At 39.9% G+C, this 144179-nt stretch overlaps 5 protein-coding genes, 1 long non-coding RNA gene, 1 other non-coding gene and 1 pseudogene across 8 annotated transcripts; 5 read left to right on the forward strand and 3 right to left on the reverse strand.

The window, feature by feature from the left end:
* Positions 1 to 370: 370 nt before the first annotated feature.
* LOC107850939 lies at positions 371 to 1586 on the forward strand. Its single transcript, XM_016695804.2, has one exon. It carries the CDS (start codon positions 866 to 868, stop codon positions 1235 to 1237), a length of 372 nt encoding a protein of 123 aa, XP_016551290.1. The 5' UTR covers positions 371 to 865; the 3' UTR covers positions 1238 to 1586.
* An 836-nt stretch (positions 1587 to 2422) lies between these two features.
* LOC107850930 lies at positions 2423 to 5907 on the forward strand (annotated as a pseudogene).
* Positions 5908 to 11322: 5415 nt separating this feature from the next.
* LOC107850924 (regulator of nonsense transcripts 1 homolog) lies at positions 11323 to 27278 on the forward strand. Its single transcript, XM_016695763.2, has 29 exons — positions 11323 to 12014; positions 17258 to 17509; positions 17599 to 17769; positions 17919 to 17969; positions 18416 to 18508; positions 18651 to 18746; positions 18962 to 19012; positions 19121 to 19239; positions 19626 to 19734; positions 20202 to 20324; positions 20419 to 20490; positions 21269 to 21340; positions 21419 to 21485; positions 21708 to 21850; positions 21974 to 22045; positions 22146 to 22274; positions 22788 to 22943; positions 23162 to 23275; positions 23351 to 23449; positions 23524 to 23601; positions 24023 to 24157; positions 24362 to 24436; positions 24547 to 24658; positions 24910 to 25280; positions 25360 to 25422; positions 25498 to 25569; positions 25726 to 25857; positions 26076 to 26195; positions 26455 to 27278. The coding sequence occupies exons 1-29, from the start codon at positions 11577 to 11579 to the stop codon at positions 26593 to 26595; spliced, it is 3726 nt and encodes a 1241-aa protein (XP_016551249.2). The 5' UTR covers positions 11323 to 11576; the 3' UTR covers positions 26596 to 27278.
* A 5269-nt stretch (positions 27279 to 32547) lies between these two features.
* Positions 32548 to 32619, forward strand: TRNAM-CAU. The gene has a single exon. It is a non-coding gene; the product is annotated as a tRNA-Met (tRNA).
* A 408-nt stretch (positions 32620 to 33027) lies between these two features.
* LOC124889786 lies at positions 33028 to 33779 on the reverse strand. Its single transcript, XR_007048641.1, has 2 exons — positions 33613 to 33779; positions 33028 to 33530 (listed from the first exon to the last, which is right to left on the reverse strand). It is a non-coding gene; the product is annotated as an uncharacterized LOC124889786 (long non-coding RNA).
* A 6032-nt stretch (positions 33780 to 39811) lies between these two features.
* Positions 39812 to 44153, forward strand: LOC124885354 (60S ribosomal protein L37a). The gene is made up of 5 exons (XM_047401796.1): positions 39812 to 39980; positions 42903 to 42942; positions 43557 to 43645; positions 43725 to 43807; positions 43901 to 44153. The coding sequence occupies exons 1-5, from the start codon at positions 39978 to 39980 to the stop codon at positions 43962 to 43964; spliced, it is 279 nt and encodes a 92-aa protein (XP_047257752.1). The 5' UTR covers positions 39812 to 39977; the 3' UTR covers positions 43965 to 44153.
* A 453-nt stretch (positions 44154 to 44606) lies between these two features.
* Positions 44607 to 45880, reverse strand: LOC107850917 (peroxidase 41). The gene has a single exon (XM_016695755.2). It carries the CDS (start codon positions 45718 to 45720, stop codon positions 44755 to 44757), a length of 966 nt encoding a protein of 321 aa, XP_016551241.1. The 5' UTR covers positions 45721 to 45880; the 3' UTR covers positions 44607 to 44754.
* Positions 45881 to 48823: 2943 nt separating this feature from the next.
* On the reverse strand, positions 48824 to 54895 carry LOC107850912 (calcineurin B-like protein 1). 2 transcript variants are annotated; one of them, XM_016695731.2, is made up of 9 exons: positions 54676 to 54895; positions 53393 to 53549; positions 52566 to 52648; positions 51318 to 51377; positions 50779 to 50887; positions 50602 to 50654; positions 50384 to 50464; positions 49971 to 50083; positions 48824 to 49087 (listed from the first exon to the last, which is right to left on the reverse strand). In XM_016695731.2, exons 2-9 carry the CDS (start codon positions 53475 to 53477, stop codon positions 49024 to 49026), a joined length of 648 nt encoding a protein of 215 aa, XP_016551217.1. In that variant the 5' UTR covers positions 53478 to 53549; positions 54676 to 54895; the 3' UTR covers positions 48824 to 49023. The 2 variants fall into 2 exon arrangements, with proteins under 2 accessions (XP_016551217.1, XP_016551228.1); XM_016695742.2 differs by lacking the exon at positions 52566 to 52648.
* Positions 54896 to 144179: the final 89284 nt, after the last annotated feature.

The following is a 144179-nucleotide window of genomic DNA, read 5'->3' on the forward strand; positions in this document are numbered from 1 at the left end:
ACATTTAAATATTTATGATTGAATTCACAAAATTTCTTTTTCTTTTTCTTTTTTGCATTTTAGCATGTTTGGGATATTTTAGTAATGCACCAACATGGTTGTGGTGCAGCAGATGGGCTGCTCCACCCTTAATCAGAGGTAGAGGATTCAACTCTGGACATAGAAAAATTCTATTGTGAGGGCTATCCTTCGAATGGGGTCCTAGGTTAAGATTGAGGGTTCGACCCTGGATATGGGAAAAACTTCTGTTGGGAGCGCTACCCCCGAATGGGGCCTTACCCGGCGTGAATTCAGATTAATCAGGCTCCAATGTAGGTATCGGATATCGGATGAAAAATAAAAAAAAAAGTAACGCTAGTAATACTAATTAAGACTACATAAATATTAAATTAATATTCAACCCAAAAAAATAAATAAATTAATATACCACAAAGTCACATTCATATGTTAAATTTAAACACAACTCAACAATTTATAGAAACTAATTTAAGCATAACGAACAGTACATATTCACGCTTTCTAATCAGTATTCCATCCAAAAAAAAATTTGCAAAACAGAATATTTGGATGGCAAATGCATAATACATATTCAAGACATAAGTGTGTGAATAATAATTGTTTTCACATTATGTTCTTTCAAGACATTTGTGTATCCATCACATTATAGAGATTTTGACTCTTAATTGTTGGAATAAAATAAAAGAAATTAATTAATTTTATTTTAATTTATTAAGTAATCAATTAATATAAAATATTTAATTTTAATAAAATGACCAATTAAAATGAAACTTGGAAAGGGTTTATTCAACACCTAAACCCCATTTCTCTTGTAGCAAATCTCAACCTATCTAAAACGCCGCCGTTAATGGCAACCGGAACTAGCCACCTCCTCCGCCTCCTCCTCTCCTGCCGGAAAATCACTGCACAAGTAACAACTTCCACCACCAACACCATTATAGCTATGGCTTCATCCTCCGAACAAGAGTTCGCAAAACTATGCAAAGCCAAACTGAACAGAGTACCTCGACGCCGCAATCTCTGGGACTCCAAAATAGCTTATAGAGTCGGCGAGAAGCTTGGAGATCGATTGAATGAAGTAGGAGTATGTAAAGTTGAGATTGATGTTGAAGAAGAGGTGAATAGACCCGTTCACTATCGGAAAATGGTGAAGCCGCTCTTTGAGTCCGTCGAATTCAAGGGAATTACAGTTATCGGAGCTGAAAAATTAGATTTCTAGCGTCCTTACATTGAAAAATATGATATTAACAAGGCTTCGCAGCACTTTGCAAAGCCAAACTGAAGAGAGTACCTCGATGCCGCAATCTCTGGGACTCCAAAATCGCTTCTAGAGTCGGAGAGAAGCTCGGAGATCGGTTGGATGAAATCCGAATATTTTAAGTTGAAATCGACATTGAAGAAGAGATGAATAGACCGGTTCACTATCGGAAAATGGTGAAGCCGCTCTTTGATTCCGTCAAATTCAAGGGACTTACAGTTATCGGAGCTGAAAAACTGGATTTATAGTAGCCTTACATTGAAAAATATGATATTGCAAGAGTATATATGTACATGTGACAGCTTCCGGTATCAACGCCATCATAGTTATGGCTGCAAGAAGCTTGGAGATTGGTTGAATGAAATCCGAGTACGTAAAGTAGAAATTGACAATTGAAGAAGAGTCATTATCGGAAAATGGTGATAAACGGATGGGAATCGCCATCATCGGAGCTGATAAATTGGATTTCTGGTCAATTACATTGTCAATTTTCGGTATCATTTTATCTTCCTCCTTTATTATGCATTCATACGAGGAGCAGATTCAGAATTTGAAGTTTATCTGTTTATCTTTTCGAGTTAATATACAATACTAATAGTTAGGTATACAATCAAATATTTGTAGATATTTTGTGAATTTTTCGTATTGTAGTTACAACATATGGACAAAACTAGTGATTCCTGTGAACCGGCATATTTCGTGAAATTTTTTGTGAATATACAAAATCACTATCAAATATTTATAGATGTTTAGTGATATTTTTAGTAGTCAAAAGTTGAACCGTTGTGTCATAGATTTGAATTTGATATTCTTCAGACATTTGTTGCTTATTGAGATATATTGAATTCCCTCTTAATTCTCTTTATAGAAAGAGAGAAAAATGCTTCATTTGGATTAATTTGAGGCTCTAATTTTTATTTATTTTTTTCAAAACAGAAAATAAAATGTCTAAAGGGATATTTTGTAAAGTGTATTTTGTTACATATCCGACATAAGTCCCTTGTTTTTTGCCATTTTTTCTGGTTCAACAATGGTACTGTATGTTAATTTGTTGTGCAGATTATTTTGAAGCTTCTCTGCCCCTCATTTTTCATCATATTATTCGTCGTCATGAATTTATTTTATTTGTGTTTTTAGGCTTCTGAGGCATTTTCAAGTTTAAGCTGATCCTCGAGGCAGTTTTCGAAGCAGAGGTGGGTTCATCTGAGGTTACACAATTCTTAACAAATGTGTCATACCTATTATAACACTATGGCGACCTCCGCTTGTGGAAACTCTAATGAAAGGTGAAATTTTTGATCCTCGTTTTCACTTATATTTACTGGGCAACTTTTATTAAGATGATGAATATTTGATTAGCGTCCGTTTGGAAATTCTTCATTTGTTATTGATTTTTCTGTTTATATGACACGACTTGGAAATTTTGAGATGTTGAATATTTGATTGATGTTTTCTTTTAACCATGGTGTCCGAGCCAGCTTGTGCTCATCTCGACTAATTCCATGGGATATTGATACTTGCTAACTTGAATATTTGATTGATGTATATGCAAAATGTGAAATGCCCTATTCTTTCTCATCATTCCCACTTACGGATTTTGCTAAGCACTTTTTATCTTCCTTTTTTTTTTTTTTCAAATGATCGTCGGGTCCCGAACAGCTTTTTCTCACCTCGACCAAGTTTGTACTGCATCAAAATATCGCGACATTTTTTCTTTTTTGAGATTCTTGTGTGATAGGGGCTAATAGCTATATTTTGTTTTAGCAGTTCGTCCTCACTCGCCACGCTTGCTCCCCTTCAAGCAGTACTATTTGACATCGATGGAACCTTATGCGATTCAGATCCATTTCACTATCTTGCATTCCGTGAAATGCTTCTGGAGGTACGTACCAATTACTATGATTTATTTCCTGTAGATAAAAAGCAACATCAGTTATAAATGGAAAAATAAGATGAAAAAGAAGCATAGTTTTCGTTCCCTTTGCAATTTGGGTTACTTTCAACGGATAGAGTATCTCTTCTTCTGCCTATATTTTTCATATAATGTAGACTCAGGTGCTTACTATCAGGATCGATCCTCAGATAGATCACAACTTCCAAGTCGAAATTAGCCTTGTAGCATTATTGATTTATTTCTGTGGGTTCCCGAAACGAATTCCTTGCTCGGAGACTGAGGTGTAGTTGCTGTTGTTGTTGTTGTTGTTGTTGTCGACAGATAGGCTACAATGGAGGAGTGCCGGTTGACGAGGAGTGGTTTGTCAAGATCATTTCAGGCAAGCACAACGATGATCTTGTCGCTGTACTTTTCCCCGATGATCATGAAAGGGGTGTAAATTCTTGGATGACAAGGAAATTTTGTTTAGAAGGTTTGTAATTTCCCTGCTATACCTCTTCTTTTTCAATGAGTTTACGTTCGGTTTCTATGCACCGGCAATTTTAAAAATATTAGATCTTGGGGAGGTAGAGAGGCTGTTTCCGAAAGACCCTCGGGCCTCGGCTCAAATGTAGTAACTTCAGGTACAAAGAAGAGGAACACAGTGAAGATAATATGGCAACACGGAATAGCGCATAATCTACTATAAAAAAAACAATCTGCCACATAATTGTGCGATAATGAGAACACAATAGATGACAACAAAGACAGATATCTACGTCTAAAACCTACACTATCATGCTACGACTAGTGCATGATAATACTCCTACTTACCTAACCTTCTACTCTAATGCGCGTTCTCGACATCCCCTATCTAATGTCACACGTCTATCTATTTCACCACGTTCCCCCTACTCCTATAAAGGCAGGCGGAAGGAATTCTCTCCTCAGCTTTCTTACGGCTCGTTACCGCAGCGCGTCCTCAGTAACCTGACTATGTGACTCATGTCCTGCCTAATCATCTCTCCCCAATGCTTCTTAGGCATATCTCTACCCCTCTTCGTAACTATTATATCCAACTTCTCGAACCTCCTCACTGGAGCGTCTGAACCTCGCCACATAACATGTCCAAACCATCTCAATCTCGCTTTACTTATCTTGTCCACCACGGAGGCCACTCCCACCTTTATCTCGAATGACCTCATTCGTAATCCTTCACAAAGACTTCTATAAGCACGTCTGTTTTTTAATTGGAATATATTTGTTCAAGAAGGTTTCCATATGTGGGAAGATTGGTTCGTCAGTGTATACAATCAAAACCTCTCTATAACGTCATTTGTCTGAATTTTTTTTGACTCTATATCGAAATGTTGTTACAGAAATCCTATAACATAATAGAATGAAAAACCAGTTCCTACAAAAAAACTTGATCGTTTCAGTGAAATGTTATTATTATAGAGAGGGTGACTGCTAGAGAGGTCTGTCGGAGACAACCTCCCTACCGTGTGGGATTACACTAGCTACCTACCTATATAACTTAAGTACCGTTTAAGTTAATGTTATGCAACTTTACAATAAGTTCATATCATTTTTACCAATCTCATATCTCTTTTGGATGGACAATATAGGTTGGCAAAAGAACAATTGAAACCACTAAATGGTCTCAACAAGTTGAGAAAGTGGATCGAAGATCGCGGTCTGAAACGAGCTGCAGTTACCAATGCGCCTAGAGAGAATGCTGAACTATGTATAAATCAAATTGGCGAACTATGTATAAATCAAATTGGCCTTGCCGATTTCTTTGATGCACTTATCGTTGGAAGTGAATGCAAGCATGCAAAACCATATCCTGATCCCTATTTGAAAGCCCTTAAAGTGTTGAATGTATCGAAAGATCACACATTTGTATTTGAGGTATGCTTTCTGTTTCGACTTTCAGTTTTTCTTATCGGTTTCATCGGAGTAACATCATGCTATGTTGCTTGGGACTCGTCAAAATGTCATGGGTGCATGTTGGATCCTCGATGAGCAAATCATTTTTTGGAGGATTCGACATGGTTGCGGCAACATTTTTGAAGAGTCCGAGCAAACATATTTCAGTCGGACCTCTCTATGACAACCATCCTCCGAAACAAACAGCTCACTATAACGGCCAAGTTTCCTTCAGAACCAATTATTCACGTGATGTTATATCATACGTTCTCTATAAAAACATTTCGATGTGACAGTAAAAAAGTATCCATGGAAATGTCGTCGTTATAAAGAAGTTTGACAGTATATGTTTGTTCCATGTGTAGGACTCCGTCTCGGTATAAAAGCCGGTGTGGCCGCAGGGATGTCTGTCGTTGGTTTGGCAAACCGAAATCCATCTCATTTACTTATGGAAGCAGAACCTGTTTTTCTTATCAAAGATTATGAAGATCCAAAGTTATGGGCAGCTCTTGATGCCATTGACAAGATGTCTGGCACCGGTAAGACCACGGCATGAGGTGAACGATCGACAAAGAACTTACTCACGTCCGATGTTTACACTGTACCATATTTGGTTTTACGATGGTTAATTGATAGATCGAGGTGAAAGTACATAGTACGTACTGATTAACCATGGTTAGCGGTAAGTGTATGTGAAAGAAACGTCATTTACTCATTGGTTTTTTGATTTTTTCCGGGGTTAGTGGTAAAAGTGTGTGTGAAAGACACGTGACATGTATTCTTCGGGTTGATGTAAGCACAATCTATGATATTAATTTTTTACTCATATCCGATGTTTACACTAAATCTTATCGGTTGTACGATGGCTAATTGATAGATTGAGGTGAAAGTACATAGTACATACTGATTAAGTGCGTACTGATTAACCATGGTCAGCGGTAAGTGTATGTGAAAGACATGTCATTTACTCATCGGGTTAATTTTTTCCGGGGTTAGTCGTAAAAAGTGTGTGTGAAAGACACGTGACATGTATTCATCGGGTTGATGTAAGCACAATATTTGAGATTAATTTTACTCATATCTTATGTTTACACTAAAAGTACACAGTACTGAATAACCATGGTTAGCAGTAGGTGTGTACAAACTGAACCGTTAAGTCAAACCGAACCGATGAATCAAACCAAACCGAAGAAAAAAACCGACTTATGGTTTGGTGTTCAAAAAAAAAATCGATCATTCTTGATTTGATTTGGTATTAGCAAAAATAAAATCAAACCGAACCTAAATCGAACCGACATAATACATATATAATTTTATTTTTTTATACGTAAAAAAATATTACTTATAATCTACTTTCTAATTACTTTTATAACTTTTTTATATTCAGAAAATAGATATATATTCTTGGGTCTTTAGTTATAATATTTAGGGAAAAGGACATGAACTGACCATTTTAAAAAGAAATGGCCCACACTATGAAAATATGGACAATTGGAGCCGGTCGGCCCAATTTATTTTCTTTTTTTAGCCACTTAGCCCAAAACCATTCTCCTTACACAATTAAGGAAATTAAATGCTCTTTATAGTTGTTACTCTTAAATCACTTTTCTTTTCTAAATATACTTTCTCAAATCTTCTTTTTTTCTCCTCTATTATGCATCGATCAATCTACTGTATTTTGTGATCAATATCAAAAATTGATTTGTTGCTTCTTGCATTGGAGCATTGAAAACTATGGACATGAAGCAAAAAATAGGAAACAAAGGAAAGTTAAAATTAACGGGTAAAGCGGTCAATTTTGACCTCAAGTTTGTTGTTAATGATGATTATTTTACAGAATCATTACATACAGGTTTGTACTTGAAGCAATGTCATAGTTCTTTAAACTTGAAGAAAAAAAAATAAAATAATGAGATCTCAAATTAAGAGAAAAGCCATGTCTTGGTCCATGTTCTTCTCAGAAGCTGATTCAATCACGGTAAGTCGGAGATGTTCTTCTTAGAGGCTGACTCAATCACGGTGAGTCGGAGATGTTTTGATGCATGTAAAGATAAAAAAAAAATGTCAATAGATACTCTTTTATACCAGATTGATACACATTTTTTAAAAGAGAGAAGGGGAACCTTTGCATGCACATACAGTCTCTATACCCAATTGATACTCTTTTATACCAGTTTGATATACTTTTATACCACATTGATACATTTTTTTTTAAAAAAAACAAGGGGAACCTATGGATGCATATACAGTCTTTATACCCATTTAATACATTTTTATGTCACATTGATATACTTTTATACTACATTGATATACTTTTTAAAAAAGGAAGAGGAAATTCTTTGCATGTACATGCAATCTCGATACTCAGTTGATACTCTTTTATACCACATTGATACACTTAAATTCAACATCGGATATCCACTGACCTCCCTATTTTATCATTATTGAAACTAAAACTGAAGTTGAAGTCATTATTTTGTATCAATTTTGAGCAAATTTACAATGAGTAAAAAATTATAGGAAGTTAATTGAATGTAGATTTTTGGAGATTTTATACAAAATTTATGGAAAAAGAAAGATTAATTGAAGCATCGAAAAAGGTAAAAGAATGGAGGTTTGGGAGTTTGAATGGAAAGGAAATTGTGAATGAAAGGAAAGAAAGAAAGAGAAAGTTACTTTAACGACATTTTCGATTATGTTTAAGCGTATGACAGTGAAGGTTAGCTAGTGAAATTAGTTTGTGTCTGTTTATAGGGTATTTAATTTTGAGTGCTATTTTTATGATATTATTTTAGTTTTAGGTGCTATTGCTGTCCTTTTCCCTAATATTTATCCACTAGTAACATATTAATACAAAACCCAATATTAATATAAAAACCTATAACTCTTCAATTGCTTCAATTTACATTTTACTTTCCAAGTTTTCAGAGAGTTCTCATTATTTCTTCATCTTACTTTCCTTATTCTCCTCATTCGTCAAGTTTTGATTTAGGTTTGTTTCTCTTCTTTCTCTTTTTTCTTGTGGAATTATGTTATAGTTAATCATTTTATGGAGTTAAATTTTTAATAAGTTGTCTCCAATTCTTCATTCTTCTTTATGCTCTCACAAAAACTTTCAGACAAGCTATTGTGACTAGTGACTTACAAATTGAACCACTGAATATCCACATAATATTACTTTGAGAGATAGTAGTTTAAATGTCTTAGTAATTTGCCAACTTAATTTTAATTGGAACTACTCTATGACCATTTTTTTTTTTTAATCTTTTTAGTGAAAACATTTAATTTTTTCTTCAATCACATTATAATTGTAAAAAAATCGAGAAAAAAACCGAAAAATCAAAAAAACAAAAAAAAAAACGATTAAAACCGAAATATAAAAACCGATTGTATATTGGTTTGATTTGGTTTATAGATTTAGAAAACCGACATTGTTGGTTTGGTTATATTTTAATGAAAAATCGAACCAACCCGACCTATGTACACCCCTAATTAGCAGTAAGTGTATGTCAAAGACACGTATCATTTACTCATCGGGTTAATTTTTTTCGGGGTTAGTCGTAAAAAGTGTGTGAAAAACACGTGACATGTATTCATCGGGTTGATGTAAGCACAATATTTGAGATTAATTTTTTACTCATATCCTATGTTTATACTAAAAGTCTTATTGGTTTTACAATGGCTAATTGACAGATTGAGGTGAAAGTACACAGTACTGAATAACCATGGTTAGCGGTAAGTGTATGTGAAAGACACGTGTCATTTACTCATCGGGTTTTTAATTTTTTTTGGGGTTAATGGTCAAAGTGTATGTGAAAGACACGTGACATGTATTCGTCGGGTTGATGTAAGCACAATCTATGGTAGTAATTTTTTACTCATATCCGATGTTTACACTAAATCTTAGCGGTTGTACGATGGCTATTTGATAGATTGAGGTGAAAGTGCATAGTACGTACTAATTAACCATGGTTAGCGGTAAGTGTATGTGAAAGACACGTGTCATTTACTCATCGTTTTTTTTTTTTCCGAAGTTAGTGGTAAAAGTGTGTGTGAAAAACACGTGACATGTATTCACCACGATTAGCGGTAAGTGTATGTGAAAAACACGTGTCACTTACTCATCAGGTTATTAATTTTTTCCGGGGTTAGTCGTAAAAATTTTTGTGAAAGACACATGACATGCATTCATCAGTTGATGTAAGCACAATCTATGCATGAGATTAATTTTTTTATGTGAAGGTCTCTAATTTTAGTACTTGACTACTATGTTCTTTTTGCTTTTCCACCCGTCATGTATCCAGATTGAAGCGCCGACTTATTCGGATCGCGCACTGCAGGACCTATTATGAGGACGAGCTCTCAATATAATTTTCTTCATACCCAAGGCTCGAACTCAAAATATCTGAAGTACTTGACTACTCATATTGTTCAAGAGTGAAATAAAACAATCAATTATTCAAGTTTTTTGTTTTTTGAATCTTAAAGTAGTTATATTTAACTATTTGATCATAGGACTAGTTACATATTCGGCCGGTCGATCAAAATAATTACATCCGCTAACTAATTATATGTAGTTTATGTTTATTTACACGTATATTATATATCTGTCGGTTGTTATTTTAGGTGATGGATGGTTAAACGTATCTATTCTTATGATTTTTTGTGAGTTATGTCAAAATCTGGTTTCTATGACTTCATGTGAGTTGTGAAGACGATGAGGTTATTTCTCATAGACCCTCGGCTCAAGTTAAACAATCTTGAAATCATTGGCTAAAACATTTACTAAATTTCTTGAAAATCAAATCGACAAGAAGTGACTAGGAGGTCTGTACTAAGTAAAATGTCGCTCGAACACATGACAAAATAAATAACTGACACGTGGGATCAACAAAGAATTCTTGAAGAAGTCGATACAAAAGGAAATGTCGATCTTGAAGTTGTGGTTTGAAAATGGTTATCCCGGGGTAATAAATAAAAGAACACATTTTCCTTTATTTGGTTGGAGGGATTAATTCAACCCGGGATAACTTATCCCACCATTTTCTCCTTAGTCCCAGGATAACTTATCCCATATACGTGGTGGGATAAGTTATCCCGGGATAACTAATCCCGATATTAGTTATCCCAGAATAACCATTTTCAAACCAAACAACACCTTAAGTGGAGCTTTTCTATTAGTACCTTTTGTAATCTATAAATAGTAGTTTTACTTATTTGTTTTTACTTACGTTATCTCTTCGTAATATAAATAATCATTTCGTTGATAAACGAATCCTAAATAAAATTAGATTTAATAAGCATTGCTCTCGACCTTATATTCTTAAAACAATAAATATATATAACCATGATTAAAATACCACCATTAAAAGTTAAATAAAACATAATGACACTTTTGGTACATTGATTTTTTTTCCGAAATAAAACAGAATATAATAACCACAATTAAACAATATTATTAGGGGCCGTTTGGTACACAGAATAATACTCCCTCCGTCCTATTTTACTCGTCCCAAATTGGAATGGCACAACTATTAAGAAAATTACATTTTAATTTAAAGAAAAAGTAATTAATGCAAAAGATAAAATATGGAAAAAAAATTGTCTTGTCTTGATAAGTTAAAAAGGACAAGTAAAATGGAACATCAGATTAGGAAATTTGGGACGCGTAAAATGGAACGGAGGGAGTATGAGATATCTCATGATTAAATTTGCTATCAACTAAATATGTATATGTTTAGTTGATGGTATAAATTTATCTCAGAACTAATTTATACCACTAACCAAACGTCATATTAATTCAATATTAAATTTAGTCTTCAAATATTCTATCTTATTCCATCCAACATGAAATTATTTTATACCAACTCGTATAAATGATACTTCCTTCATTTCTTTTTAATTGTTTCATTTTTTTTTTAGAGTCAAACAATATAAACTATAATTGAGTAGAGAAAAACTGTAATTTACAGTACTTTTCATGTATTATTTGAACATCTAAATTTTAAAATGAAAATAAAAAATTTAATTTAATTTAATTTAACTTTAAAATTTAATCAAATTAACTTACGAAAAAAATGAAAAGAACTATTAAAAAGGAATGGAGAAAATACAAATTAATTTAAAAATTATTTTTTTAATATTATAATTCTGACGTAATTTAATCTAACTACCAATAGTATTCTTTTCTAAAAATAGAATGACATATTGGTACAATTAATACTTTTTTTATCCTTGAAAAAACAGAATATTCGTAATATCCTTCTTCTCTCTCTTTCACCTAACCCTAACTTTCCCCATTTTTTTCCAAACCCTAATTCCATCACTACCAAAATTACATAAATCTCACTTCAAATTCATACAAAATCCTAATTAATTCTCATCAAATTCTTTTGAATTTGCTAAATAAAAAAAATAAAAATTATCAGTACAGTGTATTAAGCAGTAGATTTTTTTTTTTTTTAAAATATAAATATATATCTTGTTTTTGCTAATATGAATACTCAGCCGAACAACAATCTATATGATACGGCGTCGCAGCCGGATACCGGAACGATAAACGACGCCGCATATACTTTTTTGGATATAGGTGAAGAAGTTGGTGAAGAAGAATTTAAGTATAACGAGTATCAAAAGCACGAACATTCGCTGCCAATTCGATCAACACCACCATCCGATCGGAGTGGTGGTAGTAATGTTAATGTGTCGGTGGTGGAGGCGTTGGCGGCGGGGATGAGTGGGTTGAATTTTGAGGAGACGGGTGAGGAGGATGGATTTGAGTATGGGAAAGGGGATTTTGGAGTTGAACATGCTTGTAAGTATTGTGGAGTGATGAATCCTGCTTGTGTTGTGAGGTGTAATGTGCCCTCGTGTCGTAAGTGGTTTTGTAATTCAAGAGGGAATACTTCCGGTTCGCATATTGTTAACCACCTGGTATGTAATGTAATGTATTTCGAGATTACGTGGATTTTAGCTTATATAAAGCTCTTTGTTGTCCATAATGTATATCGTAAAGAAATTGTTTCCGATAAGTAGCTTTATGTGCATTTTTAGCTTATTTTGATTGAATTAGTGAATGTCTCTCTTTTTGTTATCCATAATGTTGTGTAGAATAGCTTAATTTGAGTAGTAATGTTAATAGTAATCACGCGGTATCGGAGGTGGTGGTAGGAGTAGCATTCTGAGTCGTAGTAATTTTACTAGTAATTAGGCGGTGTGGGTGGTGGAGGCGTTGGCGGTGGGGATGAGTGGGTTGAATTTTGAGGAGATGGGGGAGGAGGATGGATTTGAGTATGGGAAAGGGGATTTTGGTGTTGAACATGCTTGTAAGTATTGTGGAGTGACCAATCCTGCTTGTGTTGTTAGGTGTAATGTGCCATCTTGTCGTAAGTGGTTTTGTAATTCAAGAGGGAATACTTCTGGTTTGCATATTGTTAATCACCTGGTATGTATTATATCGTAAATAAATTGTTTCCGATAAGTAGCTTTATGTGCATTTTTAGCTTATTTTGGTTGAATTAGTGAATGTCTCTCTTTTTGTTATCGATAATGATGTGTAGAATAGCTTTATCTAAGTAGTAACGTTAGTAGCAATCACGCGGTGGCGGAGGTGGTGGTGGGAGTAGTAATATGAGTGGTAGTAATGATGGTAGTAATCAGGCGGTGTGGGTGGTGGATGCATTGGCAGTGGGGATAAGTGGGTTGAATTTTGAGGAGACGGGGGAGGAAGATGGATTTGAGTATGGGAAAGGGGATTTTGGTGTTGAGCATGCTTGTAAGTATTGTGGAGTGACCAATCCTGCTTGCGTTGTTAGGTGTAATGTGCCTTTGTGTCGTAAGTGGTTTTGTAATTCAAGAGGGAATACTTCCGGTTCGCATATTGTTAATCACCTGGTACGTAATGTAACTTAATGCGCTTTGAGATTATATCGTAAATAAATTGTTTCCGATAAGTAGCTTTATGTGCATTTTTTTTTTTTGAACTTGGTAACTTAGCTTTATGTGCATTTTTAGCTTATTTTGATTGAATTAGTGAATGTCTCTCGTTTTGTTATCCATAGTGTTGTGTAAAATAGCATAGTCTGAGTAGTAATGTTAGTAGTAATCACGCGGTGGCGGAGGTGGTGGTGGAGTAGTAATATGAGTGGTAGTAATGTTGGTAGTAATTAGGCGGTGTGGGTGGTGGATGCATTGGCGGCGGGGATTAGTGGGTTGAATTTTGAGGAGACATGGGAGGAGGGTGGATTTGAGTATGGGAAAGGGGATTTTGGTGTTGAGCATGCTTGTAAGTATTGTGGAGTGACCAATCCTGCTTGTGTTGTGAGGTGTAATGTGCTGTCTTGTCGTAAGTGGTTTTGTAATTCGAGAGGGAATACTTCCGGTTTGCATATTGTTAATCACCTGGTATGTAAAGATGCTATATTTGTGCATTTTTTAGCTTAGTGAATGGTGAATGTCCTCTCTTTGTTATCCGTAATGTATATCGTAAATAAATTGTTTTCAATAGTAGCTGTATTATTAAAAGACCAAAAAAAAATTCAAAACTTGCAAATAGCTTTATAGATATGTGCATTTGTAGCTTATTCTGATTCTTGTGGATTAGTAAATGTCTCTTTTTGTTGTCCATAATGTTGTGTAGAATAGCTTTATCATAAATAAATTGGTTTTAGCATCCAAGGGTGTGTCCTAGTGGTCAATGAAGTGGGTTAAGAGTCTGAGGTCTCAGGTTCTAATCCCAGCGGAGACAAAGAAACACTAGGTGATTCTTCCCATTTGACCTAGCCTTGGTGGATAGAGTTGGTGGATAGAGTTACCTGATATCTGTTGCTGGTGGGAGGTGGTAGGTATCTCGTGGATTTAGTCGAGGTGCCGAAAGCTGGCCCGAACACCATAGTTATAAAAAAATGTTTTTAGATAAGTAGCTTTATTTCTAAAAGGAAAGGGATCTAGCATAACGGGTTTGAGCCATTGAAATAGCCTTTATAGGGATGTAGCATAAGACTGTGTACAATAGATCATTGTATGGTTAGGCCCTTTCCTGACCCCCGCATAGTGGGAGATTAGTGCATCGGGATGCCATTTAGTTCTATTGGTAAAAGAAAAAAAAATTAAAACTTGCAAATAACATTGGACTTCATTTTCCTTTTATAGTTTATTTGGATGAGTTAAGATGATTTTCAAGTTCTAGTGAATGAATGTAAATAATATGCTTTATTATAAGCTGGAGATCTATTGGAAACAACCTTTTATCTATACGTGGTAGGGATAAGGGAAGCAAAACTGATTTAGATAAGTAGCTTTATTGTTAAAAGACAAGAAAAAAAGACTTGCAAGTAGCTTTGTGGGTTTTCCTTTTGTAGTTTTCTTTTTGGAGGTATTAAGATGATTTTCTAGTTGTAGTGATGGAATGTAAGGGATATACATTCAAAAAAATTATAAAGTATATACTTTATTTTAAGCTAGGGTCTATCGGAGACTACCTCTCTCTTTGCGAGGTAAGGGTAAGGTCGAGATTGTTTTCGATAAGTAGTTTTATTGTTAAAAGACGAGAAAACTCAAAACTTGCAAATAGCTATGAGGCTTTTCCCTTTTTTGTTTATTGGAGGAATTAAGATGATTTTCTAGTTATAGTGATTGAATGTAAAGGATATGCTTTATTTTAAGGTCTATCGGTAACAACCTCTCTATCTCTACAAGGTAGGGATAAGGTTGAGATTGTTTTTGATAAGTAGCTTCATTGTTAAAACAACAACAACATACCCAGTATATTCCCACAAAGTGGGGTCTGAGAGGGGTAAAGTGTACGCAGTCCATACCACTACCTTATATGAAGTAGAGAGACTGTTTTCGATAGACTCCCGACTCAGGACAGATAACAGTATCGCAAACCAAAAAAAACGTAAAAGCAAACAACAAAAAGAGATATCACACTGCTAGATAATAAGGGAAACAAGACACCCACAAGGTAATACTATAAACTAGCTATACAAAAATCATAGACATCACCAAAACACCACGAACAAGAGACTACAGGTACAGATACAAACAAAGCACTCTTCCCTACTATGACAACGTACTCCTACCCACTAACCCTCTACCCTAATCAGTGTCCTCCACACCTTCCTATCAAGGGGTCATGTCCTCCGTAAACTGTAACTGTTCCATGTCATGCTTAATCACCTCCCTCCAATATTTTTTCGGCCTACCTCACCCCGCCTAAATTAAAAATTGTAGATAGCTATGTGGTTGTTCCTTTTGTAGTTTATTTGGATGAGTTAATATGATTTTCAAGTTATAGTGATTGAATATAAAGGAGATGCTGTATTTTCTGCCCACGGTCTATCGTAAACAACCACTCTATCTCTACGGAGTAGTGCAAAGAGCTTTATGGGTTTTCCTTTTGTAGTTTATTTGGATGAATTAAGATGATTTTCCAGCTACAGTGTTTGAATGTAAAGGATATGCTTTATTTTAAGACAGGGGGGGTCTACCGTAAACAATCTCTCTCTCTAAGAAGTAGGGGTAAGGTCGATATTGTTTTCGGCAACTAGCTTTATTTTTAAAAGACAAAAAAAAAAAAAATTAATAATCAAAACTTGCAAATTGTTTTGTGAGTTTTCCATTTGTAGTTTATTTGGATGAATTAAGATAATTTTCCAGTTATAGTGATAGAATGAAAAATAAAATTTATAGCCCGTGTTTCATTAATGAAAGCAGGATTTACGTCTGAAAACCTCGCGCGCACTACTCCCCTGGACTTAGTAGAGGTATATATATAGTTCAAGACGAAGGCAGTGCTGTGCCTCAATAGCTGCAGAAAAAGTGGATTACTTCTGGCAGGGCGTGGTTTGCATATTTTTGTAGTCTCCTTCCCGCTGGCCTCCCCATTTGCTAGCTTTTGTAGGAAAAGAGACAGACCTGGTTAAACATGGAGAAGTAAGGAATCGGAAGAACTTGTACAGGATAGCACCAGAAAAGTAAAATAGGTGAAGCTTATGCAGTTATCTTTGACTTAGCGATCATTACACACCTAGCCAATTAGTCTTTATTCTGTTTCTTCTTCCTGTTTATCGATGTGGATTTTGGTAGTAGATGGTTACTGTTGGAAAGGTTAGTTTGCCTATTTTTTCAGATCTGTTGTTAGTCTATCTTTAGTTATATGGCGCAATGCGATGCTATTCAATCGGAAAGAAAATTAAGATAGTTACTATAATATGGTTATAAGGATAAGGATAATCACAAGTGGTTGGTGGGAGTTGCGGAAAATGATTATAGAGGGTATCGCAAGTGGTTAGCGGATATCGCAAGTGGTTGGTGGGAGTTGCGAAAAAAATGATTATAGCGGATATCGCAAGTGGTTGGTGGGAGTTGCGAAAAAAATGATTATAGCAGATGTCGCAAGTAGTTGGTGGGAGTTATGAAAAAATGATTATAGTGGATAGCTCAAGTGGTTGGTGGGAGTGTGATAAAATGATTATGGCGGATTTACTTAGCCAGATATCGTAAGTGGTTGGTGGGAGTTATGAAAAAATGATTAATAGCGGATATCGCAAGTGGTTGGTGGGAGTATGGAAAAAAATGCTTATAGCAGATTTACTTCTAAGCCTCATGGCTCTTAGAACAGATGGAGTTTTCTCAGAGTCGCAACACTAGATTTTCTCGGTTCATGATAAGTTGAGTAAGAGAACTGAGCGTTTTTCTGTTTTAGTGTTGTATATTTCCAGCTCTCTTTAGTGCTGGAGGATCTCTTAGATAAAATGAACTCTTATCCCAATAAAAAGAAGGTTTTGTTTGATTCATTTAACTTTCATCTCCACTGTAGTTCCTAATTTATACACGTGAGAGAAGTTGAAAGGGAAACTCTCTGTGTTTGTCAAGGAGAAAAGTCAAAGTCAAAGCATCACCTTTCTTAGTTTATAAGTGAGTGAATTGTCTCTAGATGATCCAAAATGTAGGAATTTGTCAACGAAATACAGAATCTTTTATGCATGTTATATTTTGTTAGTTCCACCAGTCTAGACAGTTTGATTAGCCACTCTCATTTAATGGATTTACATTGGAGAGTTATGTTCATCTTGGCTTTTCCTAAAATCGGCATGTCTTTTATTTTCTTTCCAGAAACAAGGCATTTATTGTTGTTTTTGTTGGCATTGTATATTCTCAACTTTTTCCAATAGGTGCGAGCAAAGCACAAGGAGGTGTGTCTTCATAAAGATAGTCCACTGGGAGAAACAATTCTAGAGTGCTACAATTGTGGATGCCGAAATGTCTTTCTTCTTGGCTTCATTTCTGCCAAGACAGAGAGTGTCGTTGTTCTCCTCTGTAGAGAACCTTGTCTAAGTGTTAATGCATTAAAGGATATGAACTGGGACCTGAGTCAGTGGTGCCCACTCATTGATGACAGATGCTTTTTGCAGTGGCTTGTTAAGGTCCGGATTTTCTTTAGTATTCTTCCCTTCTGTTCCTTTTGGTTTCTTTTTTCTTTTTTCCTGTCTTTGTTATGTGCGGAGTGATGCAGGTCCCTTCTGAGCAAGAACAGTTGAGGGCGCGCCAGATCAGTGCTCAACAAATCAACAAAGTAGAAGAATTGTGGAAGACAAATCCTGATGCTACCCTGGAAGATCTTGAGAAGCCTGGTGTGGATGATGAGCCTCAGCCTGTTGCCTTGAAGTACGAAGATGCCTATCAGGTTCTTGCTGGATGATAGTATTGTATCATCTCCTTTACCTTTTATTTGTATAGATACTTTGCAGTAATTACTCTATTACGTAGTTGTGAGTTTCCTCTGTATTGGGTATTGATATTTTAACTATGCTTGCTTTGACTTTTCTAATGTAGTATCAAAACATATTTGCACCATTGATCAAGCTTGAAGCCGACTATGATAAGGTACGTCAGGTTCTTAAGTTGATTTTAGATGCTGGAGCCTGTGTTTCAATGAATACTGGATTTACCATATTTTATTTTCCTAGATTTTTGATGCATCCTGATGCATCATATATTTTCCTCTTAAGTTACATTCTTCTTATCACCTTTGCGTTTGGATAGTAGGTGTGTTTCTTCCTAAGTTTCCTGATAGTGAGTTGTCCGTAGAAGTGTTGAATTTGTGAGGACAATTGCATTTACACTTGATTGTCTTTTTCTTCGTGATTCTTTATCTCTTTGACAATTGAACTAAGACATGCCCTATTGCTCTCTGTGTCACTCTTGAGCTGAAATGTGATCCTTTCCCTTGTCAAATTAATTTGCTCATCTTGTTCTTTTGCCTTAAGTAGAGTTTATGCTTGTCTTGAGGGTGAGCTTACAAGCTTTGAGTTTTGTTTTCTGTTTGGTAGATGATGAAAGAATCTCAAAGTAAAGACAATCTTACTGTACGATGGGATATTGGTCTCAACAAGAAGCGCATTGCATATTTTGTGTTCCCGAAGGTATTTCCTTGTTATTTTTTTCTACCGTGATTCTTCTAGATTCTTGAACTGTTATAGAGCCTATTGCTGTCATTTACTATTAAATCATGGCATGGGAACCTTTTTGCGTCCTTACCTACCTGAATTGACTGCTATTTTTTAGGAAGATAATGAGTTGCGTCTTGTACCTGGTGATGAGCTAAGACTACGATATTCAGGTGATGCAGCTCATCCAGCTTGGCAATCCGTGGGGCATGTGGTATGGACCTTTAGTCTTGTTCTCCTAATCTTTTTGAGAGGGAAAATATTTTATGGAGTCTGGCTAACTACAAACACCCTAACAAGTAGAGACAAATTGGTTGGAAAGAAAAAGCTTCTTAGATTGTGAAAAATTTACTGTGGGGAAAATATTCCTAAAAGAGCTTCCTTTTGCAGTTTCTACGTTAAGATATTGGTTGTCTATTCAAATTTCAGGTAAAATTAACTGCACAAGAAGAGGTTGCGCTTGAACTTCGTGCCAGCCAGGTACCTAGATCTTAGATTGCTAATCTCGTTGTAATTTTTTCTTTTTTTTTTTAAACATGTACTGGTTTGTATTTTGGGGCGTCGCTAAACTTTTCCTATCTTATTCAGGGAGTTCCAGTTGATGTGAACCATGGGTTTAGTGTTGACTTTGTTTGGAAAAGTACGAGCTTTGATCGGATGCAGAGTTCAATGAAAACCTTTGCAGTGGATGAGACGAGTGTCAGTGGGTGAGTGAGAATGTCTGGGTTCTACTATAGAAGGATTTAAAACAATTTGTGAAGATTTCATGATCTTAATTGTATTACCTGCCTACGTTTTTTAATTCCATCAAAAATCAGATTAGCTTGTTCCTTTTTTCGTTCATTTTTAAGAATCTTGTGACGCCGCTGATGATTTTATGTTTTAGAGTAATGTCTGCTCCTTTTTAGCTTAGTCACCGTTGTTTATGATAGTGCATTGTTTCTTTTGTTTCTAGTCTTGATTTTATGAAGGAATTTTGAATTAATTTATGCATTACAAGGAATGTTATTTTCTAACTTTTTTTGGTTCAATCAGTTTGTAACTTCTATTGATGGAGTATTTAGTTTTGTATTTTTTTTTGCTTCTTGTGCAGGTATATTTACCATCACCTGTTAGGTCATGAAGTTGAGATGCAGATGGTCCGGAATACACTTCCCCGTCGTTTTGGTGCCCCTGGTCTTCCTGAGCTTAATGCATCTCAGGTTGAGTGCTCATCTGGTAGCTCAGCATTTTTCTTTAGCTTTGATATTGATCATGCTCCCAGTTTTTTGTTTGGATACCTTATTGAACAGGTCTTTTTGACAGTGAGAATTGTTATTAGTATCAAACATGTTATGATGGTCAGGTTTAAGAATTATAGTGAATGATCAACCCTTGTAGTTGTGCTTGTGTGTGTTACTTTGTAAAACCCCGGATAACAAGCACCACATTTTTCAAATTTAGGTGTTCTGCTTTGCTCTCTTTACATATAATGCCCCTTGCATTTGTCAGTTTTGCTCAATTAAGCCTAATGCAGCATTGGTGCTTCATAGTCCTTCCTCCACCCCAAACCAAAAAGCATGAAAAGGAAAAAAAAAAATAACTCTACTACCTCCAGTGGAAGAAGGATCTTAAAAAGAGGAGTTGTATTGCTTCTGGTTGTCTTATTTTGCAATGTTGGTGTCCTTAGGTTTTTGCTGTAAAAAGTGTTCTTCAAAAGCCGATCAGTTTAATTCAAGGTCCACCTGGAACTGGAAAAACTGTCACCTCAGCCGCCATTGTGTATCATATGGCCAAACAAGGCCAAGGACAGGTAACTTTGAAGTCCTTTTTTCCATGTATTTGTTCTTGATGTTAATCGCTTGATTTAATGTATTTTTAGTTGTTGTTAACTGTTCTTTCATCAGGTTTTGGTCTGTGCCCCCAGTAATGTGGCTGTGGACCAATTAGCGGAGAAGATTAGTGCTACTGGTCTGAAGGTGTGGCATCAGCTATTTCTCTCTCTCCTTCCCATCCCCAATATAATAGGAAAATGTTCGATGAAGATATCTTGAACTGAAGAAGAACTATTTTGGTGGTTAATCCACATTTAACAGTTATTTCTAGTGAAGCATCTGGCAGAGGGTTGGACTGCTGTTCTCCTACCTTTTGCCAAGATATATAGTATCAAAGGCGCGCTTAAAGCGCCTTAAGCCCTGAAGCGAGGCTCAAAACGTGTTGAGGCCTCGCTTTATGTTCGCTTGACTGTCGTCATCAAGTTTCTAAGGCACACTTTTCCTTGCCAAGAGTCTCTTCTGAAGAGCCGACACTAAACAATTGATATTTCACTTTATCGTAATTGTTTTTTAATTCCTTTGTTCATATATATGTCATTCATACTTATAATTATTAGTCTTGGACTGACATATATATTTATATTTTTTCTCCCTTTGCGCCTTTTTTCATTGAAGCCCACGCTTTTATTTGTGCTTTGCGCTTTAAGCCCCAACAGACCTTAGAACTTTTTATCCTCTTCATATCCTCCAAAGGATTAAGTATGTGAGGAAACAGAAGGATAAAAATGAATCTCCTATATCCATCTCAAATGACCCTGTCCCATCCACGAATACAAACCGAAGGAAAAGGAGCTTTTGAATCTTAAAGTATTGGAAATATAAGATATATAATACAAGTGAACAAAAAATTTCCAACATCATCTTTTTCTTTATTTTGTGAGAGTTTAGGGCTGTCCTTATTACAGTTTTTTTTTTCCCTCAGGTGGTCAGGCTCTGTGCCAAGTCAAGGGAAGCTGTCAGTTCTCCCGTCGAGCATTTAACCCTTCACTATCAGGTAATTTTTTAATTTTTTCCCCAAATTTTATATATTGTTCTCCTTTTAATGTTTTCTTTTGAACTTTTGTTTATACAGGTTCGTCATCTTGACACATCTGAGAAGAGTGAACTTCACAAGTTACAGCAACTGAAAGATGAACAAGGTGGGTGGTGCTTTCTTTGGCCATACTTGTATTAGGATTTATCATTTACCTGGGGATATTGTTAGTGTAACCTCTATCTTTTTTCCTTATTTAATATTCTATACACTCCTTGGGGTGTGTACCTTGTGAGAACATGGGATGCTTTGTGCGCCGAGCTGCCCACTTAGAGCATTCTAAATGCATGTGCATGATTCAGAGTCGTTTGATTTAATGAATTTTCAGGAGAGCTCTCCAGTAGTGATGAGAAGAAATATAAAGCTCTGAAGCGAGCAACAGAGAGGGAAATAGCTCAGAGTGCTGATGTCATTTGCTGCACATGCGTTGGTGCTGGAGATCCTAGATTGTCTAATTTCAGATTCCGCCAGGTTGCCTTATGGCAGAAAATTTGAGAATTTAACTATTTTAGCTTTTCTGTTTCAAATGTCCTTATGTACTCATTCATGGTTTCTTGCTGCTTTTAACATTTCTATTGTTAAACCTCCTCGTAGGTGCTCATTGATGAATCCACTCAGGCTACTGAGCCTGAATGTCTCATTCCTTTGGTTCTTGGTGCAAAGCAGGTCATTACTGCAATTAATGTCATGTTGAGATTCACTCATAAGAAAATGTCATACTGAAATGTAGTAAAATGTTTGATTCTTACTGTGAGTTGTGTGTTAGGCTGTTCTTGTCGGTGATCATTGCCAGCTTGGACCTGTCATTATGTGCAAGAAAGCGGCTCGTGCTGGACTTGCTCAATCTCTCTTTGAACGCCTTGTGTTTCTAGGCGTGAAGCCAATTAGGTTACAGGTGATTATCCGAGTCTGTTGGATGTGTTAGCATTCTATCCAGGGTGTTAGGGGCTGAAGTTTGAATTCAAGATTCTCTTGTTTCTCATATAGTTGCCATATCAATTTCGCCAATCTGCCACTTCCCATTACCCTTTTTCCTGGTGGATCACTAAAATAATAAGCTAGTTTTAAGGTTTTATGATTTTTCTATGCTTCGCTCAGCATTATGTTACTTGGATATTGAGCTTGTTATTATATAATAACTGTAACACTTGTGTCCGTGATCTGTTCAGAGTTTCTTTATCTCTCATTCTAGCTGCTTTTGATTGCTTGCTAAGCAATGATTGTTGATCCCCTCCTGGCCGTCTCTTTCTGCTTTTCTTTCTGATTTCTTGAAATTTTTGGTGCTGCTTGTGCAGTTCCTCTTTCGGAGTACTGTTTACCCTTGGCTATTTTTTTATATGTGAAGTGTCAGAATTCTTATTTGCCATTACTAATGTTGATTCTGTTATCTATTCACTTGCGATTCCAGGTACAATACCGTATGCATCCTGCATTGTCTGAGTTCCCATCAAATAGCTTTTATGAAGGTACACTTCAAAATGGTGTAACCGTCAATGAAAGGCAATCAACAGGAATTGATTTTCCTTGGCCTGTGCCCAACCGTCCCATGTTCTTCTATGTTCAGGTACCATCAGATTGTTTTGGCTGATTCATCTTCAGTTGGTCTTAGTTTGAGATGTGGAAAATTCTGTCATTTCTCTTTTGGGTCACTGTGTGTTGCTATGATGGTTACGCAGATATTAATGTTCGACAAATATCTTTGTGCTTCTTTGATATTGTTTGAATACTTTTCCTGGTATGACTAGTATATTCAAACTTGAATACTTGGCAATTCGTCTGTAGATGGGACAAGAGGAGATCAGTGCTAGTGGAACTTCCTATCTGAATAGAACTGAAGCTGCAAATGTGGAGAAGATTGTGACCACGTTTCTGAAGAGTGGGGTAGTCCCTAGTCAGGTACATTTTTATTTGCATCGTTAAGGTTGAATACCTTCATTTTGTGGTAAGGATGTAATTATTTTATATTCACAGATCGGGGTCATAACACCATATGAGGGTCAACGAGCATATATTGTGAATTACATGGCAAGAAATGGTTCTCTAAGACAACAGCTTTACAAGGAAATTGAGGTAAGCAGTTAATACATTGGCATTATGGTTTTCTTGGATTATTAATACATATTTTGAATATTTGGTATGTTCAGGTTGCAAGTGTTGATTCTTTTCAAGGGAGGGAGAAGGATTATATTATTTTGTCTTGTGTTAGGAGTAATGAACATCAGGTTGGTTTACATAATCCAGTGATTCTCTTTTTTGATGCCCAATGTTTTAAAATATTTAGATTTGTTTCTAATTGTTGTCAGTTTATGTATCCTCTGAACCATAACACCTTCACTCTCTTCCCTCCTCTCGGGTCTTCGTTTGCATAAAGTTTCATTTCTTTTTTATCTCGGGGTGCAGGAGGTAGGAGCATTTTGTTAGTGTTGATATATGTTTTTGCAATTACTTGCATGCGTAATATATTTAGTCAGGGTGGATCTGTGAAAAAACAATTCTTTTTTATTGGAATGGAGTGCCCTGATTTGAGTGGAATCTGAAGAATTTTATGGGATTTGTGTATGCCTTAATCTGTTCCACCATGTCCGATCTTTTCACCGATTAAATGATAAGTTCTGACTTCTGTTACTTTCTCTTTTGTTTTAGGGCATTGGATTCCTTAATGATCCTCGCAGGCTTAATGTTGCTCTTACCCGTGCTCGTTATGGTATTGTTATCCTGGGAAATCCTAAAGTCTTGAGCAAACAGCCTCTGTGGAATGGCTTGTTAACACACTACAAGGTAATTTCTTCAAAATGTTCTTTGGTAATGCTTCTTAGGCATTATTTCATGATTTCTCTGCTTGTTGAAGTACTTATACCTGGTAAAGTTCGTTAGTCTCTTGGGCTCAAAGATCTTGTTGTTATTATTTCCAGACTTAGGGACATTAAAATATAGATGTCACTAGTTGTTCGATGCTCATGCTTTAATGGATTTCTCTTGCAGGAGCATGAATGCTTGGTAGAAGGTCCTCTGAATAACTTAAAGCAGAGCATGGTTCAATTTCAGAAGCCCAAAAAGGTACTGATGGTGGTTGAATACTCTTGCAAAGTTACATGTCTGCGCTCATGCATTACTATGCATCAGTATTGAGGTGTGACGGGGCATCTTTTTGTCTCATCGGTTTGCAGATCTACAATGAGCGCAGACTTTTCTTTGGTGGTGGACCTGGAGCAGTTCCAGGTGACAGTTTTGGATCTGCTTCAGGGCCCAATGCTGACAGGCGAAATAGTCGTCCTAGGGGTATGGTGAACTTGGTCTTCCCCCTACTGGCTGTGATTTGTTTGTTTTGATGTTTCTATGACATTGAGGATTCGTGCATGAGACTTGTATCTGTTTCATCTGATAATCTGTCAGGAACCGTGCCTTTGTTTTTCTTCTTATTGTAGATTTTTTCTCCAACTGATTTTGGAGAAACTAGCAAGAAACTTTTATATTTATATATTTATTTGTTTTCTTTTGCTAAGGATGTGTTTATTTTAAATTTTTGGTAGGTTCCTATATGACACCTGCTGTACCCAATGGTACTCAGAAACCTGGTGTTCATCCTGCTGGTTATCCGATGCCTCGGGTTCCCTTCCCCCCTTACCACGGAGGCCCTCCACAGCCATATGCAATTCCTACTCGTGGTGCAGTCCATGGGCCTGTTGGAGCTGTACCTCATGTTCCACAGCCAGGTAGTCGGGGTTTTGGGACTGGACGTGGCAATGCCAATGCCCCAATTGGTAGTCATCTACCTCACCATCAAGGCACCCAGCAGCCTGTTGGAAGTCTTGGATCCAACTTCAACTTTCCTGCATTGGAGAATCCAAACAGTCAGCCTTCTGTGGGGGGACCTTTATCTCAACCTGGATATGCTTCTAATGTTAGTAATTTTCAGTATGTTTACTCGATCAAATAATAGATGATTTGGTGTAACCATTTTTCTCTTTGTTGATTTATAGATGGCTATCCAGGGACCAGGCCAGTCATTCCGGGATGGACTTTCTATGGGTAACATGTCGCAGGTGATTGATTCTGGACATTAATATTCATATGTTTATTATTTTCTCTATCATACTTACCTTAGATGTTTTAACCAGGATTTTGTTGGAGATGATTTCAAGAGCCAGGGGTCTCATGTTCCATATAATGTTGCCGACTTCTCTACACAGGTGTCTGTCCTGCACATTTACTAGTATTTTGTTCATTGCGCCTGCACATCACTGCCTTAATATGCATAATTCTTTGATTTTTCCCCGATCCAATTATTTTACGTAGGATGGCATTTCTTTTTATATTAATTGGCATTTGTTTGTGCCGATATTTAGGCTTCTCAAGGTGGATATGGTGCTGATTATGTAACTCAAGGAGCACAAGCTGGTTTTCTAGGGAACTTTTTAAACCAGAATTCACAATCTGGATACTCCCGTTTTGGTTCAGGAAATGAATTCATGTCCCAGGTTAATTTAAATTCCACACCTTTGGCCCTTCATCAGTTTGTCTCTCTGTTTTAGGCCTGGTAAATATGTTCTTGAATACGGGAGTCTAACGTCACATAGTTCATCATACATGGTGGGCTGATCCGTTGACTATGTGAAGTGGTCGCTTACGATTTTTTTCTTCTGATCTTCTTGTTCACCTAGGTCTTCTGCTTATCGCACTTTTGATTTCTGTGCAGGACTACATGGCTCATGGCTCCCAAGGTCTCTTTACTCAAACTGGATATAATGACCCATCGCAAGATGATGGTCCACAGAATCATTTTGGCTTGTCCAATGTTAATTCACTTCAGTCTCAGGTTATTTTATGATATTATTCTACTCGAGAGTTTTTTAAAATTTTCAACATGATCAATATAGAAAATATGCATCAGCAAAGTCCTCCAGATTGAGAAAGTGATTCTTTGCCAGGATATAATTTGGCAGACTTCGCTTGTTGCAAAATATTTTCTTCTTGTATATGTTCATTTCATTTCGCTAGTCTCATCGAGTCGTTGTTAGTTCGATGATTGAGTTTTTCTGTGGAATGGCATTTGAATTTGTTTCCTTTCTTTCCAGAGTTTGCTTAATCCACTTTACTCTCAGCCATTTGCGCACTATAATACACAACCATTGAACATGCAAAGTTCCCAGCCTCAACAGCAACAAGGGCCACAACTCCAGGGCTTCCAAAATCAGAAACTCCATTTCAATAGTTAGAGACGACGCGATTGTTTATATGATGGGTTATAGTTTTGCATCCAGCAATTTGGATTGTGCTGTCAATATGTGGCCAGATAATCTGACATAAGACGAGGTAAAAGAGTACGCTAATAATAATTCAGGTCAGTTGGTGACATATTCCTTGCCAATAATCTTGAATGTCGAGTCAGAGGGCTGACGGTGGTGGAAGGCTCCTCTGCTCAAGCAAACCAAGCGCAGGACATCCGGTGCTGAGAAAGAAAACAACCCAAGTCATCTTTGTGAAGTGTTATGTACTGCTTGCAGAGAAGGTATGTATACTGTTTCTCTATCAGAGAGAGGCTACATGGCGTGGTATTGGCCGGAAGGGTGGGTTATTCAGGACACGGGGCCGCTGTAAGGAGTACATCATTGATTGAATCTGCGACCGTATCATCTTTTGTACAGTGTCCAGGAAAAAGCCAAGCTAACCCTTTCAGCTCTTCCCCTGCATGTAATTACTCTTTTAGTATTAGTACTTACGGGGATGATGACAACGACGATAGATGTGTTTGTCATCGCAGCACTTTTAAGTTATCGAGTACATAAACATTCAGGTATTTGGTCTTTCGATTAAATTGGGTTGCTTGTAACCCGGTATGATTTTTTCTGGATCACTTACCTAGCGTTTTGCTTGTCAATGATGAATGAATTTACGCGTACAGAAGCAGCGCATTCGTTCTTTTTGCCCCATCTCCCTTTTATTTCTACCTTTGAATAGCGTATGAATGGTCTGTTATTTGTCCTGAGCCGGAGGTCTATCGGAAACCTCTCTACTTCATCTGAGGTTGTGGTATGGACTACGTACACTCTTATCCTCCCCAATCCCACTTTGTAGGAATACACTGCGTATGTTGTTGAAATAGCATATGGATAGTATGGTTGATCGCCTTTCAAGTTGCTAGAAAAAGCTTTTGTGGAAGTGAAAGCGAATTAGTGATCGATGAAAGGTTGATACGTTGGTGTATTGAACTTTATTTTGAAGTTTTATCGGAAACAACCTCAAACCCTAACAAACAATTCCACAAAATTGAAATTGGTTGACTAGAGGGGTGAGGCTTGCGAACATTCTACCTCTCTAGATCCTTGGGGATGATGCAATAATTAATGATCGATAAAAGGTTGATAAGTTGATGTTTGAACTTTATTCCGAGGTTTTATCGGAAACAACCTCAAAACCTTACAAACAATTCGACATAATTGCAATTTGTTAATTAGAGGGGTGAGGTCAGCGAATATTCTACTCCCTAGACCCTTTGGGATGATGCAATAATTAATGATCGATGAAAGGTTGATACGTTGATATTTTGAACTTTTCTTGCTTACGGAAAGTAGAAACAGAAGCCGAGCAGTTTCTAGACTCGAAATGGCTCGCAAGTTCATGTAGGTGCTACTTGCATTTTTTTTTGGTTAAATAAACTTTATTTATTCGTAACTTATTGGTCACGGGTTCAAATCAGGAAAATAACTATTGATGTTCGCGTCAAAATTGGCTTTCTACATTACATTCCTTAGATGTTTAGATATGGTCGTTCCATTGGTGTAAATGCAGAATGCTTTTTGTACCGTTCTACTGTATATTTATTTTGATAGTTGAGCGCTCTCTCGCTATCATACGAGATAGGCTTGGTGGTCATGGGCATTCTCTCACTTTTCTGTATTATTAGCATTATACTTGTAGTTCTCTGATCTTCAATTTCCGCTTTTATTTGTGCTTTGTGTGCCGGTATATTATTGCGTTATTTCATTTCCGTTTGTTATTTTTAGTGTTTGTCGTGTAAAGCTTTTCATTTCGATTGCTTTCATATTTGTATACCTTATTTTCTTCAGACTGTTTGACAGGTATTAGTTAAGCTGAGAGTCTATCGAAAACAACCTCTCTATCTATACGAGGTAGAAGTATGCTTTGCGTTCATCCTACAATACCCTTTCCAGACCTAAGTTTCTCGAACTCGGGTGTGGATGTCTGATACGGGTGTGGATCTAGAGGTTGGATACTTCATGATCCTAATTTTAAGATTTGGGGATATAGATCCAAGCATGGATACGGGTGCGGAAATTCAGCTAAAAGTAATTTAAATATCTAAAAATAGAGTTATAAAACTTAAATTATGAGATATTACGTGGAAAACTTGAGGAGAAAATATTGATCAAGAGGAGAATTATGAAAGAAGATGAAAGGAAAAACGAAACATAAAAATTTCTATATACTAGGTATTTCATTTTCTTCAATTTCACCCAAACTTTTATTTTGATTACAAAAATCATTAAATTTGTTCGAATTGTTGATTTCGGTCAAAGTATCCAAAAGCGGTTGATCATATTGGGTATGGATGCCACACCCATGTCATGTCGATATAGGTGTGACATCGAAAGTGAAAAGTCCTAGTAACTTAGCTCTAGACTCTACTTGTGGGATTACACTGCGATATTGTAGTTGTTGAAGTAAAAGATAAGTTGATGATTTGCTAATGTAAATCTTTTACTAAAGGGTAAGGGTGGCAATAGACTGGAACCGATACCGTCGGACAAGTTTAACCGAAACTGGTATCAGTATCGGCACAACCTTACCGGAGTTTTTTGCCGGAACCTTACCAAATTTTTCGGCTGTTACGCACCGGTCCGTTGGTTATCGGTGTGGAACCGGATCGTACCAGACCGTCAATCGGATCTATACCGGAAAAATGAATTTTTTTTTTAAATTTAAATTATATAACATTTATTAATATATCTTAAACTTAAAAAATATATCTTTTAATTAAGTTAATAAATATTTTTAATCAGTTTAATAAGTTAAATTATATTTATATTAAGGTTTTTTTTAAATCAAACGTTAATTCCGGAGCCGGACCAGATCCGGAACTATCGAAAAAAAGTCACGGTCCGCACCGGTACCGAATTACGGACCATTAGGTACTGATATACCGGTTGCAACCCGTACCATTGTGTTACTAGAACCGGACAGGAAAAAAAAAACTCCATTGCCACTAGGGTTGTTCATGGTTTGGTTATAAACCAAATCGAACCGCGAATCAAACCAAACCGATTAAAAAAATCGACATTTGGTTAGGTTTGGTTTGATTTGGTTTTAAATTTTTAAAACCGATATTTATGTGGTTTGATTTTGGTTTTACTCTAAAATAACAGACAAAATAACCAAACCGAACCGATAAAAATTATATACATATATATATATATATGTATATATATATGCATTCCTGCATTCCTGCTTTACTCTGTTCTATATTCCTTATGGGTGCCGTATCTATGTTATGTCATCTGCTTCTGTGCTGTACTATGTGTTTGTGTGATATCTCGTGACTTGAGCCGGGGGTCTTTCGGAAACAACCTTTCTACTTCATCAGAGGTAGAGGTATGGACTGCGTACATCTTACCCCCCCCAGACCCCACTAAGTGGGAATACACTGGATTTGTTGTTGTTGTTGTTGTATATATGCATACACACACATACATATGCATATATAAATTATTTAGGAAAAAGGCTCAAATATTCCACTGAACTATTAGAAATGACTCATTTATGCTATCCGTTAAAAGTTGGGCTCATTCATGCCATCGTCGTTACAAAACTGGCTCATCCATGCCATTACTTTTAACAGCCGATTTTTAGAAAACAGCTTTGGCACGTGGCGGCATATTAGAGGTCCACATCATTTTTTAATTTTTTTTAAATTATTTTTTTCTTTAAATTTTTTTTTTTTGATTCATTAAAAAGAATCCACCAAACTTTTTGATCCATTAAAAATTAGTTTGATCTATGCTTTTAAAATTTGAGATTATTTGTTTATTGCCCCATATCAATAGTTTTTTTTTCCTTGACGTGTGACTCTGTTCACAATATGGATCAATAATATGATCATCTCCCTTTGAACTAAATTTTACTTGATTAATTATTGTTAATGAGTTAATTTTGAGATTATTTGTGTATCGCCTCATATCATCCGAGTGTTTATAGTTACCAAGCTTATCGACTTTTTTTTTGGTTGTATGCGGTTTAAAATTGTGGTTAAATATAGTAAATTGATCCATAGACAAGCAAAGACAATAAGACAATACGTCTCATGCCATTACTCTATCATCCTCATACCCATCCTGCAAAAATTTCAGTACAGTGGCGTTGATATCAATTATTGTGCTAATTAATTACCATAAAATACTTTTAATATTGTATGATATCATTCGCTTTGAACCAAATTGACATTTTTTTTAAGAGACCTTAAATATCCGATATTTATAAATAATTTCATTTGACATTGTTCTCGCAAACACTCATTATACTGCTCCCTTTCATCTTTTTTAATATCTCGTTTAATGTTTTGACACAATCATATATTAAGATAACTATTTGACAATCAACATTAATCATTGGAGGTAGAATATTTGTCTAAATTACAATTATGTTTTTCTTAAATTACAATTTGATTTAATGATATAGTTACATAAAAATTGGTGAGACGTCATAGTTTTATATCCTTATATAATTAATTTTAAGTGGTCTAATCCTAATTAGAAATTGAATAAAAACAATCTATTAGCCATGCATGCAAGTTACAACTCACAAGTACTATGTATGTATAGTCTATATCATTTCATTATATACTTAATTCAATGAAATGATTAAATCCAAAATTTTATTGTTCTTTTCTCTTTAATGAAATAAAATATTTAAGAAGAAAGAATAAAATGAAGATGACATGGAATCCAATATATTTTTGATAAGTTAGATAACATGGGAGTATATATTTGTGTGAGAGTATAAAATAAATTAATGTATATTATATATATATATATATGTTCATTGATTTCTTCATATATATTTTTATGTTATTTTAAAATCTTTTAATGAAAATTTTGACTCTACAATTAACCTGATCGTCATAGATCAAACTAATTTTTAATGGATCAAAAAGTTGGGTGGATTCTTTTTAATGGATAAAAAGAGAATTAAAAAAAATTAAAAAATTAAAAAATGACGTGGACCTCTAATATGTTGCCACGTGGCAAAGCTGCTTTCTAAAAATCGGTTGTTAAAAGTAATGTCATGGATGAGCCAGTTTTGTAACGGCGATGACATAAATGAGCCCAGCTTTTAACGGATGACATAAATAAGTCATTTCTGATAGTTCAGTGGCATATTTGAACCTTTTCCCAATTAGTTATATATTATTCATAAATAAAATATACATATTTTTTGTATTTTAAATTTTAATAATGAATTTAACTTTAGTCATAGCACTTTTAGTCATATGTCTCCATCTAGTTGTTGTATATTATGAGATTCTATATGATTTTCGCACTTTGAATGACAAATGATACTAATTGTGAAAATTATCTTGTTGTCTATGGGATTTGATAGGTGAGTTTTATTAGACTATCCATAATCACTAAGTTTTGAACTTTCTTTTTGGTCCCTATTGAGCAAAAAATTTATGTGTTTACCTTTTGGGGGGTTTATCATATCATTCTCTTATATGTAGTGTCTAAATACTTTTGTGGAAGCGTTCCTATGGTATTGTTCATGGCTTTGCCTAAGAATAACACTAAATTGACATCTTAGTTTCAAGGTTGAGGAACAACACTCGGTTGACGTCTCATATGTTGGATTGGATTTTTTAAAGAAAAATTTCAACTTTTATCATTAATTAAAGTTATAAACCAAAAAATCGAACTGAACCGAACTAAACCGACAAGAACCAAACCGACAGTTATTTTTTTTGTGTTGGTTTGGTTTGGTTTTAGAAATTTAAAAATCGACTAAGTTAGTTTGGTTATGGTTTTGACCAATAACTGATCTATGAACACCCCTAGTTGCCGCCACCCTTACTTAAGGGAATCTATTATATTTAAATTACTTTCTAGAAAGAAATATAAAGAGGTTTTATATTTAGATGAGAAAAATTATATCAACAAATCAAAGTGGCGCAGCGGAAGCGTGGTGGGCCCATAACCCACAGGTCCCAGGATCGAAACCTGGCTTTGATATTTTATATTTTTTTTTCTTTTTTCCAATCTTTTATATTTTATATTTTTGACTTCCACAACTTATATATTACTCTATTTATTTAATCATTTTGGACTATTCTAGCTAAATTAGATGTTTCACAATTAACCTACGATTCGATTGAACTAAATAGCTTACGTTTAAATTATATATTATTGTGTTTAATGTATCTTCTCTCTCAGTGGTGGAGTCGAGATTTTCATTAAGGAGTTTAAAGATACATATATAAACTAGTCGAAGGGCGTTTAACATCTATTATATACATAAAAATAATTATTTTAACACAAATATTACTTATCAACACTTTGTTAATGAACACATCATTTGGTTATTATCACTTTCAACATTTTCAATCTAAACATATAACTATTTATTTATAAAATCAATTTCAACCAATATTGTTTATAAATTATTTCAATGAGCTAATTCAAATAAATGTTACATTTTGTTATTACTTGTAAAATTTCTTTGACTCTAACACATACAACAAATGTGTAAAGTTGGATCAATATGAGTGACTTATACGTGGTTTGTGGTGTAGTGGTGAGACTGCTCTACCCTTAACTAGAGTTTTCTAGTTCGAGCTCTGGATATGGAGAATATGAGTGACTTATACGTGGTTTGTGGTGTAGTGGTGAGACTGCTCCACCCTTAACTAGAGTTTTCTAGTTCGAGCTCTGGATATGGAGAAAATGAGCTCTGCAACGCTCGATCCGGATTAGTCGAGGCTTCAATGTGGACACCAGACACCGGGTAAGTTTGATTAATATGAGTAACTTATACATGGGTTGTGGTGTAATGGTAGGACTGCTTCACTCTTAATCAGAGATCTCGGGTTCGAGCGCTGGGTATGGAGAAAATTCTCTTGGGAGCGCTATCCCCAGAATAAGCCCTGCAACACGTGATCCGAATTAGTCGAAACTCCAATGCGAGCACCAGACATCGGGTAAGTTGGATCAATACGAGTGACTTACACATGAGTTGTGTGTAGTGGTGGGACTACGTCACTCTTAACTAGAGTTTTTGAGTTTGAGTCCTGAGTATGAAAAAAATTCTGTTGGAAGTGTCACCATCAGAATAGACCCTGCAACATGCAATCCAAATTAATCAGGGTTCCAATTCGGACATCAGACACCAAGTGAGAGAAAAAAAAAAATGAGTGATGACTTATAGTGATTTCTTGATAAAAGAGTTGTTAGAAGAAAAGGAAAGCAAAGACTTTTAATTCTACCCACAAACTCAACTTTTTTTGAGAACCTTTCATATTTCATATTTCATATTTCATATTTATCTTTAAATGATGAATTATACAAATTAAAAAATTTAATATTTTCATCCACAAATATGTATGAAGAGCTAGACTTTATTCAAGTATATGACAAAAAGAATGTGTTAATTTCTTGTGGGGTTTGTTCTATTGTGGCAATTGCAAGCCACCCATTGGTTATCACACAAATATGGCTAGAATATTTTAGTAAAAATATAAAATTCAATTGGTCCCCCCTTTTTTCCCATCCAAATAATAATATCTCCACAAAAATATCTATACCTTGGCAAGAAATAATATAATATTCTAAATGCTAATACCTAAAACTATGGGAAAACAACACAAATCCAGCAGTTTGGAGCTTTATTACACAAAATTTCAATATTTTTACATAATTACTGAAAATCTCAATTTGGGATTTATCGAGAAAACTCCTGATATATCGAACGAAGATACATAATTAGCTCCAATACATTTTTTTTATTTATTTTGGGTCTGTTGAGACACATAATACATCCAAGAAAGATATGTTTTTTCCTTTATAAAGATACATAATTAGCTCATGATACATTTTTTACGATTTTGGGTCTATCAAGATACATGATTAGCTTCCGATACATCCAATGAAGATACATTATTAGTTGAGATTTTTGTAATTACTTTGTCAGGGTGAAGATTTATATAAATATGGTAAGTTAGATTTATGTAAATATGGTAAGTTAAGATGTATGTTTATGTTATTTTTCCTAAAACTATTTATTTATTTTTCCTAAAACTAATTAGTTAAGGTTCCATGATATAGGTTAAAATCTGATATTGACAATTAGTTAAGTAGAATTTGTGTCCAGTGAGCTCCCGAACTATGGCTAAAGTTGCTACGGTATACTTCAATTTTACAGGGTCTATTACCCCCTCCGAACTAAATTTTAGCATATATTTTGTCATCTGTTTTAGCTGACGTGACACCTTTTAGTCAATCTTTTTAGTTGACGTGCCACCTTTAACGTGGGCGTCATTTTATATAATAAGAGTACCACGCCAGTACAAAAGGATGACAAAAATACGCTAAATTACGTTAAGGGGATAATAGAATCCCTGTGAAGGAGTGTGTCGTAGTAACTTTGACCATAGTTCGAGGGTTACTGAATGCTTATTTCTCCAATATTCAAGGAAAACACATAAACAAATATTAGTTGTCAATCTTTTTCCATATCATATTATATTTTTCTTGACTTGGTTAAAATCATTCATGACTAAGAAAAACATAAAAATGTGTTCTACATTTGTGATTCATCAAGTTGCCCGTTTTGGCTACAACCCATCGATTTGGCTCGAAAACAGTTCGTTCGTCCGTTTGACCACTCAGATGGCCTCGTTGGTCCAATCGGTCCAACTGGCCCACACTCACTCGCTCCTCAGCCAGCCGGGAGGCCCCCTGTCGATTTTCCCGTTCATACCGTTTCATCCGTTTGACCACTTAGATGGCCCCGCCGATCCAACCGGTCCACACTCACCTACTCCTCAGCCAGCCTGGGCCCCGGTAGATTTTCGGCTCAAAACTCCTATGCTGACCTCTGTTGAACTTTTACACTTTTTCCCCATTAATTTCTTAGAAAAAAAACTTTCCTCATCCATACACCATATATTTTATCCCCTTTATGAATATACATCCAAAAGCTTCAAAAGTGCCTGTTGTTGTGATGTTACCACTTGACACTATAACAATTAGTGGCAATTTGAATAAGCCAAGAGCTATGAATGCAAGTTTAATGGCATTAAAAAGTGGTGGAGTTGAAGGGGTAATGGTTGATTGTTGGTGGGGTTTGGTTGAAAAAAATGGACCATTGAAGATTTGAAGTATACTTGATGAACTTGTTAAGATGGTTCAAGCAAATTAATGGCTTGAAACTTCAAGTTGTCATGTCTTTTCATCAATGTGGTGGCAATGTTGGAGATTCTTGCAGGTAGTAATGATCTCTTTTGTCATTTTTATCTTTTCGTAAATATTCTCTGTCATACTTTTGAGTCATCTGTACCCTTATCATTTAATTCTGGGTACATATATACCCTCAAACTATTGAAAATAATGCATAAATACCCTTCGGTTAGATGGAATGCGCCACGTGTGACGTGTCCTCATTCGAAATAAATTTAGCTAATTTCACCTTAGCAATTTATCCCCTGACCTGCTGGAAAAATGTTCTACGACCAAAATTGAAAGTGAGTTTCACCCACGTGTCGTCATCCTAAAGAAATATTACGTGACCGCACTGCTTTTGGTTCGCCAAGAAATAGGCATGGGCAAAATTCGCTTCCAACTGTCATCGTAGAATATTTCGTTGGCATGTCAGGAGATAAAATGCTAAGGAAAAATGGGTTAATTCCTTTCGGATGAGGATACGTGGCCCGTGCCGTCTAGCTGAAGGGTATATGCGTACCATTTTTAATAGTTTAGGGGTATATACATATCCAAAGTTATACGGCAGGGGTACAAATAACTCAAAAGTATAACAAAAGATATTTACGTATCATTTTCAAGTTGTCATGTCTTTTCATCAGTGCGGTGGTAATGTTGGAGATTCTTGCAGGCGCTAGTGATTACCTTTGTCATTTATATCCGTCGTTTAAGATTTTGACACACCTGTTAAGAAAATATTCGATAGCATCAATTAATCATAAGAGATGTAATTTCACTATTTTACCCTTCATGTATTTATTGAGTGAGTAATTTGTATACCTTATTGTTAATCCTTTATTTTAAAATTGTTGATAGAATTTCACCTATGGTCAAAAACTTACCCTAGTATTGCAACATCCTCCAAAATCTCAAAATGTATCCTTTTTATAAAAGAAAAGACATAAAGTCAACCCTGAATTTGTTCGACTTTTGCAAAAAGAGACCTAAATTACACGAGCGACCTATTATCTCATAAAAATAATTAAGACCATTACAAATAATCCATTTTTCAGCCAACACCAGTTACACCAACAAATGTGTATATCACGTTCCAATCAACATTTGACACGTGTCAAATTAATTTTAATCTTTTTTTTTAAAAAAATATAGCCATATATTTTTAAGTAATTTATTTTCTTTTTCTTTATTTCTTTTCTTCCATTCTTCTTCACATTTCCTATTGAAATTTCTTTGCCATGGTCATCCAAATCCGTCATTGTCGCTGTAACAATCACCAATTCCATCATAAAGTGATCAAATAGTTGTCGAATTACCACTAACTAGTTTATGCATATCAAATCCATCTATATCGAAATCTAAATACTCAAACTACCACCAAATAAATTAGAATCTAAATACTCAAATTACCACTAAACTAAAATTTAAAATCTGAATTAACAGCTTTTCCAAAAAAAAATTAATTTTTCACATTAGGTATATTATCGAAAAATATCTTCTCGATGGAAAAAGTAGTGGCTAACATACCATTTCTTTTTTACCCTTTTTTTTTTAATCTCTTTATCTTTCTTCAATTCAAGATTAAATTTTTCTGACACTAATTTACACGAAATCATTACTTCGATAAATCCATTGCTGCTCTAAATATTTCGCCAGCCACCATTGTAGCAACTTCCAAATCATCATAATTTGTCATTGAATTATCATTTAAAAATTAAAACATTGCAGTTATGATGAATTGAACTTTGAATTAATAAACAAAAGAATAATGAGAACAATTCAAGAAGAAAAAAACTTGAACAAACAGAGAAAGAAATAAGATAAAGAGGGGGAAAAAAAAACTAAGTAGTTGTTGAAAATATTTGGAGAAGACAACAATTTAATGTCACATGGCAATTTTCTATTGGCTTGGGGGTAAATTTTAAGTTAATTGACAAATAAATTACACCTGACATCTTTTAATTGGTTATTTAAGTCAATTTTTAAGCATTCATGTGCCTCCAATGCGTGTCCACACACAGAGGCAAAATTTTGGTCAAAATGATGTATTTATAACGGTTTAAATAAGTTTCGTGGGGTAATAGGTCGCCTGTATAGTTTAGGTGTCTTCTTGCTAAAGTCGGACAAGTTGAGGGGGGACTTTATGTCTTTCCTCTTTTTATAATTTATAGTAATTGTTCAAATTTTTTAAGGAATAAGGGTCTAAAATATATGCAAACTTTCGTGAAATTTATTGTAACACGTCTGAACCTTTTAGGGTCCTATTAACTCCCTCAACTATTTATTAGTGTATTTTAGTGACATTTATAAGCTAATAAATAAATAAATATGCTAATAAATAAATAAAACGAAAAGAGTTTAGTGCAAATAAATGTCAGTAAAATACGCTAATAAAAAGTCTAGGAGGGTCATAGGACCCTGCAAAGTTCTAGAGGTCATAGAACCCCGTCAAGTTCAAATGTGTTATAACAAATTTCATCAAAATTTAGATATATTTCAGACAATTTTTCCATTTTTTCTTGTATGATCAAGTGTAGTATTGAAACCAGAAATTTTGCTCAAGGTGCTCAAGATTTAACATATATCTAAAGAAATAACTTTTGACCAATTTATGCAGTATACTTTTTTATATACAAGTAAGTTTTTCTGACAAAGGGTACGGTGTTCAACTGATCACCTTTTAATCTATGTGGCTCCACGACTAATTAATCTAAACATTAAAAAGGACTATTCGATGCAATTTTGTGTGCCACGTAGGCACTAAGGTTGCGAAAAATATGATTTTAATTAGTCTAAAGGGTAATAGAACCCTCCTAAAGTTCGGATACGTCTCAGCAATTTCGTGTATAGTTCAGAATGAAAACAATGCATTTTCCCATTATTATAAATATTTTTTTAAAAATAAATCTGCTACTTCCTAAAAGCACTTTTATTCCAAAAACTTTTGGCTAAATATCTCACCTTTAAAATGAATATTTTTGACCTCCTACAATTTTTTCCAAACAAGCTATGACAAATGTGCAAAAAAACCCACATAATATATTACAAAATAACTACATATAAAGTGAAATCTCAGAGATGAGGTATGAATAAGGTAAAGTAGACGCAAACATTATTCTTATCGTTACGTAAATATTATTCCTACTTTTTAAAATTAAAAATACTATTTTTCAAAGACCCTCAACTTACCATATAATATACTAGAGCTGATCAGGTTATCGTACATATTGTTTGGTTGGTAATTAGCTATTGTATTGTATCGTATTGTTAGTTCAGTTATAATGTTTATCTTGATTGTTACATAAACTTTTTTGTATCGTATCGTTAAATTCATTGTTAGATAACGATAAAAAGTCTTATTTTATGTAATGATCGATTTGATGTGATAATATCGATATCTCTCTCTTTTAAAGTCATTTTGTCTTTATTTATAATTTAATAATTCTATTTTATTATTTATGCTACCTTTTTATTATAGCTCTAGTCCGTACCTTATTTTTCTGATATATTTATCCTTCAAATTTAATGACAAAAAGTTAATATAATCTATCCAAATATAGTTATTAATACCACCCAATATAATACGAACATGATACATTATGAAATAAATTCCAACAATTTGAATCTTAATTATAGAAAATTCTACATTTTGCATAATTATTAAAAATCTCGATTTTGGGTCTGTCGAAATACATAATTAGTACCTGATACATCCACGAAGATATTTTTTTCTTCTTTGAAAAGATACATAATTAGCTATACATTTTTTTTCGATTTTGGATTTGTTGAGATACATAATTAGCCCCCGATACATCCAACGAAGATACATAATTAGTTGAAATTTTTGTAATAACTTTATAAGGATGAGAATTTATGTAAATATGATAAGTTAAAAGGTATATATTTATATTATTTTTTCTATAAAATAATACGTAACAACCATCCAAACAGAGTGTTAAAAACGAAAAAGCTAGGAAGTCCAGCCAGGCATGAACGTGATGTTAATTTGGGTCATCCTAATTCAACTGGGTCGGGTCACACCAACCCGACCCGACCCGATCCAAATTGTACAAAAGTCTATATAATTATTGAACAAAAATACATTAGGGTTTCTCTGCTATTGCAAATCCCCTTCATCAACAACTCATACAGCAAACATGGTAACCTCTCATTTTTCATGCATATATATATATATATATATATATATATATATATATATATATATCAACTGATTTTTCTATCCATTTTTGTTAATAATTTGTTTGTTTTTTTCTATGTTTGTTTTGTATTTTGTTAGTTGTATTTTTATGTGTTATTTTATTTTAATAGTGTGTCACGGGTTATCTGTCACCTCCCACCAGCAACAAGTATCAGTTAATATAATTAGTACATAAGTAGATGTGGATTAGTTTTTTTTTTTTTTAACTGTGTTGTTTGAGCTAGCTTGGCCCCACCTGGACTAATTCTACAGTATATGTGTTACCTCTCACCAGCAACAAGAAGTACCAGTTAATATAATTAGTACATAAGATCCGCTCCACCCGGGCTCGCGCCCAAGGTTTGTGTTGTTCGAGCCAGCTTGCCCTCACTTGGACTAATTCCACGAGATATCTGCTACCTTCCACCACCACCTACAACAAGTACTAGTTAATATAATTAGTACATAAGCAAATGTGGATTAGTTTTGTTTTAACTGTGTTGTCCGGGCCAGCTTGCCGCCACCTGGACTACTAATTCCACGGTATATCTGTCACTTTCCACCAGTAACAAGTATCAGTTAATATAATTAGTACATAAGCAGATGTGGATTGTTTTTTTTTTAACTGCCCCATCTGGACTAATTCCACGGGATATCTGTCACCTCCCACCAGTAATAAGTATCAGTTAATATAATTAGTACGTAAGCAGATATGGATTAAGTTTTTTCTTTAGCTGTGTTGTCTGAGCTAGCTTGCCTTCACCTGGACTAATTCCACAGAATATTTGCCACCTTCCACCAGCAAGAAGTATCAGTCGATATAATTTGTACATAAACAAATGTGGATTAGTTTTTTTTACTGTGTTGTCAGAGCTAGCTTGACCACACTTGGACTACTAATTCCACGGGATATCTGCCACCTCCCACCAGCTAACTGTGTTGTCCGAGCTAGCTTGCCCCCACTTGGACCTAAGTTGCGCAGACTTTTCACCTTCGATGCCGCGCCCGTGTCGGATTCTCCAAAAATACACTACTTTTGGAGAATCCGACACGCAATTGTTGATATTTTGAAGAGTCCGAGCAACATAGACTCGGACCACTAATTCCACGGGATATCTGTCGCCTCTCACCAGCAACAAGTACCAGTTAATATAATTAGTACATAAGCAGATGTGGATTAGGATTTTTTTAACTGTGGTGTCCAAGCTAGCTTGCCCCCACTTGGACCTAAGTTGCGTGAACTCTTCACCTTTGATGCCGCACCTGTGTCGAATTCTCCAAAAATACACTACTTTTGGAGAATCCTACATGCACCCGCTGACATTTTGAAGAGTCCGAACGACATAGACTTGGACTACTAATTCCACGGAATATCTGTCACCTCCCACTGGCAACGAGTACAAGTTAATACAATTTGTACATAAGCAGATGTGGATTAGTTTTTTTTTTTTTAACCATCAGGAACAAGTATCCGTTAATGTAATGTGTACATAAGCAAATGTGAATTAGGTGTTTTGCTTTAACTGTGTTGTCCGAGCTAGCTTGCCCCCACCTGGACTAATTCCACGGGATATCGCCCCCACCTGGCTACTAATTCCACAGAATAGCTGCGACCTCCCATCAGCAACAAGTACCAGTTAACTCGGATTAGTTTCTTAAGCTAGCGGTTTTTGGAGTTGTGACAGTTGATTGGTCTGTTTTCAAGATTTTCTTATTTACTACTATGACATACTTTTGGGTGCAGCACATTGCTATTTTTGTCGAACAATTTGTTTTAAAAAAGGTGTCTTTTAGAAGACTAAGATGTTAATTTGTAATTGAATAGTGTTTTCTTGTTATTATGTTTCTGCTTGTTGCTGCTGCCTCTTTTTATCGTTTTTGAGCCGATGGTTTATCTGAAACAACCTCTCTACCTTCTCAAGGTAGTTGTTTGGTCTGTGCACGCTCTACTTTGGGATTACATTGGGTTTGTTTTTGTTGTTGTTGCTGCTGTTGATCGTGCTGTCTAGGCTCATTTTGTTGTAACATTTTCGTGATGAGGAAAGGTAGTGCATTGATGGATTTGGATTGAGATATAGGTTCTTACGCTTAGCGGTTTTGGAGTTGCGACAGTTGATTGGTGTATTTTCATCTTTATATTTTTTTACCACTGTGCCACACTTTTGGATGCAGCAGATTGCACTTCTCGATAAACAATTTGTTAAAAAAGTATCTTTAGAAAACTAAAAGTTGTGCGTTGGTTGTGTTCTCTAGTTATATTTGATGGATTTGGATTGAGAGGTTGAGAGATCCACTAAGGTTTTCAAGCTTAGCGGGATTGGAGTTGTGACTGCTGATATCCACGGTCTATGTTGCTCGGATTATTCAAAAATGTCAACGAGTGCATGTCGGATTCTTCAAAAATATTGTATTTTTGGAGAATCCGACACGGGTGCAGCATCAAAAGTGAAGAGTCCGCGCAACTTAGCCCATGGTTCATTCCAGCTTCATTGGCCTGAATGCCGCACCATTTAGTGCAACATGTTTGCTCTGTTCCATTAACAATTTTTTAATAAGAAAGTGTCTTTAGAAAACGAAAATGTTAATTTGTTTGTGAAATCATGCTCTCTAGGCTAATCTGGTTGTAACATTTTCGAGACAAGGAAAGGAAGTGTTTTTTGATGGATTCGGATTGAGAAGGTTGAATGTTTCTAAATGAGCAGTTATGTTATATGAGTTATTGACCACTAAGATATCGACAACATCTTTGCTGTGGAGTTTGGCTTGTTTATTCCGCCATCGAAGGTGGACGTAGTCGTAGATGACTTTAGATGATGCAGATTCATTTTTTCAGTTAAGGATTTTCTAGATGAGTTGTACAATAACATACTACTTTTTTCTGCAGACTAAGAGGACCAAAAAGGCTGGAATAGTTGGGAAATATGGTAAGTACCGTAAATTTTTTCCACTTTGCATTGTCCATTCAACAAATTTGTAAACATAAATACATAGATAGAGCTATGTTTTCTATGCATGAATGTGGTTGATCAACTTGCTTCAATATGTATTTCAAAATTTGCTTTTGTCTTAGCGAATATCGAGCCGAGCTGAATCACAGTTTAGCTGCAGTTAGTTAAACAAAGATTTGCTAATGTTCTTTGTATTCTTGATTATACTTGAACAAGTTACTAGAAATTTTGTATAACTTTAGTTTATTCGATCTACACGTACTTGCCGAAAAGTTAAATGGGATAATCTTTTGACGATTTCGAGCAAATAAAAAGAGGTCTCATAGGAGATAGCAGAACTGTTTTGGTTTGTTAAGAATATCAAATGATTGCAAACAGTGTTGAGTAAATCTGTAAAGATTGCACCATGGCTTAATAGATTTGATCATGATTGTCTTGGAGTGGCGTTTTACCATGCGTAAACCCAAAGGGTGGCGATTTAACATTGATCTGTACATATGTGGGCGTTCCTTTTTTTGGCAGTTGCGTAGAATGTGTGCTGTTTTTTGTCCAGCAAAGTTATGTTTCTAAATATTGCTGTATATGTTTAGGTACCCGTTATGGTGCCAGTCTGCGAAAGCAGATCAAGAAAATGGAAGTTAGTCAGCATAGCAAGTACTTCTGCGAGTTTTGTGGAAAGGTATGTTTTTTCCGGTCCTTTGGATAAACTATCAGCTATATGCAACGTGTTCTGAAGGTGTGCGTATTGTTATGAACAGTACGCGGTGAAGAGGAAAGCCGTGGGTATTTGGGGCTGTAAAGATTGCGGCAAAGTCAAAGCAGGCGGTGCTTATACATTGAAGTAATAATTCATTCATTCCCTTATCGATATGGTCTTCAATGTTTCCTCTTTTCCCTTTCGCGCGAGTAACTGATTCCTCTTTTTCTTCGATAGCACCGCAAGTGCTGTGACAGTTAGGAGCACAATCCGAAGACTCAGGGAGCAAACCGAGAGTTAGAGCAATCAACAATCAGCCTTCTTCGTTTATGGGCTTATGATGTGGCTACCGAATCTTGACATCAGATATGTTTTCCGATTCTAAGACATTTTTCGATGTTTGTCACACTCAATTCTGAGCAAGTTACTGTCGTTTTGAAAATAGATGCGCGTTAATAGACTTTTCCGTATACAAAAAGTTTGATATTTATGTGCGCGTGTTAGAGCATTGGGATTAAATCGCGTGTTACTGGTCTTCAAATCAACAATAAGGTGAAAGTACATGTAGCCAACCAACGAAGCTACTCAGATAAGAGATTTTTCCGGATACAAAAAGTTTGATATTTATGTGCGTGTGTGAGAGCACAGGGCTGAAATCGCGTGTTACTGGTCTTCAAATCAACAATAAGGTGAAAGTATACGTAGCCAACCAGCGAAGCTACTCAAATAATTGAGAAGCATACAATCAACATAACATATTGTTAACTTTATTAGTTTGAAATTGAAATAACATGGCCTTAATGCACAATATATGTAATGGTACTATATCCTTACCAAAATAATGGAACAAAATTTCATAAAAAGGAAATTACTTGTTCCACTTCTTGGTCATGCAAACTTTACAATAACAAAACAACAAAAAAATTAATCAAATAATCACAAATACTAATAACATTCTTGTCCAATATTATCATTGATCATCATATCATTAGCAACACAAAATTCTACCCATCATGGTGTGCATTATTCAAAAAACAAAACAAAAAATCATAAAAGAAAACTCATTACTCATTAACTCATTTCAAATTCTTTCAATGGTGTGCATCATTAATAGCATCACATCTCTTTCTGACTTCTCCTTGTGCACCACTTTTGACTTGATAGACACTTACTTTCTCCATTGCTTTACCAAAATCATTAGCAAAAGCAACTGGATCTTTGGCATATAGCTCTACAAATGGCTTTGTTCGAGGATCAGAGAACAATATTTGGTCTGATCCTAGTACACTTATCCCCTTCATTATGTTCTTGAAAATTACATTGTCAAAATTACCGGGACTAATGACATCTAAGAAGGCTGCCATGTCCTTGTTGGTAGTGTAATTTGCACACATTTTTCTTAATCTTTCAACTAATATTGGGTTCATTGTTGGATCAGCATTAGGGAAAATCCTATTTGCAAACTCTTTGCAATGAGCAAAGCCAATGGTGTGTCCACCACCAGTCAACACAACCATCTCCTTGACATCAATGCCCATGGGTTGGAACTTCTTGATCATTAGGTCGACCGACGCGTTCACGCGGGCGAGCTGACCTTCGACGTTCGGTAGGTTGGAAACTCGGCTGTCTTTCCTCCCTAACGGGACCTTGTAGTGGGGCCCACCGGCTATAACAATGAGGTTTCGGGTAGCGGCCGCTAAGATGTCCGAGCAGGACACGACCCCGGGGCAGGCGAGCTCGAGGGCGGTCTTGATCCGGCTGATCAGGTCGAACGCATCCCCAGCGAGGGAATGGTTCATGTCGTGATCGAGCTCGGTTTTGTTGAACGAGTTCGACTTTATAAGGACGGAGGCATCACAACCATCGACAGCGCAGTCGTGGAAAAACACGCGCAGCATTGCCGCCGCGGTTACGGTGTGTTCCATTTGCTTTTTTTGTGATATGTCCCTTACTATATCATCAAATTTTGGACATGTTTTTGCATAATAATCCAATGTAAGTTGTGCATGAGAAAAAGCAAAAGATGTAAACAAGAAAAAAAGCAATGACCAAGACATTGTTATTTTTGTTGGTGTAAATTTTCTTATTTTTTTTTTCTAAAAAAAGAAGAAAACAGATCAACAATCTGTTTTCTTCTCACAAAAAAAATTGATTATGGTTAAAAAACTAAACAAGTTTTTGATATTAATGAGAAAGAAGAAGACAAATGTAGAGAAGAAGAATTGGATTAATGATTGATGTTTTAATGGTTAAGAGTTATTTTAGGGAAATAGTGGTTATAATTTTATTTAATTTAATTTATTCATTTTGACTTTTTATTATGTGATTATAGAATTTCAGTTGAGGATTACATACGGTAGATCAACCATTTGTTTGTCAACGAATACTAAAAATATTTCATTTACAAAGTAACCACAAATAAACTAATCTAATTGTTATCATTAATGAAAAAATTACATTAATGTTTGCAAAATTTAAAGGAGACTCTAATGTAAATATAGGTAAAATAACATAAATATACACCTTAACTTAACATATTTACACAAATTTTCATCCTTATAAAATAATTATAAAAATCTCAACTAATTATGTATCTTCGTTGGATATATCAAAAGCTAGTTATGTATCTCGACAGATTCAAAATTAAAAAAAAAGTATCGGGAGCTAATATGTATCTTTACAAAGGAAAAAATGTAACTTCGTTGGAAATATCAGGAACTAATTATGTATCTCGACAAACTTAAAATTGAAAAAAATGTATTGAGAGCTATTATGTATCTTTACAAAGAAAAAAATATGTCTTTGTTGGATGTATCGGGAACTAATTATGTATCTCGATAGATTCAAATAAAAAAAATTATATTCGAAGCTAATTATGTATCTTTACAAAGAAAAAATATATCTTCGTTGAATGTTTCAGGAGCTAATTATGTATCTCTACAAACTTAAAATTGAAAAAAATGTATCGGGAGCTAAGTATGCATCTTTACAAAGAAAAAAACATATCTTCGTTGGATGTATCGAGAGCTAATTATGTTTCTCGACAAATTCAAAATGGAATTTTCAGTAATTACAAAATATCAAAATTTTCTATCCGTTAAATATCAAACTGTCAGAATTTATGAATTTATGCTGCTTGCCCAAAAATAAATCAGAGCAGGACTTTTTAATGCAAATTCAAATAATTAGTGAAACTTCAAAACGAAATTGTATGTCAATTGAAAAAAAAAGGTATAAAAACATCAAATAAAATGTATATATTAAAATGTAGAAAATTTTATATAAAAAATATAATTCTCTGCAAAAGGTAAAATTATCTTTTTGTAAAGAAAAAAACAATTATAAATCAAGTGAATCTACAGGCCTGTTTGGCAATGTGATATGAAATCATTTGAAATCAGTTAAAATTTATCGAAATAACTAAGTGGCCTCTTGAATTTGTTAATTTTTTCCGTTTAAATACCTCAATTATATGCGTAACCTATTAAACACCTAATGTATATAAAAAAGTGTGTCTATCAGACACTCCTATGACAATACCTCGAGAAATTATTGCGCGTGACTTTCACACACTGGACATGAAAAAAAGAGTGAATTATGAAGCAACACGTGGCAAACTAAAAAAAATAATTTTATATTAATGCTACCATAAACTTTCGTCCTTTATTTCTCCCAAAAAAATTTAAATTGTTTATTTAAAATCGGATCATTGATCTTAAAATTCTTTCATCTTTTAGTAATTCATTTGAATACTTCCCGATTTTATATTTGCTTTTTGAAAATATTTTTGAGAAAATGCTTTGTTTTCACCCTAAACTATACATGAAATTGGTGAGACACATTCAAACTTTAGGAGAGTTCTATTAACCCCTGAACTAATTATAATCATATTTTTGGCAACCTTACGTGGACCTTCAGTGTGTTGATTCACTGATGTACCACGTATGTGCCACGTAGGCACTAAGGTTGCCAAAACTACACTTTTAATTAGTTCTGGGGTAATAGGACATTCCTAAAGTTCGGGTGTGTCTCAGCAATTTTGTATAGTTCGAGCTGAAAACAGAGCATTTACTCAATATTTTTTACACTTCATGTTATGTTTTCTTTTTGCCCCCTTTCAAGCTGCCAACTTTTAACCTAAGTTCCGCCATTAACAATAACATCTTATCTTCCTCTTTCTCTCTTTGTTATCCAAAACAAATGTCGTCAAAATTTGAAACTACTAAGAAATTAAATAGATAAAATTCTGTGATTAATTATCTTAACAAATTTACTCACGGGTTTTGTTCAATCATAAACAAAAATAAAAAGAATTCACCTAGCTATATTAATGTTGCTTTAATTAATACATTTTGTGAGCGTGTTGGGGGTAATGGTGGAGAAGATTCTGATTGGAGAAAGATCGAAAGAGAAAGAAAAAGAAAAATTTAAGAAAAATACGTCTTACGCGTCTAAAATGACTTGAGTTGCATTTGATATGCCACGTCAGCAGAATGTGCTTAATGGACACACTTTATAATACGTTTAGAGATTCAATATAAAGATGACCTAATTGAGGTGTCAACGCGAAGCTGCTTATGTATCTCGCCTTGAAATTTGTTTGCACATACAATTTGATTTTTCAAAGTTGTATTTTTTTCTCATAAGTTGTGAAAACTACTAAATTTTCTCCAATTCTTATGTAACGTTATCAAATGTGCAAATCATAATTCATAAGTAGGATATCGTAAATCCTAATACACTGCATTGATAAATCACACTCTCCGTATTTCTTTTATAAATAAATATTTGCGGTTACAAACTCTCAGATACACTTAATTTATAAAGATCCACTAGTCAACAATAATAGTAATTAGTTATTTTTTAATACTATAATTCTTTCACTTGGTACGATCAATCTCTTCATGCCGAGCATAAGTATTTAATTTTTTTTATTTTTTTTTGGTAAATTTTAAAACGATGATTTTCGTTTTATAAAATATGAACTTATTGGTCAAACATTATATTTATAAAAAGTTAAAATCATGATTTGAAATCTTCTATCAAGATTTTTTGATAATTTGTGATTTTTGGATAATCGTAATTATCAGATGAAATCGCATATCTAAACGCCTATTAAGAAATTATATTAAATTACCAATTTGGCAAAAATACAATCACTTTAAAAAAAGGGAGGGCTAACAAAACCTCCTCACCCAATTTTGATATATATAATATATATGTTGTGTTTACATTTTTTTTCCCAATAAAATTACATACATTTTTAAAAATATATTAAGGGGGGAAATAAATTAAAGAAATATTTGGAGGAGAAAAATAACTAATTAAAATCTGAAACTACACACTTTTTTTCCTACTACTCATGTAGCTACTTCATCAACTTCTGAATGAAATACAAAACTTGGAAAAGTAGTAGTCACATCCCTGCAAAATAAAAATCGAAAAAATTTCGTTAGACGATTTTAGATGATATAATCCGCGTCTAGTATTTTACGAGTTCAACTCGTATTATACTGACGAAAATGAAATTTTTACACTATCAGGTCACCTAAAAGAGTTACACGTAAATGTGACTTGATTGTGTATCGAGGATATGAGTTAAAAGCTCATCGTCGAAATGTATATATATACGTACATTGATGATCGAAATGTGTATATATATGTATATTGATGATCGGAATGTGTATATATACATATATTGATGATCGAAATGTGTATATATATGTATATCGATGATTGGAATGTGTATATATACATATATTGATGATCGAAATGTGTATATATATGTATATCGATGATCGAATAGTGTATATACCTTAGAAATTTTTACACTATCAGGCCAGCTAAAAGATGTTCCAGCCTATGTTGCTCGAACATTCTGAAAATGTTGGTGCGCCCTTGTCAGATCCTCCAAAAACGAAATTGCACTGCCTTTGGAGGATCCGACACGCACCTGGTGGTATTGTTGAAGAATGCGAGCAACATAGGCTTACAACAGGTAAATGTGGCTTGGTCGTCTGTCGAGGATATGAGTTAAAACTCATCTTCTAAATGTGTAAAAAAAGGCAATCTCGATGCACTAAAGCTCCCGCTATGCATAGGATCCGGGGAAGGGCCCCACCACAAGGGTATATTGTATGCAGCCTTGCCTTGCATTTCTGCCAGAGGCTGTTTCCAAGGTTTGAACCTGTGACCTCCTTGTCACGTGGAAGCAACTTTACAAGTTATTCCAAGACTCCCCTTCGATCTTTTAAATGTGTATATATACGTATATCGATGATCAAATTGAGTATATATATATATATACCTTAGATATGGAAGTGTCATAATCTTTAGTAATGAAGGATTTCGACCCACAAAACTTTGCCATTCTGATTTGTCAATCTTTCCATCCTGATTCGCGTCCGCCTCTGAAAACGTCTACATACAGAAACAGAATCACTAAGTATTCGAAGTTCATCGGGACTATGGTTAGGACAGCAAAAAACACGTAAAAGAGTTATCGGTGCAAAGTTACTGATAACTTAAAGAGCGAACGCATTTTCTGTTATACATAGGTCTCCCTACTGTAAAATACTTTACCAACACTCGATGTTCGCACCAAACCAAACATCGGGTGCGGGTGAGTTTTTACCATCCTTCGATCTTGAACCTCTTTTTAAGCGGAAGTCACTAACACAATATCGTTCGATCATGAAAAAATTTATGGGGTAAAATTACCTTATCAAGTATTATCTCAATGGTTTCATCAGCCAACTTCATATCGGATTCGCGTAAAAGTGCAATCAACATTTGTTTAACCTGCCGAAACAACAAAAAACATAAGCAAAAAACATACAGCCGGTGACATGGAAAGCGAACATAACAGACGCACATAGGCCGCCAGTCTCAGCATAACATGAAACCAAAACAAAATATATATAAAAATTAATGCGCACCTCTTGCCGTTCAATATACCCTGAGCCATCCAGATCATACAGCTTAAAGGAAACTGCGATAGCACAAAATGGAGTTTCATACGACTGTCTACATGTAATTTGTCTTCGTCTCTTTTTTGACGATGAAGTAAAGAGAACACCCGATATATATATATATGTATCTTTTCGTTTACTTACAAGTGAGCTTATCTTCCTGGGAGGCGTTTGGGTGGAAAACATTCATTGCCTTAACGAAATCCTCAAAATCAATGACTCCTCTTTGCTTCAAATCAAAGAGATCAAAAATCTGCGCGTAAAAATTTCATAGGAAAAATTAATATCCCATGCACATCAAAGCAAATTGGCGTACTTTGCCAACTCGATGCATTCGATAAGTTAAAAGGTCCGCAATTTGTTGTTCTTTAACGTAATATTACATAAGAACCTCTACGGTATGTTTACTCGAGCAATACTTATTAAGCATTCTAAGCACAACATTACATCAAATATCGAATAAGGGCAGCCCGGTGCACTATAGCTACCGCTACACTCAAGGTCCGGGGAAGGGCCCGACCACAAGGATCTATTGTACGCAACCTTACGTTGCATTTCTGCCAGAGGCTGTTTCCAAGGCTTTAACCTGTGACCTCCCAATCACATGGTAGCAACTTTACCAGTTACTCCAAGGCTCCCCTTCACATCAAATTATCGAATCAATACCAAAAAAAATACCATACCCGATTCGCAAGGAGGTCTTCTTTCTTTCTATTCTCGAATAAAGCTAACTGGAACTCTTCCTGCACATCAATAACACAATTGTTTAGAGATCAGCGCGAAGAAGAAGCATACTATATGAAACATCTAAGAAGTTCTCGAGACCATAAAATGCAGAACTGTTTTTATCATCAATAGTAAAAGAAATGAAGAACAGCAAGGGAATAATCATATCTCCGAACACAATGGGCGGCAACAAATGCAAATTCTCTGCATTGCGATGCTGCGATTATCTACAGTAATGCGGTTCAATCAAATATGTTACACTAAAAAAGAATGTAAGGTGCGCTACGTGACAAATAAACTCTACTAAATATCTCACAATCTCGCGATAGCAAAACAATCACAAAGAGACAATAAGGCTGTTTGGATGTTTTAAGGCCTCGTTATAACAAATTCTATAAGAACAACAATATACCCAGTGTAATCCCACAAAGTGCGGTATGGGGAGAGTAGAGTGTATCCAGACCTTACCCCTACCTTGGAGGTAGAGAGGTTGTTTCCGATAGACCCTTGACTCAAGGAAAAACAGTTCGAAGCAGCACAGCAGAAGAAATAACGGAAGTGAAGAAGCCATGACAAAATACTATAGAAAGCATGACAAATCATTCTGAACGGTAACTACCACAAAATAATACTGTAATCAAAATGCAAGAAACAACAAATAGTAACAGAAATCGAGGGACAAGAAACTACATGAATAATGCGCTTTACTACCTATCCAAGATTAATTAGCAAACTTTCTTTTTCCACCGACCAAAAGAAAAAAGAGAGTAAAATTTCCTTTTCCACCGATCAAAAAGAAAAGAGATAGGAAGATTTCCTTTTCCACCGATCAAAAAGAAAAAAGCAAGTAAGATTTCCTTTTCCACCGATCAAAAAACAAAAGAGCGGAAGATTTCCTTTTCCACCGATCAAAAAGAAAAAAGCGAGGAAGATTTCCTTTTCCACCGATCAAAAAGAAAAAAGAGAGGAAGATTTCCTTTTCCACCGATCAAAAAGAAAAAAGAAAGGAAGATTTTGTTTTTCGACCCTTCCCATATATGATCTCTCCAAAACAACCTCTTTTAAAAGCTTCTTTTCTTAAAACGTCAAATCGAGGAGAAGGGAAAAACGTTATTACTAACCGGCCGATAATAAGAGATCGAAAAGACATAGTCTACTTTAAACCATCCATCTGGAATCAATTTCATCAGTTAAAAAGAAACTACCTTGCTTATCAGCCCATCATCAACTACTGTACTGCTAATGGTCTTGAACATCTCAAATAATGCCTGAACTTCACTTACAGTAACTGCAAAGAAGGCGGCAAACGAATAAGACTATTGAAGGAAGGTTAAAAGCTTCAATTGGGAGGTTCGGGGGGATAATTAACACGTAAAACTGTAAAGTGAAAACATATCGCATAACCAAACTAGGCACACACTATCACCAACGGATGAACAGACAATTGAACTAAGCCCCGGGACAAAAAAACTAACTACTTTTTTGAACAATTTTCAGTACAACTCAGAAAGATTAGAGCGCAGCGGCTGGTTTCATTTGCACAAATGAGGAAATTCACTTGTTCTAACATCAAATCTAATTCCAAACTCTCAACGTGTTACTCCCACCTATTTCTAAAATAACAGCAGATGTACTGTCTTGCTCTAAAACAAGAATTACTCTACAACAACAACAACAACGACGACAACATACCCAGTGTATTCCCACAAAGTGGGGTCTGGGGAGGGTAAAGTGTACGCAGTCCATACCACTACCTCAGATGAAGTAGAGAAGCTGTTTCCGATAGACCCCCGGCTCAGGACAGATGACAGTGAAAAAAAAAAAACAAGAATTAACTCTGTTAACGGATTTAGCAACTTAAAAGATAGCAAGGAAGTTAACGATCATTCATTACTTTAACTTCCCTCAAAATTTACTTTTTTCTTCGTATCAAAACTTACCCGATTCACACGACAAGTTCCAACTCTATTAAATCAATTTGTACACATCCAAAAAACCTCAACCGAACCAAGATCAGTAACGAGTAACTCACATGCTGTTTGTGATGCCAGGAATACGGGATCTTCATAACCAGGAAACTGATGTTGTCTTGCCACCTTAGAGCTAAAACAGCCCATCTTCTTGAAAACGGAGACCAAGGAGGAATCACACAACTAGAATGGCGCCTACCGACCAGCTTTACTAGAACTCTGCAATATATCATCGAAACCATTTTAGCCTTGCAAATTAGAAAACCGAAATTCACATACCAATACACTATATAATAATTATATCAACTCTCAATTACAAAACACAAAACCACTATGGATAGGTAACACCAACATACATCCTCCATATAAGTTTCTTGCTATAGACCAAACAACTAAATTGCAATAACTCTTAACGATACTATATGAACTCATCGGGCAGGATTTCACTAAACTACATTTCCAACCACACAATTAAAAAGCCTAGGAGAAAATGAAGGAAGTTGATGGAGGAACAGTAATAAATAATGACAAGTTACTTCTTTGATCAAAATGACATGATTCATGCAGAGGATTTTGGCATTTAAAAGTTAAAAGGCAAGAAAATAATACTACTAGTTTTTTTTGTTCTTTTCATTTTCTTAATTGTATACTAGCCTAAATGATTCAAAGACCAGAACTTCAACTAAATTTGAAATTGAGGAACACCTCCCCCCCCCCTCCCCCGTCTCTCCCCCCCCCAAACCTCCAACCCTTCCATAGAAAATCTAACAAAAGAACCAAAAATTTTGCAGAAAAAAATCATTGCTTGATACTCAGAGAAGAACAAAAACTTCCCCTACCTTCCAAATCATTTCAAAGAAGAACAAAAAACATATCCAAAAAACAAAGTAAAAGATCAAAACTTTTAACATGAAAAACTTCAAAATTGTATATAAATGTAAATATTAGAATCAACTGAATCCAATTATATATAAATGATTCAAAGAGATTAAAAAAAAATTACTCAAAGAGCTGAACTTCAGCTAGTTTGAAATTCACACACATTATTGATTGTCTACTATCCCCCCACCCCCACCCCCACACACAAACCACCACCCTCCAGGCTCCAAATCATTTCAAAGAAGAACAAAAACTTCCAACATATCCCAAACAAAAAAAAAAGTAAAAAATCAAAACTTTAACATAAAAAATTTCAAAATTCATTTCTTATTCAAAATATATGAAACACCATCATCTAAAAACACCAAAGAGGTAATCCTAACACAAAAACCAATACCTACAAATCTTGAAACATCAAACAATCATTAAAAAACACACAAAAAAAATGGGTATTATAAAAACTTACAAAATAAATATATCCCAGATGAAATTTCCCTTCCTTTAAACAGAACTTTAATTTCTGAATAAATACAAAGTTCTTCAAAGAGAAAAATAGAGTGTTTTCAAGAATTGATATTTATATAATGTATATAGAAAATTGTATATATTTTTGTGTTTATATATAGGAGAGGAAAATAGTGGGAGAAACCAAAATTGAAGACACCCCAAGAAGGAGAATGAGAAAGAAGAAGAAAACTAACAGAATTTATATAAAAATATGGTTGGAGAGTGAAGAACACGCTCGACAAAAGAGCGTGGATGATTAGGAAGTTAGGACGAGGAGTTTACCGCGGTTTAACCACGGGTAAAAAATTTGTTTTATTGGATAAGGTTAATTACTAATTATGTAATTATGCTATTTTTAGATTAAAAATTGACTAATATTAAGTTTACTATAATGATAATTTTTAGATTAAAAATTGTCTAAACAAGTTTATTATAATGATAATTTTTAGATTAAAAATGGGCAAACAACATAAATCCCGATAGTTTGAAATTTAATTATAGTATATTCCGACATTTTGCATAATTACTGAAAATTTCGATTTTGGATCTGTCATGATACATAATTAGTTCCCGGTACATGCAACAAAGATACATTTTTTTCTTTCTAAAGATATATATAATTAGTTTTCGATTTTTTTTTTCGATTTTGAGCCTGTCAAGATACATAATTAGTTTCTCAATACATCTAACGAAGATAATAATTAGTTGAAATTTTGTAATTACTTTGTAAGGGTGAAAATTTATGTAAATATGGTAACTTAAGGTGTATATATGTTTATGATTTTAATTGACTAAGCAAGTTTACTATAATGATAATATGTTCGGTGTAATTTAATAGGAAAGGTATTGAAAGCATGGGCGGAGCCACCTTAGATGATTTGGCGCATATTTTTGGTCGAAAATTTATGTGGGGTAAAGATATTGAAAAATAGTTATTATAAGTGTGTATTTAATTTTGCATAATTATAACTCAATTGAGAAAAAAATTGTATATTATTCGTCAAATTTTTGTCTGCGCCGCTATGGGAGAGAGTGGTGTGTACTTAGGCTTATCCCTCTTTTTTATGAAGGTAGAAACATTATTTTTGATAGAAGATCAGCTCGAGTAAATCATAAGTATGTAAAACAAATACGTTAGCGGAAAAGTTATATGGAAAATAATGAAGAAGCGAACAATAACAACGACAAAGTAATACGATAATTGAAATAAATGAAACATCAGATAATACTAAAATCAAAGAATAAGATAGAACGAGAGTAATAATAAAAATGAAAATAGAATTAGACAACGCTCAAGGTATTATTCTTCTACTCTAATCCCCGACCTTCAATATATTTTTATATGAATTTATGTCATTTTATAAAATTTTGGTCCCTCATTTTTTAGTAAATTTTTAATTAATCCTTGTGATGCTCGATCAAATTAAACACATTTGACCTTCAATTAATTGTCACATGCACTTTAGATCTTTTTTTCTCATAAATATCGATATACAAATTTATCATGATTATTAGTTGGTCCACCATTTAATTATTTATTATTTGCTATATCAACCTCACATTGTTACTCCATTTTCGAAGATAATATAGTTCTAAAAAAAGTATAAGTACATAAAAAGATTAAAAATATATATTTCTAATTAATTGAAGTTAATATGATTAGTTAGATATGATAACTCGCAATAAATAGAATCAAATTTTATTTATAACTATGAGATCAAATTACTATCGTACCTTTTATTTAATTTCCTTTTGTATGAAATACATAAAATTGAAAAATTTACTAAATAAGATCAGAAGCGTTTTTTTCTACTTACGATTAAATTCATACATACGTTACAAATCTAAAATCGACGTGTTTAATGCTTATTTCCTTTTTATAAAAAATAAAATACTTGAAATTATGAAAACTATAGTAATTTTATACTTATATCAAGTATAATATCAACATGTTTAAAGTATAAGATTGTAAAATCGGGGGTCCAAGTTGATTCTATAAGTTTTTTTTTTAAAAGTAAATTATGGACCCTATCTTCAATAATAATAATATATCACTTAATAGATTTAAAGTGTAATATTCATCTGTACAATTTGATAGATTCCTAAAAGATAAATCATAACATGTCCTTGTGTATGTAGAATCCATTTTTAAATTTCATTTGCAAAAGTGAGCCTTATATATATATATATATATATATATATATAAATCCACCATTAATTTCTCTACTCCAAAATAGAAAAAAAAAATAGTAATACAATCGGTTAAGATCAAAGTCAGATCAGTATAATTGATTTTTAAATTATTAAAATCAAACCAAAACAAATATTTAATATATTTATCGATTTGATTGTTATCGGTTTTGGTTCGATTGTTGAGTTATTAATCATACACGAAAATAAAAGATATGTAAGATTGTGTACCAATGATAATATGCTTATGAATTATTATTTTTTTCAAAAAACAAATATGTGTTTTTGCACCTCCAAGGTACTATATAAAGTATAATTAATAAAAAGAACAAGTTCAATGTTGTGTGGAATATACCCCCTAGAGAATTAGATTAACTTAATCTCCACTTAATTCTCTAATCTTTTTGATTATATACTAAATATATTCAGATCTTAACTGAATAATTTTTGCAACTTCAAAGTATTATAGTAAAATAGTAAATGAAAAATCCCACTGTCCTTTGATATATTCCCTTTAAACAGTAAATTAAATCGATTTGATTTTCACTTAATTCGATAAATTTCTTGATTAAATACGTACCAAAGTGTTTAATTTAATAATAAAAGAGTAATCTCATTGCCATGTGGAATATTTTCCCTAGGGAGGTGAATTAGATTCACTTAATTAATTTTTAAAATCTTCTTGATTATATATTTTTTAAAAAATCAAATAATTTATATTTATATATGATTTTTGTTAATCTAAAGAATCCAATTACAAGAACAATATCAATATCCTGTAGAATATGCTCCTAGGGATGTGAAATGAATTAACCTTGAATTAATCTACACTTTGTTCGATGATTTTTTTTTGATTAAATATTAAGTAATTAAGGTATTATAATTATATATGATTTTCACTATTGTAGATTAATAATGTTAACGATTAGTCCAAGTCGTCACATGTTTTTGTTTGATGAGTACGTAATGGAACAAATTAGTGTAGTGGACAAGAGATTGTAATAGAAATTGCAATGTTAGTAATTTGAATTTTTTTGGTTGTCTTTGGAGTAGGTGCGTAGTGCTAGTAAGTAGGAAGGTGTGGAGGAGATAGATTAGGGCAGAAAAATAGTAGGAACGAGTACGTCGGTGTTAGTAGGTAGAAAGATGTAGAGGAGGTGAATTTGAGTAGAAGGATAGTAGAAACGAGTGCGTCGTGCTAGTAGGTAGGAAGATGTGGAGGAGGCGGATTTGAGCAGAAGGATAGTAGAAACGAGTTCGTCAGTGCTAGTAGGTAATAAGGTGTGGAGGAGGTGGATTAGAGCAGAAGGACAGTAGGATCGAGTGCGTCAGTGCTAGTAGGCAAGAAGGTGTGGAGGAGGTAGATTAGAACAGAAGAATGGCAGGAAAGAGTGTGTCAGTGCTAGTAGGTAGGGAGGTGTGGAGGACGCAGATTAGGGCAGAAAGATAGTAGGAATGAGTGAGTCACTGCTCGTAGGTAGGAAGGTGTGGAGATGTAAATTAAGGCAGAGAAATAGTAGGAACGAGTGTGTCAGTGTTAGTAGGTAGGAAAATGTGGAGGATGTAAATTAGAGCAAAAGGACAGTAGGAATGAGTGTGTCGGTACTAGTAGGTAGGAAGGTGAGGAGGATGCGAATTAGGGCAGAAGAACAGTAGAAACGAGTGTGTCGGTACTAGTAGCTAAGAAGGTGTGGGGGAGACAGATTTGAGAAGAAGGATAGTAGAAACGAGTTTGTCAGTGCTAGTAGGTAGAAAGGTGTGAAGAAGGTGGATTAGGGCAGAAGGACAGTAGGAATGAGTGCGTCAGTGCTAGTAGGTAGAGAAGTGTAGAGGAGACAGATTAGAGCAGAAGAATATTAAAAATGAGTGAGTCAACGCAAGTAGGTAGGAAGGTGTGGAGGATGCATATTAGGACAGAAAGATAGTAGGAACGAGTGTGTCAGTACTAGTAGGTAGGAAGGTGTGGAAGATGCAGATTAGGGCAGACGAATAGTAGAAACGAGTGAGTCAGTTCTAGTAGGTAGGACGGTATGAATGATGCAGATTATTAGGACAGAAGAATGGTAGGTACGAGTGTGTCAGTGCTAGTAGGTAGGGAGGTGTGGAGGACGCAGATTATGGCAGAAGGATACTAGGAACGAGTGAGTCACTGCTCGTAGGAAGGAAGGTGTGGAAGATGCAGATGAGGGAAGAAAAATGGTAGGAACGAGCGTGTCAGTGCTTGTAGCTAGGAAGATGTGGAGGATGCAAATTAGGGTAGAAGGACAGTAGGAACTAGTGTGTCGGCGCTAGTAGGTAGAAAAGTGTGGAGGATGGGAATTAGGGAAGAAGGACAGTAGAAACAAGTGTGTCAGTGCTAGTAGGTAGGAAAGTGTGGAAGAGACTGATTTGAGCAGAAGGATAGTAGAAACAAGTTCGTCACTGCTAGTAGGTAGAAATGTGTGGAGAAGGTGGACTAGGGTAGAAGGACAATAGGAATGAGTGCGTTGGTGTTAGTAGGTAGGAAGGTATGGAGGATGCAGATTAGGGCAGAAGGATAGTAGGAATGAGTGTGTTAGTACTAGTCGATAGGAGGATTTTGTTATCCATGTTAGTAGTGGCGGAGCCAGGATTTTCACAAAGGAGACTCACAAGTGAACATGCAAACTAATCTAAGAGGGTTCGTCAACTACTATATATATATATGAAAAATAATTTTAACCATATACATATGTATAATTTTTCGTCGAAAGGAGTTCGGATGAGCCCCTATCTCAACTGTAGCTCCGCCCCTGAGTGTTAGTAGTGATAGTACTAGTATTATTTCAGAATGTTGTATCATTTGTTGTATTACTTGGTAAATTCTGTCTATGATATTTTTGGGTGTGGTAACTATTGTATCTTGTCTTTTTACTATTCCTTTTCTAGATTATTTTATCTTGAGCCGAGCGTCTATCGAACATAATCTTTCTATCTTACCTCTATAGTAATGATATGACCTTCATACAGTTAGTTTCTCCTGACCCCATTTAGTGAGAATATACTGTATGTATTGTAGGTTGTTGTTCTTTGGAATAGGTGAATTAGCTTGAATTAGTCTTCACTTCCTTTGGTGACTTTCTTAATTAAATATTGAGTAATCAAGGTATAATTAAATATGATTTTCATTATTATAGATTAATTATATTAACAATAAGTTTAACAAGTCACATGTTTTTGTCTAACTAGTACGTAATGGAATGCCCTAATGGACAATAGACTACAATAAAAGCATAGAAATAAAAGTTTGAATTTCAATAATTCACTTTGGAATATTATTTTCAGTAGTTCTCCTTTGAACATAATTTTTCAATTAGACTAATATTTATTTATTTATTTATAATATTCTCGTTAAATGTGAGCCACAAATCAAAGAATTAAGAAATTAGAAATATTATAGGCCCTTGTTTGATCTTCTAACACTTGTTGTGCATTAATCCATGTTGCCTTTATTCTTTTTGTCTTTTTAATTTCTCAAGTTTGTGGTTCTTAAAATTGGAGAAAAATTTAAGGATTTAGATTTTTTTTTTTTTTCTGGTTTCTTGGTGTCTGATACTCACAGTGGAGCTCGGCTAAATTTGGATTCGCGTCGAAAAATCCCACATTGCTGGATAAAGTGTTCCCTAACTAAAGCGACTTCATAGCCAAGAGACTCGAACCTGAGGATTTAGAATAATAATAACCTTAATAATGATAGTTAGGAAATAAATATACTACTAAAGTTTGTTTGGATCATGATTAGTGTTTTGTATCATACTATAATTAAAAGATATATACTGATAGCAATTAATTTAATTAGTTATGATAAGACATGAAATATTAAAATTTTGTTTGGATCGTGATTAGTTCTTTGTATCATACCATAATCAAAAGATATAAAAATACCAAATTACTAATTAATTTAGTTAGTGTCTCTAATTTGACTCATTACACTCTTAGATTATTAAAATATATACCTTCAAAAGATAATTAATATGTTGGAAACTTAGTTTTATGAAAAGTGTATGATTAATAAAGTATTTTATTATCTCTAATTAAGAAAGGATTAGCATATTTTTGTCTTAATGCATGGCTACGTGGAGAAATACTAATTAAATAAATGAGTTTTAGTTGAAGCATATTTGAAGAGTTAAGTTCTATGTTCTTAAACAATTAATATATGATTACTATTAAATCTCTATTATTATAAATCACTCACCTCTATATATGTATTATATTTATAAGATAATTACTTGTCGACCTTATAATAATCTTATAAATATGATCACTACAAAAACCACTTACCTCTATATATAATAATTATAAATATAATTTGCCATTAATCCTATTTAAGATAAATTAACGATGGCTCATAAAAAACTTGTTAGTTACAAGGTATTTAGTGATAGTTTAAGATAAATTAGTCTCACGGATGCCGGCTGTGGGATACCTTGGGAAACAAAAAATAAAAAGATAATTTTATAGCTAATTTCTATTTTTTTTTTCCAAGTATGTATTAGAATATATTAAACTATTCTAATAGTATAAACAATATATATACATATATATATAATTTAAATTAAATTTGAAATTATAAGCACGTAGGCTTTTTATTAAATCCATTTTGAAAATTATAAGTAGGGGGATTAATTTGTGGTTGGCTTTTCAATAAGATGAGAGGTCGATGACTCTTTTATTTTTTTTTAATTATAATAATAATAATAATACATTATTATAATGAGAATAATGTATGGGGAATTAGGTATTTTAATTAACTCCTTAAATGAAAATATAAAATTTTCTTTGTTCAATTTGTCTTTGTTTTTTAATAACTGCCAGTGCCAACTATCTTATAAAATAAATAAATAGCATTATCTCAATTATTTTCATGGATATGCTTATGAATATATAAAATTAAGTTTATATTAATTACTCGAAAAAAAATCTATAGAGTGCCTAGTGGTAGCCAAGTAGAAGCAACACAACAATAATGTTGACTATTATATTATACTTTATTAAAAGTCAATCCAACTATATTTGAAAAATAATATTCCATAAACATAAATACAGAGTGTGGTGGGATAGTCGAGATTCCTTCATTTTTAATTAAAAGTCTCGCGTTCAAGCCCTTTGACCCTTTGAATGAAAAAAAATCCCGTTCAGAGGCGAACTGATATGCATTTTTTTTATGCTTCGACACTCGTTAAATTCAACACAAACTATGTATAATTATATAAAAAAAGTATAAAAATTGGTATAAGCTTCAAAAAAGCATCCGAGAAATCAAGAAAGTGCTTTGATTTTCAAGTGGAACCTTAAAACTTTGGGCGTCAATATGTGTGTTCGAACCTCACAAGCACCCACGACTCCTAAATTCTAGGACCGTCGCTGATCTCGTTGGATGTACAACAACAATAACATGCCTAGTATATTCAGGGGCGGACCTACGTTGATTTTTGGGGTGCTCTGACACCCATTAAATTCGACGCAAAATAGGTATAATTATATAGAAAATATAACAAAATAGGTATAAAACATATAAAAACACCTACTTAAACAAAAAGTTAGTTGGGTGCACTGACATTTAGATTGACTTTAAGGTTCTTCCTTGGAAGGTGTGCCCCGGGTTCGAACCTTGTTGAGGCGATTTTTTTATTTTTTTTAGCTTTCAAATTTTTTAAGCACCCATGATTCTTAAATTTTGGGTCCGCCGCTAAATATACTCACAAAGTGGGGTTTGAGGAGGATAAAGTAATACATACCCGTTGGATGTATTGCTCATAAATAAGTTCTGCAATGCAAAAATTCAGACTTAATTAGATTCTAATACAAATATCGAACATCGAGAACAAAACCAAAAAACTAACAACTAAATAATAAGTTTATTTTTTTTCATAATAAATCTACTATTTCATTTCTTCCATTTCTTTTTCATTATATAAGTCAACGAGAATGGATAATAATTCATAATAATTAATAACCAATAATGTGTCGGCAGTTGGAGAAAAAAGACATAAAGGCTTAAAATTCAACGTCCAAATGCATGTGGTGGTTTTTCATTAATTTTGGATTTAATTTATATACACATAAAATAATTCACAAAACAATTAATTTAATTCGTTATAACGTATTATAATTCTATTTTTAAGAACGAAAAGAGTTGTTCGGATAATAAACACCCATCATTTTTAATTCTAAATTTATAAGTTTGAATCATGAAATAAACGAAAGGTGGAAGCTGTTATAATAACGTAAAAAATGTTGGTCAAACAACATAAATCCCGACAGCTTGGAGTTTTACTATAGAAAATCTCGACATTTTAAATAACTATTGACAATCTCAATTTTGGATCTGTCGAGATACATAATTAACTCCTGATATATTCGATGAAGATACATTTTTCCTTTAAAGATACATAATTAGCCGCCGTACATTTTTTTTTCGATTTTGAATCTATCAAGATATATAGTACATCCAACGAAGATACACTTTTCATTGTAAAGATACATAATTAGCTTCCGATATATTTTTTCGATTTTGGATCTGTTGAAATACATAATTAACTTTCAATACATCCATTAAAAATACATAATTAGTTGAAATTTTTGTAATTATTTTGTACGAGTGGAAATTTATGTAAATATGATTAGTTAAGGTTTATAATAAAGTTATTTTTCCAGAAATGTTTACATGTTAGCCCACAAAACATAAAGTCATTAATTATTATTGTAGTTGCTAGCACATAGTTATCATCTTCCTAGTTACTTCTAATTAGTTCTTTAAATATTTTTTATTGCTTTTGTTTGAAGGCTTAGGAAAAAACAATCAACTTCTATGCACTTTTTTTTTAGGTTTAATTAATTTGGATGAGTAATCTAATTATTTTTAATTATTACTTTTAGAACAATAAGCTTTTTGTCGGTTTGAGATTACGGCATAATCTTTGCTAGATTAGCGATTTTATCAATAATGTATCTTGTGATGTGAGGAAAAATAAATCAATGATTTATCTAATTTTTATATTATCGGAAATGAGAATGTCGAGATGGATGGATGAGGATATTAGGAGAATAGCCTCACGGATGAACCTATTCGAAACAAGATAAGAGTGATTTCCGTGGTGGACAAAACGAGAGAGGCGACATTAACAGTGGCAGATCCAAGATTTAAGGGTCGTGGGTGCTCGAGAGGTTCAAATGCATATATTAACACCCAAAGCTTTAAGGTTCCGCCTGAAAATCAAAGCATCTAGCTATCTTCTTGATTTTATGGATTTTTTTTTCATGTATACCAATTTTTATATATTTCTTATATAATTATACCGATTCAACATTGGGTTTAACGAATGTCGGAGCACCACATTTTTTTAACCTAGATCCGCCCTTGGAGATTAAGATGGTAATTTGGGCAAATGAAAAGAAGATGTAACGACGTCCTTATGAGGATGTGTAAGAAGCTGGCTATAGTGCATATTAATTAGGAGATATAGAGATCGATAAGTCGAAGAAGTCTTAGGGAGAAGAGATTACGCTGGAGCGTAACCTCCGATTTACCGAAGACATGATCCTAGGTAAAAAAATAAATAACGGTTGAGAATTAAGATCGAAGGTTAGTAGGTAGTCAGGTATTGTGTATCCAGTTCCCTTACAATATCATTATTACTCTTACTATGTTGTTCTTCTATTTTAGTATTTCATGATATTACATTTACTTCAGTTATCATATTATTTGTTATTGTTACTTGTTCTCTTCGTAATTATATTCAGTATGACTTCTTCATTACTAGTATATTACTTTGAACTTGGTTTTTTGTATATGATTTACTTGAGCAGAGGATTTATCTTCTCAAGATAGAAAGTTGTATTCACGTCATTCTTTCCAAACGCAACTTGTAAAATTACATTGCCTATTATTATTGTTGTCATATCATCGATCCATCATAAAACTTTAAAATTTAACAATAGTGATCAGGGGCGGACCTATAGTCAATCTTTTAGTGTTTCGACATTCGTTAAATTCAACGTAGACTACGTATAATTATATATAAAAAAGAAAATTGATATAAGGTTTTAAAAAAAACACCCAGTGAACCAAGAAGATAGTTGGAAGTTGGATATTTTAGTTTGCAGGTGAAACCTTAAAGCTTTGGACGTCAATATATGTTATCAAATTTTTCGAACACCCACAATCTCTAAATCCTGAATCTGCCACTGTAAATAGTGATGGATTTAATAATTATAACAAGTAGTTTGAAAAATCATGCATTACTTTAAAGGGACAATTAGGAAACTAGGAAATTCCAAGAAACTAATTGTGGTCCAATTGTTACACATTTTTGAATCTTTTTAATATATAAAATTGATATTTAGACAGTTGGATATGGTTGAGATTTAGACAATTGTCAAGTATTTAGATGACATTTATTAAAGGGACCTTTACAACGAATATTCGAACACGTTTATTGTTTATTTTTTCTAGTCGATATCAGATATTTTTTTCATACGTTTATAGCAGTCTTTAACGTGTCTTCTTGGCGTGCTTGATTTTTATTATTCACGTTCTAATTTTAACAGGAGAAATATACATTTTTTTTTTTTAAATAACAATCTGATATTCGAAATCTATGGACAATATTCACTAGTTGATATCATGAATTATGTACATTCATTAAACATTATCATACATATCTATTATGCATAGAATATACATATATTATACGAAATTTAATTAATGGCTGGCTAATATTTTCATTAAAGGAATTTGTATGTTTATTTTCTCCTTATTTTAATTTGTCAACTCTTAATGATTTAATTTCTGATGCTCTCTACCTAGCTACTCGTATTTAAAAAAAATTAAATTCATCTCTTCTTGACACGTGGAATTGTGTTTGGTCAATTGTTAGGAATTTCCATTTATTCAATTGCTATCTAACACTTGTCATAAATTTGACATATATGGAAATCTTTAAAGAAACGTTAGAAGGGGGTGGGGGGTGGGGTGGGGGGTGTTAGGATTGAAATTAAATGAACAGGTTAAAATGAGTTGAGTCATAGTGAAGCGATTATTAATTAATTTGTCTACAGGATAGTTACATTGAAGTGGAATATTGGATCGAGATAAGCTAAATAATGAATTATAAACTAATTTGTCCAATTCTCACTATGTTTTTGCTTATTTTTTACAATTTTTTAGTGGCCTAATAATTTTTTTGTCTTTATAATGATTATATATAACTTATCAAAAAAATTAAAAATAATCAATTTTACAAATATTTTCACATGGTTATGCATAGGTTAGTTTAAACTACACATGTAGCGCAAATTAACGCGATTTTTAAATGAACTAAATTGAACATATCAAAATGGATTAAAATACAAATAACTAACTCAACACAATTATTTTGCGAGTGGGGTTTAATTTGAAAAAGTAAGATATAATATGGAGATTTTATTCTTACCTTTATATTATAAAAATAGTATTTTCGATAGGCCCTCGGCTTAAAATACCAAATCACATTACATGTCCTTTTCAATTGTTGTTGGATTAAAGTTATTAGTAGGTTTTGCATTCACATGTGAATATGCATTAGTAAAACATACATTTTGACTCTTTTATAATTCAAAAAATTGACCATGGTATAAGGGAAAATGCATGAATAATAATATTCCATATTCATTTCCATGCAACTTCTGTGAGTAGTCTTAAAAATTTTCACCCGATGTTTGATGTTCGTATTAGAACTTCGATTTAATTGGATCGCGCGTTGCAAGACCCATTCTGGCAGGGGCGGATCTACCCTTTGGCTAGGGGGTTCAGCGAAAAGTTATGTTATATATACATGATTAAAATTATTTTTTACGTGTATGTAGTAGATATTGAACCCCATTCGGTTAGTTCGTATGTTCACTTGTGAACCCCCTTAGTGACAATTCAGGCTCCACCACTGCTGATTCTGGGGGTAGTGCTCTCAACAAGATTTTCTCTATACCCAGGGCTCGAACCCGAGATCTCTGGTTAACAATAGTACAGTCCTATCACTACACCACAATCCATGTTGATAACTTCTACGAGTATGAGTTTAGGTTTTATATATTGAAGACATAAGCAAAATATTTATGTTACATAAAGATTACAAAAATGAAATTAGGGTTTGAAACTAAGAATATCACTACTTATAACTTATCGAGTTTCATTGGAGTCAGAGACGAACTCAAGATTTAAAAATGACAGGGGCGACGCTGCAAGTCTATATGATTATAAAATATGGTAAAATTTTCCCGTGGCGAAAGTTGGAGAGGAAATTGAATCTAGATACTACTTACAATTGCAACATGCTAAATTACACTGATAATGTAAAAATTATTTACATGATTAATTAGCTTACTATTAATTAGGTATATATACGATGCATTTATTAAAATGGCTAGCTAATAATATAGTAGTAATATAATTCTTCTCTATGCTTGTGATATGTTTAAAGAAAGTTGAATAATGGACTTTTTATTCTATTTTAGGCAGTTTAAAAAAATAGAAAAAGAGGAATCACATGTATTTTCCCATTGTTAAATGGAAGAAAAGTAATTAGTAGGCTGTCATACAAATATATTTTAATTAAAATAAGCAGTTCAAAATTGAGAATTTTCGAAGTTCTTTTTATTTCATTGAATTGGAATATTGTTATTGTTGGAAAAATAAGTATTTTGCAACGAAAATAATGTAGAAAAGTGGAGTCAACTTTTGGTGTCAAAATATGGAGTTATAATTCAAGTTCTTCAATTCTTATCAAGTTTTAATTAATTATTTATTTTCTTATATTTGTTTAATTATCTCTGGATCCAGTAGCTCTTCGATATCGATAATTATTTTAGGGCTCAATAAATTTGAATTCACCTATAAAAACCCACTTTAGGGTTAATGACTTTATCAGCAAAGATGACGTAGTAATTTTAATTTAATTAAACTCGAGAATTCTGATTAATAATATTTTGAGATAAGCATTCAGTACCCTCCCTAATCATGATCAAAGTTGCTTCGACACACTCGAAATTCACAAGGGTCCTATTACCCTCCTGAACTCAATTTTCGCGTATTTTTATCATTTTTTTTTGCTGACGTGATACTTTTATTACATAAAATGGGATCTACGTCGAAGATTCAGCTAAAAAAGATGACAAAAGGTATGTCAAGTCAGCTAAAAAGGATGACAAAACTACGCTAAAATTAAATTCACGGGATAATAGAACTCTAGTAAAGTTGAAATGTATCGTAACAAATTTGACCATAATTCAAGAGTCTAATATTTTTATCTATACTTTGTGACCTCTAAATTTTATAATTAATGCTTAATCTATGAATAAATATGATTTTATTAAAATCTTATTCCATTTTAGGCAGTTGAATATTTCATAGAAAAATAATCACATGTCCTTTCCTATGTTAGTGTTAAAGTAATTTTTTTTTATCTTCACATGTGTGAATACACATTTGTAAAACTTTTTGACTAGATTGCATGAATATTCCATGTTCCTAGATCTATAAGTTTGTGGCCGGTCGAATCACATATAAACGGGTTAAAAATAAAATAAAAAATTGATTTATTGATATTGATACTTATACGAGTAAAAAAATAAATTAATTGACGGATAATATGAATATACATATTGTCTATAATTTCAGAAATAATCAGGTATGACAGAAGCTAAAAGTCAAAATAAGGTTAATTTTTTAAAAAAGTAAAAATTTATAAAAAATAACAAGCAGATAAATATGAATAGACGCCCTTCATTCATTTTTATTTGTTCCTGTTTGATCTGATACGATTTTTAATATATAAAAGAATTATTTTATCATATCATTCTCTATTAATTAATAAATCATCTAAATCCTAATAAATGAATTATATTTAATAATTAAAATAATATAAATTTAAAACAGTAAATTATCTTCTGATTTTGATTAAATAAGTAAAAATAAATGGAGAAAATATAACATAATAATATTGTGAAATGCATAAGCCTTTCTAGAAATAGATGACACTTTCTTGTGATGATTACTAATTTGCAAATGAGAGGTGTCTTCAACTACTTTTTTTGAATTATATCAATCAAATATTCAAATTGGTTATGAAATTCAAATAGTTCTATTTTATGATTAAATTAATTAAAGGTAACATTAAAATAGTGGTACACTTTTTCTTTTCTATATTAACGTGGCAATCTCTTAGGGATGAATTTTCTTATGCTTTCTTTTTCACACAAAGAAGAGAGGAAGAAATGACACCTATGAATATTGACGGAGTTAGGTAGGGTCGAGGGAGTTTACTTGACCTTTTTTCGATAAAATTATATTGTTAATTTATTTTTTCTAATTTTTCATCTGATGTTTCATATTCATATTGAAGTCGGACTAATTCAGATGTATGTCAGATAGAACCCATTCAAAGTAAGTGCTTTCTATCAAGAATTTTTCATACTCAAAATTTGAACCCGAGACTTTTGATTAACGAAGCAGCAATCCCATCCACTGGAATACATCGTTTAATGATATTATTAAATTATTTATATGTAAATTTGTATATTTTGAGTTCTTTTTGTGTGTGTGTTAATTTTTTCATATTTTAAATCTCTTCGATAAAATTTGACTTCATTCACGAGTTTTACGTATTTACATGAATGCAGTAACTTCACTTGTGGAATCATATGCATTGGGTATGTTAATCTATCGATCTTTTTACAGTGAATTTAGTTATCATTGTAATATTAATATAAGATCGTCATATAAAATCATAAATTTTAAACATTTTGAATTTTATTTTTAATTATCTGCCTTTATTTTTTCTCTTAAATTACAAAAAAAGAAGAAGTATAACTTACATAAATTCAACTACCATGGGAACTAATTACTCCCTATCCTATATCTTTCAATATTACACAAAATTCAAAAAAATTGAATTTCAGATTCATTTCTTTTTCTCGATATATTGCATTGCATGAAAATTTGATATTTCAGATACAATATATATTTTTTTTTGATACATTGCGTTATTGATACATAATATGTACTATCAGATTCAAGATACATAAGTTAATTCATCGATTATACCTACGATTTTAGGATACATTACTCAACTTTTTGGATATATATTGTCTCGAATATATTACTTAAAATATAGAATAGGATGTATTAAAATAAAAAATATGCGATATTATATAGCTATGATAAGATTATTAGTGTTGTTATGTAATTATTTTTAAAAATAATTCTCTATATTTATTCAACCAAAGATTATTCTTTTGACTTCCAAATCCAAAAAAGAAAAAAAGGGATGGAGCAGACACGTAAATCTCCTAATGACTTTTAGTTTTGGTCAAAACAAAACGGTTAAATATGGTCTTATTTTTAATAGAGATAGGTATATTTATATTCTTTTGAATTTCAAAAACATATAGTCAAGAAAATAACATGTTCAAATAAAGTGAGCAAATGGATGATGTAAAAGATCTTAACAAAAACATACTTTAGGCCCGCATAAATTCAAATTTAATCGAATCTTAGTATAGTATAAGTATCAAATATTCAATGAAAAATAAAAAATATTAAGAAACAGTATAATTTTAGGGTATTTTGATAAACAAACATTCTTTTATAAAAAGATTAAAGCATCTAGTATCCTTTGAACTATGATCAAATTTGCTACGACACGCTCCAACTTCACGGTGATCCTATTACCCTCATGAACTAAATTTTAGCGTATTTTTGTCAACCTTTTTAGCTGACGTAGCACTTTTTGTCAACCTTTTTAGATGACGTGACACCTTTGACGTGAGCCTCATTTTATGAATTAAAAGTGCCACGTCAACACAAAAGGGTGACAAAAATATGCCAAAATTGAATTAGGGCCGGTAATGGCACCCCTGTGAAGTTGGAGTTGTCGTGACAACTTTGACCATAGTTCGGGGGTACTGGATGCTTATCTCTTATAAAAATTATCTAAATATATATTATTTTTAATATATCAAATCAAACAGTAGGTAAGAAATAGTGTCTACAAAACTAATACCAATATCTACTTTTAAAGCTTGTTGATCGTTTATGTCAAACTAATATAACTATCAGTATTAAAAATAGTATTCATTAGTGACGAATAAATTTTATTGTATACGATAAAAACATCTAGCGATAGATTCTCAAAAATATTTGTTAGCTACGAGTAACTTAACGACATATTAGTGATGAAATTTATAACTGTCCAATTATTTTTGTTGTGTAAGCTCGATTCAAATATGATAAGATACTTTCCAATAGTTTTCCTAGGAGAACAAAAGCCCAACAAGCAGAAGCCCAATTATCCCAAAATACAGGCCCATGTTCAGCCAAGAAATAAGGGTAAACAACATAAAACTCACTATTATAGGAGCGAATTACGTCCTCTCCCAAAAGTTTTTAATATTACATAATATCCCATTAAAAAGTGAGGCGAATGCATTGTGTAATCGCAATACATGATTAATCGCGGATTGATTGTAGATAAGTGACCCTCCAGATACATGGTTTAAGGTGTTCAGATATATGATTAAGGTGTCCGGATATATGATTTAGTTTCGAATACATCGCATGTTCTACATTTTGGATACCCTAATGAATATGATGCATGACTCTTAGAGGAATAGATCATTTTTCTTTCTCATTTCTGTTCCAATGTTCAGATTTCAGACAAGCAAATGCAACTAGAATAGTGTAGAATAGCTACAAGTAATTTTTGGTCCGGGGTGTGGGATTGGTCCGGCGTCCGGGCCCACACCCTGAATCGTAGGTTAACACTCACTGAAAGTTGGAAAAAACTCGTAATTCCTGCCGTTTTGCCCGTTTGACTTGGAAAATGGCTCCAACGGCCCCGCCAAACCAACGAGATCTACTCAATTGGCTGCCTAAAAAGTTTTGCCTAATTTCAGGCCCGGGCCCACCCCCAGAACCGTAGGCTAATGATGTTGGGTGAATTTATGCATTTTAGCCTTGCTATTTTAGCCCTTTTAGCCTTGTTTTGAGGATGATTCTTATGCTATATGTGTTTATAATGATAAAAATCTGCATCTAAGTGTCCCCGTGCATGTTTACAATATTTAATGATGTTTCCACGTAAGTTTTGATTCAATTTGAGCAATTAGAGTTCAACCGAGAAAACTAGTATAACTAGCTTGAGCTAGGTGTTTTTCTAGTCTATTGTGTTGGGTTCTAATGTGTTTTAATGAGTTACTAAGGTTGTTATTATGTGTTTATATGTGAAACAACTTAGTTATAATATTCAAGGTTCAATTGGATCAAAACAAAAGTCAGAACAATGAGCTAAAGATCAAAGTGAAATTAACCTATGCTTAGCTCGTGTTTTGAGTTCACCGTCTTGGATGTTGTATTGTTTTGAGCTCTATCTTGTGGTGTTTGATGCTTTAGGATGCTTGATTAATAGATTATGATGATATATGAAGAATATACAAGCTTCAAATCAAGTGGAAACAACTCAAGAAGGCTCGGAATGCTCAACAAAAGCACAAGACGCAAGCTGGACGCAATTTGGACCCCTGAAGTGTATGGGGCGCGTGTGGACTGTATAAGGGCCAATGGATGAGTTCTGAACATCAATAGATTCATAAGAGACCCAAGCTTTTGAACAAATGGCGCGTGTAGCTTATAATGGGGTTTAAGGAGGCTCCGCAACGCGTTGAAATAACGACTAGCTACTGGAATTTGACAGATTTTTTGACAATTGTGAATTAGCATGTCAGCGCGACGCGGGGAGCACCAAAATCGAGAAAATTTCACCCAGCTGAAGGAAAACAATGTGTAAACCTAATCCAACTTGGGTTATAACTTGTCTAGTATAAATATAACGTCCTAAAAAATGTTTTAAACATCTTGGGACATCTTGAAACACCCTAGATCACTTGGGACATCATTGGAGGCTACCACAACTTCTTTTTAGGTTTTATTATTCTTTAATTTAGTTTTTTCTTATAGTTTGTATCATCATTCCAAGGGATTGGATGATGAATATTTTCATTAAAGGCTAAAACCCTCTTTCTGGGGTTGAGGCCAAGAACATGAATACTCTTTAATGTTCTTTATTGTAGTTTAATTGTGGATTATCATATGGATTGTTCTTGATTTCTTGAGCTTACTATTTTGATGATTATCTACCATTAGAATAAATCTATATTTCTATGTGAATCTGGGAGGAGAATCATAGGATAATGAAGAAATTAAGGAACAAGGTTCTTACTCTTTTATGAAATAAGGAGTTTGAATTAGCATCTAGGATAGGGATATACCTAGAAGCCTTGTTTGGTTCAATTGCAAGAAGATAACTTATTGAATCTAGAAAAATTGCTGTATCTCTGCGGGAGTTGTAGTTGCAATGTTCAATAGATAAAAGTTTGAGGTTGGGAGACTAAAATCGTAGCATAAACCTTGTGAATCAACAATCCGATAATCAATTAGACTGCGATAGGAATAGAGATTTGTAAGAATTTTCGAAATGCATCAACCCTGGGCTTTACTCCATTGATTGTCCAAGATTTTATTTTATGCATTAGTTTAGATTATTTTTAATTTACAAAATTACAACTTTATTTGCTACTCTCCTCAATTGGTTAAACTAGAAGTGAATAGGTGGCAAAAGAAAGTCCCTGATAGATCAATACTTGAGCTTCCTTGAAGCCACTATATTACTTGATAAGACCACATACACTTGCGTGGGCGCTTGGGCGCTATCAGCTAACACCGATCGAAAGTCGTAAAAACCTCGCAATTCCTGCCGTTTCGCCTATTTGACTTGGAAAATGGATCTAAAGGCTTTGCCAAATCAATCAGATCCACTCAATAGGTTGCCGGGGGACTGCCCAAGAAGTTTCGCCCAATTTCAGGAACAAGACCCGAGCCCACCCACCGAACCGTGGGCTAACACCCATTAAAAGTCGTAGAAAACCCGCAATTCCTGTTGTTTCGCTCGTTTGACTCAGAAAATGACTCCAACGGCCTCACCAAACCAACTAGATTCACTCATAGATCTCCGGGGGATCACCCAAGAAGTTTTTCCTAATTTTGGGCACGATCCCATGCCCCTAACTTTGGGTTAACATCCATCGTAAGTTGCAAAAAACCGCAATTTATGTTGTTACGCCCGTTTGACTTAGAAAGTGGATTCAATGGCTTCGCCAAACCAACTAGATATATTTAATAGGTCTCTGAGAACTGTCCGAGAAGTTTTGATCTTGAGGACTGGGCCTACCCCCGAACCATGGTCTAACATGTACCGAAAGTCGCAAAAAAATCAAATTCCTGTCGTTTTGCCTATTTACTTGGAAAATGGCTCGAACAACCCTGTCAAACAAAACAGATCTATTCAATAGGGCGTCAGATGACTGCTCGATAAGTTTCCTCTAATTTCAGGCCCGAGGCCCGGGCCCACCCCACGAATCATGGCTAACACCCATCGAAGATCGTAAAAAACCTTCAATTCCTTCTATTTTTCTCGTTTAACTTGGAAAATGGATCCAACAGACCTGCCAAAACAACCAGATCCATAGAATAGGCCATCAGAAGATAGCCAGAGAAGTTTCGTCCAATTTTGGGCTTGGACCCAACCCCTGAACCACAGGCTAACACGCAATGAAAGTCGCAAAAAACCTGCAATTCCTACTATTTCGCCCGTTTGATTTGGAAAATAGATCCAGTAGCCCTGCCAAATCAACCAAATCTACTCAATAGGATATCAGGGACTGCCTGAGAAGTTTCGCCTAATTTTTGACCCGATGCCCGAGCCTACCCACCAAATCGTGGGCTAACACCCATCGAAAGTCGTAAAAAATCTGCAATTCCTATCGTTTCACCTGTTTGATTTGGAAAATATCTCCAACTGCCCTACTAAATCAACTAGATCCACTCAATGGGTCCTCAGGCAACTATCCAAGAATTTTTTCCAAATTTTAAACTCGAGGCTCGCCTCTCCCTACTCGAACCATGGGCTAACGCCTTCCAAAAGTCGCAAAAATTGATAATTTCTATCATTTCACCTATTTGACTTAGAAAATGGCTCCAACAGGCCTGCCAAACAAACCATATTTAGTCAATAGGCCATCAGGGTACCACACGAGAAGTTTTGCCAAATGGCCTAGGGCCCACCTCCCGAACTGTGGGCTAACAACCATTAAAAGTTGCAAAAACCCATAATTCTGCTATTTTGCCAATTTGACTTTGAAAATAGCTGTAAAGTCCCTATAAAACCAAAATGATCCACTCAATAGGCCGTCGAGGGATTGCCCGAGAAGTTCTTTCCAATCTCAGGCTCTGGGTTTAAGGCTTCCTCCCGAAAATGCAAAAAAATTGTAATTTCTATTGTTTCACTTATCTGACTTGGAAAATGGCTCCAACGGCCCCACCAAACCAACCAAATCTACTTAATAGGCCGTTAGGGGACCGCCCAAGAAGTATTACCAAATTTTGTGCCTGGGGTTCGATTCAACTCCCCGAATCGTAGTCTAATACCCACCATATGTTTAAGAAAACATAATTTCTATTGTTACATCCATTTGACTTGGAAAATGGCTCCAATGACTCTTCCAAACTAACCAGATCTAAATAATAAGACAATGGGGGACCGTCCGATAAGTTTCATCAAATTTGGGCTCGAGGTCCGATCCCACCCCTAACCATAGGCTAACACCTATAAAAGTCATAAAAAACCCGTAATTTCTATTGTTTTGCCTATTTGACTTGGAAAATAACTCCTGTCTTTTCGCTTATTTGACTTGGTAAATGGATCCAATAGCCCCACCAAACCAACCAGATCCCAGGCCGGTGGGGGACTGGACGAGAAGTTTTGCCTAATTTTAGGCCTAGGGCCCTAACCGAACCGCGGTTAAACACCCATCGAAAGTCACAAAAAACTTGAATTTTCTACCATTTTGCCCGTTTAACTTGTTAAATAGATTCAATGGATCTGCATAACCAACAAGATCCACAGAATAGGCCACTGGGGGACCGCCTTGGAAATTTTACCTAATTTTTTGCCCAAAAAGGGCCCAGCCCCGAACCGTGGGCTAACACTGACCAAAAGTAAAAAAACTTATAATTCCTACCGTTTTGCCTGTTTGTCTTGGAAAATTGCTCCAACGACCTTGTAAAACCAACCAGTTCCACTCAATGGGTTGCCGGGGGACTGCCCAAAAAGTTTTTCCCAATTTTGGGAACAAGGCCCTATCCCACCCACGAACTGTGGGCTATACTAGCGAAAAGTTGTCATAAACTGACAATTTTTGTCGTTTCACCCATTTGACTTGGAAAATGGATCCAACGACCTCACCAAACCAACCAGATTAACACAATAGGCTGTCGAGCAACCAATCAAAAAATTTCTCTAAATTTTAGGCCCACCCTCAAATCTTGGGATTACACCCACCAAAACACGCTCGAGCCTCGGGCCAATGCATAGAGCTGTGTGCTACAACATACTGATTTGGCCCAAAAATAAGCTGTTCACGCCATTTTGCCTATTTGACAACCCAAATGACCTCGTTCACCCTACCGACCTACATTTTCTTGCTCCTCAGCCTGCCTGGGAGCCTTCGATCGATTTATGGCCCAAAAACTCTTGGCCTAAGCCCATCCACAAAATTGTGTGCTCTAACACACCATTTGGGATAAAAATTGCCCGTTCGCGCCGTTTCGCCCGTTTGACCACCCAAAGGATCCCACCCACCCCATGGCCTATACTCTTTTGCTCTTCATCCTTCATGAGAGACCCCAATCTATTTTTGGCCTAAAACACACTCGGGCTCTAGGCCCACCCAGTGAACCGTGTGCTGTAACACACCGATTTGGCCTAAGAATAGCTCGTTCGTGCCTTTTCGTCAGTTTGACCACCCAAACGGGCTTGCCCACCCCACAGGCCCATATTTCCCCGCTCCTCTGCCTTCCTAGGAGCCCTCGGTCAATTTTTTTCTCAAACACGCTTAGGCCTTAAGTCTACCGACGTAACCATTTGCTGTAGCATACCGATTTGGCATAAAAATGGTTTGTTCACGTCATTTTGCTTGTTTGACAACACAAACGGCCTCGCCCACCCCACCAGCCATGCTCTCACACTTCTCAACCTACCTCCAGCCCAAAACACACTCAGACCCTGGGCCTACCTATGGAATCATGTGCTATAGCACACCAATTTGGCCTGAAATATACGATTTGCATCATTTTGCTTGTTTGACTACCTAAACGGCCCCACCCACCCTACTGGATCACACTCTCCTACTTCTCAGCCACCTGGAATCTACCGATCAATTTTTACCCAAAACACTGCCAGGCCCTGGGCCCATCCACAGAACCATGGGCTAAAACACATCGATTTGGATAAAAAATGTCCTGTTCATACTATTTTGCCCATTTGACCACCCAAGCGGCCTCGCCCACCCCACCAACCCAGACTCTTTTGCTTCCAAGCCTGCCTGGGATCCCCAGACCGATTTTTGACCCAAAACATGCCCGGGCCCCGGGCACCCACGAAACCTTGTGCTATAACACACCGATTTGGCTAAAAAATAGACCGTTCGTGTTGTTTTGCTCATTTGACTAGCTAAACGGCCCCTCCCACCCCATAGGCCCATACTCCACCACTTCTCAGCCTACCTGGGATCCCAAGATTGATTTTCAACAATGCCCCATTCACGCTGTTTCGCCTGTTTATCCACCTAAATGGCCATGAATATTGAAATGAACAATACTGGGACGATCTCCAAAATCCCTGACATGCCCTGATCAATTTTTGGCCCACAACACACTTGGATCCTGGGCCAACCCATAAAATAGTGGGCCATAGCACACCAATTTGGCTCGAAAAATCCTCGCTCGCGCTGTTTTACTTATTTATCCTTCCAAATGGCCACAAATATTGAAACAGACCACACTGGGATGATCTCCAACCTCCCTGGCATGCCCCGATCAATTTTCAGCCCATAGCACGCCAGGACCCCAGGCCCACCCTCAGAACCGTGGGCAACAACATACCAATTTAGCCTAAAAATACCCCGTTCACACCATTTCGCTCATTTTCTTACCTAAATGGTCACGAATATTGAAATAGACCACACTGGGATGATCCCCAACCTCCCTGGCATGCCCCGATCAATTTTCAGCCCACAATATGCTCAGAACCTGGTCCCACCCTCAGAACTGTGGGCTGTAGCACACCGATTTAGCTCGAAAATGCCCCGTTTGCTCTGTTTTGCCCGTTTGTCCACCCAAATGGCCATAAATATTGAAACGGACAAAATTGGGATGATCCCCAACCTCCCTAGCATGCCCTGATTGATTTTTTGCCCACATCACGCCCGGACCCTGAGCCCACCCCCAGAACCATGGGCTATAGCACACTGATTTGGCCTGAAAATACCTCGTTCGCACCATTTTGCCTGTTTGTCTACCCAAATGCCCACGAATATTGAAATGGACCATGCTGGGATGATCCCCAACCTCCCTGACATGCCTCAATCGATTTTTGGCCCACAGCATGCTCAAACCTCGAGCCTACACCTAGAATCGTAGGCTATAACGCATTGATTTAGCCCGAAAATGCCCCATTCACGCTGTTTCACCCGTTTGTCCACCTAAATGGACACAAATATTAAAACAGATCACATTGGGATAATCCCCAACCTCCCTGGCATACCCCGATCAATTTTTAGTCCATAATGCATTCAAAACCTGAGCCTACCCTTGAAATCGTGGACAACAGCACACCTATTTAGCCCGAAAATTCCCCGTTTAGCCCATTTTTCCACCCAAATGGCCAAGAATATTGAAACGAACCACATTGGGATGATCCCCAACCTTTCTATCACGCTACGATAGATTTTTGGCCCATAGCATGGTCGAACCCCTAGCCCACCCCAGAACCGTGGGCTATAGCACACCGATTTAGCCTAAAAATGCCCCGTTTGCGCTGTTTCACTCGTTTGTCCACCTAAATAGCTACGAATATTGAAATGGACCACACTGGGATGATCCCCAGCCTTCTTGACATGGGCCGATCAATTTTTGGCTTATGGTACGCTAGGACCCTGGGCCCACCCTCAGAACCGTGGTTATAGCATATCGATTTAGCTTGAAAATACCCATTTTGCACCATTTCTCCTATTAATCCACCTAAATATCCATGAATATTAAAATGGACCACACTGGGATGATCACCAGCCTCCCTGTCAGGCCCCGATTGATTTTATGCCCATAGCACACTCAGAACCCGTGTCCACCTCCAGAACCATGGTCTATAGCACACTATTTTGGCTTGAAAATGCCCCATTCACACTATTTCACTCGTTTATCCACCCAAATGGATACAAATATTAAAACAGACCACACTGGGATGATCCCCAACCTCCCTGGCATGCCCAATCAATTTTTAGCCCAAAGAACGCTCAGACCCCAAGCCTACCCTGAGAACCGTAGGCTATATCACGCTGATTTGGCCCGAAAATGCTCCGTTCGTGCCGTTTTTCCTGTTTGTCAACCCAACAGGCCACATATATTGAAATGGACCATACTAGGACGATACCCAACCTCCTGACATGCCCCAATCAATTTTTGGCCCACAGCATGCTCGAACCCCGAGCCTACCCCTGGAATCGTTGGCTATAGCATACTGATTTGGCCCAAAAATTCTTCGTTCATGTTGTTTCGCCTGTTTGTCCACCCAAATGGCCACGAATATTAAAATGGACTATACTGGAAAATTCCCCAACCTCCCTGGCATTCCCTGATGGATTTTCAGCCCACAGTATCCCCAGACCCCGGGCCCACTCTCAAAACCATGGACAATAGCACACCGATTTAGCCCAAAAATGCCTCGTTTGCACCGTTTAGCCTATTTTTCAACCCAAATGGTCATGAATATTGAAATGGACCACACTGGGAGGATCCCCAACGTTCCTGGCATGCCTCAATTGATCTTCGATCCACAGCATACTCGGACCCCGAGCCTACCCCTAGAATCGTACGCTATAGCACATCGATTTGGCCCCAAAAATGTCCTCTTCACATCATTTCGCCAGTTTGTCCACTAAAATAGGCACAAATATTAAAAGGGACCAAATTGGGATGATCTCCAACCTCCCTGGCATGTCCCGATCGATTTTCAGCCCACAACACGCCCGGACCTTGGGGCCACCCTTGGAATCATGGGTTATAACACACCAATTTTGCTCGAAATGCCTATTTTGTACCATTTTGCCTGTGTATCCACCCAAATGGCCACGAATATTAAAACATACCACACTAGGATGATGCCAATTACCCTGGCATACACCAATCTGTTTTTGGCATATAGCATGCCCGATCTCCAGGCCCACTCCCAGAATCGTGAGCTATAGCACACCAATTTAGCTCAAAAACGCCTCGTTCGCGTTATTTAGCCCGTTTGTCCACCTAAACGGCCACGTATACAAAAATAGATCACACTAAGATGATTCCCAACCTCCCTGGCATGCCCCAATCAATTTTTGGCCCATAAAATGCCCGAATCCCAACCCCACTTCAAGAATCGTGGGCTATAGCACACCGATTTGGCTAAAAAATGCCTTGTTCGCACTGTTTCCCTAGTTTGTCTATCTAAATGGCCACGAATATTAAAATGAACCACATTGGGATTATCCCTAACCTCCCTGGCACATCCCGATTAATTTTTCGCCCATAGCACGCCTGGAACCTGGGCCCACCCTCTAGAACCATGGGCTATAGCACATCGATTTGGCCAAAAAATGCCCCGTTCTTACCATTTTGCCCGTTTATCCACTCAAATGGCCACGAATATTGAAACGAACTACAGTGGGATGATCCCCAACATCCCTGGCGTGATTCAATTGATTTTGGCCTACAGCATGCCCGGACCCCGTGCCCGCCCACGTAACCGTGGGCTATAGCACAATAATTTTGCCTAAAAATGCTCCGTTCGTGCTGTTTCGCTTGTATGTCCACCAAAATGACCACAAATATTGAAACGAATCACACTGGGATGATCCCCAACCTCCCTAGCATGAGTCAATTAATTTTTAGCCCACGGCACGCTCGAACCTCAAAATCGTGGGCTATAGCACACCAATTTGACCCAAAAATGCCCCGTTCATGCCTTTTTACCTGTTTTTCCACCCAAATGGCCACGAATATTAAGAAGAACCATACTGGGATGATCCTCAACCTCTATGGCATGCCTCGATCACTTTTCTGCCCATAGCACGCCTGGACCCCAAGCCCACCCAGAACCGTAGGCTATAACACACTGATTTGGCCCAAAAATGCCTCGTTCACGCCATTGCTGCCGTTTGTCCACCCAAATGACCACAAATATTAAAAAGACCACACTGAGATGATCCCCAACCTCTCTGATATACCTTGATCTATTTTTGTACCTATAGCATGCCCGGAGCCCAAGCCCACCCCAGAATTGTGGGCTATAACACACCGATTTGGTTCGAAAATGCTCCGTTCACACCGTTTCACCCATTTATCTATCCAAATAGCCACAAATATTGAAAAAAACTATACTAGGACAATTCCTAAACTCCTTGTCATACCCCGATTAATTTTTAGCCAACAGCATGCCCAAACCCCGGGCTCACTCTTGGAACTGTGGGCAATAGCACACCAATTTCGTCCAAATATGCCCCGTTCGCACCGTTTAGCCTATTTTACACCCAAATGGCTAAGAATTTTGAAAAGGACCATATTGGGTCGATCTCCAACCTCCCTGGCATGACCCGGTCAATTTTTGGACCACAGCATGCTCGAACCCCAGGTCCAACCCTAGAACCATGGGCTATAGCACGCGGATTTGGCTTGAAAATGCCCCATTCGCATTGTTTCACCTGTTTGTCCATCAAAATGACAACGAATATTGAAGCAGATCATACTAGGACAATCCCTAACCACCTTGGCATATCTCGATCAATTTTTGACCCACAACATGCCCGGGCCTCGTGTTTACCCCTAGAACTGTGGGCTATAGCACACCGATTTGGCCAGAAAATGCCTCGTTCGCTCTGTTTTGCCTGTTTGTCCACCAAAATGGCCACGAATATTGAAACAGACTACACTGGGATGATCCCAACTTCCCTGGCATGCCCCAATCAATTTTTAGCTAATAACATACCCAGACCCTGGGCCCACCCTAGAACCATGGGCTATAGTACACCAATTTGGTCTGAAAATGCTTTATTCACGCCATTTTGCCCATTTGTCCACCCAAATAGCCACGAATATTGAAATAGACCATACTAGGATAATCCTCAATCTCCTTGGAATGCCCTAATCAATTTTTGGCCCATAGCATGCCGGAAACCCGAGCCCACCCCAGAACCGTGGGCTATAGCATACCGATTTGAATAAAATATGCCTTATTATTGTTGTTTCACCCGTTTCTCCACCCAAATAGCCACTAGTATTGAAATGGACTACACTGGGATGATCCTTAACCTCCTTGTCATGTCCTGACAAATTTTTGGCCTACAGCACGCTCGAACCCTAGGCCCACTCTCCAGAACCGTGGGCTATAGCACATCGATTTAACCCAAAAATGCCCCATTCATGCTGTTTTGCCCATTTGTCCATCCAAATGGCCACAAATACTAAAACGGACCATACTGGGATAATTCTCAACCTTTTTGGCACACTCTGGTCAATATTCAGCACCTGACAAACCTGAACCCCGAGCCCACCCAAGCAACCGTAGGCTGTAGCACATTGATTTGGCTCGAAAATGCTTCGTTCTTGCTATTTTGCCTATTTTTTAACCCAAATGGCCATGAATATTAAAACAGACCACACTGGGATGATCTACAACATCCCTGGTATACCCCGATTAATTTTTTTCCCATAGCACGCTTGAACCTCGGGCCCACTCCCAGGAACCGTGGGTTGTAAAATATCGATTTGGCCCCAAAATGCCCCATTCGTTTCATTTTGCCTTTTGTCCACTTAAATGGCCACGATTATTAAAATAGAACTCACTGAGTTGATACCCAAACTCCCTGGCATACCCTGGTCGATTTTTAGCCCATGACACACCCAAAACGTGGGCCCACCATAGGAATTGTGGGCTATAGCACACTGATTTAGCCCGAAAATGCCCTGTTCTCACTGTTTTGCTCGTTTATCCACCCAAATGGCCACGAATATTTAAACAGACCACACTGAGATGATCTTCAACTTCTCTGACTTGCACTGGTTGATTTTCTGACCACAGCACGCTTGGACCCCGGCCTACCCCCAAAACAATGGGCTATAGCATAGAGATTTAGCTCAAAAATGCCCTGTTTGCATCGTTTTGCCCGTTTGTCCACCAAATGGACACGGATATTGAAACGAACCATACTAGGATGATCCTCAACCTACCTGGCATGCCTCGGTCAATTTTTGGCCCACAGAACGCCCGTACGTAGGTCGCACCCCCAGAACTGTGGGCTATAGCACACTAATTTTTCCAGAAAAAGCCTCATTCGCGCCGTTTCTCTCGTTTGTCCACCAAAATAGCCATGAATATTAAAATGGACCACACTGAGATGATCCTCAATCTCCTTGGCATGCCTCAGTTGATTTTAGGATCACAGCACGCATATACCCCTAGCGCACCCATAGAACGATGGGCTATGACACATCAATTTGGCTCGAAAATGCTCCGTTCATGCCTTTTTGCTTGTTTGTCCACCCAAATGGCCACAAATATTAAAACGGACCATACTGGGATGATCCCCAACCTCCCTGGCATGACCAGTCGATTTTTTTCCCATAAAACATTTGGAACTCAGGCCCACCCTTAGAATCGTGGGTTATAACACACTGATTTAGCATAAAAAGGACTCGTTTATGCCGTTTTACCCCGTTTGTCCACCCAAATGACCACGAATATTGAAATGGACCAGACTGGGATGATTCCCAACCTCCCTGGCATGCCCCAATTTATTTTTGGCCAACAACACGCATGGACCCTGAGTCCACCCCTAGAACTGTGGGCTATAGCACACCGATTGGGCCGGAAAATACCTCATTTGCACCGTTTTGCCTATTTGTCCATCCATATGGCCACAAATATTGAGACGTACTACACTGGGATGATTCCCAACCTCCCTGGCAGGCCCCAGTCAATTTTCGGCCCATATCACGCCCGGACCCCAGGCCAACCCCCAAAATTGTGGGCTATAGCACATCGATTTGGCCTGAAAGTGCCCTGTTTGCATTGTTTCACATGTTTTTCCATCTAAATCACCACGAATATTGATACGGACCACACAGGGATTATCCCCAACCTTTTTGGCATGCCCCAATTGATTTTTGACATACAACACACTCAAAATCTAGGTCTACTGCCAGAACTATGGGCTAAAGCACACTGATTTTGCCCGAAAATATCACGTTCGCACCATTTCGCCCATTTGTTCACCCAAATTACCATAAATATTGAAACGAATTATACTGGGATGATCCCCAACCTCCCCAACATACCTCAATCAATTTTCGGCCCACAACACATTTAGGCCCCGAGCCTACTACTGGAACCATGGGCTATACACCGATTTGTCTTGAAAACACACTGTTCGTACCATTTTGCCCGTTTGTCCACCCAAATAGCTAAAAATATTATAACGGTCTATACAGGGATGATCCCCAACCTCCCTGGCATGACCTGGTCAATTTTCAGCTTATAGCACGTTCAATCCCCGGACCCCCCCCCAAAACTTTGGGCTATAGCACACTGATTTGGCTCGAAAATACCCTGGTCACACTGTTTCACCCATTTTCCCACCCAAATGGCCACAATGGGATGATACCCAACCTCCTTGGTACATTCGAGTTTATTTTTAGCCCACATCACGCTCAGAACCCAGGCCCTCCCACTGAATTGTAGGATATAGCACACCAATTTAGCTAAAAAATGCCTCGTTTGTGCTGTTCCGCTCGTTTGTCAATCCAAATGGCAATGAATATTGAAATGGACCATACTAGGATGATCCCCAACCTCCCTGACATGCCCCGGTCACTTTTCGAGCCACAACACATTCGGATCCTGGCCCACCCCTGAAATTGTAGGCTATAGTACACCGATTTGGCCCAAAAAGGCCCTATTCACATCGTTTCACCCGTTTGTCCACCCAAATAACTAGTAATATTGAAACGGACCATACTGGGATGATCCCTAACCTCCCTAGTATTTATCAATCAATTTTTAGCCAACAACACACCCGGACTCCAGGCCCGCTCCAGAACTGTGGGATATAGCACACCGATTGGGCCTATAAATGCCTCATTCATTTTATTTCCCCTGTTTGTCCACCCAAATGGCCACGAATATTGAAAAGAACCATACTGGGATAATTCCCAACCTACTTGGAATGCCCCAGTCTATTTTTGGTCCATAGCACGCCTGAACCTAGGGCCCACCCCCAGAATCGTGGGCTATAACACATCGATTTGGCCCAAAAATTCCTCATTTGCGCTGTTTCGCCTGTTGGTCCTCCCAAATGGACATGACTATTGAAATAGAATATACTAGGATGATTCCCAACCTCTCTAGAATGCCTTAGTCAATTTTCTACCCACTGTTCGCCCGGACCCTGGGCCCATCCCTAGAACAGTGGGTTATGGCATATAAATTTGGCCAAAAATGCCCCGTTCTCATCGTTTCACCCGTTTGTCCACCCAAATGGACACAAATATTGAAACAGATCACACTTGGATGATCCCCAACCTTCCTACAGGCCCTAGTTGATTTTTGACCCACAGAACGCTCGAATCCAGGTCCCACCTTCGGAACCGTAGGCTATAGCACACCAATTTGTCCTAAAAATGCCTCGTTCGCATCGTTAGGCCCATTTGTTCACCAAATGGCAACGAATATTGAAAAAAACTATATTGGGATGATCCTCTACTTCCCTGGCTTGCCCCGATCAATTTTTGGCCTATGGCATGCTTGGCCCCTGGGCCCACCCTTGTAACCGTAGGCTGTAGCACATTGATTTATCCCAAAAATGATTGTTCGCGCCTTTTTGCCTATTTGTCTACCTAAATGGCCTCAAATATTAAGAAGGACCATACTGGTATGATCCCCAACCTCCCTGGCACCCCTCAATCGATTTTCTACCCACAGCACACCCGAAACCCTGGCCCATCCCCAGAACCGTGGGCTATAGCACTTCGATTTTGCTCAAAAATTACTTGTTCACTTTGTTTTGCCCGTTTATCTACCCAAATGGCCACGAATATTGAAACGAACCAAATTAGAATGATCCCCAACCTCCCTGGCATGCTCCGATCAATTTTTGGCCCACAGCACACCCGGAACCCAGGTCCAACCCTTGAACCGTGGGCTATAGCACACCGATTAGGGCCCGAAAATGCACTGTTCGCGCCATTTTCCCATTTGTCCACCCCAATGGACATGAATATTTAAACGAAACCTGATGGGACGATCTCCAATATCCCTGGCACGCCCTTGATAAATTTTTGACCCATGACATACTTGGACCCCGGGCCTACCCCAGAACCATAGGTTATAGCACACTGATTTTGCCCGAAAATGCCCCTTTCACATTATTTTGCCCGTTCGTCCACCCAAATGGCCACGAATATTGAAACAAACCACAATGAGATGATCCCCAACCTCACTGGCATGCCTCAATCAATTTTTGGCCCACAACACATTTGGACCTCGGGCCCACCCTCAAAACCGCAGGCTATAACACACTAATTTGGCCCAAAATCACATCATTCGCGCCATTTTGCCCATTTGTCCATCCAAATGGCCACGGATAATGAAATGGACCTTACTGGGATAATCTCTAACCTCCCTGGCATTCCCCGATCGATTTTCGTCCCACAGCACATTCGGACCCCAGACCCAATCCCAGAAATATGGGCTATAGCACACCAATTTAGCCCAAAAATACCCCGTTCGCACCATTTCGCCCATTTGTTAACCCAAATGGACACCAAGACCCCAATCCCACCCATAGAACTGCGGACAATAGCACACCAATTTGGCTAGAAAATGCACCGTTTGCACCGTTCGCTCGTTAGTCCACCAAAATAGCCACGAATATTAAAACGAACCACACTGGGATGATCCGCAACCTCTTTGGCATTCCTTGGGTGATTTTCAGCCCACAACACATTCGGACCCCGAGCCCACCCTCGGAACCGTGGGCTATAGCAGACTGATTTCGCTCGAAAAGAACTCGTTCGCGCTGCTTTACCCGTTTGTCCACCCAAATGACCATGAATATTGAAACGATCAACACTGGGATGATCCCCAACCTCTCTGTCACGCCCTGATCAATTTTCAGCCAAAAACATGCCTGGACCCCGAGCCCACCCCTAGAACTGTGGGCTATAACACACCAATAATGCTCGAAAATGCCCGTTCATGCATTTTTGCCCGTTTGTCCACCCAAATGGCCTTAGATATTGAAACAGATGACACTAAGAGGATCCCCTACATCCCTGGGTAGGCCTCGATCAACTTTTAACTGACAGAATGCCCAGGCCCCAGGTTCACCCTTAAAATCATAGGCTATAACACACTGATTTAGCCCAAAAATGCCCCGTTTGCGTTGTTTCTCTTATTTGTCCACCAAAATAGCCACAAATATTAAAACGTACCACTCTAGGATGATCCCCAACCTCCGTGGTAGGCGTCGGTTAATTTTTGGCCCATAGTACACGCCCGATCCCCGATCCCACCCTAGAACCATGGGCTATAGCACATCGAGTTAGCTCGAAAATGCACCGTTCGTGCTGTTTCACCTGTTTGTCCATCCAAATAGCCATAAATATTATAACGGACCACAATGGAACGATCCCAACCTCCCTAACATGCCCCGGTCGATTTGCATCCCACAACAAGCCCTTGATCCAGACCCAACCTCGGAATCGTGGGTTATATAAGCACACCAATTTAGCTAAAAAATGCTCCATTTGTGCCGTTTCGCCCGTTATTCCACCTAAGTGGCCACGAATATTGAAACATACCATATTGGGATGATTCTTAACCTCCTTGACATGCCCCAGTTAATTTGAGGCCTGAAGCATGCACATGCCCTGAACCCACCCCTGGAACCGTGGGCTATCGCACACTGATTTAGATTAAAAACACACCATTCACGACGTTTTCCCGTTTGTCCACCCAAATGGCAAAGAATATTGAAACAAATCATACTGGGATGATCCCTAAAATCCTTGGCATACCACGTATGATTTTTGGCCCACAGCACATTCGGACCCCAGACCCACCCTAGAACCATAGGGTATAGCATACTAATTTGGCATAAAAATGCTCCGTTCACATTGTTTCGCCTGTTTGTCCACCCAAATGGCCACGACTATTGAAACGGACCACACTGGGATAATCCTAAACATCCCTGGCATGCCCTAATCGGTTTTTGACCTACAAAATGCCTGGACCATAGGCCCACCACCAAAATCATGGGCTATAGCACACCAATTTAACCCAAAAATGCCCCATTTGCGCTGTTTCACCCATTTTGTCCACCCAAATTGTCTTGAATAATGAAATAATCCATACTAGTATGATCTCCAACCTCGCTGGCATGCTTCGGTTAATTTTTGGCCCAAAATAAGCCTGAAGCCTGGGCCCACCCAAAACCATGGGCTATAGCACACCAATTTACCCCAACATTGCCCCGTTCATGCTGTTTCACCAGTTTGTCCACCCAAATGACCACTAATATTAAAACAAACCATAATGGGTTGATCCCCAACCTCCCTAGCATGCCTCAATCGATTTTTGTCCAACAGCACGCCTGAACCATGAGCCCACTGATACGCCCAAATTACAACTCTCGTTAGAAAGTACAAGCGGTCGCTGTCAAATATAAAACCCAACTGGGTTGGGTGTCGAATCCCACAGGGAATACAATGATCACTAAGTATTGCAATTATTATTAGACTGTTGATCGAAGGTTCCAAAGTAAAGGGGGGGTTTCGGTTTAAGTACACAGTAATACTATCAGTGTAACAGTAAGATGATATGTGTAATAGTATTTGATAACAGAGAAAGACAAGTTAGGGTTATTTCCACCTTGTAGTTTTCAATATTTTCTAACTATGGGTATTTAGAACTCATACATGCATGCACTTACAGAGAAACACATTTAAATTCATAATCCAAGTATTTCTCAACCAACAAAGATTAATCCACTCTAGTTCTGTCAAATCAAAAGTGTTGTTTATACTTATGTGAAATCTCTAAGTTGTTAATCTTATTAAGGCATTAACGGATAAAATAGAGGTTAGAAACCCTATTCTCTTGTCACTACTCTCTTTTCCCAACATAAACTTTTCTGTCGAACAAGTTATGTTTTAATGGCACATTCCCTATGTTTGCAACCATGAGAATTCAATCATACCGAAGAGAGTATAATATAAGTGCATCTACAAATAATGAATTCAAAACCCATAGAAATAAATAGTATACTACAAGGTTTCCATAACCCTAACAATAAAACTTAGCTACTCATGAATAAAATGAAAATCACCATAAGAATATTCATCATACCAAAAACAAGAAGTCGATTTTGGTATCCAAAAAATAGTGAAATCAAGGAGAAACATTTTTCTCTCTCTCTTCACACTAAGTCGCTCTTTCTTGCTTTCAAAAACCCAAAAACAGCATAATACATAAAAATTCAGCAACAAGTCTTTTGATAGTCTTCTCTCTCATAATTTCCTTCTAAGTTCTTAAACTTATTATAAATGGCAAATTTGCCCGGGACAAAGTTCCCATGCATCATATTTGGTCCAACAATTGCTTTTCCTCTTGTGTGAGTTTTCCTCTGAAATCTGCAGTCCTGAAAGTGTCTTTATCTACCTCACTAGTACCTGAAAATCATGCTAATCACATAGGTCATCTCACTTAAATCAAAGTAGAGTAAAAATGTAAGAATTATGTATTTTTGTTCTCAAAATTTAGCTAAAATATGGGTAAGTTATGGTATTTAGACGTATAAATACGCCCAAGATCACCAAATTACGGTATAAAAAAATGGATAAGGCTACATATGAGGCTAACAAAAAACAAGCTAAAGTTTCAACAGGTCTAGCAAAGATGATGTGTAAAGGTGGGTAAAAAGAAACGGGTATAAACAATGGATGTCAAAGAAATTCCTAAATCATTTCCTAAACTCACAATCTTTATTTCGCTTTGCACACACACCAGGAAAGTTCTAGCATCAGTTGCAACAAGGAATATACAACAACCTTACACACTCATGGTAAATGATCAACTTACTTAGGAGCATTATAGATTCTTGACCCAACACTTAAATGAATTCCAATACAGCCAACAATCATAACCAGAGTCACAACTAGAGCCTAAGTGCTTTAAATATAAAGATCCATTGCATACTCATGTTATAATGCCATGCGGTCCATATGTAGAAATTTCATGTAACCAATGACTAATTTTCTCTTAAGACGGTCGTCATCCATACATTATTGAGAAACCAAACACCTAATTATGACTAAAAATACCATATGCACAGAAACAAAACAAAATGAACTAACATAAGCACTACACTAAGTACACAAAAGAAACAACAAGTAACTAGTAAGTAATCTAGAAGCATTTCTATCCCACCCCACACTTTTAAAGAAAACACTGTCCCTAGTGTAAATGCATAAACAAAAACCTGGTTAGTCGGACTCTTCCTCTATATCAGAGGTCATGCCCCCTGCATCAGAATCATCCTCAGAGCTCTCATCACCAGATTTGGCCTCCATATCAGAATCTAACAGTCTGCGGTCATCATCTGTTGGTACGTCATCATCTACGAGCTCCTCAAAATTTGCCCCTACTTCACACATAGCTCGAGCATGATCGTTAAGCGGATAGTCATAATCCAGCTGTCGAAGCATGCATCAGTGGAAACACGACCTCTATTCAACATGGTAAACCTTGTCATGCCATACAGATGGTGAAAGAAACTCTCATCTCGAGCAAGTCATTCAGCGGTAGTCAGATTAATGCCTTGGATAGTCTCTGGGTCTTTCACCTTTGTGACGTCCACCGTCTATGGATTTTTAGGCAACTTGTGGTCTGCTGGCTCTTCCTTGATGTGTTCCTTTTTTAGTATGGCAGTCAGTAGGATTCCAAAACTAAAGTGTGTTCTTTTGTGCAGCCTAGCTTGTCGCATTGAAGACCGTATAACTGCACCAAAGTTGATAGGAACATCTATCATTAGAGCATATACCAAGCATACCCGATCACGCAAAACCTTGGTGAACTATTTCCCAGAAATCAAACTGGAATTTATTATCCTTAACTATATGTGAGCTTCTTTATTTAGAAATACATATGGATAAGTATTGTGATGACCATTATCCCTATGAAGACTCTATCGGTCCATTGACCTTGAACCACATAGCGTATGCCTGATGGCTCTGTAGGGAGGTTTGCTGTAAAGTTCCTTAAATCTCGAGTGATCCACATTTGGAGTACCCAAGAACGAGTTGAAGAACTCGGCCGTCGGTGTAAGACCTGCCCTCGAATCTTCACTTCGTTCCCACTAGTGTTCAGGGACTAGTTGGCATAGAACTCCTGAGTCGAATCAAGGTTTCACTCCCCCATGTCTCAAAAGATGAAATCAAGTTTTAGTGCCATAATCCTCGCCAGAATACGAGGATAGTGCCTCTCCAAGTTTTTATTTTGAATCAGCTCCACTTGCACATATTTATTCACTTTGTTGTTCCTGTACCATTCCTGGCCTTTCTCTTTTAGAACCCATTTGATACCAAAAGTGCGTCAAGGCAATTGAAGAGAGGAGGAAACAACTTTGTCCTTTCTTGATCTTTTCTGGCCTTTTTGAGACGTCGATGCCTTCTCCTTTCCCTGGTGTCCTTTTGGAGCCATGGCACCTGATTAATGATGGATGCTATAATGTTCCCATCATTCCTAAACTTACCACCATTTACATTGCTTAATTCCAAACCAAATTTGGTACCAATAACCTCCTTAGTATTGCATGCACCTACACTTAATCAAAAATAACAAAATGATTAAAATGGTGGGATACCTCCCACCAAGCGCCGTAGTTTTGGTCATGAATTGACTCATATTTTTGAATTTCCATTTACCATAAACAAAAGCAAAGTAAAATTATGGGTTGCCTTTCATTTAGCTCTTGATTTACTATCGCGGCATGACTCAGCTATCTTGATTACTCAGACTTCATCGAGATATATGTTGGCTATATACTTTATCAAGGTTGTTGGCCCAATATATAGCTTTACCCTTTGTCCGTTCACCTTGAAGACACTCCTATCTTTGTTTTCTAGCTCAACTACTCCAGATGAGTAGACTTGGCTAATTTTGAATGGACCAGACCATTTAGACTTCAACTTACCTGGAAATGGCTTCAGCCTGGAGTTGAATAGGAGTACCAAATCGCCCTTGTGAAAATTTCATTGCACAATCCTTCGATCATGGGAATTTTTCATCCTTTCCTTGTAAAGGTCTGCTCTTTCATACCCATTAAGATGGAATTCATCCATCTCATTTAGTTATCCCAGTCTCATCTTTGCTGCCTTATCCTAGTCCAAGTTCAGCTTTCTAAGTGCCCATAATGCTTTATGCTCCAATTCAATAGGCAAGTGACGTGCCTTTCCATACACAAGTTGGTACGGAGACATGCCAATAGGCATTTTAAAAGCTGTTCTATATGCCCAAAGAGCATCATCCAACTTTTGTGACCAATCTTGTCTATTAGCGTTCACGGTTTTAGCAAGGATGGCTATGATTTCTCTGTTCGAATCCTCCACTTGCCCACTAGTTTGTGGGTGGTATGGAGTTGCTACCTTATGTTTCTTAACACCGTATTTTGCTAAATCATCCCTGAAAACTTTATTGCAGAAATGGGATCCCCCATCATTTATGATTGTTCTTGGTAGCCCAAAACGGGAGAATATGTTTTTCTTCAGAAATGCTACAACTCTTTTTCCTTCATTGTCAGCCTAAGCAACAACTTCTACCTATTTCGAGACATAGTCCACACCTACTAGTATGTATTTTAACCCATATGAGCTTAAAAATGGGCCCATAAAGTTGATGCCCCATATATCAAATAACTCTACTTCCATCATTTTAGACATTGGCATCTCATGGCGTTTGGAGATTGATCCTTGCCTCTGATATTGATCACATCTACGAACAAACTCATATGCATCTTTGAATAACGTAGGCCAGCAGTAGCCACTCTGCAATACTTTTTGAGCACTACGATCACCCACATAATGATCACCAATAGGTAAAGCATGGTATGCTTCCAAAATACTCAACACTTCTACTTCTGGGACACAGCGCCTAATAATACCATCTGCACATCGCCAAAAAAGATAGGGCTCATCCCAGAAATAATGGGTCACATCATGAAGGAACTTTTTCCTTTGGTGAAAGGAAAGATTATCCGGCATCACCTTACTTACCACGTAATTTGCGAAATCAGCATACCACGGAATCTGCTCAAGCTTCGCAGCTAGTATCTTCTCATCCAAAAAGGAATCATCAATATCTAACTTGTCCTTTATTTCTTGTTCGCATTCAAGTCTGGATAAGTGATCAGCCACCTGATTTTCATATCCCTTACGATCCTTGACCTCAAAGTCAAATTCTTGAAGCAATAAAACCCACTTGATCAATCTCGACTTTGTATCTTTCTTTTCCATTAAATACCTCAAAGCTGCATAATCCGTGTGGACCACCACTTTGGTCCCTAGCAAATACACTCTGAATTTCTCAAAGGCATAGACAACATCCAAGAGCTTTTGTTCAGTGGTAGTGTAGTTCTTTTGAGCTCCATTCAGGGCCTTGCTGGCATAATAGATCGGATGAAATAGCTTATCCTGCTTCTACCCCAACATAGCTCCAAGCGCTACCCCGCTAGTATCAGACATTAGTTCAAACGGCTTTGTCCAGTCAGGGGTAATAATAACTGGAGCTTCCACTAATTTTAGCTTAATACATTCGAACGCCTGCCTACAGTCATCATCAAAAGAGAAATTGGCCTCCTTTTCAAGAATTTTGCATAATGGGTTTGCAACCTTTGAGAAATCTTTTATAAATCTGCGACAAAATCCTGTATGACCAAGGAAGCTATGCACCCCTTTTATAGAGATGGGGGGAGGTAGTTTCTCGATGACCTCAACCTTGGCCCTATCTACTTCAATACCTTTCGTAGAAATTTTATGACCGAGAACAATGCCTTTCTTCACCATGAAGTGGCATTTTTCCTAGTTAAGTACCAGGTTAAACTCTTCACATCGCTGTAATGCTTAATTTAAATTCAGCAAGCACAAGTCAAAGGAATCTCCAGCAATTGAAAAATCTTCCATGAACACCTCCAAGGTGTCTTCAATCTTATCAGAGAAGATCGATATCATGCACCTTTGGAAAGTGGCCGGTGCATTACATAAGCCAAAGGGCATCCTTTTAAAAGCAAATGTGTCGTATGGGTAGGTGAACGTCATCTTATCCCGATCTTCAAGAGCAATGGAGATCTTGTTATACCTCAAATAACCATCCAAGAAATAGCTCCAACCCCTCCCAGCCAATCGATCGAGCATCTGGTCCATGAATGGAATTGGAAAGTGATCTTTCAGTGTCCATGAATTAAGCTTTCGGTAGTCCATACACACCCTTCACCCAGTGACAGGCCTGAGTGGAATTAACTCATTCTTCTCATTTGCCACTACCGTTATACCCCTTTTCTTGGGCACACACTGTACATGACTCAACCATTTACTTTGTGAGATTGGGTACACCACCCCTGCATCTAGCTACTTGATGATTTCTTTCTTCACCACCTCTTGCATAGGTGGATTCAGGCGATGCTGATGCTCAATAGTGGGTACACAATCTTCCTTTAGTTGAATCTTATGCATACATATGCCAGGAGGGATACCAATGATATCTGTAATAGTCCAACCAATAGCTCTCTTATATCTCTTAAGAACAGAGATGAGAGCTTCTACCTGTTGTTCACCTAGATCAACAACACTAATAACTGGCAGTGTATTTCCAGTACCCAAGAACACATACCTTAGATGACTGTGTAGCTCTTTCAATTCCAACACCGGTGGCTCTTCAATGGATGGCTTCGTCGGTAGTGAAGGTTGATTCTTAAGGTCAAGATCAAGTTTCTTGGGGGCATAAGAATACAACCCTATTCTTGTGAAAGCACAGACATTTTCTTTGTACTCCTGAATATCCTCACGATCAAAGTTCATAAGCACAGCAGCCAATGGCTCAACAGTAATCTGCTCCTCTAAAGATAATTCCTGTTTGTCCTCATAATAAACATCAACTAGAGAACACGTCCATTTCTTTGTGCTGCTTCATTGATTTGCATACATCAAATATACCACTTCATCATTCATCCAAAATAAAAGCTCATTCGCTCGCAAATCAATCAGTATACTTTATTTGTGAGGAAAGGTCGATCCAAGATTATGGGAACCTCGAAGTCCACCTCGCAATCCAAAATAACAAAATTCGCAGGAAAAATGAAGGTAGCCACCTTCACTAATACATCATACAGAATACCAACAGGATGTTTTACCGACCTATCTGCCATCATAAACTGTATATTGGTTGGTGTAGGATCTCCCAACCCCAACTGTTTATAAATGGCTAGCGGCATCAAATTAATGCTAGCCCCCAGATCACACAAAGCCTTAGCAAAATCCAAAGATCCAACCATGCAACAAATAGTAAAAGATCCTGGGTCTGCCTTCTTCTATACAAAGGACCTTGTAGCAATCACACTGTAATGATGGAAATTATCCATCGGTTCATAGCTTGCTGCCCTTTTGTTTATCAAAAGGTCCTTCATGAATTTGGCATACCCTGGAATTTGATCCAGTGCCTCTACCAAAGGCATATTAATAGTCAGCTACTTCAGCATGGTCAGAGTTTGCTGAACTTGGTGTCATCAGCCTTCTTCTTCAGTCTTTGAGGAAAAGGGGGTGGTGGTTTTGGGAGAGTTTTCTCTACCACTTTCTTTTCTTTATTTTTCTCATCTTTAATCTCTTCAGACTGCTGACAGTTGGATGTAGTACTATAAGTGATCTCATCAGTGTTTCCAGCTTTTACAGGATGATCACAATCTACTTCATCAAGACTCTTTGCTATACTATCAACCACAGGCTTACCCACGGATGGGTTTGCCAATACCTTACCACTCCTGGTGGTAATTGCCAAACATAACCTATCTTTTCTTAGATTTTAAACTGTGTCACTTGGTAAAGTGCTAGTCTTTCTTTGATTAAATGCAGCTGACAGTTGACTCATTTGCTGCTCTAACTGTTTTATTAAAGTAGAATGCGAGTCAACCAATTAATTCATCGAAGACAAATTATTTTTTACCTCAGATACTCTCATGTTGGTTGCCTCTACTCCCTTTAACAGTTTAGCCATCATTTCCTCCATAGATATCTTCCCAGAGTTAGATGCAGCAGCCTCACGATTTCCAGGAGGGACATACAAACCACTTCTGTCATTCTTATTCTTCCAATTTCCTTGGTCTCGGTCCTTGTACCCAGATTTTTCATAGTAGTTCCAACCTTGGTTTCCTTGGCCACTGCCTCAGAAACCCCCCTGATTATTCAAGTAATTCTCTTCCTCCTCAAAATTGGAGTCAGCTCTTCCCTGTGATGCAACAACTTTAACCTTTTTTGGTTTTCCTGATAATAAATGCTTAGTAAGAAGGTCCATCTGTGTTTTTATGTGAGCCATATCTTGGTCACATTCTTTTTCCCTTCACTTCTATTCTGCCGTCATACCAGTAAATACAGTAGAGCTTGCTACCTCAGAATCCCTGGTATGCCAAGCTCTACTTTACTTTGTCATACGATCAAGCATTTCAGATGCCTCAAGAAAAGTGAGGTCTATGAATGACCCACCCACAATATTATCTACCACTGGCTTAGTCACCGAATTCAAGGCCCTATATAATATCTCTATCAAGTGGACATTGGTCATCTGATGCTTTGGGTACCGCATAAGCTTCTTCTTGAACCTCTGCCAAATCTCGTGGAGAGCTTTAGTTGGAAGCTATCTGAAATTGCTTGTCTCATCTCTCAATTGTGCTCTCTTGGATGGTAGGACAAATCTTTCTAGGAAAGCATCTTTCAGTTGCCTCCAATTGGTAATAGAGTCAGGAGTTAGCCCATTTAACCATAGAGTTGCCTGTCCAGATAGAGACAATAGAAATAGACGCATTCAAATCGCATTTTGTCCAACCCCTTGATTGTCAAACAACTTGCATGTTGAGATAAAATTAATCAGATGCATATTCGGATCATCGCCTGCAAGTCCACCAAATAACCCTTTGAGTTGCAATAGCTGGATCATAGTGCTAGTAATATTGAACTTGGCTCTTGGTGCTAAGGGCGGAGGAATAATAGCCCCTGTGGAACCAGCCCCATCCAGATCATCATCATCATCACCGTCAAAAGCAAACTGAATAGCTCAGTGTTCGGGTCTCATCCTAGCTTGATGATCTCTGTTGATATTCCTGTTCACTGGTGCAGCCATATCATCTGCACGCCTTAGATTTAATAACTCATCATCACTCAGGTCCTCATCATCAGGATCTGGTACCCGACTTGGGTTATCAGCATTCTGCTGATTTACTTGCGCAGCTGCCAATGCAGTTAGTCTAGCCTGCTCCTATTAAGCAGCTATCCTTTTAGGGTCTCGTTGCACATCCATTCTGCCAATGAGATGTGGTTTAGGATTTATAGGTAATAATGGCTGACCCGTTCTCCGTGTACTTGGCATGCACAATAGTCAACCAATTCAAAACAAAAACAACAAACAAAAAGTAAAGTTTAAGAATCTTTGACCAAAGGGTCTAGTAACTATCACAAACTTTGTTGACAACCGTATTCCCCGGCAGCGGCGCCAAAATTTGATATGCCCAAATTATAACTCTCATTAGAAAGTGCAAGCAGTCGCTGTCAAATATAGAACCCAACTGGGTTGGGTGTCGAATCCCACAGGGAATACAATGATCACTAAGTATTGCAATTATTATTAGACTGTTGATCGAAGGTTCCAAAGTAAAGGGGGGTTTCGGTTTAAGTACGCAATAATACTATCAGTGTAATAGTAAGATGATATGTGTAATAGTATTTGATTACAGAGAAAGACAAGTTAGGGTTATTTCCACCTTGTAGTTTTCAATATTTTCTAACTATGGGTATTTAGAACTCATACATGCATGCACTTACAGAGAAACACATTTAAATTCATAATCCAAGTATTTCTCAACCAACAAAGATTAATCCACTCTAGTTCTGTCAAATCAAAAGTGTTGTTTATACTTATGTGAAATCTCCAAGTTGTTAATCCTATTAAGGCATTAACGGATAAAATAGAGGTTAAAACTTTTCTGTCGAACAAGTTATGTTTTAATGGCACATTCGCTATGTTTGCAACCATGAGAATTCAATCATACCGAAGAGAGTATAATATAAGTGCATCTACACATAATGAATTCAAAACCCATAGAAATAAATAGTATACTACAAGGTTTCCATAACCCTAACAATTAAACTTAGCTGCTCATGAATAAAACGAAAATCACCATAAGAATATTCATCATACCAAAAACTAGAAGTCGATTTTGGTATCCGAAAAATAGTGAAATCAAGGAAAAACATTTTTCTCTCTCTCTTCAAACTAAGCCGCTCTTTCTTGCGTTCAAAAACCCAAAAACAGCATAATACATAAAAATTCAGCAACAAGTGTTTTAATAGTCTTCTCTCTCATAATTTCCTTCTAAGTCCTCAAACTTATTATAAATGGCAAATTTGCCCGGGACAAAGTTCCCATGCATCACATTTGGTCTAACAGCTGCTTTTCCTCTTGTGTGATTTTTTCTTTGAAATCTGCAGTCCCGAAAGTGTCTTTATCTACCTCACTAGTACCTGAAAATCATGCTAATCACATAGGTCAGCTCACTTAAATCAAAGTAGAGTAAAAATGTAAGAATTATGTATTTTTCTTCTCAAAATTTAGCTAAAATATAGGTAAGTTATGGTACTTAGACGTATAAATACGCCCAAGATCACCCACCCCAGAATTGTGGGCTATAGCACACTGATTTGGCCTGAAAATGCACTATTCGTGTTGTTTTGCCCGTTTGTCCACCTAATTTTTCACGAATATTAAAACGAACCACACCGGGACGATCCCCAACCACCATGGCATGCCTCAATTGAATTTCTTCCCAAAGCACGCTTGAACCTTGGGCCCACTCCCAGAATCATGGGCTGTAGCACACCAATTTTGTCTGAAAATACCCAGTTGGTGCTGTTACGCTCGTTTGTCCACCAAAATGGCCATGGATATTGAAACAAACCATACTGGGATGATCTACAACCTCCCTAGCACGCCCTGGTCAGTTTTTGGCCCAAAAAACGTTCGGACCCAAGACCCACCCCCAGAACTGCAGGCTATAGCAAACTAATTAAGCCCAAAAATTCCCCGTTCGCACTGTTTTCCCCATTTGTTAACCCAAATGGCTACGAATATTAAAACAAATCATATAGGGATGATACCTAACCTCCCTGGCATACCTCAGATGATTTTTATCCTACATCACGCCTATACCCCAGGCTCACTCACAGAACTGTGGGCAATAAAACTTTGATTTTGCTCGAAAATACTCTATTTGCGCTGTTTCACTCGATAGTCCACCTAAATGGCCACAAATATTGAAGAAAACCATACTGGGATGATACCCAACATCCTTGGCATGCCCTGGTCAATTTTCAACCAACAACACTTTCAGACCCTAGGCCCACCCTCAGAACCATGGTCTATAACACACTGATTTAGCCCAAAAAGGACTCGTTCGCGCCACTTCACTCATTTGTTTACCCAAATAACCATGAATATTAAAAAGGACAATACTGGGACAATACCCAACCTCCCTAACATGATTTTCGACTAACAACATACCCGAACCCCGAGGCCACACCTAGAACTATGGGCTATAGCACACCAATTGGGCCCAAAAATATCTCGTTCATGCTGTTTCGCCCGTTTGTCAACCCAAATTGCCACGAATATTAAAACAGACCACACTGGTAGGATCCCCAACTTCCCTCGCAGGTCCTAGTTAATTTCATCCCACAACACTCTTGGATCACGGGCTCACCCCTAAAATCGTGGGCTATAGCATACCAATTTAGCCCAAAAATGCCCCGTTTGCACCGTTTCTCATGTTTGTTCACCAAAATGGCCACGAATATTAAAACGTACCACTCTAGGATGATCCACAACCTCTGTGTCATGCCCTGATCAACTTTTGGCCCACAATATTCCCTATCCCCTAGACCACCCTAGAACCATGGGCTATAGCACACCGATTTATCCCGAAAATGCCCCGTTCATGTCGTTTTTCCCGTTTGTCCACCTAAATGGCCATGAATATTGAAACAGACTATATTAGGATGATCCCAAACCTTCCTGGCATGCCCCAGTCGATTTGCAGCCCATAGTATGCCCTTGCCCCGAACCCACCCTTGGAACCTTAGGCTATAGCACACCGATTTGGCTTGAAAATACTCTGTTCATGTCGTTTCACCCGTTTGTCCACCCAAATAGCCCCAAACTTGTAACGGACCATACTAGGATGATCCTAAACCTCCTTGGCATACCTCAGTCGATTTATGGCCCACATCATGCCCATGCCCTGAATCCACCCCCAAAACCATGGGTTATAGCACATCAATTTGGCCCGAAAATGCCCTGTTCGCACCATTTTGCCCGTTTGTCCACCCAAATGGATAAGAATATTGAAACAAAGCATACTGATATGATTCCCAAACTCCCTGGGATGTCCCAATTGATTTTTGTCCCACAACACATTCGAACCCCAAACCCAACCCCAAAATCGTGGGCTATAGCACACCGATTTAGCCTAAAAATGCCTTGTTCGTGCCTTTTCGCCTATTTCTCTACCTAAATAGCCATGAATATTAAGATGAACCACACTGGGATGATCCCTAACCTCCCGGGCATGCCCCGATTGATTTTTTTGCCCACAACACGCCCGAACCCTGGCCCACCCTAGGAATCATGGGCAATCGCACTTCGATTTTTCTTAAAAATGACCTGTTCACTTTGTTTCGCTTGTTTGTCCTCCCAAATGGCCACGAATATTAAAACAGACCATACTTGGATGATCCCCAACCTTTCCTGGTATGCCTCGATTGATTTTTGGCCCTCAGCACGCTCGGACCCAGGTCCACCCTCAGAACCGTGGGCTATAGCACATCGATTTAGCCTGAAAATGCCTTATTTGCACCATTTTACCCGTTTGTCTACACAAATGGCCACTAATATTTAAATTAACTACACAGAAATGATCCCCAATGTCCTAGGCATACCCCAATTGATTTTTGGATGACAACACATTGGGACCCCAAGCCCACCACAGAACCATAGGCTATAGCACACCAATTTTGCCCGAAAATACCCCGTTCATACTATTTCACCCGTTTGTCCACCCAAATGGCCACAAATATTGAAATAGGCCATAATGGGGCAATCCCCAACCTCCCTGGCATGTCTCAATGGATTTTCGTTCCACAACACATTTGGACCTCGGACCCACCATCGGAATAATGGGCAACAACACACCGATTTAGCCCAAAATTATACCGTTCCTGCCGTTTCACCCGTTTGTCCTCCCAAATGGACACGGATAATGAAACAGACCACACTGGTATGATTTCCAACCTCCTTGGAAGGCCCCGGTCAATTTTCATCCCACAGCAAGCTCGGCCCCTGAACCTACCCCTGAAACTATGGTCTTTGGACACTGATTTAGCCCAAAAATGCTCCGTTCACACCGTTTTGCCTTTTTGTTAACCTAAATAGCCACGAATAGTAAAACGGACAACACCGGGACTATCTCCAACCTCCCTAGCATGCCTCAATCAATTTTTGGCCCACAGCACACCTAGACCCCTGGCCCACCCAAGTAATTGTGGGCAACAACACACCGATTTGGCTCTTAAATGCCCCGTTCGTGCCGTTTTGCTCGTTTGTTCACCCAAATGGCCATGAATATTGAAATGAACTATAATGGGATGATCCCAAACCTCCCTGGCATTCCCTTATTATGTTTTGGCCCACAACACATTCGTACCTCGGCCCACCCTCGAAATTGTGGGCTACAGAACACTGATTTAACCCGAAAAGGCCTCATTTTCTCCACTTCACCCTTTTGTCCACCCAAATTACCATGAATATTGAAACAGACCACACTGGGATGATCCCCAACCTATGCAACATGCCCCAATCGATTTTTGGCCAACAAAACACTCGGACCCCAAGCCCACCCATAGAACTGTGGGCTATAACACATCCTTTGGGCCTAAAAATGCCTTGTTCATTTCATTTCGCCCATTTTTCCACCCAAATGGCCATGCATATTGAAACAGACCACACTGGAAAGATCCTCAACTTCCCTAATAGTCCTTGATTGATTTTTGGCCCATAGCACGCTCGAAATCCGGGCCCACACCCAAAACCATAGGCTATAGTACACCAATTTGGCCCAAAAATAATCCATTTACATCGTTTCTCCTGTTTGTCCCCCAAAATTACTACAAATATTGAAACAGACAACACTGGGATGATCTAAAACCTCCATGCATACCTCAGTCGATTTTTGGCCAACAACACACCTAAAACCTGGGACCACACCAGAACCATGGGCTATAGCACACCGATTTGGCCCCAAAAATGCCCTTTTCGTGCCATTTTGCTCATTTGTCCTCCCAAATGGTCACGAATAATTAAATGGTCCACATTGGGACTATCCCCAAACTCCTTGGCATGCCCTAATTGATTTGCTTCCAGCAGCATGCCCATGGCCCAGACCCACCCCCAGAATTGTGGGCAATAGTACACCAATTGGGCTAAAAAAGCCCCGTTCATGCTATTTCACTCGTTTGTCGACCCAAATATCCACGAATATTGAAACATGCCACACTGGGATGATCCCCAACCTCCCTGGCATGCCCTGGTCAATTTTTGAGCCACAACATACCTAGACCCCGGGGGCACCCACAGAACTGTAGGCTATAGCACATCGACTTGGCTCAAAAATGCCCCATTCACGCTATTTTGCTCGTTTGTCTACCCAAATAGCCACGAATATTGAAACGGACCATACTGGGACAATCCCCAACTTCTCTAGCATACCTCGGTAGATTTTTAGCCCACATCACATCTGGATCCCGAACCTACCCCGGGAATCGTGGCTATAGAATACCGATTTAGCCTAAAAATTCCCCGTTTGCACCGTTTTGCTGTTTGTCCACCCAAATGGCCACAAATATTGAAATGGACCATACTAGGATGATATCCAACCTCTTTGGAATACCTCGATCAATTTTTGGCCAACAGCATGCTCGGACCCCAGGCCCACCCCAGAACTGTGGGCTATAGCACACCGATTGGGCCTAAAAATGTTCCGTTCATGCCATTTCGCTTGTTTGTCCAACCTTATGGCCATGAATATTGAAATGGACCATACTGGGATGATCTCCAACCTTCTTGGCATACCCCGGTCAATTTTTGGCCTACAACATGCTTGGACCCTAGGCCCACCCCTAGAACCGTGGCCTATAGCTCATTGATTTAGCCCAAAAATGCTCCGATCATATTATTTTTCCCGTTTGTCCACCCAAATAGTTTTGAGTATTGAAAAGGACTATAATGAGATGATCCCTACCCTCCCTGGTATTCCCCAATTAATTTTTGGCCCACAGAATGCTCGGACCCCAGGCCCACCCCTAGAACCGTGAGCTATTGCACACCAATTTAGCTTGAAAATGCCTCATTCGCTTCATTTTGCTCGTTTGTCCATCCAAATGGCCACAAATATTGAAAAGGACCATACTAGTATGATCCCCAACCTTATGGAATGCCTCGATCGATTTTCTTTACATAGCATGCCTGGACCTCAGGCCACCCATGAAACTGTGGGCTATAGCACACCGATTTGGCCCAAAAGGCCCTGTTCATGCCGTTTTGCTCGTTTGTCCACCCAAATAGCTACGAATATTGAAAAGGACCACACTAGGATGATCCCCAACCTTCCTGTCATACTACGATAGATTTTTGTCTAACAACACACCTGAACCCTGGGCCACCCCAGAATTGTGGGCTATAGCACACTAATTTGGCTCGAAAGTGCCCCGTTCGCGTCGTTTTGCTCGTTTGTCTACCTAATTGGCCAAGAATATTGAAACAGATCACACTGGTATGATCCCCAAACTTCTTGTCATGCCTCGATCAATTTTTGGCTTACTGCACGCCCTAATCTTGAGCCCACCCCCGGAAAAGTGGGCTATAGCAAACAAATTTGGCTCGAAAAATGCCCAGTTCGCACTGTTTTGCCCATTTGTCTACCCATATGGCCATGAATATTTAAACAAAACACACTGGGATAATCCCTATCCTCCATGGAACGCTTATACCCCAAGCCAACCCCTAAAACTATGGGCTATAACACACCGATTTGGCCCGAAAATGCCCCATTTACGATTTTGCCCATTGTCCACCCAAATGGCCACAAATATTGAAATGGACCACACTGGGATAATCCCCAACCTCCCTGGCATACCCCGGTTTATTTTCAGCCCAAAATATGCTCAAACCTTAGGCCCATCAAAAAATTATGGGCTATTGCCCACCGATTTGGCCCGAAAATGCCCTGTTTGCATCGTTTTTTCTGTTTTTCCACCCAAATAGCCACATATATTGAGAAGTACCACAATGGGATGATCCCCAACCTCCCTGGCATGCCCCAATTGATTTTTATCCCACAGCATGCCTGATCCTTGGGCCCACTCTAAGAACCAGGGGCTATATCACATAGATTTGGTCTGAAAATGCCCCGATCATGCCGTTTTGCTCGTTTATCCTCCCAAATAGCTACGAATATTGAAACGAAATACACTGAGATGAACCCCAACATTCTTAGAATGCCCCAATCTATTTTTGACCCGTAGCATGCCTATGCCTCAGACCCACCCCCGAAATCGTGGGCTATAACACATCGATTTGGCCTAAAAATGCCTGTTCGCGCTGTTTTGCCCGTTTGTCCACCCAAATGGCCACGAATATTGAGACAGACGATACTGGGAAAATCCCAACCTCCTTAGAATGCTCTAATTGATTTTTGGCCTATAGCACGCCAACACCCCAAGTCCACCACCGGTACCGTGGGCTATAGCACACCTATTTAGCCTGAAAATGCCCCGTTCACATTGTTTTGATTTTTTGGCCTCCCAAATAACCACGAATATTGTAACAGACCACACCAAGATGATATCCAACCTCCATGGCATGGCCCAATTAATTTTCAGTCTACAGCACGCCCTGAGCCCGAGCCCACCCCTAGAACCATGGGCTATAGCATATCGATTTAGCCTGAAAATGCCCCATTCGTGCCGTATCATCCATTTTTCCACCCAAATAGCCACGAATATTGAAACATACCACACTAGGATGGTCCCTAACATTCTTAGCATGCTCTGGCCAATTTTTAGCCTACAACACGTTGGACCCTGGGTCCACCCACAAAACCGTGGGCAATAGCACACCGATTTGACTCGAAAATACCTCGTTCGTGTTGTTTCGCCTGTTTGTCAACCGAAATGGCCACAAATATTAAAACGGACCACACTATATGATCCTCAACCTCCCTGGCATGCCCCAATCAATTTTTGAACCACAGAACACCCGGACTCTAGTTCACCTCCGGAATCGTGGGCTATAGCACACTGATTTGGTCCGAACATGCCCCATTTGTTCCGTTTCTCCTGTTTGTCCACCCAGATAGCCACAAATATTGAAATAGTCAACATAGGGAAGATCCCCAACCTCCCAGGCATGCCTCGATTAATTTTTGTCCAACAGCACGCCCGAACCCCGGTCCTATCCCCAGAACCGTGAGCTATAGCACATCGATTTAGCCTAAAACACGCCTGAAACCTAAGCCCACCTCCAAAACCATAGGATATAGTACATCAATTTTGCCCGAACACGCCCTGTTTGTGCTATTTCGCCCGTTTGTCCTCCCAGATGGCCACGAATATTAAAATGGACCACACTGGGATGATCCCTAACTACCCTGGCATGCCCCGATCTTAATTCGGCCAACAGAACGCCCGCACATCGAGCCCAGCCACATAATTGTGAGCTATAGCTCGCCAATTTGGCCCCAAAATGCCCCGTTCGCACCGTTTCACCCGTTTGTCCACCTAAATGGCCACGAATATTGAAACGGATCATACTGGGATGATTCCTAATGTCCCTGGCACACCTTGGACTATTTTTGGACCGCAGCACGCCTAGTCCCTGGGCCTACCCATAGAACTGTGAGCTATAGCACATCGATTTTACTCAAAAATGCCCCATTCGCATCGTTTCACTTGTTTTCCACCCAAATAGCCATGAATATTGAAACGGACCACACTGGGATGATCCCCAACCTCGATCAAACCTCGGTAGATTTTTGGACAACATCACATCTGAACCCCGAACCTACCCCCAAAACCGTGGGCTATAGCACACCGATTTGGCCCAAAGGTACCCCGTTTGCACTGTTTCGCCCTTTGTCCACCCAAATGGCCTCGAATATTAAAACAAACCACATTAGGACGATCTCCAACCTTTATTGTATGCTTCGATCAATTTTCGGCTAACAACACACCCCTAGAACTATGGGCTATAGCACACCGATTGGGCTCGAAAATGCTCCGTTCGTGCCATTTCACTCGTTTATCCACCCTAATGGCTACGAATATTGAAACAGACCCCACTGTGATGATGTCCAACCTCCATGGCATACCCCGGTAAATTTTTGGCCCAGAACATGCCTGGACCTAAGGCCCACCCCTAGAACCGTGGGCTATAGCTCACCGATTTGGCCCAAAAATGTCCCATTTGCATCGTTTCGCCCGTTTATCCACCCAAATGGCTACGAGTATTAAAACGGACCATAATGAGATGATCCCTAACCTCCCTGTCATGCCCTTGTAAATTTTTAGCCCACATCATGCTCAGACCCTGGGCCTACCACTAGAACCATGAGCTATTGCACACTAATTTGGCCTTAAAATGCCCCGTTCACGTCGTTTTGCTCGTTTGTCCACCCAAATGGCCACAAATATAGAAAAAGGACCATACAGGGATAATTCCAAACCTCCTGGTATACCTCGAATGATTTTTTTCACACAGCGTACTCGGACCTCGGGCCCACCCATGGAACCATGGGCTATAACACACCGATTTGACTTGAAAATGCCCCGTTCATGTTGTTTCACCAGTTTGACCACCCAAATGGCTACGAATATTGAAATGAACCACACTAGAATGATCCTTAACCTTCCTGGCATGCTCCGGTTAATTTTTATCTGATAGCATGCCCAAACCCCGAGCCCACCCCAGAATTATGGGCTATAGCACATCGACTTGGCCCCAAAATGCCTCGTTGGTGCTGTTTTGGCCATTTGTCCACCTAATTGGCCACAAATATTGAAACGGACCAAAATGGGATGATTTTCTATCTCCCAATCACACCCCGATCAATTTGTGGCTTACTACATGCCCGAATCCTGGGCCCATCCCCAGAATCGTGAGCTATAGCACACAGATTTGACCTAAAAATGCCCAGTTAACACTGTTTTGCCCGCTTTTCCACTGATATGACCACAAATATTAAAAAAAATACACTGGGATGATCCCCAACCTCCCTGGAATGCTGAACCCCAGGCCTATCCCTGGAACTGTGGGCTATAACACACTGATTTGGACCGAAAATGCCCCATTCACGGTTTTACCAGTTTGTCCGCCCAAATGGCTACAAATATTAAAATTGACCACACTGGGATGATCTCCAACCTCTGTTCATACCCCGATTAATTTTTGATCCACAACATGCTCGAACCCTAGGCCCAGCCCAAAATTATGGGCTATTGCCTACTGATTTGGCCCAAAAATTCCCCGTTTGCATTGTTTGGCCTGTTTTTCCACCCAAATGGCCACAAATATTGAAAAGTACCACATTGGGATGATCCCTAACCTCCCTGCATGCCCCAATTGATTTTTAGCCCACAACACGCCTGATCCCTGGGCCCACCCCATAACCGTGGGCTATAGTACATCGATATGGCTTGAAAATTCTCCGTTCGTGCCGTTTTGCTCGTTTATCCTCCCAAATGGCCACGAATATTGAAATGGACCACATGAGATGATCCCCAACTTTTCTAGCATGCCATGATTGATTTTTGGCTCACAGTATGCCCATGCCTCGGACCCACCCCTGAAACCTTGGGATATACCATATCTAATTAGCCTGAAAATGCCCCATTCGCGCTGTTTCGCTCGATTGTCCTCCCAAATATCCACGAATATTAAAACAGACCACACTGGGACAATCCCAAAACACCCTAGAATGCCCTGGTTGATTTTTGGCCCACAGTACGCCAAGACCCCGAGTCCACCATCGGCACCATGGGCTATACCACAACGATTTGGCCTGAAAATGCCTCGTTAACATAGTTTTGCCTGTTTGTCCACCCAAATGGCCACGAATATTGTAACGGACCACACAAGGATGACCCCCAACCTCCCTAGCATGCCCCAATTAATTTTCAACCTTCAACACGCCCTGACCCCGAGCCCACCCCAGAACCGTGGGCTATAGCACACCGATTTAGCCTGAAAATGCCCCGTTCGTGCTGTATCGTTCGTTTATCCACCCAAATAGATATGAATATTTAAATGGACCACATTAATATGATCCCCAACATCCTTGGCATGCCTCGGTTGATTTTTCTCTCACAACACGCTGAACCCCGGGTTCACCCACAGAATTGTGGGCTGTAGCACATCGATTTGGCCTAAAAATACCCCGTTCGCTCCGTTTCGCTCGTTTGTCAATCCAAATAGATACAAATATTAAAATGAACCGTAGTGTATGATCCTCAACCTCACTACCATGCCTTGATCGATTTTTGATGTACAACACGCCCAGACCCCAAACCCACTCCAGGATTTGGCACGAACATATCCCGTTTGCGCAATTTCGCCTATTTGTCCACCCAGATGGCCACGAATATTGAAATAGTCCACACTAGAAAAATTCCCAACCTCCCAGGCACACCCCAATTAATTTTTGGCCCACAGCACGCCCGGACCCTAGTCCTACCCCTAGAACTATGGGCTATAGCATGCAGATTTGGCCCACAACACACTCGAACCCTGATCCTACCTCCAAAACCATGGGAAATAGCACACCGATTTGGCCCGAACATGCCCCGTTTATGCCATTTCGCTTGTTTGTCCACCCAGATGGCCAGGAATATTAAATCGGACCATATTAGGACGATCCCTAACCTCCCTTGCATGACCTGGTCAAAATTTTACCCATAGCATGCTCGAACACAGGGCCCACCCTCAGAATCATGGGCTATAGCTCACTAATTTAGCCTAAAAATGCCCAATTCGTGCTGTTTCACCCATTTGCCTATCCAAATGATCACGAATATTAAAACGAACAACACTCGGACGATCCCCAACCTCCTTGGCACGCCTCGATCAATTTTTGACCCACAGAATGCCCGAACCCCAGGCCCATCCCTAGAACTGTGGCCAATAGCACACTGATTTAACCCAAAAATGCCATGTTCATACTTTTTCACCCGTTTCTCCACTTAGATGGCCACAAATATTGAAACGGACCATACTGGGATGATTCCCAACATCCCTGGTATGCTCTGATCAATTTTTAGCCCACAACACACCCGGACCCTAGGACTACCCTAGAATCGGGGGATATAGCACATTGATTTAGTCTACAGTATGCCCAAAACCTGATCCTACCTCCAAAACCATGGGCTATAGTGCACTAATTTTGCCCGAACACACCCCGTTTGTGCCTTTTCGCTCGTTTGTCCACCTAGATGGCCACGAATATTGAAACTGGCCACACTAGGATGATCCCCAAGCTTCCTGGCATGCCTCGATTAAATTTTTACCCACAACATGCCCGAACCCTGGGCCCACCCCTATAACCGTGGCTATAACACATCAATTTGGCCCCAAAATGTCTCATTTTACCCGTTTGTTAACCTAAATGGCCATGAATATTGAAACGAACCATACTCAGATGATCCCCAACCTCCCTGTCATGACTCGGTCGATATTTTGCTAACAGCATGTTCGAAACCCGAGCATACCCCTAGAATCGCGAGCTATAGCACACCGATATAGCTCAAAAATGTTTTATTTAGCCCATTTTGCTCGTTTGTCAACCCAAATGGCCACGAATATTGAAACGGACGATACAAGGATGATATCCAACCTCCCTGGCATACACTGATCAATTTTTGGCCCGCAAAATGCCCAAAATCGGGCCCACCCATGGAACCATACACTATAGCACACCGATTTAGCCCGAAAATGCCCGTCCTAATTGTTTCGCCCATTTGTCCACCCAAATGACCATGAATATTGAAACAGACCATACTGGGATAATCCATAACTCCATTAGAATACCTCAATCAATTTTTATCCCATAACATTCTCGAACCGCGGGGCCACCCCCAAAATCATGGTCTATAGCACACCAATTATGCTTGAAAATGCCCTGTTGGCACCATTGGGCCCGTTTGTCCACCCAAATGTTCATGAACATTAAAATGGACCACATTGGCACGATATCCAACCTCCCTTGCATGATTCAATTAATTTTTGGCCCACATCACGCCCGAACCCTAGGACATGTGCTATAGTACACCGATTTGGCAAAAAAAATGGCTCGTTTATGCTGTTTCTCAAGTTTATCCACCCAAATGGCCACGAATATTAAAACAAACCATACTGGGATGATCCCCAACCTACCTAGCATGAATCGATTAATTTTTTAATCACAGCACACCCGAACCTCAGGCCCACCCCAAGAAATATGGGCTATAGCATCGAGTTGGCTCGAAAATGGTCCATTCACATCGTTTTTCCTTTTTGTCCACCCAAATCGCCACAAATATTTAAACGGACCATACTAGGATGATACCCAACCTCCCTGGCATATCTTGATCAAGTTTCTACCTACATCACTCTCGAGCCTCAGGTTCACCCCCGAAACCAAGGGCTATAGCACATCGATTTAGCCTAAAAATGCCCTATTCACACCGTTTGGCCCATTTGTTTACCCAAAAGGCCACGAATATTGAAACGGACCACACTAAACCATCACCAACCTCCCTAAAATGCCCCGGTCAATTTTTGACCCACTTCACGCCTGAACCCCGTGCCTTCCTCTAGAACTATTGGCTATAGCAAGTCGATTTGGCCCGAAAATGCAACTTCACATCGTTTAGCCCGCTTGTCCACCAAAATTGACACGAATATTGAAATAGAACACGTTGGGAAGATCCCCAACCTAACTAGCATGCCTCAATTGATTTTTGACCCACATCACGCCTGGACCTCGGGCCCATCCAAAAATCATAGGTTATAGCACACCGATTTGGTCTGAATATGCCCGTTCATGCCATTTGGCTTATTTTTCCATCCAAATGGCTACGAATATTGAAACCAAACACAATGAAATGATCGCTAACTTTCCTGGCATGCGCCCGATTAATTTTTGGCCCACAGCATGTCGGAACCCCTGGCCCACCCCCAAAACTATGGGCTATAGCATACCAATTTTCCCCCAAAATAATTTGTTCATGTCGTTTTGCCCATTTGTCCACCCAAATGGCCACAAATATTGAAACAGACCACACTGGGATGGTCCTCAACCACCCCAGTACACATTGGTCAATTTTTGGCCCACAGCACGCCCGAACCACGATCCCACCTCTGGAACCATGGGCTATAACTTATCAATTCATAATGCTCCATTCATGCCGTTTCACCCGTTTATCCACCCAAATAACCACGAATATTAAAACGGTCTACACTAGGGACATTCCTAACCTCTGGGGCATGCATCGATCAATTTTTGCCCCACAGCATGGCCGGATCCTCTGCCTACCCCTGAAATCTTGGGCTATATCATACTGTTTTGGATGAAAAATGCCCTGTTCATGCTGTTTCACCCGTTTGTCCACCCAAATGGCCACAAATATTGAAATGAACCATACTGGGATGATCTCCAACCCTTCTATCACGCCATAATTGATTTTTGGCCCATATTACACACGGACCTCGGGCTTACCCTCAGAACTGAGGGCTATAGCATATCGATTCAGCACAAAAATGCCCCGTTTTCATCGTTTTGCCATGTTTGTACGCCCAAATGGCCATGAATATTCAGAAAAATCACACCAGGATGATTCTCAACTTCCTTGGCATGCCCCGGTCATTTGTTTGCCCACAGCATGCCCGAACCTCGTGCCCACCCCTAGAACCGTGGGATATAGCACACTAATTTGTCCTGAAAATGCCCCGTTCTCACCGTTTGGCCCGTTTGTCCACCCAAATGGCCACGAATATTGACACTGATAACACTAGGATGATCCCCAACCTCCCTTTCATGTCTCAGTAGATTTTCATCCCATTGCATGCCAGGACCGTTAGCCCACCCCTACAACCGTGGGCTACAACACACTAATTTAACCCAAAAATGCCCAGTTCCTGCTGTTTCGCTTATTTTTCCACCTAAATATTTACGAATATTGAAACAGGCTATACTGGGATGATCCTTAACATTCCTGTCATGCCCTGATCAATTTTAGGCCTATAGAATGCCTGTACTCCAGGTCCACCCCCTGAACCGTGGGCTATGACACACCTATTTGGCCCGAAAATGAACTGCTTGCGTCTTTTCGCCCATTTGTCTACCCAAATGACCACTAATATTGAATTGGACCACACTGGGATGATCCCCAACCTCTCTAACAAGCCCCAGTTTATTTTTGACCTACAGCATGATCGGACCCCGGCCTACCCCCGGAACCATAGGCTACAATACACCAATTTGGCACGAAAAGGCCCCATTTGCATTATTTTTCTCGTTATCCACCCAAATGGCTACGAATATTAAAATGAACCACACTGAGATGATCCCCAACCTCCCTGCCATGCCCCAATCGATTTACAGCCCACAACATACTCGGACCCAGGCCCACCCCTGAAACCGTGGTCTATAACATATCGATTTGGCTAAAAAATTCCCCATTTATGCTGATTTACCCATTTGTCCACCCAAATAGCTATGAATATTAAAACGGACCATATTGAGACTATCCCCAACATCCCTCGCATGCCTTGATCAATTTTTAGCGAACAACATGGTCAGACCCCTGGCCCACCCCCAGAACCGTAGGCTATAGCATACCGATTTGGCCCTAAAATGCCCCATTCACGTCGTTTCAACATTTGTCCACCCAAAAGGCCACGAATATTGAATCAGACCATACTGGGATGATCCCCAACCTCCTTTGCATACCTTAGATGATTTTTAACCCACTGAACGCCCAAACTTGGGGCCCAACCCCAGAACCAGGGACAATAGCACCTCGATTTGGTTCGAAAATGCCCCGTTATCACTATTTTGCTTGTTTGTCCACCCAAGTAGCCACGAATATTTAATCAGACCTCAATGGGATAATCCCCAATCTCTCTGGTATGCCTCGATCGATTTTTGGCCCATAGCACACCTGGAACTTAGGCCCACCCCCAAAACTGAGGGCTATAGCACACCAAGTTGGCCCAAAAATGCCCCATTTACGCTGTTGCGCCTATTTATCGACCAAAATGGCCACGAATATTAAAGAAAACAATACTGGGATGATTTTAAACCATCCTGGGATGCCCTAATCGATTTTCATTCCACAGCACACCCAGATCCCAGGCCCACTCCCAGAATCGTCGGTTATGGCAAACCAAATTGGTTTAAAAATGCCCCATTCACATTGGTTTGCCCATTTGTCTATCTAATTGGCTACGAATATTAAATCGGACCATACTAGGACAATCCCCAACCTACCTGGCATGCTTTGATTATTTTTTAGCTTATAGAACGCCCAGACGCCAGGCCCATCCCCGGAACTATGGGCTATAAAATATTGATTTGTCTAGAAAATGCACTGTTTGCCCTGTTTCGCCCGTTTGTCCATAAAAATGGCCACGAATATTAAAACGGACCACACTGGGACAATACCCAACCTACCTGGCATGCCTTGGTCAATTTATGATCTATAATACACCTAAAACCCAGGCCCACCCCCCAGAATTGTGGGCTATAGCTTACTGATTTGGCCCAAAAATACACCGTTCACGCCATTTCACCCTTTTGTCCACCCAAATGGCCACTATTATTATAACGTACCACACTGGGATAATCCCCAACCTCCCTGGCATGCTCTGATCAATTTTTGACCCATAGCTTGACCGAATTCTAGGCCTACCCTCAAATCTGTGGGCTTTAGCACACCGATTTAGCCTGAAAATGCCCCATTCGCACTGTTTCATCCGTTTGTCCACCCAAATGGCCACGAATATTGAAACGGACCACACTGGGATAATCTTCAACCACATTTGGACGCCTCAATCGATATTCTTCCCACAGCACACTCGAACTCTGATCCCACCCCAGAATCATGGGCTATAACACATCAATTTGGCCCAAAAATGCCCAGTTCGCACTGTTTCTCCCGTTTGTCTACCCAAATGGCCATGAATATTGAAATAGATCACACTGAGATGATCCCTAACCTCCCTGGCATGCCCCAGTTGATTTTTCGTCCATAACACGCCCGGACCACGGGTATACTCCAGAATCGTTGGCTATAGCACAAACATTTGGCCCAAAAATGCCCCGTTCATGCCGTTTCACTCATTTGTCCACCCAAATGGCTAGGAATAGTGAAACAGACCATACTGGGATGATCCCAAACCTCCCTATCATGCCTGATCGAATTTTAGTCCATAACACACCCGAACCTCGAGCCCACCTCTAAAATAATGGGCTATAGCACACCAATTTGGCCTAAAAGTGCCTAGTTCACATTTTTTGCCCCTTTTTGCCATGTTTGTCTACCCAAATGTCCACGAATATTAAAATGGACCACTCTGGGATAATCGCCAACCTCGCTGGCACTCCTTGGGAAATTTTTTCCCCACAAGATGCCCGGACCCCAGGCCCACCAACGGAATTGTGGGATATTGCACACCAATTTGGCTTGAAAATGCACTGTTCATGCAATTTATCCTATTTGTCCACCCAAATGACCACAAATATTTAAACATACCATACTGGTACCCAACCTCCCTGGCATACCCTGATTGATTTTCGGCCGACAACGCGCTCGGACCCTGGGCCCTCCCTCAAAACAGTGAGCTATAGCACATAGATTTGGCCCAAAAATGCCCCGTTCGTGCTGTTTCGCCCGTATGTTCACCCAAATAGCCACAAATATATGAACAGACCATACAGGGATGGTCCCTAACCTCCCTGGCATACTCTGGTCAATTTTTCGCCCACAACACACTCGGACCCCCGACCCACTCCCGAAACCGTGGGCTATAGTACACCGATTAGGCCTAAAAATGCCCCATTTGCGCCGTTTCATCCATTTGTCCACCCAAATATCCATGAGTAATGAAACAGACCACACTGGGATGATTTTTCACTACTTAGAATGCCTCGAACAATGTTCAACCCAAAGCACGCCCGGACCCTAGGTCCACCCAAAAAACTATGGGCTATAGCATACTGATTTAGTCTAAGAATGCCCCTTTCACGCCATTTCATCGGTTTGTCCACCCAAATAGCCACAAATATTAAAATGGACCGTACTGGGATGACCCCCAACCTTCCTGACATGGTCCTATCAATTTTTGGCACACAGCACACCCAGAACCTAAGCCCACCCCCAAAATCATAGGCTATGGCATATCGATTTTGCCTAAAAATGTCCCGCTCATGCTGGTTTGCTCATTTATCCGTGCAAATGACCATGAATAGTGAAACAAACCACACTGGGATGATCCCCAACCTCCTTGGCATACCCCAATCAATTTTTAACCCACAGCACGCTCGGACGCCAGGCCCACCCCTTGAAGCGTGGGCTATAGGACACCGATTTGGCCTAAAAATAACCTGTTTGCACTGTTTTTCCTATTTGTACACCCAAATTGCCATAAATATTGAAACAAACCACACTGGGATGATCCCCAACCTCCCTTGCATGCCCAGTCAAATTTTTTCCTACAGCATTCCCGAATCCCGAGCCCACTCCCAAAATTGTGGGCTATAGAACACTGATTTGGCCTAAAAATAATCCATTCGCACCGTTTCATCCCGTTTATCCGCCCAAATAGCCATGAATATTGATATGACCCACTCTGGGACAATCTCTAACCTCTCTGGGATGCCCTGGTCAATTTTTGGCCCCTAGAATGCCCGAAACCTAGGCCCATCCCCAGAATCGTGGGAGATAGCAAACCGATTTGGCCTGAAAATGCACCGTACATGCAATCTTTCCCATTTGTCCACACAAATGGCCATGAATATTGAAACAGACCATGCTGGGATGATCTTCATCCTCCATGGCATGCTCGATTGATTTTTAACCCACAACACTCCTAGACCCTGGGCCTACCCTTGATACAATAAGCTATAGCACACCGATTTGGCCCAAATATGCCCTGTTCGCGTCGTTTCACCTGTTTGACCACCCAAATGGCAATGAGTATTAAAATGGACCACATTGGGATGATCCCCAACCTCCCTTGCAAGCCTTGGTCGAATTTTCGCCCACAGCATGCCTGAACCCCGAGCCAACCCCCAAAATTGTGGGCTATAGAACACTAATTTGGCCTGAAAATAATCCATTCGCACCATTTCATCCTGTTTGTCCACCCAAATAGACATGAATATTAAAACAGACCACTCTGGGATAATCTCCAACCTCTCTGGCACGCCCTGGTTGATTTTTGGCTCACAGAATGCCCGAAAACTAGGCCTATCCCCAGAACCAAGGGAGATAGCATACCGATTTTGCTCGAAAATGCACCGTACATGCCGTTTTCCCATTTGTCCACCCAAATGGCCATGAATATTAAAACAGATTATACTGGGATGATCTCCATCCTCCCTGGCATGCCCAATAGATTTTTGGCCCACGGCATGCGTAGACCTAAAATTGTGGGCTATAGCACACTTATTTGGCCCAAAAACGAACCGTTCGCATTGTTTTGCCTTTTTGTCCACCCAAATGGCCACAAAAAATTAAACGGACCACACTGGAATGATCCCCAACTTCCCTAACATACCCCGACCAATTTTTGGCCCATAGCACGCTCGGACCCGGGCCCACCCCTAAAATCGTGGGCTATCGCACAACGATTTAGCTAAAAAATACCTCGTTCATGCCGTTTTGCCCGTTTGTCCACCCAATTGGCCACAAAAAATCAAACGGACCATACTGGGATGATCCCCAACCTCCCTGTCATGTTCCAATCAATTTTTGGTGCACAAAACACCCGGACTCCAGGTGCACCCCCAAAATCTTGGTCTATATCACACCGATTAGGCCTAAAAATGCTTTGTTTGCGCCGTTTCGCTCTATTGGTCCCCTAAATGGCCATAAAATATTAAATAAACCACATTAGGATGATCCCCAACTTCTATGGTACGTCCCGATCGATTTTAGGCCCATAATACGCCTGGACCCCGAGCCCAACCTCAAAATCATGGGCTATCACACACCATTTGGCCTAAAAATGCCCCGTTTGCGCCATTTTGCTCGTTTGTCCACTCTAATGGCCACAAAAAATTAAACGAACCATACTGGGATAATCCTAAACCTCCCTAGCATGCCCCAATTGATTTTTGGACCACTGCCCGATCGGACTTCGAGCCCACTCCCAAAACCATAGGTTTTAGCACACCTATTTGGCCTGAAAATGCCCCGTTCGCTCTGTTTCATTTGTTTGTCCACCAAAATCACCACAAAAAATTAAACAAACTACACTGGGATGATCCCAAACTCCCTAGCATACCTCGGCTAATTTTTGGCCCACAGCTTGCCCGAACCTCGAGCCCATCCCTGAAATTGTGGGCTATAGCACATCGATTTGGATTAAAAATGCGGTGTTCACACCGTTTTACCCATTTATCCACCCAAATAACAATGAAAAATTAAACGGACCACACGGGATGATCCCCAACCTCCCTAGAACGCCCCAGTCAATTTTTTGGCCCACAGCATGCTCAAATCCTGGACCCACCCCTAAAACTGTGGGCTATAGCATACCAATTTGGCCCGAAAATGCCCCATTTGCACCATTTCACCCGTTTGTCCACCAAAATGGCCTCGAAAAATTAAACGGACCACAACGGGACGATCCATAATGTCCCTGCAAGCCTCGATCGATTTTCGGCCCGCAGCACACCCAGATCCCGGTTCCACCCCCTAAACCATGGGCTATAAAACACTGATTTGGCTGAAAAATGTTCTGTTCACGCCGTGTTAGCCATTTGTCCTCCCAAATGGCCACAAAAAATTAAATGAACTACACTGGGACGATCACCAACCTCTTTGGCATGCCCCAGTCGATTTTCGACCCACAGCACGCCTGGACCCTAGACCCACCCCCAAAATCGTAGGCTATAGCATACTGATTTAGCCCAAAAATGTCCCATTCATACCATTTTTCTTGTTTGTCCACCCACTGTCCATGAAAAATTAAATGAACCACTCTGGGATGATCCTCAACATCCCTGGCGTGTCCCAATTGATTTTTGACCAAGAGAAAGCTCGGATCCTGGGCCACCCCTAAAACCATGGCCTATAGAACATCGATTTGGCTCGAAAATGCATCGTTCGTACCGTTTTGCCCGTTTGTCTACTAAATGGACAATAAAATTTAAATGGACCACACTGGGATGATCCCCAACCTCCCTGGAATGACCCAGTCAATTTTAGGACCACAGCACACCCGAACCCCGGGCCCACCCTCAAAATTGTGGTATATAGCACACCGATTTAGCTCAAAAATTTCCCGTTCGCACCATTTCGCCCGTTTGACCACACAAATGGCCATAAAAAATTAAACAGACCATATTGGGATGATCCCTAACATCCCTGGCATGCCCCGATCGATTTTTGGCCCACAGATCATTCGAACTCCGGGCCCACACCTAAAATCATGCGCTATAGCACACTGATTTAGCCCAAAAATGTCCCGTTCGCTCAATTTTGCTCGTTTGTCCACCCAAATGGCCATGAAAAATTAAATGGACCATACTGGAATGATCTCTAATGCCCCGGTCGATTTTTATCTCATAGCATGCCCGGACCCCAGGCCCACTTCCATAACCGTGGGCTAGCACACCAATTTGGTCTAAAAATGCCCTGTTCGGACTGTTCCGCCTGTTTATCCATCAAAATTTCCACAAAAAATTACATGAACCACACTGTTATGATCCCCAACCTCCCTGGCATGACCCAATATCTTTTTGGCCTACAACACGCCCGAACACCAGTCCCACACTCAAAATCATAGGCTATAGCACACCGATTTGGCCCGAAAATACCCCGTATGCGCTATTTCACCTGTTGGTCCACCCAAATAGCCATGAAAAATTGTACGGCCTATGGTGGTATGATCCCCAACCTCCCTGGCATGCCCCGATCAATTTTTGTCCCACAACACACCTGGATTCCTAGCCAAACCACAAAACCATGGGCTATAACACACCGATTTGACCGAAAAATGCCCAGTTCATGTTGTTTTGCCCGTTTGTCCACCCAAATAACCACAAAGAATTATGCGGACCATACGGGGATCATCCTAAACCTCTTGGAATGCCCCGGTCAATTTTTGGCCCACAACAAGCCCAGACTCAAGGCCCACCCCCGTAACCGTGGGCTATAGGGCACCAATTTGGCTCGAAAACACCCCGTTCGCCCCGTTCCACCCGTTTGTCCACCCAAATAGCAACAAAAAATTACACGTATCACACTGGGATGATCCCCAACCTCCCTGGCATGCCCCAATCAATTTTTGTCCCACAGCATGCCCGGACCCCGAGCCCACCCCCAAAATCGTAGGCTATAGCACACCGATTTTGCCAAAAAATGCTCTATTTTTGCCCTTTCGCTTGTTTGTTCACCCAAATGGCCATGAAAAATTAAACCGAGCACACTGGGATGTCCCCAACCTCCCTGGCATGGCCTGATAAATTTTCAACCCACAGCACGCCCAGACCCCAGTCCCACCCCTAAAATCGTGGGTTATAGCTCACCGATTTATCCCAAAAATGCCCCGTTTTTGTCGTTTCGCCCATTTGTCCACACAAATGGCAACAAAAAATTAAACGAACCACAAGGGAACGATCCCCAACCTCTCTGGCATGTCCCAATCAATTTTTGTCCCATAGCACGCCCTAACCCTAGGACTACCACCGAAAACGTGGGCTATCATACACCGATTGGCCTAAAGATGCCTCATTTGCATCGTTTTGCGCGTTTATCCACCCAAATAGCCACAAAAAAAATAAATGGACCATACTGTGATGATCCCCAACCTCCTTGGCATACCCCATCCTATTTTTGGTCCACAACACGCTCGGAAGCTGGGCCCACACCCAAAACCATGGGCTATAGCACGCCGATTTGGCCCAAAAATGCCCCGTTCGCATCGTTTTGCCCGTTTATCCACCCAAATGGCCACGAAAAATCAAACGGACCAAACTGGATGATCCCCAACCTCCCTAGCATGCCACGATCACTTTTCCGCCTACAGCACGCCCGGACCCCGGGGCCACCCCCAAAATCATGGTCTATAGCACACCGATTTGGCCTAAAAATGCCCCATTCGCATCGTTTCACCCTTTTGTCCACCCAAATGGCCATAAAAAATAAAATAAACCACATTGAGATGATCCATAACCTCTTTGGCATGCCCTGATCGATTTTTATCCCACAGCATCCCTGGACCCTGGGCCCACCCTCAAAACCGTAGGATATCACACACCATTTGGCCTAAAAATGCCCCGTTTATGTCTTTTCGCCCGTTTGTCCACCCAAATGGCCACAAAAAATTAAATGGACTACACTGGGATGTCCCTAGCCTCCCTAGCACATCCTAGTCGATTATTAGACCACAACTCTCCCAAACCTCGGGCCAACCTCCAAAACCGTTGGCTATAGCACACCTATCTGGCCCAAAAATACCCCGTTTGCATTGTTTCACCTATTTGTCCCCCTAAATGGCGACAAAATATTAAACTAACTACACCGAGAGGATCCGGAAAACCCCTGGCATGCCTCGGCTAATTTTTGGCCTACGGCATGCCCGGACCTTGGGCCCACCCCCAAAACCATGGACTATAGCTCACTGATTTGGTGCAAAAATGCCCCGTTCGCATCGTTTTGCCCGTTTGTCTACCCAAATGACCATAAAAAATTAAACTAATCACACCGGGATGATCCCCAACCTCCCTAGAATGCCCTGGTCAATTTTTTGGCCCAAGCACGCCCGGACCCCGAGCCCACCCCCAAAACCGAGGGCTATAGCACACCGATTTGGCTAAAAAAAGCCACGTTCACGCCTTTTCGCCTGTTTGTCCACCCAAATGGCCACAAAAAATTAAATGGACATCCCAAAATTGTAGGCAATAGCACACCGATTTGGTCTAAAAATGACCCGTTCGCACCGTTTTGCCCGTTTGCCTACTCAAATAGACAAAAAAAGTTAGATGGACCATACTGAGATGATTCCCAACCTCCCTAGCTCGCCCCTATTGATTTTTTGCCCATAGCATGCCTAGAACCTAGGCTCACCCCCAAAACCGAGGGCTATAGCACATCGAGTTAGCCTAAAAATGCCCCATTCATTCTGTTGTGCCCGTTTGTCGGCCCAAATGGCCACGAATATTAAAGAGAATAATACTGGGATGATCCTCAACTACCCTGGCATGCCCCGGTCGATTTTCGTCCCACAGCACTCTCGGAAACCAGGCCTACTCCAGAACCGTCTGTTATGGCACACCAATTTGACTCGAAAATGCCTCGTTCGTGTCATTTTGCTCATTTGTCTACCTAAATGGCTAAAAATATTAAATCGAACCATACTGGGTTAATCCTCAAACTACCGACATGCTTCAATTATTTTTTAGCCCACAGTACGCGCAGACACTGAGCCCATTCCCGTAACCGTGGGCTATAAAATATTGATTTGGCCAGAAAATGCACTATTCACTCTATTTCTCCCGTTTGTCCATTAAAATGGCCACGAATGTTGAAACAGACCATACTGGGACAATACCCAACCTCCCTTGCATGCATCGATCGATTTATGACCCACAATACACCTAAAACCCAGGCTCACCTCCAAAATCGTGGGCTATAACTCACTGATTTGGTCCAAAAATGCACCGTTCGCACCGTTTCACCCTTTTTGTCCAACTAAATGGCCACTATTATTATAACGGACTATACTGGGATGATACCCAACCTCCTTGTCATACCCCGGTCAATTTTGTACCCACAAGACGACCGAACCGTAGGGCCACCCTCAAAATCGTAGGCTTTAGCACACCGATTTGACTCGAAAAAGCCCCATTCATGCTATTTCATCCGTTTGTCCACACAAATAGCCACGACTATTGAATGGACCACACTGGGACAATATCCAACTACCCTTGGATTCCTCGATCGATATTATATTCACATCACGCTTGAACCCCGAGCCCACCCCCAGAATTGTGGGCTATAACACATCAATTTTGCCTAAAAATTCATAGTTCACACCGTTTCGCCCATTTATCCACCCAAATGGCCATGAATATTTAAACAGACCACACTGAGATGATCGTCAACCTCCCTGGCATGCCCCGATTAATTTTTGGTCCATAACACGCCCAAACCTTGGGCCCACCCTAGAATCGTTGGCTATAGCATAATGATTTGGCCAAAAAATGCCCCATTCATGCCGTTTCACACGTTTGTCCACCCAAATGGTTACGAATATTGAAACAGACCATACTGGGATGATCCCCAACTTCCCTAGAATTCCCCAATTGAATTTTAGCCCACAGAATGCCCGAACCTCGAGCCCACCCCCAAAATAATGGGCTATAGCAACTAATTTCGCCTAAAAATGCCTAGTTTCCGCTGTTTTCCCCCTTTTCTCCATGTTTGTCTACCCAAATGGCCACGAATATTGATAAGGACCACTCTGGGACAATCGCCAACCTCCCTGGCACTCCTAGTTCAATTTTTTACCCACAAGATGCCTGAACCTCAGGCCCACCCACGGAACCGTGGGGTATAACACACTGATTTGGCTTGAAAATGCACTGTTCGCGTAATTTTTTCTGTTTGTCCTCCCAAATGGCAACGAATATTTAAACATACCATACTGAGATGATCCTCAACCTCCCTGGCATTCCCCGATTGATTTTCAATCGATAACGCACCCAGACCCTCAGCCTCCCTTAAAACCGTGAGCTATAGCATACCGATTTGGCCCAAAAATGCCCCGTTCATGCCGTTTCGCCCGTATGTTCACCCAAATAGCCATGAATATATGAACAGACCATACTGGGATGATCCCTAGCTTCCCTGGTGCACCCTAGTCAATTTTTGACCTACAACACACTCGGACCCCTGACCCACTCCTAGAATCATGGGCTATTGTACACCGATTAGGCCAAATATCCATTTGTAATGAAATAGACCATAATGGAATGATCTCCCACTACTAGGAATGCCCCAGATGATGTTTGAGCCAAAGCACGCCCGGACCCCGGGCACACTGCAAAAAGTGTGGGCTATAGCACACTGATTTAGCCCAATAATGCCCCTTTCACGTTGTTTCATCGGTTTGTCCACCCAAATTGCCACGAATATTGAAATGGACCATACTGGGATGACCCCAGACTTTCTAGCATGCCCTGATCGATTTTGGCCCACAGCACGCCCGGACCCCGAGCCCACCCCCAAAATCGTGGGCTATGGCACATTAATTTTGCCCAAAAATGTCCCGCTCACCCCATTTTAATGGTTTGTCCATGCAAATGGCCATGAATAGTTAAAAGAACCACACTGGGATGATCCCCAACATCCTTGGCATGATCCATTTGATTTTCAATCCATAGCACGCCCGGAGGCCAGGCCCACCCCTTGAAGCGTGGGCTATAGCACACCGATTTGGCCTAAAAATAATGTATTTATGCTGTTTTGCCTGTTTGTACACCCAAATTGGCACGAGTATTGAAACAAACCACAATGGGATGATCCCCAACCTTTCTTGCACGTCCTGGTTGAATTTTGGCCCACAGCATACCCAAACTCCAAGCCTAACCCCAAAACTGTGGGTTATAGAACACTGATTTGGCCTAAAAATAATCCGTTTGCGCCGTTTAATCCTGTTTGTCCACCCAAATAGCCATGAATATTGAAATGGACCACTCTGGTATAATATCCAACGTCTCTAATATGCCCTGGTCATTTATTTGTCCACAGGATGCCTGGACCCTAGGCCCATCCCCAGAACCGTGGGAGATAGCACACCGATTTATCTCCAAAATACACCGTACATGCGGTTTTTCCCATTTTTCCACCCAAATGGCTATGAATATTGAAACAGATCATATTGGGATGATCTCCATCCTCCCTGGCATACCCGATCAATTTTTGACCCACAGCACGCCTGGACCCTGGGCCTACCCTTGATATAACGAGCTATAGCACACCAATTTAGCCCAAAAATTCCCCATTTACGTCGTTTCACCCATTTGACCACCCAAATTGCCACAAATATTAAAACGGAACAAATTGGGATGATCCCAACCTCCCTGGCATACCCCAATTAAGTTTTGGCCCACAGCACACCTAAACCCTAGACCCACCCCTGGAACTGAAGGCTATAGTACACCAATTTGGCCTAAAAATTCTGCGTTCGTACCATTTCATTCGTTTTCCCACCCAAATGGCCAGGAATAATGAAACGGACCACACTGGGATGATCAACAACCTCCCTAGCACACTGGGAAAATCCCCACCCTCCCAAGCATGCCCCAGTCGATTTTTTGTCCACAGCACCCCTGGACCCCAGGCCCACCTACAAAATTGTGGACTATAGTATACTGATTTGGCCCAAAAATGCCCCGTTTGTGATGTTTCGCCCGTTTGACCACTCAAATGGCCTCGAATAAATAAAAGGACCATCTTAGGATGATATCCAACCTCCATGGCATGCCACAATCAAATTTTAGCCCACGGGACCCTCGGATCTCGGGCCCAGCCTCAAAACCGTAGGTTATAGCACACCAATTTGGCTTGTAAATACCTCAAATGCATTGTTTTGCCCGTTTAACCACCCAAATGGCTTTGAATAAATAAATGGACCACACTTAGATGATACCTAACCTCCCTGGTACACCCCGTTCAATTTTCGGCGCCCGATACGCCCAAACCACGGGCACACCCCCAAAATCGTTGGCTATAGCGTGCTGATTTAGCCTGAAAATGGCCCGTTCGCACCGTTTCGCTTGTATGACCACCTAAATAGCCATGAATAAATAAACGAGCCATACTGGAATGATCCCCAACCTCCCTGGTATGCCCTAGTCGATTTTTGGCCCACGGCACCTCCGGTCACCCCTAAAATTATGGGCTATAGCAAATCGAATTGGCTCGAAAGCACCCCATTCACGCCATTTCGCCTGCTTGACCACTTAAATTGCATCGAATAAATAAATAGACCACACTGGGACAATCCCCAACCTTCCTGGCACTCACCGATCTATTTTTGGCCTATGACACCCCTGGACCCTAGGACCAACCCCAAAACGGTGGGCTATAGCACACCGATTTATCCTAAAAACATCCTGTTCGCATCGTTTCATCCGTTTGACCACCTAAATGGCCTCGAATAAATAAACAGACCACATTGGGATGATCCTCAACCTCCCTGGCACGCCATGGTCGATTATCGACCCATAGCACCCTGGACACCCCGGGTTCACCCCCGAAACCATGGGCTATAGCATACTGATTTATCCCAAAAATATCCCATTCATGCCATTTCACCCGTTTGACAACCCAAATAGCCTCGAATAAATAAACGGATCACACTGGGGTGATCCTTAACCACCTTAGAATGCCTCGATCGATTTTCGCCCCACGACACCCTTGGACCCCGGGGCCACCTCCAAAACTGTGGGCTATATAGCATACCTATTTAGCCTGAAAATGCTCCATTCATGCTGTTTCGCCCGTTTAACGACCCAAATTGCCTCGAATAATAAAACAGACCTTACTGAGATAATCCCCAACCTCCCTGGCATGCCCCGATCGATTTTTATCCTGTGAAACCCCCTGAACCCAGGCCCACTCCTAAAATCGTAGGCTATAGCATACCAATTTGGGTCGAAAATACCACATTCATGCCATTTCACCCGTTTGACCACACAAATGGCAACGAATAAATAAATGAACCACACTTGGACGATCCCCAACTTCCCTGGCATGCCCCAATCAATTTTAGGACTGCGACACATCCGCACCTAGGGCCTATCCCCAAAACCGTGGGCTATAGCACACCGATTTAGCCTAAAAATACCCCGTTCGCACTGTTTCACCCATTTGACCACCTATATGACCTTGAATAAATAAGCGGACCACACTAGGACGATCCCCAACCTCCCTGACATGCTCCGGTCAATTTTTTGCCCACGACACCCTTGGACCACAGTTCCACCCCCAAAACCGTGGGCTATAGCACACCGATTTGACCTAAAAATGCCCCGTTCATGCTATTTCGCCCGTTTGAACACTCAAATAGCCTAGAATAAATAAACGGACCACACTAGGAAGATCCCCAATACCCCTGGCATGCCTTGGTTGATTTTTGACCCACGGCAACATCGGACCCTAGGCCCACCCCCTAAATCGTAAGTTAAAATACACTGGTTTAGCAAGAAAATGCTCTGTTTATGCTGTTTCGCGCAATTGACTATCCAAATAGCCTCGAATAAATAAACGGACCACACAGAAATGATCCCCAAACTCCCTAGCACGCCCCGATCGATTTTCAGCCCACGGTACCTCCAGACCTCGGGCCCATCCCCAAATTTGTGGGCTATAACACATTGATTTGGCCTAAAATTTCCACACTTGGATGATCCCCAACCTCCTTGGCATGCCCGATTGATTTTATGCCTATGACACCCTCGTACCTTATCCCACCCCCGATACTGTGGAATATAGCACACCAATTTGGCCTAAAAATGCCTCGTTTGCACTGTTTCGCTCGATTGGCCACCCAAATGGCCTTGAAAAAATAAATGGACCACACTAGGATGATCCCCAACCTCCTTATCATACCACGATAGAGATTTGGCCCATAGCACCACCTGAACCCGGGTTCACTACAGAATCCGTGAGCTAAAACACACCGATTTGGCCTCAAAATTCCTCGTTCGCACCATTTCACTCATTTGACCACCCAAATAGCCACGAATAAATAAACGGACCATAATAGGCTAATCGCCAACCTCTCTGGCATGCCCCGAATAATTTTTTAATCACGACACCATATAACCCCAGGTCCACTCCCAAAATCGTGGGCTATAACACAACGATTCTGCCCGAAAATGCCCTATTTGGGCTATTTTGCTTGTTTAACTACCCAAATGGCCTCGAATAAATAAATGGACCGCACTTGGATGATCCCAATCTCCCTGGCATACCCTCATTAATTTTTGGCCCACAGCACCCCAAGACCTTGGGCCCACCCTTGAAATCGTAGGATATAGCACACCGATTTGGCACGAAAATACCCCGTTCATGCCGTTTCGTCCATTAGTCCACCCAAATGGCCATGAGAGATTAAACAAGCCAGACTGGGATGATTCCCAACTTACTCGGCATGCCCCGATCAATTTTAGGCCCATAGCATGCCCGGACACCGTGCCGACCCCTAAATCTGTGGTCTATAGAACACCAATTTGGCCCAAAAATGCCCCGTTCGTGCCGTTTTGCCCGTTTGTCCACCCAAATGGCCACGAAAAAAATAAATGGACCACACAGGGACTATCCTCAACCTCCCTAGCACGCCCCGATTGATTTTTGGTCCATAGCAGGCCCGAAACCCGATCCCACCCCCAAAATCGTGGGCTAAAGCACATCGATTTGGCTAAAAAATGCCCTGTTCTAGCGATTTTGCTCGTTTGTCCCACCAAACGGCCACAAAAAATTAAACGGACCTCTCTTGGATGATTTCCAACCTCCCTGGCATGCCTCGGAAGATTTTCAACCCACTGTACGCCCAGACCCCAGGTCCACCCCCAAAATCGTGGGCTATTGCGCACCAATTTGGCGCAACAACTTTCCGTTCGTGTTGTTTTTCCCTTTTGTCCACACAAATGACCACAAAAAATTAAACGGACCACATTGGGACAATCCCTAACCTCCCTGGCATGCCCCGATCAATTTTTGGTCAACAGCCCGCCCGGACCCCAGGGCCACCCCTAAAATCGTGGGCTATAGCACACCGATTTGGCCTAAAAAATACTGGGTTCCCCCTGTTTTACTTGTTTGTCCACCCAAATGGCTAATAAAAATCAAACGAACCATACTGGGATGATCCCCAACCTCCTTGACATACCCTAGTCGATTTTTGACCCACAGAACGCCCAGACCCCGAGCCCACCTCCAAAACCGTGGGTTATAGCGCACCGATTTAGCCTGAAAATGCCCCGTTTGCACTATTTCGCTCGTTTGTCCATACAAATCGCAACAAAATATAAAACAGACAACAATGAGATGCTCTGAAACCTCTCTGGCATACTCTGATCGATTTTTGGCCCAAAGTACACCGGGAACTGGGGCCTACCCCCAAAACTGTGGGCTATCGCACACTGATTTGGCCTAAAAATGCCCTATTTGCAATGTTTTACCCATTTGTCCAGCAAAATGGCCACGAAAAATTAAACAGACCACACTGAGATGATCCCCAACTTCCCTGGCATGCCCCGGTCGATTTTTGGCCAATAACCTGCCCGGACCCCAGGGCCACCCTTGAAACTGTGGGATATAGCACATCGATTTTGCTCGAAAATGGCACGTTCGCACCGTTTCACACGTTTGTGCACAAAAATGGCAACAAAAAATTGAATCGACCACAATGAGATGATTCCTAACCTCTCGACATGCCCTGGTCAATTTTCGGCCCACAACAAGCCCGGACCTCAGGCCCACCCCCGAAACTGTGGGATATCACACACCGATTTAGCCTAAGAATGCCTCGTTGGCACCTTTTTGCCCGTTTGTCCACTCAAATAGCCACAAAAAAATTAAACGAACCACACTGGGATGATCCCCAACCTCTCTGGCATGCCCCGATCGATTTTTCGCAACAGCCTGCCCAAATCCTGCGGCCACCCTTTACCATGGGCTATAGTAAACCGATTTGTTCCTGAAGTTCCACGTTCGCACTGTTTTGCCTATTTGTCCACCCAAATTGCCATAGAAAATTAAACGGACCACACTGGGACAATCCCAAACCCCCTGGCATGCACCGATCTATTTTCAGACCACAACACACTTGAACCCTGGGCCCAACCCCAAAATTGTGGGCAATAGCATGCAAATTTAGCCTGAAAATGCCCCGTTCGCGTTGTTTCGCCCGTTTGTCCACCCAAATGGCCACAAAAAATTAAATGGACCACACTGGAATGATCCGCAACTTCCCTGGCATACCCTGGTCAATTTTTGGCCCATAGCACACTCGGACCCCGAGCCCACCCCTAAAACCGTGGGCTATAGCACACCGATTTGGCCCAAAAATGCCCCATTCATGCAGTTTTGCCCGTTTGTCCACCCAAATGGCGATGAAAAATCAGACAGACCAAAATGGGATGATTCCCAACCTCCTTTGCAAGCCCCGATAGATTTTAGGCCCAAAGAAAACCCGGACCCTAGTTCCACCCCTTAAACCATGGGCTATAGCACGCCGATTTGGCCGAAAATGCCCCGTTCGCGCCGTTTCGTCCATTTGTCCCCCCAAATGGCCATAAAAAATTAAACGAACCATACTTGGATGATCACCAACCTCCCTAGCACGCCTAGATCAATTTTGACCCATAGTATGCCTGGACCTCGGACCCACTCCAAAAAACGTGGGCTACAGCACACCGATTTGGCCCAAAATTACCCTGTTTGCACCGTTCTGCCCATTCGTCCTCCCAAATAGCCACAAAAAATTACACGGACCATACTAGGATTATCCCCAACATCCCTGACATGCCTCAGTTGATTTTTGGCCCAAGCACGCCTGGACCTAGGGCCTACCCCAAAAACCGTGGGCTATCGTACACCGATTTGGCCTAAAAATGCCCCGTTTGCGTTGTTCCACCCGTTTGTCCAGCAAAATGACCACGAAAAATTAAACGGACCACACAGGGACGATCCCTAACTTCCCTGACATGCCCGGGTCATTTTTTTGCCAACAACCCGCCCGAACCCCAGGGCCACCATTGAAACTATGGGCTATAGCACCACGATTTAGCCCGAAAATGGCCCGTTTACACCGTTTTACCCGTTTGTGCACAAAAATGGCAACAAAAAGTTAAATCGACCACAATGAGATGATTCCTAACCTCTCGGCACACCCTGGTCAATTTTTAGCCCACAGCACGCTCGGACCTCAGGCCCACCCCCGAAATTGTGGGATATCACACACCGCTTTAGCCTAAGAATGCCTCGTTGGCACCATTTCGCCTGTTTGTCCACTCAAATAGCCACAAAAAATTAAACGGACCACACTGGGAAGATCCCAAACCTTCCTAGCATGCCCCAGTCGATTTTTGGCAACAGCCCGCCTGAACCCCTCGGCCACCCTTTACCATGGGCTATAGCACACCGATTTGTCCCTAAAATGCCCGGTTCACACTGTTTTGCCTGTTTGTCCACCCAAATTGCCATAGAAAATTAAACGCACTACACTGGGATGATCCCTAACCCCCTGGCATGCACCGATCTATTTTCAAACAACAGCACACTTGAACCCCGGGCCCAACCCTAAAATTGTGGGCAATAGCATGCGGATTTGCCCTGAAAATGCCTCATTCGCGCCGTTTCACCCGTTTGTCCACTCAAATGTCCACGAAAAATTAAACAGACAACACTGGAGTGATCAGCAACTTCTCTGGAACACCCCGGTCGATTTTTGGCCCATAGCACGCTCAGACCCTGGGCCCACCCCTGAAACCGTGGGCTATAGCACATCGATTTGGCCCAAAAATGTCTCGTTCGCGCAGTTTTTCCCGTTTGTCCACCTAAATGGCCACGAAAATTCAAATGAACCAAACTGGGATAATTCCCAACCTCCCTGGCAAGCCCCGATTTCAGCCCACAGCACATCCGAACCCCGGTTCCACCCCCTAAACCATGGGCTATAGCACATCGATTTGGCTGAAAATGCCCTGTTCGCTGTTTCGCCTATTTTTCCTCCCAAATGGCCACGAAAAATTAAACGAACCATACTGGGATGATCACAAACCTTCCTGGCACACATCGGTCAATTTCGACCCACAATATGCCTGGACCCCGGACCTACTCCCAAAATGTGGCTTACAGCTCACCGATTTAGCCTAAAATATCCCCGTTTGCGCCGTTCCGCTTGTTCATCCACCCAAATATCCATGAAAAGTTACACGGACCATACTGGGATGATCCCCAATCTCCCTGGCATGCCTCAGTTGATTTTTGGCCCACAGCACGCCCGGAACTGGGGCCTACCCTCGAAACCCTGGGTTATCGTACACCAATTCGGCCTAAAAATGCCTCGTTTGTGCCGTTTTGCCCGTTTGTCCAGCAAAATGGCCACAAAAAATTTAACGGACCACACAGGGATGATCCTCAACTTCCCTGGCATTCCCCGGTCAATTTTTGGCCAACAACCCGCTCGGACCCCAGGGCCACCCTTGAAATTGTGGGTTATAGAACATTGATTTTGCCCGAAAATGGCCCATTCACACAGTTTTGCCCGTTTGTCCACAAAAATGGAAACAAAAAATCAAATCGACCACAATGAGATGATTCCTAACCTCTTGGCATGCCCTGGTCAATTTTTTGCCCACAGCACGCCCGAACCTCAGGCCCACCCCCGAAACTGTGGAATATCATACACCGATTTATCCAAACAATGCCTCATTGGCACCATTTTGCCCGTTTGTCTACTCAAATAGCCACGAAAAATTAAACGAACAAAATTGGGATGATCCTCAACCTCCCTGCCATTCCTCGATCGATTTTTAGCAACAACCCGCCCGAACCCCGTGGCCACCCTTTACCATAGGATATAGTACACCGATTTGTCCCTGAAATGCCCCGTTCGCACTGTTTTGCCAGTTTGTCCATCCAAATTGCCACAACAAATTAAACGGACCACACTGGGACGATCCCAAACCCCCCTGGCATGGACCGATCTATTTTTGAACCACAGCATACTTGAACCCCGGGTCCAACCCTAAAATTATGGGCAATAGCATGCGGATTTGGCTTGAAAATACCTCGTTCACGCTGTTTCACCCGTTTGTGCACCCAAATGGCCACAAAAAATTAAACGGACCACACTGGAATGATCTGCAACTTCCCTGGCATATCCTGGTCAATTTTTGGCCCATAGCACGCTCGTACCCTGAGCCCACTCCTGAAACCGTGGGCTATAGCACACCTATTTGGCCCCAAAAATGCCCCGTTCGCGTAGTTTTGCCTGTTTCTCTACCTAAATGGCCACAATAATTCAAACGGACCAAACTGGGATGATTCCCAACCTCCCTGGAAAGCCTCGATCGATTTTTCAACCCACAGCGCAATCGGACCCCAGTTCCACCCCCTAAATCATGGGCTATAGCAGACCGATTTGGCCGAAAATGCCCCGTTCGCGCCGTTTCTCCTGTTTGTCCTCCCAAATGGCCACGAAAAATTAAACGAATAATACTGGGATGATCACCAACCTCCCTGGCATGCCTTGGTCGATTTTGACCCATAGCATGCCTGGACCTCGGACTCACTCCCAAAAATGTGGGTTATAGCACACCGATTTGGCCCAAAACTACCCCGTTCGCGCCGTTCCGCCTGTTTGTCCTCCCAAATAGCCATGAAAAATTACACGGACCACACTGGGACTATCCCCAACCTCCATGCCATGACTCAGTAGATTTTTGGCCAATAGCACGCCTGGATCTCCGTCACACCCTTAAAAGTGTGGGCTATAGCACACCGATTTGTCCCGAACATGCCCTGTTCACGCCGTTTCGCCCGTTTGTCCTCTCAAATAGCCTTGAAAAATTATACAACCCATACTGGGATGATCCCCAACATCCTTAGCATATATTGTTCAATTTTCAACCCACAGCATGCCCGAATTATGGGCCCACCCCTTAAACCGTGGGCTAGAGAACACCGATTTAGCTCGAAAATGCACCGTTCATGCCATTTTGCCCGTTTATCACCCAAATGGCCACAAAAATTTAAACGAACCATACTGGGATGATCCCCAACCTCTCTGGCATGACCCGATCAACTTTTGGACCATAGCATGCCCGGACCCTAGTCCCACCCTCAAAACCGTGGGATATAGCACACCATTTAGTTCGAAAATGCACCATTCGCGTCGTTTCATTTGTTTGTCCACCAAAATCTCAACGAAAAGTTAAACGGACCATAATGGGACAACCCCCAACATCCCTGGTATGCCCCAGTCGATTTTTGACCCACAACATGTATGGACCTGGGCCCACCCCCAAAACCATGGGCTATAGCAGACAGATTTAGCCCGAAAATGCCACGTTTGCACTGTTTCACCCATTTGTCCACCCAAATGGCCATGAAAAATAAAACGGACCATACTGGACCCTAGGCCCATCCCTATAACCATGGGCTTAGCACACCGATTTGGCCCAAAAATGCCCGTTCGCACCGTTTCGCTCGTTTGTCCACCCAAATAACCACGAAAAATTATACCGATTATACTGGGATGATCCCCAAACTCCCTGGGACACCCGGGGAAATTTTTCACCCACATCACGCCTGAACCCCGAACCCACCCTCAAAACCATGGGCTATAGCTTACCGGTTTGGCCTGAAAATGCCCCATTCACGATGTTTTGGCCGTTTGTTCACCCAAATGGCCTCAAAAAATTATATGGCCCATACTAGGCTGATCCCTAACTTCCATTGCATGCACCGGTTGATTTTTGGGCCACAGAACGCCCGGAATCTAGGCCAAAACCCAAAACTGTGGGCTACAACACACCGATTTGGCAGGAAAATGCCCCATTCGCGTCGTTTTGCCCGTTTGTCCACCAAATAGCCAAAAATAATACATGAGCCACACGGGGACAATCCCCAACATCCCTGGCATACCCCGGTCAATTTTCGTCCCACAGCATGCCCGGACCCCGGGCGCACCCCCGTAACCGTGGGCTATAGGATACGGATTTGGCCCAAAATGCCCCGTTTGCGCAGTTCTGCCTGTTTGTTCATCCAAATAGCCATGAAAATTTACACGGACCATACTAGGATGATCCCCAACCTCCTAGACACGTCCAGATCAATTTTTTGCCCACAGCATGCCCGAAATCTGGCCCCACTCCCAAATTGTGGGCTATAGCACACCGATTTTGCCCAAAAATGCCCCGTTCACACCTTTTTTCTCGTTTTTCTACATAAATGGCCATGAAAAATTAAACAGAGCACACTGGGGCAATCCCTGACCTCCCTGGAATGCCCTGATTAATGTTTGATCTACAGCAAGCCCCTACCCCGGGCCCACCCCAGAAATCGTGGGTTATAGCACACCAATTAGGCTCAAAAATGCCCCATTCGCGCCGTTTCGCCCGTTTGTCCATACAAATGGAAATAAAAAATTAAACGGACAACAATGGGATGATCCTCAACCTCTATGGAACTCCTCGATCGATTTTTGGCCCACAGCACGCCCGGACCCCAAGTCTACCCATGAAATTGTGGGCTATCGCACACCGATTTAACCTGAAAATGCCCCGTTTGCGCTATTTCGCCCGTTTGTCCAACCAAATTGTCACGAAAAATTAAATGGACTACATAGAGATGATCCCCAACCTCCCTGGCATGCCTCGATCAATCTTTGACTAATAGCCCGCCCAGACCCTGGGGCCACCCCAAAAACTGTGGGCTATAGCACACCGATTTGGCCTTTTTGCCTGTTTGTCCACCCAAATGGCCACCAAAAATTAAACGGACCACACTAGGACAATATCGATCCCCCCGGCATGCCCCAATCAATTTTTAGACCACAGCACACCCGGACCTCGAGCCCAACCCCAAAATTGTAGGTAATTGCACACCAATTTAGCCTGAAAATGGCCCGTTTGTGTTGTTTCGCCTGTTTGTCCACCCAAATGGCCACAAAAAATTAAACGGACCACACTGGAATGATCCCCAACCTCCCTGGCAATCCTTGATCGATTTTCGGCCCACAGCATGCCCCAACTCCAGCCCCCATAACCGTGGGCTATAGCACACTGATTTGGCCTGAAAATGCCCCGTTCGCTCTGTTCCGCCTGTTTGTCCTCCCAAATAGCCACAAAAAATTATACGGACCATACTGGGACAATCCCCAACATCCTTAGTATGCCCTGGTTGATTTTTGGTGCACAGCACACCGGGACACCGGTCCTACCCTAAAATCATGAGATATAGCACACCGATTTGGCCCGAAAATACCCCGTTCACGCTGTTTCATCTGCTTGTCCACCCAAATGGCCACGAAAAATTATACGACCCATATTGGGATGATCCCCAACCTCTATGGAATGCCCCAATCAATTTTTTCCCCACAGCACGCCCGAATTAGGGGCCCAACCCCAAAACCGTGGGCTATGGTACACCAATTTGGCCGAAAAATGCCCCGTTCGCACTGTTTTTCCCGTTTGTCCATCCAAATAGCTACAAAAATTACATGGAACACACGAGAATGATCACCAACCTCCCTGGCATACCCTGTTCAATTTTTAAGCAACACCACACCCGTACCCCGGGCCCACCCTCGTTACCGTGGGCTATACGACACCGATTTGGCCTGAAAATGCCCCGTTCACATTGTTCAGCCCGTTTGTCTACCCAACTAGCCCCAAAAAATTAAATGTAACATACTGGGAAGATCCACAACCTCCCTGGTATGTCCCGATCAATTTTAGACCCACAGCACTCCCAGACCCCGGGCCCACCCCCAAAACCGTGGGTTATAGCACACCGATTTAGCCTGAAAATGCCCAGTTCACACTGTTATGCTTGTTTGTCCACACAAATGGCAACAAAAAATTAAACTGAATACATCGGGAGGATACCCAACCTCTCTGGCATGCCTTGGTCAATTTTCAGCCCACAGCAGCCTCGAACCTCGAGCCCATCCCCGAAACCGTTGTCTATTGTACACCGATTTGGCCTAATAATGCCTCGTTTGTGTTGTTTCTCCCATTTGTCCACCCAAATGGCCACAAAAAATTAAATGGACTACACAGGGATGATCCCCAACCTCCCTGACACACCTCGATCAAATTTTGCTCAACAGCCCGTACGGATCCCAGGGCCGCCCCTGAAACTGTAGCCAATAGCACAATGATTTTGCCCAAAAAAGCCCCGTTTACACTGTTACACCCATTTTTCCACACAAATGGCAACAAAAAATTAGACGGACCACAATGGGACGATCCACAACCTCTCTGACACGCCCTGGTCGATTTTCGGCCAATAGTATGCCTGGAACCCCGGCCCACCCCCAAAACCGTAGGCTATTGCACACCGATTTGGTTTAAAAATGCCCCATTCATGCCATTTCGCACATTTATTTACCCAAATGGCCACGAAAAATTAAACCAACCATATTGGGATGATCCCCAACATCCCTGGCACGCTCCGATCAATTTTTGGCCAACAGCCCACTCGGACCCCGTGGCCACCCCTAAACCGTAGGCTATATCACACCGATTTAGCCCAAAATGCCCTATCCGAGCTGTTTTGCCTGTTTGTCCACCCAAATGGCCACGAAAAAAAAAACGAACCACACTGGGATGATCCTAAAACCCCCTAGCACTCCCTGGTTAAATTTTGGACCACAGCACGCTCGGACCCTAGGCCCAACCCCAAAATTGTGGGCAATAGCATACCGATTTGGCCTGAAAATGCCCCATTCACCCCGTTTTGCCATTTGTCTATCCAAATGGCCACAAAAAATTAAACGGACCACACTGTAATGATCCCCAATTTCCCTCGCATACCCCGATCGATTTTTGGCCCATAGCATGCTAGGACCCCAGGCCTACCCCTGAAATCGTGGGATATAGCACATCGATTTGTCCTAAAAATGCCTCGTTCGTGCCGTTTTGCCCATTTGTCCACTCAACTGGCCACAAAAAATTAAACGGACCACACTGGGATGATCCCCAACCTCCCTTACATGCCCAATCAATTTGCGGCCCACAGTACGCTCGAACACCGAACCCACCCCCAAAATCATGGTCTAAAGCACACCAAATTGGCCTGAAAATGCCCTATTTGCACCGTTCCACGCAATTATCCACCTAAATGGCCACAAAAAATTAAATGAACCACAGTGGGATGATCCCCAACCTCTCTGGCATACCCCGGTCAATTTTTAGCACACAGTTCGCCCATACCCCAGGCCCAACCTCAAAACCGTGGGCTATCGCACGCCATTTGGCCTAAAAAATGCCCCGTTCTCATTGTTCCACCTATTTTCTACCCAAATGGCCATAAAAAATTAAACGGACCACACTAGGATAATCCCCAACCTCCCTGGCACGTCCAAGTTGATTTTTGTCCCACAGCACGTCCGAACACCGGGCCCAGCCCCAAAATCGTAGGCTATAAAACACATATTTGGCCCAAAAATACCTTGTTTTCGCTGTTTTGCCTATTTGTCCACCTAAATTTGCAACAAAAAAATAAATGAACCATACTGGGACTATCCCCAAACCCACTGGCACGTCTCGACCAATTTTCAATCGACAGCATGCCTGGACCCCGTGCCCACCCCCAAAATCGTGGGCTATAGCACACCGATTTGGCACAAAAATTCCCCGTTCACACTGCTTTGCCCATTTGTCCACCCAAATGACCATGAAAAATTAAACGGACAACACTGGGATGATCCCAAACCTCCCTAGCCCGCCTCGATCAATTTTTTAGCCCATAGCACGCCCGATCCCACCCCCAAAACCATGGGCTATAGCACACCGATTTGACCTGAAAATGCCCTGTTTGCGCTGTTTTGCCCGTTTGTCCATCCAAAAGGCCAAGAAAAATTAAATGGGGCACACTTGGACAATCCCCAACCTCCTTGGCGTGCCCCAGCTGATTTTTAGCCCACAGCATACCCAGACCCTGGCCCACCCCCAAAACCATAGGCTATAGCACACCGATATGGCCCGAAAATATCCCGTTCTCTCTGTTTTGCCCATTCATCCACCCATATGGCCACGAAAAATTAAATGGACCATACTTGGGAGATTCCAAACCTCCCTGGCATGTCCCGATTGATTTTCATCCCACAGCACGCCAGGACCCCAAGTCCACCCCCGAAACAATGGACTAAAGCGCACCGATTTGGCCCAAAAACTCTCTGTTCTTGCTGTTTCTCCCTTTTGTCCACCCAAATGGCCATGAAAAATTAAATGGACCACTTTGGTATGATCCATAACCTCCCTGGCATGCCCCGGTCGATTTTTGCCCTATAGCCCTCCCGAAACCCGGGGCCACCCCCGAAATCGTGGGTTATAGCACACCAATTTGGTCTGTTTTGCCTGTTTACCCATCCAAATGGCCAATAAAGATCAAACGGACCACAATGGAATGAATCCTAACCTCTCTGGTATGGTTCGGTCGATTGTCGGCCCACAATACGCCCGAACCCCGAGCCCACCCCTGAAACCGTGGGCTATACCACACTGATTTGGCCTAAAAATGCTCCGTTCGCGCTATTTTGCTCGTTTGTCCACCCAAATGGCCTCGAAAAATTAAACCGACCATATTGGAATAATCCTAACCTCCCTGTAATGTGCTGGTCAATTTTTTGCCAACAACCTACCCGAACCCTGGGGCCACCCTTAAAACCGTGGGTTATAGCACATGGATTTGCCCTGAAAATATCCCGTTCGCACCATTTTGCCCGTATGTCCACACAAATAGCAACAAAAAATTAAACGGATCATAATGGGATGATCCCCAACCTCTCTGGCATGCCCTGGTTGATTTTTGACCTATAGCATGCCCGAACCCCGAGCCCACCCCCGAAGCCGTGGGCTATCGTACACCAATTTGGCCTAAGAATGCCCCGTTCTCACCGTTTCGCTCGTTTGACCACCCAAATAGTCACGAAAAATTAAATGAACCACATTGGGATGATCCCCAACCTCCCTAGCATGCCCTGGTCGATTTTTGGCCAACAGCCCGCCCGAACCCTGGGGCCACCCCTGAAACCGTGGGCTATAGCACACCGATTTAGCCCAAAAATGTCTCGTTCGCGTTGTTTTGCCTGTTTGTCCACCAAAATTGCCATAAAAAATTAAAAAGACCAGACAGGGACGATCCTGAACCCCCTAGGCAAACCCTGATCATTTATTGGACCATCGCACGCTTGGACTGCTGGCCCAACCCTAAAACTGTAGGCAATAGCATACCTATTTCGCCTGAAAAATTCCCCATTCGTGCCGTTTAGCCCGTTTGTCCACATAAATAGCCACGAAAAATTAAATGAACCACACTGGAAGGATCTCCAACTTCCCTGGCACACCCCAGTCAATTATTTTCCCATAGCACGCTCGAACCCCGGGCCCACCCCCGAAACCATAGGCTTAGCACATCGATTTGGCCCAAAAATTCCCCGTTCGCGCTGTTTTGCCCGTTTGTCTACTCAAATGGCAACGAAAAATCAAACGGACCAAACTAGAATGATCTCCAACCTCCCTGGCATGACTAGGTTGATTTTCGGCCCATAGCACGCCCATACCCCGAGCCCACACTCAAAATCATGGTCTATAACACACCGATTTGGCCTAAAAATGCCTCGTTCGCACCGTTTTGCCCGTTTGTCCAACCAAATGGCCACGAAAAATTATATAAACCACACTGGGACGATACCCAATCCCCCTGGTACGCCCCAGCTGATTTTTGGCCCATAACATACCTAGACCCCGTGCCCACCCCCAAAATCGTGGGCTATAGCACACCAATTTGGCAAAAAAATGCCCCATTCGTGCTGTTTCGCCCGTTTGTCCTCCTAAATAGCCATGAAAAATTAAACGGACCATACTGGGACCATACCCAATCTCCCTAGCATGCCTCGGTCTATTTTTTAACCCATAACACGCTCGAGTCCACCTCTAAAACCATGGGCTATAGCACACCGATTTGACCTAAAAATGCCCCGTTCAAGTCGTTTCGCTTGTTGGTCCACCCAAATTGCCATAAAAAATTAAATAGACCACACTAGGACGATCCCTAACCTCCCTGTCATGCCCCGATCGATTTTTGTCCTATAACACCCTGGATGTCGAGCCCATCCCCAAAATCGTGGGCTATAGCATACCGATTTGGCCTAAATATGCCCCATTCGCGCCGTTTCTCCCATTTGTCCACCCAAATGGCCAAGAAAAATTAAACATACTATACTGGGCTCCCTAGCATGCTTCGATCAATTTTAGGACCACAACATGCCCAGAACCTGGGCCAACCCCTAAAACCGTGGGCTATAGAACACTGATTTGGCCTAAAAATAAGTTGTTCGTGCCGTTTCTCCCTTTTGTCCATCCAAAACGCCATAAAAAATTAAATGGAGCACACTTGGATGATCCCCAACCTCTCTGGCATTCCCCCGTCAATTTTTAGCCCACAGTATGTCAAAACCCCGGGCCCACCCCCGAAACCATGGGCTATAGCACACCAATTTAGCCCGAAAATGTCCTATTCGCTCTATTTTGCCCGTTTGTCCACCCAAATGGCCATAAAAAAATCAAACGGACCATACTGGGATGATCCTCAACCTCCCTGGCATACGCCGATTGATTTTCGGAGCACAGCATGCCCGGACCCCGGGCCCACCCTCGAAACCGTGGGCTATCGCACACCATTTGGCCCAAAAATGCCCCGTTAGCGCCGTTTTGCCTTTTAGTCCATTCTAATGTCCACGGAAAAATAAATGGACCACACTAGAATGATCCTAAACCTCCCTATGCCTCAGTGGATTTTTAGCCTACAGCCTATCCGGACCCCAGGCCCACCCCTAAAACCATAGGCTATAACACACCTATTTGGCTCGAAAATGCCCCATTTGCTCTATTTGGCCGTTTGTCCACCCAAATGGCCACGAGAAATTAAGGGAACCACACTGGGATGATCCCAAAACTCTCTCGCACACCCCAACTAATTTTTAGCCCACAGCATGCCCAGACCTTGGGAACTTCCCCAAAACCGTGGGCTTAGCACATCGATGTGGCACAAAAATTCCCAATTCATGCCGTTTTGCCCGTTTGACCACCCAAATAACCATGAAAAACTAGGCAGATCATACTAGGATGACCCCTTACCTCCCTAGCATGCCCTGATCAAATTTTTGGCCCACAACACGCACGGACCTCAGGCCATCCCCTAAAACCATAGGCATAGCACACCGATCTGACCTGAAAATGTCCCGTTCGTGCTGTTGCGCCTGTTTGTCCACCTAAATGGCCCCAACAATTAAAACACACCACATTGGGATGATCTTAACCTTCCTAGAATGCCCCAGTTGATTTTTGACTAACAGAACCCCTCACCTCGAGCCCATCCCCAAAACCGTGGGTTATAGCATACCGATTTGATCCAAAAATGCCCCGTTTGAATCGTTTTACCCGTTTGTCCACCAAAATGGCCAAGAAAAATTAAACGGACCATACTGGGATGATCCCCAATATCCCTGGCACACCTCAGTCAATTTTTGGTCCACAACACTCCTAGACTCCAGGCCCACTCCCGAAACTGTGGAATATAGCACACTGATTTTGCCCGAAAATGCCCCGTTCGCACTATTTTGCCAATTTGTCCACCCAAATGGCCATGAATAATTAAACAGACCACACTAGGATGATCCCCAACCTCCCTGGCAGGCCCCATCAATTATAGACGCACAGCATGCCCAAATCTCGGGCCCACCCCTAAAACCGTGGGCTATATCAAACTAATTTGGCCCCCAAATGGCTTATTCGCGTCGTTTCGCCCGTTTGTCCATCTAAAAGGTCACAAGAAATTAAACAGAGCATACTTGGACGATCCCCATCCTCTCTGGCATGCCCCGGTCAATTTTTGGCCCATAGCATGTCCAGACCCTGGGTCCACCCCCAAAACAATGGGCTATACCACACCAATATAGCCCGAAAATGTCCTGTTTGCTCTGTTTTGTTGGTTTGTCAACCAAATGGCCACGAAAAATTAAATGGGCCATACTTGGGCAATCCCCAACCTCCCTACCATACCCCGGTCAATTTTTGGCCCACAACACGCTCAAAACCCGAGCTCACCCCCAAAATCGTGGGCAATTGCATACCGATTTAGCCTAAGAACGCCTTGTTCGCGCTGTTTTGCTCGTTTGACCATTCAAATGGCCACAAAAAATTAAATGAACCATAGTGGGATTATCCCCAACCTCCCTGGTAGGAACCCATCCATTTTTGCCAATAGCCCGCCGGGACCCTAGGGCGACCCTTAAAACCATGGGCTATAGCACACTGATTTGCTCGAAAATGCCCCATTTGCATTGTTTTGTCCATTTGTCCACACAAATGGCAACAAAAAATTAAACGGACCATAATGGGATGATCCCCAACCTCTATGGCATGCCCTGGTCGATTTTCAACCTACAGCAAGCCCGGACCCCGAGCCTACCCCTAAAACCGTGGGCTATCGTACACTGATTTGGCCTAAGAACACCCCGTTCGCACCGTTTTGCTTGTTTGACCACCCATATAGCCATGAAAAATTAAACGAATGACACGGGAATGATCACCAACCTCCTTGGCATACCCTAGCTAATTTTCGGTGCACAGCACGCTCAAACCCCGGGCCTACCCTTAAAATCGTGGGCTATCGTACACCATTTGGCCCAAAAATGGCCCGTTACCGCCGTTTTTCCCATTTGTCCAATCTTATGTCCACGAAAAATTAAACAGACCACACAGGGATGATCCTCAACCTCCTTGGCACGCCTCAGTAGATTTTTGGCCGACAGCTCGATCGGACCCCGGGCCTACCCCCAAAACCATAGGCTATAGCACACCAATTTGGCCCGAAATTGCCCCGTTTATGATTTTTAGCCGTTTGTCCACCTAAATGGCCACGAAAAATTAAAAAAACCACACTGGGATGATCCCAAAACTCCCTTGCATACCCCAATCGACTTTCAGCCCACAACATGCCCGATCCTCGGGCCCATCCCCAAAACCGTGGGCTTAGCACACCGATTTAGAGCAAAAATTCCCCGTTCCCGCTGTTTTGCCTGTTTGACCAGCCAAATGACCATTAAAAACTAAACGGATCACACTGGGACAATCCCTTACCTTCCTAGCACACCTCGATTAATTTTTTAGCCTACAGTACACCCGAACCTCGGGCCTACCCCAAAAGCGGTAGGTATAAAACACCGATCTGGCCCCAAAATGCCCCGTCCGTGCTGTTGCATCTGTTTGTCCATCCAAATGGGCATAAAAAATAAAACTTACCACACTGGGATGATCCCCAACCTCCCTGACATGCCCCGATTGATTTTTGGTTGATAGAACCCCATACCTCGAGCCCACCCCCTAAACTGTGGGCTATAGCACTCCAATTTGGTCTAAAAATGCCCCATTCGTACCATTTGCCCGTTTGTCCACCCAAATTGCCAAGAAAAATTAAATGGACCATACTGGGATGATCCTCAATATACCTGGCACGCTTCGGTCAATTTTAGGTCGACAACACCTCTAGACTCTGGGCCCACTCCTAAAACCGTGGAATATAGAACATTGATTTTGTCCAAAAATGCCCCATTCGAATTGTTTCGCATGTTTGTCCACCTAAATGGCCAGGAA

The sequence above is a fragment of the Capsicum annuum genome, chromosome 1, assembly GCF_002878395.1.
Source record: "Capsicum annuum cultivar UCD-10X-F1 chromosome 1, UCD10Xv1.1, whole genome shotgun sequence".
NCBI classification, from domain to species: Eukaryota; Viridiplantae; Streptophyta; class Magnoliopsida; order Solanales; family Solanaceae; genus Capsicum; species Capsicum annuum.

Excerpts from the sequence above, each read along its gene's own strand:
- LOC107850939 (XM_016695804.2), top strand. The coding sequence starts at position 866 with ATGGCAACCGGAACTAGCCACCTCCTCCGCCTCCTCCTCTCCTGCCGG.
- LOC107850924 (XM_016695763.2), top strand. The coding sequence starts at position 11,577 with ATGAATACTCAGCCGAACAACAATCTATATGATACGGCGTCGCAGCCG. Across the intron at positions 20,491-21,268 it reads TTAGTGCTACTGGTCTGAAG|GTGGTCAGGCTCTGTGCCAA; the intron begins GTGTGGCATCAG and ends TTTTTCCCTCAG. Across the intron at positions 24,437-24,546 it reads AATTTCAGAAGCCCAAAAAG|ATCTACAATGAGCGCAGACT; the intron begins GTACTGATGGTG and ends ATCGGTTTGCAG.
- LOC124885354 (XM_047401796.1), top strand. Across the intron at positions 42,943-43,556 it reads TGGAATAGTTGGGAAATATG|GTACCCGTTATGGTGCCAGT; the intron begins GTAAGTACCGTA and ends GTATATGTTTAG. Across the intron at positions 43,646-43,724 it reads TCTGCGAGTTTTGTGGAAAG|TACGCGGTGAAGAGGAAAGC; the intron begins GTATGTTTTTTC and ends TGTTATGAACAG.
- LOC107850917 (XM_016695755.2), bottom strand. The coding sequence starts at position 45,720 with ATGTCTTGGTCATTGCTTTTTTTCTTGTTTACATCTTTTGCTTTTTCT.
- LOC107850912 (XM_016695731.2), bottom strand. The coding sequence starts at position 53,477 with ATGGGCTGTTTTAGCTCTAAGGTGGCAAGACAACATCAGTTTCCTGGT. Across the intron at positions 52,649-53,392 it reads CCTGGCATCACAAACAGCAT|TTACTGTAAGTGAAGTTCAG; the intron begins GTGAGTTACTCG and ends CCTTCTTTGCAG. Across the intron at positions 50,888-51,317 it reads AAGACCTCCTTGCGAATCGG|ATTTTTGATCTCTTTGATTT; the intron begins GTATGGTATTTT and ends TTTTACGCGCAG.